This window comes from Vanessa cardui, chromosome 26, assembly GCF_905220365.1.
Source record: "Vanessa cardui chromosome 26, ilVanCard2.1, whole genome shotgun sequence".
Classification (NCBI taxonomy): domain Eukaryota; kingdom Metazoa; phylum Arthropoda; class Insecta; order Lepidoptera; family Nymphalidae; genus Vanessa; species Vanessa cardui.
In genome coordinates, this window is record NC_061148.1 from 5,829,001 (window position 1) to 5,950,896 (window position 121,896).

Sequence of the window (121,896 nt, forward strand, 5' to 3'; positions counted from 1 at the left end):
GTTAACATCTAAATTATTTTTATATTAGCAACGGATACCAGTTATATTGTAGTTCACATTAACTCAAAGTAACATAAATCCCGGTTAACTTGTCCAAACTTGTTCCCACCCTTGCACAGTTCCAACTTCCTACCAGAAACTATAACCGTTAACGTTAAAGTTTGTTTATTTTATAAATACTAACTGAAATTTCAAATTACGACAGTTTTAATTTTAATCCGAATATATATGTTTCATATATATAATAATCCTCTTAAATAATGATTAAATCTATACATATAATTAAATTGGAGTGTCTATTTGTAATATTAAAATAGCCCTTTTTTACTCAATGCATATGTATTTATACACGGTACATATACCAAAATAACATACAGTACAGTAACAGCCTGTAAATTTATCACTGCTGGGTTAAGGCCTCTTTTCCCACTAAGGAGAAGGAAGGAGAAATAACATGTTTTACAATTTTTGTCTGTCTGTCTGTCTTTTTGTTCCGTCTAATCTCCGGAACGGCTGGATCGATTTTGAGGGGATTTTTTCGCTGGCAGATAACTGATATAATAAGGAGTAATTTAGGCTACAATTTCTTTTTTTGTGAAAAAGGCGTATTATTCGATACAAGATTTTGTAGATGATAAAAAAGCGTGGAATTAATACCTGTTGACTTCCAGGCAGGATATATTAATTTAATAATTGTATTAACTTAAAAATTAACTAACGTGACTGTATTTTTTTAAATGTTGAAAAAGAGTAACTACTGAGTTTCTTGCCGGTTCTTCTCGGTAGAATCTACTTTCCGAACCGGTGGTAGTTTCTTTGTTAAATGACGATTCAAAAGTGCTTGTAAAAGCCCACTTGAATAAAGTATACTTTGATTTTGATTTTTGTTAAATTCAAACGCGTACAAGGTCGCGGGCACAGCTAGTATATAATAAAGTTTTATCACATAATTTTAAATTGAAAATCACTAACATATAGATCGAAGTAGTTATCATCATCCTCCTGTCCTTATCCCAATTTAATTTGGGGTCGGCGCAGCATGTCTTCTTCTTCCTGTCTGACGTCATCTCTTTTACATAAGTCTTTCACACTATGTAACTCTTTTACACATCGCTTCTTTGGTCGTACCCTACCTCCATCCGCATCCATGCGCAACCTTCCTTACAACATGGCACTTCCTCATAACAGCCGGTTTACACATCATTTTTCGGTTACCAGTACCACTTTCAAACTTCCTCTCATGTTATCATTATAAATAAATAAATATGAGACAACATCACATACATTAATCTGATCCCAATGTAAGTAGCTAAAGCACTTCATCATCATCATCATCATCAACAGCCTATTTTTGTCCACTGTTGGACATAGGCCTCTCCCAGTGCACGCCACTGTGGTCTTTCTCCGGCTACTCGCATCCAGCTCCTGCCTGCCGCCTTGCGTATATCGTCACTCCACCGTGCCTGAGGACGTCCTACACTACGTTTGCCGAGACTAAAGCACTTGTGTTATGGAAATCAGAAGTAACGACGGTACCACAAACACCCAGACCCAAGACAACATAGAAAACTAATGATAATCTACATTGACTCGGCCGGGAATCGAACCCGGGACCTCGGAGTGGCGTACCCATGAAAACCGGTGTACACACCACTCGACCACCGAGGTCGTCAAGCATTCAACCTCCACACCACAAATTCCTTTGAACATTCTCAGTTACTAACCTACATGCAGTTGTATTTCAGTCATCCATTTTGTAGCCAAACACTCTGATCTATTAGAAAATCAGATATGATCATGATGATCGTGGCCGAAATAGTTATCTTTCCACATATTACAAATGCGCCAACAATGTTGGGTACTAAAACGCTCTTAACACCTTGTGCATATACACTGGCTGATCTTTAAAATTGGAACACAACAATTGCGATTTGGCTATGGAATATATTTATGGTTACCAAAATGATCTTGCACAATCCTTAGAAGTTATTTGCTCCTATACAAATTCTGTATATATGATATTTACGATGTATTTTATTTTTGTCTTCAAGAACTTGTCTTGAAGAGTTCTTGTCTCGTGAACAAGGTATTCGTAGATAATGTCGAAATATTGAGCTCCACCAAACAAAAATAAAACACATGGTAAATATCCCGAAATTAATAACTTTAATAATAAAAATAACTACCTTAATTTAAAATCTTATAAATTCTGTATACGTATAAAATAATAGAAACAAGCTTTATTTTAAGCCGATTTAGACCAATGGTTTGAACATGTTAATCTCACCCAGAGATTGCGGGTTCAAACACCGTTGTATAATGTAATTAATTAGCGTTAATCAACATATGGAGTCAATGTTTATTGGAGCAGAGTGGTGGAATTCCTGGAGCCTTTAGCTTTAGAAAGACAAGTAAACGCTTTTATATTATTTATTTTTAAACTTACCTCAATACATTTTATTGTATGTTGCGTTGTACCGAAAATAGCTAGTGCAATAATTTGATGTTTCTGTTTTTGATTTAAAAATGTATGCTATTGTGTGTAATATTGAATATTTTAATGTAAGAAAACGGACAAACTTAAAAAAAAAAAAAACTAGAAATTGTTTTTTTAAAAAAAAAAGCCGTTTTCTATCTCTCTCAACGCGTACACTTTCCATTTTCCACTCTTTCATTACACAAATGTTACATTAACTTATCCAACACGACCAAAGTTAGAAAATACACTGAATCCTTTATTAGTGTTGTAAATCTACTGAAATCGTAAATTTTACAGTCTGACCCCAACGAAAGGGCCCGACCCTTTCACCCCAGACGAGAGCCCTTGCGGAGTTCATGACATTTTCACAACACTATTTGTATAGTTAATAATATATTCACTTTTATACTTTGTGACAAGAATATTTAAGTCAGTGTGTTACTAACATAAAATGGGATATTTGTAGTCCAGATCAGTTCTCATATTTAGATATTTACAACAAATCATTTGTCGTATTCAGTATTCACTGTCATATTTAAACACCTTTTCACACTGAAATAATAAATATAGTTTAAGAATATTATGTTTCAATTAAGAATTATTTACAATGCGGTCGTATATATATAATTAATATAAAATATATGTACAACTGATAAATAAAAATGATGTTTACAATTTCCTAACCGATTTCGATAACGATATCTCAAGGAACCATCAATCCTTCAAGAATCAAGAAAACAGCGTACTCCTTCCTTAAAGGCCGGCAACGCACCTGCAAGCCCCCTGGTGTTGCAGATGTCCATGGGCGGTGCCAAATACGCAGGGTAGCGCACAAGCATGTACGCAAATACAGATGCACTCTTTATACCCTCACTCTGATAATCTGATGGATTGACAAATCCAACCTGAAAGAGCTCAGACTAAAAATAGGTACTGTACAAATCATTACTGCGTCGAATGATACCAATAATGTTAACTGCATTTTCTACAATTCCAAATTACAATGATTTGATGAAAACATGAACCAAGCCCCCTCCAGGCAAGCACCACTAGAATTTCATGTGCTTAATTTGTGTTCATAATTCATCTCGTGCTCGGTAAAGAAAAACATCGTGAGCATGTGACTAATTTCAACCAAATTCTGGTCACACGTACCAGTACGTACCGTACGTGCAGTATGTTGGAATCAAATCAAATCAAAATAAACTTTATTCAAGTAGGCTTTTACAAGCACTTTTGAATCGTCATTTTACAACCAAGTGAAGCTACAACCCGGTTCGGAAAGTAGATTCTACCGAGAAGAACCGGCAAGAAACTCAGTAGTTACTCTTTTTTTTAATATTTAAAAATACAAAGTCATGTTAGTAAAATACAATTATTTAAATTAATACATCCTGCGTGGAAGTCAACAGATATTAGCTCCACGATTTTTTATCATCTATAAAATCTTGTATTGAATAAAATGCTTTTTCTACCAATGTATTTTTTACAAACGATTTGAATTTACTAAACGGCAAAGTTAAAAATGTCTGCGGAATTTTATTATATTTTCCAAAACCATGGAATATTTTCCAAAACCAAATGGAGAGGAGGTTTTAGCCCAGCAGTGGGTAATTTACAAGCTGTTAATGTTGTTGTATGTTGTATTTTTAACAATGATACGAAATCTATTATTTATTAACTATAGAGTAAAGCCTTCAGGAACGTGTTTATCATAATGGCGGCACTCCACTTGGAGTAGCTCTTTCGCATATTTGCATTAATTACCCAAACATAGCTATGTGTGGAGGACCTGTTATATTTGCTTCATTTGCACTATTATGGCAGGTAATATAATAAGTTAAATAGTAATAAACTAAATACTAGATTGTCTAGACGAGACATTACTTATACAGCTATCGTTGCTTAAAATATCCTTTCGGACTGTGGAAGGGTGAGATTGAATCTCGTTTATTTCAGAAGATTCTGATACTGGAAGCTTATATGACCTTAAGTTGTCTTATGCACTATTTAAATCCTATACATCTTACCTTTCTACTATCATCAAATCAAATCAAATCAAGGATACTTTTTTCAAGCAGACTTTTACAAGGACTTTTGGATCGTCATTTAAAATATATTGGTTAAAGCTACCACCAGTTCGGAAAGTAGATTCTACCGAGAAGAACCGGCAAGATAATCAGTAGCTTACGTAGTTCAACCTTTAAAAACACATTCATTGAAGTGTTTCAAAAGAATGGTTTGTATGTTAAATTTTTTTTTTTTTTTTTTTATAAATACAAGAGACAACATCACTTACATTACTCTGAACCCAATGTAAGTAGCTAAAGCACTTGTATTATGGAAAATCAGAAGTAACGACGGTACCACAAACACCCAGACACAAGACAACATAAAAAACTAATGGTAATTACATCGACTTGGCTGGGGATCGATCCCAGGACCTTGGAATGGCGTACCCATGAAAACCAGTGTACACACCACTTGACCACGGAGGTCGTCAAACAATACATGTGTAATATAGCAGAGAAATATTAAATTATAGAAACACATTGTTTGCGCTAACATTGCAAACCTAAAACTTTTAACTCTATGAGAGAGATCAAAATAATGTACTACAAATCTTTGCAGTATGTGGTTTAAATGAATATTTTGTAAGTTATTACAGGGACATAGCGGTTTGTATTGTTTAGTTACAAAAAGCTGTGAATATTACATATTACATATTTAACTTGGTGGTAGGGCTTTGTGCAAGCCCGCCTGGGTAGATACCACCACTCATCAGATATTCTACCGCTAAACAATAGTACGCAGTATTGTTGTGTTCCGGTTTGAAGGGTGAGTGAGTCAGTGTAACTACAGGCACAAGGAACATAGCATCTTAGTTCCCAAGGTTGGTGGCCGATTGACGATGTAAGGAATAGTTTATATCTTACAGCGTCATTGTCTATGGGTGATGGTGACCACATACCATCAGGTGGCCCATATGCACGTCCGCCAACCTATACCATAAAAAAAGTTACAACATATATCCAACAATTTATCCCTAATACTTATTTACAGAGGGAATATATACCCAATGGTGAATCTTACTGTGTCATATAAAACCATTACGACTGATGACCGGAAAGCTATTTGAATTCTTCCATTAAATTCCATTTCCAACGTCCTATCACTGATGGACACAGTAAGCGGTTTCGATTCTTCAATAAAGTTATTAATTCTAATTAACACACATACCTACACTTCTAATTAACTTTTCGAAATCTTTGATACGAAAAATTCCAACTGAAGCCATTTTCGTTTGTTTTGACAAATTGTTTACAAACGTACATTGCTTTTGGATCTAGTGAAATATGTACCTTATGTATATTGGAATAAGGACTTATAATTCTGGATAACTATATTGCTTCTTCGTGTTACATATGGCTGATGCACTGGCTATATTCGGGTTCGGTTTTATTTAACAAAAACCTTCAAAACTCATTAGAAACAAATTAAGTTACGTCGGTGATAAGTAACAACAATAACAACAGCCTGTTAATTCCCACTGCTGGGCTAAAGGCCTCCTCTCCCTTTGAGGAGAAGGTTTGGAACATATTCCACAACGCTGTTCCAATGTGGGTTGGTGGAACGCACATGTGGCAGAATTTCGATGAAACTAGTCACATGCAGGTTTCCTCACGATGTTTTCCTTCACCGCCGAGCACGTTATGAATTATAAACACAAATTAAGCACATATATGTAGTGGTGCTTGCCTGCGTTTGAACCCGCAATCATCGGTTAAGATGCACGCGTTCTAACTGGGCCATCTCAGCTCAAATATAAAAATATACAGAACCAATGAAGATCGTACAGCTCCCGCGTGACACTATCCATCCTCTATTTTCACCGGCAGTTCGTTAGCACTGCATGTAATTCAGTCCCGCCGACATCAGTATACTACTCGCACGATGCTCTCTTTGGATTCCAGTTAGATTGAACTATTTTAAAAGTTCAGCTTTTGTTCCTCTTGGTTATTGGAAAATGTTATATGAAAGGAAACTCTAATCTCATAATGAAATCATGAGAATTTATAAAAGACACTTCATGTGTACTGAACCCTGAAAATTAATTATGAAAGGTAATATAAACCATAAACCGGATCAAACTAGATTAAACTGCTTTCTTAATATGATTATAACTTTTTGGAATTAAATGATTTATCCGATATACACATATCAGGTTTCCCTCAACTTCACACGAGTTTAATTCTTTAGAATTCAACGTAACTTCAAAGCGAATTTCAATACTTACGATAGTTGTGTTCCGATTTGAGGGGTGAGTGAGCCAGTGGATATAGGCATGAAGAAACATCTTACCTAAGGTTGGTGTCGCATTGGTAATGTAAGGAATGGTTAATAGTTCTAACAATCCAAATATCTACAAGCGGTGACCACTTACCATAAAATTGAAAAGCTTTTTAATTGTACATGATTATAATACATACTTGTAAGTTACCACTAGATAGCGTTGCGATACATAAGCTTCTATACTGTTCCTCTGACCATGTCAACTTGGAGTACATATAGTAGATTAAAACTAAAAGACGAAAGGATGAAAATCTACCACATTTGACACTAAGCCATATTCGAATAGCGAGATAGCAAAGCCCCCAAATCTTCCCTCTTAGAGTCAAAAGCACTTCCATTACGATCTTCTCTACTTATTTCATACTTGAACTAGCCGTGCCCACGACCTTATACGCGTTTGAAAATAACAAAAATATATATTATTGTAGCCTAAGCTACTCCCTATTATACCAGTTATCTGCCAGTGAAAGTCCCGTCAAAATCGGTCCAGCCGTTCCAGAAATTAGCCAGAACAAACAGACAAACAGACAAAAATTGTAAAAAATATTATTTTGGTATGTGTACCGTGTATACATACATACGCATTGAAAAAAAGGGCTATTTTAATATTTAACTCAATCTCAAACTCAAATTGCTTTATTCAATATAGAAGTATTACATTTTATTATTGATGGTCAATTGAACAGTACCACCGGTTCGGTGGTACGTACCTTAATACTGGTGGTACCTTAATATATATATTTTTTAAATTGCATTGGCATTTTGAACGCTTTCTGGAATCATGTCGTAAAACCGTATACATTGCCCCACTAAAAAGTTACTGACTCTATGCAGTCGAGTAACAGGAGTAACAAGTTTGTGTTTGTTCCTTATACCAATCCTATGAGTATCACATTTCTCATAAAATCAGTATTTTTTTGTCGTACATACATAACATTACAGAATATTATATAACTAATAACAAACAAACACTCCTGTTTTATTATATGTATAGATTATAGCACTTTATAAAGTAATAATAATACGTATATTTTTGTTCTAAAAATTTTCCAGGGCATTCAGAATAATAAGGTCGCAAGTAATAGCACCCCACAACTTATCATTTCATGTAATACAGCAAGTTACGTTCTAAGCTTTCTCTATTTAAGGACCGAAGCTCAATAAACTTTATAACGTAACCTTACTTAAGTTAACCTTTACTTAGTAATTTGTGCTTAAATTACATTGTTAGGAACTGCTTAACTTGAAACGGTCGAAAACCATCTATTTAAAGTGCGCTCTCGGGACCCAGGGTTATCTAGTTTATATTAAAAGATAAAATATATGAAAAGCTACACTGTACCTATATACATATACACATATATACTAGCTACCGATCACTACTTCGTATGAGTGAAAAATTATATTACTTCGTATATTTTTTCTATTTTTTTATGTTCATATATGTCTTCATCCGCCTTTTGTGTATCGGCCTAAAATATTACCAAGCAGTATCACAATTAAAAATTTCAAGGAGTTTTATTTGTCACCTTGGGTGACCAAGCCTTGATAACCTGGATGGTATTCGGCAAGTCCGATTACTATGGGATCGTCTCCACTATGGACAGCCAACTTCATATCGTATAGAATCTCTTTTGTAGTCGCTATTTGTGACCTCTTCACCAGGGTTCTCAATATCTTATATAATAAACGAATATTTTTGTGTGACGCGAGTATTAGAATATTTTTCACTCACAAAAATAAACTTTATAATGCTATACTTGGTGGTATGTCTTTGCGCACACCACTATGCTACCACTCAATCATCAGATTCGGTGCAGGGTGAGCCAGAATGCTTAATATATTTTATGGCCCCAAACGTCTATGGGTGATGATGAACACTTACCATTAGGCCGCCCATTTTATCATCCTCCTACCAATAGTAAAATGTAACAACTTTTATTATATATTTAATATAATACATTGATTTGTATTTTAGTATATTTTGTTGCAATAAATACTTTACATACTCTAAAATTTCATCTCCTTTAATGTAAAAATAGCAATTACACTGAATCTAGTTTCATTGCTATTTTTTATAAGTAGGTATTTATATTTCTTCAAATCTATAAAACATGCTAAATATTTCAACCTGACTGTCGATTTATTCTATAATATAGCTGTCTGGTCCAGCGGCTGGCTGACAACTCTGCAGATCATAGCGTGGTTTACTCTTCCCTTCCTTGGAAAGCATTTAAAGCCTTTGATCCGAGGTCTTTATACAGTCATTTCAAATTCGCAGTTGGAGAATATATCTCGGAGTGTATTGACGGCACGCTATTGTTATTTTCATAAAACGATAAATCTTTGTTAAAGTAATAATGTTAAACTAAAATGGTTCACAATTCGACAACGTAGAGACTTCCGAGTACTTTCATCTCTTTCCTCTATTCTCTTTGATCCTCTCTCTCCCGAGTATTTGAAAGGTAAATTCAAATTTCTTAGTAATAATCATAATCGTCAACTACGTTCTAAGGATTCTTACCTTCTTTCTGTCCCTACTCACTCTTCCAGTTTCCTTTCTAATTCCTACTCCGTTCAAGCTATCCGATTATGGAATAATCTACCCGAAAATATTAGAAAAGCTACCTCTAAATTTACTTTTAAAGCTCGTTTATGTGAGCACATATTGTCAGACAGCCCCTAGCCCTTATGACTTCTGTTATTATATTTTTATATGTATATTTTTTTTTACAATAGACAGTATAGATCAATATTTATTTTGTATATTATATGTATGTATATGTTTTATTTTCATTTAGATTTATATAAGTATATCCATGTATTGTTTTATAGTGTTATTTATTTATTAATCACCGCCTTCTTTTGCTTTTCTGATTAGCCTAAAGGTTGACTGGCAGATAATGTCTTCAGGCATTAAGTCCGCCTTTTGTCCCATATATATATTTATTTATACATGGTGTTAAATAAAGCATTTAAATAAATAAAAAGTGATCAGTTATAAATGTGAAAGTAACTCTGTCTGTCTGTCGCTCTTCCAGGACTAAACTACTGATCCAAATTTTCTGAAATATGGTATTAAGCAATTTTGAAGTCCAAGAAAGGACATAGCCTACTTTTTTGTTTAACAAATGGTAACCAACATCCTAAAATACGAACAAACCCGGGTGCTAGTCATATATATAAACTTAAGTGCACACAACACACCATTACATAGCACTCTTACAAATGTAACGGCACTAACAATGAAAGTGTACATTACGACATATTCAGACAATTTCAGAAGACGCTATAATTTAGACAGAACGCTTTAAACATGTATCGCTATGATATACAGGGATATCTTTGCAGACAATAAACAAAGACATATGGAAATTGTACATCATAAACGTACCTTGGGTATAAAGCTTGGTTCACATTGTTCTTTACGGTGAAAAAGAAGGCATATTATTCAATACTAGATAATACAGACGATAAAAAAGCGTGGAGTTAATACTTGTAAACTTCCAGACAGGACAACTATCCTAACTTATTACCAGAGTCGGATTAAAAGGTCTGGAGGCCCCCGGGCCACAAAGCAGTGGGGGCCCTAGACAAACAGAAGCGTGAACAACCTAACAATTATATTATCATGAATTAATTACTTTTTTTTATTTCAATCAGTAAGCTATGATTTATTTACTTGTATCGGTAACTTATATACGGTAACGTATATTAAATAATAACATTATTATAATTTGACTATATCTCGGTATTTGTTCACTTGCCGAAAACTGTGACCCCCACTAATGTGGAGGCCCCAGGGCAGTTGCCCCGGTTGCCCGCACCTAAATTCGGCCCTGCTTATTACATACATATATAATTTTATTTAACTTAATTTTTAAATGTGAAAAAAGAGAAACTATTGATTTTCTTGCCGGGTCTTGTTATAGAATCTACTTTCCGAACCGGTGATAGCTTCACTTAATATAAAAAAAAGTTGTTAAATGACGATTCAAATGTTCTTGCAAATGCCTGCTTGAATAAAGTTTATTTTGATTTGGTATTTTTTTTATAATACACGATAGTAAGGCATCACCATCACCTATAAACGTCGGTGCTGTGAGAAAGAGTAAGTAACAACTAGTGCATTCATAATATCGCCAATGCCTCGCCAACCTTGGAACATTGGTTATGTTTTACTTGTGCCTGTAGTTATCATGACACCTCCAAAATGGTACACAACAATAAAAAGTATTACTGTGATGATTTATGATGATGAGTGATGCGCATGATACCTTCCAGAGGGTTGCACAAAGAAATTTAGTAAATAATTGCCACTAATAAAAGGCCTACTCTCAACGCAAACGCACACATGTTGTAAAATTTTGGCCAACATATGTAGGTATCCTCACGATGTTTTCATTCACCGACGAAAAACGAGGCTATAATTAAAATACAAATACTTATTAGCTAAAACAAAAAAAACTGCTTTAAGATTATAAATGCATCTGTAGCACTGTTTATCTGTCTATTGGACTTTCTCGGTCAAACTGCTGAACCGAATTCGATGAAATTCGGTATGAAACTTACTTTACTTTTTCCTAATATCTGACGAGTAACGTCGAAATCGTGAGGTGACAACTAGTATCATTATACAATCGTGAGTCTATGACTTTAATCGTAAAACATATATTATCGTCCATTCGTGCATTTCAAATGTGTTTTCTAAGCAACAATAATAAACTTCAGCTTAAGAGATAAGTTTTATTACACAACAAAATTCGGTGTTCATGACTTAAGCGTGGACACTAGATTAGACAATTCAACTATATACATATTTAATTAATTACAAGAGACCCTTGGTACTTGATAGGTATATTATATAATGACCAAATTACATAAAATCATTATAAATTATAGCGTATGTGTTGTTTTGACGTATAATTTTTTATCTCGCTGGAAAAACGCATTACGCTCTTCCCCCGTGATGTTAGGTGGGGGGGGGGGTTTGGTACTCCCCAGAGCCCTGGACGCCGTGTGCGCCCATGTACGCCGGGTTTACCCACTAAAAAACTAGCGGTACCCTCTCCGTCTTTCGGCGGGCGCCACGGGTACGCTTACGCATGCTACCGTAACGAAACTTTGATGTGTAACCCATATTACTGTACAATTTCATCCAAATCTGTTAAGTAGTTTTTTCGTGAAACAGTAACAAACATATGTAAGGTCTTAAGCACGGATGTGGATAGATATAGAGGATGACCAAAGAAACGATGGATGGATTGTGTGAAAGAAGATATGGTTTGAAAGAATGTTACTTGTGAGATGACTTTTGATGGAGAAGTATGGAAGAAGACATGATACCCCAAAATCAAGTAGAAATGGGATAGGGGCAGGAGGATGATAAGTAACAAACATACATACATACATCCTCCCAAAATTTACATACCTAACTATAGCACGACACAACTTAGATGTCGCATCGGCAAAATTCGTTAAACCGATCACATCCGAATTGAGTACGCTATACCAAATTATCAATATTTATTTCTCATGCGAATATGATCTTCGCACAAACGTAATAACTTGTAATATCATATGACCTAATATATTCGCCAATTTCACGCGTCGATTTACATGAACTTGCTTTCTCTGACGCGTGAATCTATAGCGACGAATAGCGTCGAATGGCGCAATAGGGAGTTTGTATTGGTTGTTTAATCGGCAATAATCGGTTTTATTTTTATTGCATTGCATTTTCCGATGCTACATCTAATTTTTGTCGTACTATATCTTATACAATAGAACTGCAGTGATGTCGCGTAGCAAGATCACGCACGTATCAACTCTTTGGAGACCTTTGAAATATCGATATTATCATCTAACATATATACATATAATAAAATTGGAGTGTCTGTTTGTAATATTAAAATAGCCCTTTTTTACTCAATGCATATGTATATACACGGTACATGTACCAAAATTACATTTTTTACAATTTTTATCAGTCTGTTTGTTCCGGCTAATCTCTGGAATGGCTGAACCGATTTTGATGGGACTTTCACTGGCTGATATCTAATGTCATAAGGAGTAACTTAAGCTACAAAACTATTTGTTACATACAGAAGAAGTCTCGGGCACAGCTAGTATCCAATACAATGGATATTAGAGTGTGTCTGTCAGCTCACAATGGAAATGCTACGCGCTTTTAGAAAACACGTAATCTATTATTATATACTAGCTCTCAATCCCGACTTCGCACGTGTGGAATACGTGCCTACATGATACTGTTGCTGGGTTTATGTAGAGGATAATGAAAGACACTAACTAGTTCACGATTTATTAACGAGACGGTACAATTATACGGACTGTGACGCACTTGATAGACACTCTGATTAACATATGCAATGCTTCGACTTTTATACATGATGTATGTCAAAGAATATGAGATAAAGTAAAGTAAAGTAAAGTAACAGCCTGTAAATTTCCCACTGCTGAGATAAAGCCTCCTCTTTCATTAAGAAGAGGGCTTGGAACATATTCCACCACGCTGTTCCAATGCGGGTTGGTGGAATACACATGTGGCAGAATTTCTATGAAATTTGTCACATGCAGGTTTCCTCACGATGTTTTCTTTCACCGCTGAGCACGAGATGAATTATAACACAAATTAAGCACATATATATATATATATATATAGTGGTGCTTGCCTGGGCTTGAACCCGCAATCATCGATTAAGATGCACGCGTTCTAACCACTGGGCCATCTCAGCTCTGGTGTTTCCGCCCGGGAAACACCAGAGCTGAGATGGAGATACACAGATGTGAAATATTTTAGTCATAGAATATGTAACTTTTCTAACTGTTTACTTTAATACCTATGTGCATATACACATTACATATCAAGTACCCATGCGAAGCCGGGGTGGGTCGCTAGTAAGTATGAAAAAGTGATACATGAGAAAATGTGATACTCATAGCATTGGTACAAGGAACAAACACAAACTTGTTACTCCTGTTACTCGACTACATAGAGTCAGTAACTCTTTTGTGGGGCAATGTATACGGTTTTACAACAGGATCCCAGAAAGCGTTCAAAATGCCTCTGTTGCCAAATTTAAGAAAATTATTAAGGAACGCTTGTGTGCAAAAGGTTACTATACAATTAATGAGTTTATGATCGATAGCACACCTTGGGAATGAAACGATCGCCTCCTGGCTATTTCATCTCATATTAAATTGTTTAAATAATATATGAGACAACTAAAAAAAAAAAAAACCCGCTGAGTTTCTTTCGCCGGTTCTTCTCAGGTCAGGGTATTTTCTTTTCCGAACCGGTGGTAGTGTTTCAATTGACCATCAATAAGAAAGTGTAATGCTTCAATATTGAATAAAGTTATTTGAGTTTGAGTTTGAGTTTGAGTTCGTGTACTTATGTATGTTATAATACTTTGGTGTTATAATTTTTTTTTAATTATAAAACGCAGCGAGAACTTCATTTTATCTGTCGTGTTCAATTTCATTAATCAAGGAAAGATATGCGATGTATATCATCCATTACCGCATTTCGCTTCAATTAACATTATCGTGTGCTATATAAACGAACAATGGAAACTGATGTCTGTTTTAAAGCTTTATTGCACATATAAAATTAGTAGGACGTGTTTGATACAACGCCGAAATTAATTGGACTTTGAATATCCATTGAATATTACTCGGTTTCCAGTGGTTTTAAATGGATTTTAAGTTTACAAGGGTTTTCACGGTATTCTGTTTGAAATTGAAGTAAATAATATAAATTGCTGTACCGACTGTAGAGTGTCGGTTAAGTGCTAAATAATATACAATAGCAATCACCAGTCGCTGTGGACCAAGAACTACTCCGAAATTGTTAGCAGGCACAAATTCATATCAATACTTAAAGTTTCTAAATATACAACAATAACAACAGCCTCTAAATTTCCCACAGCTGGGTTAAGGCCTCCTCTTTTTCCAATGCGGGTTGGTGGAATTCACATGTACCAGAATTTTTACGGAATTATAGACACATGCAGGTTTCCTCGCGATATTTTACTTCACCGCCGAGCACGAGATGAATTATAAACACAAATTAAGCACATGAATATTCAGTGGTGCTTGCCGGGATTTGAGTTTCTCGCTTTTTCGCTTTCTCTGTCCCCATATCCCTGTGTATGCTAAAATCTTAAAAACTACGCAACGGATTTTGATGCGGTTGTTTGAATAGATAGAATGATTAGAGAAGAAGGTTTTTGTATACCATAAATGGGCAATATAGTAAAGAAACACTGATAAGTTTCTAATGTGATGTCGTAAATAAACAGATTCTGTAGTACATTTAGTATCAGCTTTGCACCCGGGCATAGCTGGTGCGGGCCGCTAGTATCTCATATAAATATGCGATTTATTTTAGCTATAGATTTGTTGATTGGATATGACACTAAATTCTATTTTTGACGACCTCCGTGGTCGAGTGGTGTGTACTCCGGTTTTCATAGGTACGTCACTCCGGTCCCGGGTTCGATTTCCGGTCGAGTCGATGTAGATTACCATGAGTCTCTATATTGTCTTGGGTCTGGGTGTTTGTGGTACCGTCGTTACTCTTGATTTTCCATAACACAAGTGCTTAGCTACTTACATTGTGATCAGAGTAATGTATGTGACGTTGTCTCATATTTATTTATATATATAAAAAAAAAGAAAAATTTGTACCTTCCCAAGCTTATAGATTACCCGATTAAAATTAATATATAATCGGTCGGGTAATATTTGATAAAATGCCATACAAATAAACAGGATTACCAACCATCTTTTTTGCGTCGGTTAATAATGAGTTTTCTTACAAGTTCGTAATACCTAAGATAAAACGCAGACGACCGTTAAAATGACCGGTCTCGTTAAATCAATAGAGATTCAATATATCTTATCTAATGTTATTCCAGTTCAGACCAAACTTCAGTCGGTCAGTTGGTTTGGATTCAATTAAGCCTGCGTCGTCTATTCGGAGAACGATTTAATACTGAAATTTACCCATTTTCGAAGGAATTGGTATATTCAAGATAATAAAAGAAAATTGCTTTGAATATTACAATAGTAACAATTTTGTTGAGACGAATGTAGTTATTATTATTAATTAAAAGGTACTTTAAAAAAAATAATCACGGGAATTAGGCCGAGGTTGGAACAGCGTGGTGGAATATGTTCCAAACCTTCTCCTCAAAGGGAGAGGAGGCCTTAAGCCCAGCAGTGGGAATCTACAGGCTGTTGTTGTTGTTGTTGTTGTTCACCAATTATTGTGAAAAAACAGCATAGTAAATAGGAAAATAGCAACTATGCTAGTTTCTTGCCGTTTCTTCTCGCTTGCGGCCGCTTTGTTGTAGTTGTATATATCCTTGTGAAGTTTACTTGAATTAATTTGATTTGATTTAATTAAAACTAGTTTAGTCAGCATACATAAGATAGACAGTTATTCTTAACACCAAGGCAAAACATAAGCTTGTTACGCATTTCACCTGTCTATAAAGGTAATAATTCTATTGTAAGACAATATCTTATACTCATAATGGACATATTTACAAGGTTCATAGTTGAAGTTCAGAAATATTCAATTTTGACATTGTAAATACCAAAATTTGGTATGGAAATTTCGTATGCTAACGATAATATCGACTTTTTAGGAAATAAATATAAATATCGTGGAGTTTCTGAAATTTAATTATTATTGTGACATTCAATAAGTAAATACAATACCTTAATATTCAACAGCGAATTTCTTTGTTTGTAATTGGGCAGCTCGTATTAGGTTAGGTCAGTGTTAAGTAAGGTTATAAGCTTTTTTTATTTACTGTGGTAGGGCTTTGTGCAAGCCCGCCTGGGTAGGTACCACCCACTCATCAGATATTCTACCGCTAAACAATAGTACGCAGTATTGTTGTGTTCCGATTTGAAGGGTGAGTGAGCCAGTGTAACTACAGGTGTACCTGTAGAGACATAGCATCTTAGTTCCCAAGGTTGGTGGCGCATTGACGATGTAACGAATAGTTAATATTTCTTACAGCATCATTGTCTATGGGTGATGGTGACCACATAGCATCAGGTGGCCCATATGCAACCTATTCCATAAAAAAAAATATTCCTGTCCCAAATGTCATCCAAATCAGTGCAGCCGTTTTTGCTCGAAACATCCAAAAATACAAACTTTTACATGAATAAGTAGGACAGAGATTATCACCTTGAAAGTTATTCGATTTCACGTATTTCAAAAACTTATTCCAGTTGAGGCTTGAAAAGAGTTCCACGAAAGCCTTAATTACAAAAATTCCAACCGAGCGATGTTTAAAATGATAAAATTATCTGATTCTGAAAACGTTTAATAATCTTCAATTAAATCTCTTGTAGTCTTCATTTTTCGTTTGTGGAATTATTATTTTTTGACAGATATATACTTCTAAAATGTTGGAATATAACATATAGGACTTTGTCCAATGAACTGATCAGATTTCTACCGCAATCATTATACAAATATGACCACCACCTTGGCACTCCCAACAAGCATTGGTTGGTGCCTAATGTTAGCCCAAAGTTGCTGACGGATTTATGTGATAGAAGTGTGAATATTTTTATATCGCCAATTATTATGATGATGGTGACCACTTACCATTAGTTGGCTCATTTGATCATCCACCGCTCCTAAACAAAAAAGTGAGTAAAGTAATATAAGCATTGACTTTTTAAGTTCAAATTTAATATCATAAAATATTTAGGTGTCGCAGTCTTTACTTTCTACCGTCTTTTTTAAATTCTTATAATTTTTTACTCACACTTTGTAACTTGTAATAGCTTGTTCAAGTAAAATATCTCTACGTCATAAATACAAACTCGCTAATGAAACTATTCTCAATTTGTTAATTAGCCGTCTCCCCTCACTGTAATCTGTTTAGCTAATTATCTTAAGTTTGTACAAGGACGATATCTTGTTATCCTTGTAAATTTGTATTGAAATAAGAATTAAACTATCAAGTACGATACTTAGAAACATATCTTATATTTTTTCCAAATTAATCACCTATGGCCTTATTTTTTACACTACAAACGGTCTTATTCGTTTCCCCCAAGTTTGGGGGGGGAGTTGACTCACCAGTGTCAATAGCGCCCCATCTTATTGGAATTCACACAAACGCCAGTGGTATCCACAAAACAACAAACAACAACACACTCAGTTCCAATGCGGGTTGGTGGAGTGCACATGTGGCAGATTTTCTTTGTAATTAGACACATACAGGTTTCCTCACGATGTTTTCCTTCACCGCTGAGCACGTGGTGAATTATAAACACAAATTAAGCATTGAATAATTAGTTGTTGTCTGGGTTTGAACCCGCAACCATCGGTTAAGATGCACGCGTTCTAACCACTGGGCCATATCGTCTTTCTACACGGTCTCTAATTCTATGGATACCAAGGGATCGCTTGTGTATGCTACCATGACGCCTCAACAGCAACCTATAGCTTATTCCAACCAAAATTGACTTACACCATATATAAATATAAAAGATGTAGCATAACTACAACCAAATCGTTTGAAATGTATAAATCAATCGTTCGACCATCTTTACCTTCTTGAGATTGGTATATTTAAATACAGATTATCACTAGCTGAGCCACCGACCTTGTACGCGTTTCAATTTAACAAAAAAATATCATTGAGGCCTAACGTTACTCCTTATCAATATCAATTATCTGCCTGTGAAAGTTCCGCCAAAATCGGTCCAGCCCTTCCATAGATTAGACAGACAGACAGGCTAAAATTGTAAAAAATGTTATTTCGGTATATGTATATACATATGCATTGAGTAAAAAAGTGCTATTTTAATATTATAAACAAACACTCCAATTTTATTATATGTATAGATTAAACCAATGATTACACGATTTATACTTTATTAATTTTTGTCGCTATTAAAACTATATTGTATTTGAACCCATATTGATTTTGATCACGGAAAACCTTTTTAGTCTCAAACTTGTTTTACAAATAAACTTTCACGTAACGTGTGAAAGGAGATCATTTGCTTTCACTAATGGAACTATTACTAGAACTAACATTTGATTAAACCTTGCCAGTGTGAATCGAGCCTTACGAATTATCCTACTCGTTCAAGTATGTACATATGCTGATTAATTAAGATTGTTTGTCCTATAATTAAATGATTTCATGCGTAGTCGTGAATGTTAGTTTCATTTCTTATCGATATGAAGTTCAGATTGGGTATAGAATTTATTTTGGTTTTTCTAAGTCTTTCCTTAAATGTAAGTATATATTAAAAAAGGTTGATAGGTCTAGTTTATAAAAAAAAATAATCTTTGTGCAAGCTTAAGGCTCTTTTTCGACAGACTCTCTAGTTGGAAAAACTGAATTTTATACTTGGTGGTAAGGCTTTCTGCAAGCCCACTTGGGTAGGTACCACGCACTCATCAGACATTCTAGCGCTTAACAACAGTACGCTGTATTGTTGTGTTCCGCTTTGAAGGGTGAGTGAGCCAGTGTAACTACGGGCACAAGGGATATAGCATCTTAGTTCCCAAGGTTGGTTGCGCATTGACGATGTAATTCCTTACATATTAGTTAATATATAATTTTTCATTATAGTTAATATTTCTTACAGCTTCATTGTCTATGGGTGACTACTTACCATCAGGTGGCCCATATGCTCGCCCGACAACCTATCTCATAAAAAAAATTAAAGGAAGAAATTGAATGTATTACATTCAAATCCGAACAGGCATCACGAGATTTTCATGTGTTTAATATGTGGCTTCTAAGCACCAAAAATATTCTCATAAAAGCCAGCTGTAGAAATTAGAAAAGCTGTTCTTGTTATCATACCTTGTATTTCGTTTCATCAAGATAATATATTTTTCAGAATGTCTCATCCGACAGTCAAACTAACAAACAGAGAATATCGAATCATAATTCGAAGATACCATTCGTAGCGATACTTTATAAACCCAAGGACGAAAATGTCAGAACACCAGAATCAGAAAGTGACGTCATAACTCCGGAAATTAGCCCAGTTGAACCGCCGCATGATCAAGAACTGTATAACTTCTATCACATATTAAGGGTATATTTCCTATATAAGTTAACAATGCCTACTTAAAATTGCTTACGTACAAACGGCAAAGCTATTTCGTGAGTTTTTGTAACAACAACAACAACAATAGCCTGTAAATTCCCACTGCTGGGCTAAAGGCCTCCTCTCCCTTAGAGGAGAAGGTTTGGAACATATTCTACCACGCTGTTCCAATGCGGGTTGGTGGAATACACATGTGACAGAATTTCTATGAAATTTGTCACATGCAGGTTTCCTCGCGATGTTTTCCTTCACCACCGAGTACGAGATGAATTATAAAGACAAATTAGGCACATGAATATATTATATTTTGACATATTTTAATTAATGTTTTATTATTATTGTTATTATTATTATTGTTTTTTTTTATGTTTTAGCAGTTAATTATTTTTTTATATTTCAATTAATGTAAAGTAATGTGTACCAATTTATATTTGTATGCCTAGTGGCGAAATTTTTGTTGTTTTCAAAAATTTTACAAATAAAAAATTTGAATTTGAATTTGAATCAGCGGTGCTTGCCTGGGTTTGAACCCGCAATCATCGGTTAAGATGCACGCGTTCTAACCACTGGGCCATCTCGACTCTTAGTTTTTGTAAGTGACGCGTAAAATGTAAGTAACTTTTAATGAGTCCATTAATTGTTCAAATCAATATATTTGACGATTAGTGCATACACCGGTTTTCATGGGTAAACCATTTTGAGATCCCAGGTTCGATTCCCGGCCGAGTCGATCTAGAATGTTGTATATGTTGTCTTAGGTCTGCATTTAAATAAAACTAATTATAACGGATGAATCGCGTATATTAATTATTTTAAAACATCCCGACGTTTCGAGCACTTTGCAGTGTTCGTCTACCCGTGACCACGAACACTGCAAAGTGCTCGAAACGTCGGGATGTTTAAAAATAATTAATATACGCGATTCATCCGTTATAATTAGTTTTATTTAAATGTGTAATAATCGCGAAAATTTAAGACAACATTAGGTCTGCATGTTTGTGGTACCGTCGTTACTTCTTATTTTCCATAACGCAAGTGCTTTAGCTTCTTACATTGGTATCAGAGTAATGTATGTGTTGTTGTCCAATATTTAATACAGTAAATATTTCACATTACATTCTGACATTCAAGATCATCTTCTGCGGTAAGATTTGTTTTTTATAATGTATGCTTTTATCACAGCACAATGTTGTTTAGAAAAAAAATCGATATTTATAATAGCTATAGCTTATTGCTATAACGTAACGTATGTTTGATATATTTGTATTTTGTATTTGCTTGAGTTAAGGGGATCATGAAGCGTTAAAAATAATTCAGGATTCATACTTAAGTATATGATAATCTGTATGGACCACATACGACGTTTGGAAATTCTAGAAACTTTTGTGATGATTGACCTTTTCTTTCCCTTTCCTTTCTTATTTCTTGCACGAATTTTACGCTTAATTAAAAATCAATAAAATGAAGTATAGCAATATTAATTATGAATGTACTCTTTTTTCAAATGCTTGCATTTAGGACTTTTGGAGGAGACCTTTGCCCGCAGGGGGTTTCTCATCTCATAAATAGAAAATAAATAAATAAAAGAAAAAAAGGCTCGTTTATTTTAATTATTTATATTTCAGACAACGCAAGAGAATGAAGAAGTCGATGAAGATGCTGCTATGATCTTCGAGAAGACTGAGAATGTCCTCCGGCAAGCTCTCCGTGCTAGATGTGAAATATTGGACATGTGTGTGAGAAAGTGCCCTTGGAAGAAGAGGTACACTTGTACCATAACGTGCAGGGAGGAATATGATGACTATGACATCTGTAAGAAACCCCAAAGACCATATTGCAGACGACCAAAGTGTGGAAGAACTATGCCACCCTCTTGGCTTCTAAGAAAATTGAAATGATTACATTTAATCTTCATTGTTATTTTATCATATCATTCTGACTTTATCGAGATAATAAATAGGGTAAAAATCTTTGTGTTTCTTTTCGTATTTCGTTCTAATAAAAATGATGAAGTAGTAGTATTAATGGATAATTATCAATTATTATCAAGAATTGAAGCAAGACTTATGTCTTACATAATAAAAATAATTTGTGCCCTAATAGAATGAAAAATTGCAAAAAAAAACAAATAGTTAAAAAATCTAAACTACGTACATAGCCGACACGTATTGTAAATAATATTTGGCGTTGGTAATAAATAAAACAAAAAATATTTTAATTTGAATTTTAAAACAAAAGAATTTATTATAAATTTAAAATGGGTGTACATTCCGAATCATCTTGAAGAAAAAAAAAAACGTCATTGTTTTTGTAATACATTACTAAAACGCTTCTACACGTTTCCTCCACATACTGTGGATCGTATGCGGGGTTCGCCGGCGCTGACAGTACAGAAATTACACTAAACAACCAGGGGTATTCAATCTGTCTTTTTGGGAGGATCGAGTCTAGAGGATCGCTTGCGCATTCTGCCGTGACTCACAGACCTTGTGTCCTTTAGCTTTGCCATGTGATGCGTTAATTAACTTAATTTATCAAACCATAACACCTTCATAAGACCTAGACCTACTACTTAGTCCATTTACTCAGTGACAAATGTTTGTGCAAACTAGTATGGGTAGGTATCATCCACTCATCATATATTACCACTAAACAGTAATATTTATTATTCATGTGTTCCAGTTTGAAGGGACAAGGGACATAGACATCTTGATACCCAAGGAAAACATTTTATTTCTCAATGTACCAATGGTTGCGTTCAGTGGTGACCCATTTGGCATTTCATCTACCTACACGATATTGACCAACCTCCCTGTACGAGACCTCACAACTACAATAACATAACCAAATAGTACAATAAAAATCTATAAAACATATTAGATTTGAACATAAGAGTACATTCAAGTAACACAAACACTTCCTCAGGCTGTTCTTCAAACTGACAATATAGACAACCTAAAAATTTCCCCAAGACTCGGTTTTATTCAGAACTCGTACAATTCAATCTGATCAAGGAACCGAATTCGCGAAAAGCACTAAAATGTCGTCGAGAGGAGACAGCGTCGATAAAATATTTTAAGGCGCTCAAAGGCATGCCTGAACGCAGGAATTTCTCGAGGAATGCTTTAGAAAACTCGGCTATTGGCAACTTGATATTATATTGCCTTGGAACACGAAATTCTTTGCTCATATCTCAGTTTAGTTTTAAAAGTATTCCAAACGAGCTTCTCCCGCATTTCTGTTCACGCTGGCAATGGATATGGGTGTAAAGTTTGACTATCCCCTGGGAGACTTGAAATAAAAAATGATATAGGTTTTTCGAATTTAATTAAACATTTCGTCCGGCAACACACAATGATAAATCACCATATATAAGATGAGGTCAAATCTTATTGGTTGGAAGTATAGATTCTTAATTAAAAAGTCAGTAAGTCAGTACTTACTATATTATACAGCCTGTATAAAAATCAACGAATAAAAGCTGCACTCTTTTTTCATCCCTCTATTGGAGTTTAAACTTGCTTCATAACAAATTTTATCCAATTCGGTTCAGCCCATAGACAGTGTAAGAGAAAAGAGATACTTTAAATTTAGTGAAAGCAAGAAGTTGTCTTGAGTCTATTTTTATTGTTTACCTACTCAAATAATATTTCTCACTCTTTCTATCAATGATTTTTACATATAATTATGTTGTAAATATATTCCGAAGTATGATTTGAAATTACTGAAAGTTTCGTATGCATTTCATTAAAGACGTATATGTTATGTACAGTCGAAAAATGTTACAAGATTAGAATACGATATCATATCATTATATCCATACCAATATTACAAATTCGAAAGGAACTCTGTCTGTCTGTCTGTCTCGCTTTCACGCCAGCACTACTGGACCGATTTAAATGAAACTTGGGACACAAAAAGTCTAGAGCCTGAGAAAGGCATTGGCTACTTTTTAATTGATTAATTGAAATTGGTCTTACATCAATGTAATATTTTAAGATAATTTTTATTATATGTATAATTATTGTAGTGTTCGAATTATATATATATAATAAACCAGCCAACTTTATTATGTAAGTGTGCGTTACAGCTACGCTTGTAACTTACCAAGTCACACGACACCTACCACTTTGACAGTACAACTAAACATATAAATAGACATAATACAAGACATTTTTTGTTCCGATTCAAGCTAATATTACAATTTAGATTATCACAGGTTATAGGTAACTATATCTATCCTGAAACTTTATTTATTTCATCCTACACTATGTACTTAACAAATTTATTAGTCAAGTGATATTATTCATTTAACTTCGAACAACATTCTAGTTTGAAGCGATGTCAGTAAATAAATATGATTGCCAATTTAAAAAAAACGTTACTTTAAAATTTATTAAAGTAGAGACATATAGGTCGCTTAGTTCGATACTGATTTTATGTAAAAAACAAAATATTATTTTAAAAATATATATATGTTATGTATGCGACCACCCTATGGAGGTATATTAGGACATCGCATTCGCGGAGACCACCGACGACAACACGGTACCAGCAACCCTTGCACAACATCACGCCGCCCAACAACGGACCACACCGATCTTTCTTTATAATTTCTGTGTCTCTTAGAATTAAGAAAAGTATTAACATAAATAATATAATAATTGGTTCTGAGGGCATTCTGCGTTACAACCTCAACACATGAAGTAGTCTAATTAAGTTAGTATTAATAAATAAGTTTGTGAATTAAAATAAATTCACTTTTAAAATACTTTTAAAGTACGACGTAATTTGGATTTAAACTCTTTGTGCATTAATAACGAATGTTTCAATTTTGTTTTTTTGAATTATAGGGCATACTTCGTGCGTACCAAACCATAAACTGGACTCAATAAATTAAAATCGACACTAAACAAATATCTCATATAATATTACATAGTCCGGAAATCATAAAACTTCAATTAGAAATTATGATTGAAATCGATTAAAACAATCGAAGCGGAAATTAGATTATTAAGAAGTTTGCAAAACTAAACACTTTTTGGCGAAACGACAAAGGGGAAACAGGGAAATGGCTTTGTGGAAAGAAATCCTATATATTTCCATCTGTCTTTTGTTTTTTGTAAGTATTATTTATTTAATAGTCGTAAATTTAAACAATAACTATTAATATTCAACTTTATATAATAATAAAAAACTATGGGAATACATATGTACACTTAGTATTCTTCTGTTGAGGCCCCAAGCATTTATAGGCCTCTTGAAATAATTTTTTTTCATAAATCGGTCTTTTTCAGCTAATATTTAACTTTCATCAAGATAATAATTTTTAATAAGGTTATTATTTAATAAACATTACCTATTTATTTATTAGTTATTTCAATTGAGAATCTGTTAATTTGTTCAGTGGACTAAAACCATCTAAATGTTTAGAGCGTATACATTGCTGAATAGAGGTTTATTTAAAATGATTTCCTTTACCACCGCGCAATGAAATCGAAATATTGACAAATTTACTGGTTTTTATCGCAACTTTGGTCTATGTTTCATACAACCATGTTCACTGCATCATTCAGCTTTATATTAATTATATTATCAAATTTACACCGTGAATCGATAGCCATATATATATTGTCGAAATAAATATTTCTTTATAATCTTTGGAAACTCAAAAATCGTTAAAACAAATTTTGAAAATCTTTATTGTTTATCTTAAAATAAAATTTTAATTCAAATGGGATTGCTGTTATTCGATACACATTTTCTCAACTTATTATGATCATACAAAGTTTTGTCAATTTGTATCTTTGCTCATCTATTTAAAATGAGCAATATGGGTACCGGAAAGATCAGGTGGATTAAAATGATAGGCAAAATTTCTTCCTTCGATTTTTCACCCATATTATAACAAATAAGATTTTGTCTTTAACTTTACTTTCAGGTGCAAGCCGATGGTCAAAAGTTGAGACGTGATCTGTCAGGTCTTATAAATCTGTTGAGTCAAAAGCATTCAAGCGACAGACAGCCTATTCTCCTCTTAGTTGACACCGGTTCCAAATCGGATGCTAAACAAGATCAGAAATATCGTGCTGGTTCCCCAGAAACCAGTGATGAAAATGGAATTGGACATATACCACACTTATTGCTACAACATAAGGTTTATATGATATTATCTTATTATTTCTATATTCCTATAAACTTAAGTATACAACAGCCAAACAATAACAACAACAACTGCCTATCAATTTCCCACATCTAGTCTAAGGCCATCTCTCCCTTCGAGGAGATAGTTTGAAAAATATCCCACCACGCTTTTCCATTATGGGTTGATAAAATACACATGCAACAAAATTTTTATGAAATTAGACACACGCAGTTTTCCTCACGATGTTTTCTTTAACCGAAGAGAAGGAGATGAATTATAAACACAAATTAAAGACATGAATATTCAGTGGAGCTTGCCTCGGTTTGAACTCAAAATCATTGGTTAAGATGCACGCATCCATCTCGCCTCACTGGTCCATCTCGCTCAATTTAAGTATAGTTTGACCCAGATGTAATTTTGTCACATGATCAATTCTGTTGATCTCATGATCAGTTTGCAAATCTCATACTTTGATCATGACTATACGGCTGATTGCATTGAATGAAAAATCTGGTGCTTCAGATAAAATTCTGCATCGCTAGAATTTAGGGCCGGACATGGACAAACAGAGAGAAAAGGAGACAAAGAGAGAGAAAAAAGACTCGATCTCGTGTGTAAGTGTCGTAAACAGGGATATTCGTATATTTTTATGACAGTTCTCTCTTAATAAATATCCTTAATTAGACCCATTTGCAGCCAAAACTTAAGAGCTTCTTTTTATATATTGGTGATTGAATAGTATTATTAGTCCTTTGTCACAGTTCAATTTCTACAAATATTATAATATATAGTTTATACAATTATCCCGAAACTGACGAGATACTATAAATCCACTAAACTTCATCCATACCATTTCGTTAAACCAATTACTATAACTAGCAAATATCCAAACATTCGATATTCAAATTTCAACTGGATTTATTTGAGTCCTTCTAATCGAATTTCGCTGCTAATCTCGAACTATTTGCATATCCCTCACTCCTGTGATCCGACGGGATGATAATTCGACACGTCCTGAAAAAAATCAGGAACAGAACATTACATACTTTCCGAGACATAGGAGCGTCACACAGACGACTTCTAGGCCAGGCTAGGATATAAAGTTAGCTAATACAAAACAAGAGGCTCCCAAGACTCCTGGCATTCTCTTGTTATTATTACTGGACTGGAGTATGTAATAACAGTAGCAGGACTGGGATTGTCAGGGTACTGGTCCGTAATTTGTACAGTCAGAGTAAGAAAACCTTCGTCAGTTTTCAAATTCATTCCTTTATCAAGTCTTAAACTCTTAGTACCTTTTGAATCTAAGCATCAAATCATTGCGACGCAATATGTCATTCTCGATCGGTAAAGCAGATTATCGCTCATACTGACAACACGAAAATAGATCTTAATGTGACGAACCTTTTCTTACTTTGACTGTACTTGTAGTTTTTTTTTTTTTTGTTAATTATTTATAGCAATTGCTCGCTTCTCGGAAGAATTTATTTAAAACATTTTCAGTTTTAAAACTGTAAATAAATTAACGAATAAAATAATTACACGACATAACTACAATTTTTTTTGTCCAAATTTTTAATAATAAATAATTCATTGTTTATATTTCTACCAATAAAAAGGAATTCAACATGAATTAATTCAAGTTGAAAATATTTTAGAAATTTAATTACAAATGAACTATTAGGCTTTTGACAGATTTAGTATCATCGTAAGATTCTGTGAGAGTGGGACGGGTGATACTCTTGCCCGTTCTCACACTATATATACGAAATGCATTATTTTATTTGACTTAAGCTGAAACCGCACTTTAGAGGCGCGGAGCGGTGAGGCGCGGCGCGGAGCGGCGTCGATTAATATTATATCTAAATAATAATATGATTCAAACCGCACCACAGCGGCGCGGCGCGGCTTGTTTGGGCACCAAAGAATATTTTGCCGCGCAGCGCCGCTCCGCGCCGCGCCTCTGCCGCTAGTGCGGTATAGCTAGCGGCGCGGCGCGGCCGAATGTAATATACTCAGTTCGAGTTCAACTAGCAGCCAAACAAGACGACGCACGATGGACGAGGAGAAATTGATATCGATATGAATTTTTCTTTTGACATTCTCAAATTAGTATGAAAACGAATGGTGTTTTTCAAGAGTCGTGGAAAAAGTTTGTGGTATTCTCCCTCTTTGTAGCGAGAACGTGGGATGTCATGTATCCATGTAGATTTCATACATTTCCTTTTCTCAAATTTTTCTGCCTCTTCACATAGTAAAGACACCGCGATCACTTTTTCAAAAGTTTCGTCCATCTTCAATGTCGTCTAGCTACGCACTGACTAGTGAAAAGGCCGCAACGCGCCGCTCCGCTGCAGTCTAGTGCGGTTAGGCGAGGCCGCGCTACGCCTAACCGCTCCGCGCCTCTAAAGTGCGGTTTCAGCTTAGTCGAAGCGCGTCGTTTACATCGACGTTCGTATGTAATTATAAATGTCATGCGCTAGGCAAAAAAGTAGCCTATGTCCTTCTTTGGAGTTCAAGTTTTCTTCATACCGAATTTCATCAAATTCGATTCAGAGGTTTGGCCGGGAAGGTGCGACACACGGACAGATAGAGTTACTTTCAAATTTATATTATTAAATAATTATTATGTAAATACTGCAAATTATTACTTCAGGGCAGTTTAGCAACATTATTGACTATCGAAACAATTTTCATTACTAGTATAATAATAAACAAAATCTCAATTACAAAGGTAAAGAATCTGATGAAAAAAAGCACAACGAAATCATACGTACAATTGAAAAACGAGGCAAAGCAGTTACACCGACTACAAAGACTTCGAGACAATCAAGGGCAACGATTGAACGATAAAAACGTACTAAGATCGCCAATCGTCAAGCAACTGCTTAGAATTTCGAATAGGATCCAATGCGAAGCAAGAGACGAATGTCAAGACAGATGCGGCAATCGATACAAGGGTAAGAAAATTGTAACGTGCAACGTACAATGTGAGGTCAAGTATGAATGTGAGGAGGATGAGAGGGATCCGTGCGATGATGGAGGCTGTGACTCCTGTGGTGACTCGCTCGAGTGTCTGATGAGCACGAGAGGTGAACGTCTCGTCACTAAGGAAACTAAGTGCAAGCGTTGTTGAAATAAATTTTGGGATCATTTATCGTTATTTTCATTTTAACCTACTCTTTAGATTGTAAGACGTAAAATCACCCTGTGTAAAAAATACTAGAAATATATCCTAGAATCTCCCGCGACACTTCGCGCTTATTGGAGTTTACAACAACAACAAAATTTATCTCGTGCTCGACGGTGTAGGAAAACATCGTGAGAAACCTGCATATGTCTAATTTCATTGAAATTCTGCCACATGTGCATTCCACCAACCAGCATTGGAACAGCGTGGTGGAATATATTCCAAACCCTCTCCTTAATGGAAGAGGAGGCCTTATCTCAACAGTGGGAAATGTACAGGCTGTTACTTTTATTGGAGTTTACTGATATCAATCAATTTATTAATTAATTTTGTTTACATTTTTTTTATTATTATACTGCCTTAGTACCACTCACTAGCCGGCTAGTGAATTTTTCCGGCTTTCTAATATAAATCTTTGTTAAATCCCAACAAATAAGTAAATTGCAATCAAGATACGACTCGAGTTTTTTTTTTCTTTTTTGATTTTTAACTTTGCCGTTTCGTAAATTCAAATCGTTTGTAAACAAATACATTGGTACAAAAAGCATATTATTCGATACAAGATTTTATAGATGATAAAAAAGCGTGGAGTTAATACCTGTTGACTTCCAAGCAGGATATATTAATTTAAATAATTGTATTAACTTAAATGACTTTGTATTTTTTAAATGTGAAAAAAGAGTAACTACTGAGTTTCTTGCCGATTCGTCTTCGGTAGAATCTACTTTCCGAACCGGTACTACACATAATTGTAAAATGACGATTCAAAAGTGCTTGTAAAAACCTTCTTGAATAAAGTTTATTTTGATTTGATTTGATTTATTTATTTATCTATTATTCTTATAAAATATATTAATATCAAAACACATTATTAACATTTCAAAATTCTGGCTGGATAATATAATTTGTATCATCACCAATTCTAATAACGACTGACGTTTATTACAATGACTTTGTCAAATGCGTTATTTAACACCGATTTCGAAATAGTAAATATTATAATGTTATTAATTATATTATATAAAACAATTAAGTTTAATTTATAAACGATATTTGTGAATTCTTAATTATAAGTGAATGTTACTATGGGAAAATATTTCAGCAAGCTTGGCCGACTTGATTTATTTTTACTAAGAAATTAAATTATGTCAGCTGGTCGGGAGGTAAGGACACACTTCAATTTAATAATGATTAATGCAACATAACAATAAATCTATCTATATCATAGTATATTTATATATCTATTACTATATAAGAACTAAAAGAAATAGGCCAACTTCACAATCTTGGTAAGCGTGACAACTGCGCTACACTACGAATGTCATACTACTTTACTAGCGTGGGTAATTAGTCTATCTTGACATGTAAATAATTAAATCCTTACATTATCTATATATGAATGGCAAAAAGAAAGATAAACAAACATTGGACATAAATATTCTCATGATTTATAATATAATAACATTCCACTGAACAGCTGATATCCACTTCACGAAGAAATTCCAAAATAATTGCAATATTTTTTACTGTTGCATAATGACCAATGCTATCATACCAATTTAAGGACAACTTTGTTTATTTTTCTTTACTTTCTGAAATTGGAAAAGGCTTTATCTACGTTTAATTCCGACGTTCGTTTAAGTCGATGAAAAAATAAAAAATGTACTCCTACCGCCTAACCTAAATTAGTTCTTTAATATTGTGTGTATTATTTTTGAAAACTGACAATTATTTGACCTATACCGTATATAAAAATTCTTATATATACTAAAAATAAACTATTTTCTACGTTGATTTAAAATAAATACAATAAAAACGACGAAAATATAAATAATCTATATATTTTTCGTGAAGAATATTATCGTTAATTTAAACTTTTATTTACAGGCTATTGCAAACAAAACAACTCAAAATGAAGATGTGAGTATTTTAAAATTCTATTTATTAAAATCACCAATTGATACTATTATGTCAAAACTCTACCAATATTTGAATGTGAATTAAATGGCTTAATACACTTTCCATTATAAATGGACGTATAGCCTATTCCATCACCAGAAAAAGAAACATCTTTGAAATTGATTTGACGAAGTATCATTGGTTGGACTATTCAATATACCTAAACCAAAATTTTTTTATAGATATATGAAAAAGCTATTTGAATCAGTATCCACTTCGTTTAAAGTTATTTATGATCGAAACTTGGAAGTAAATCCTACTAGTCCTACTAATGTTATAAATGCAAAAGTTTGTGAGTATGGATGTATGTATGTTTGTTACTCTTTTTTTACGAAAAAACTATTGAACGGATTTGGATGAAATTTCACAGTAAAAATGGTTATATATCGAAGAAACACATTGGCTTCAATTTGTAATGATATTATATAATTTGGTCATAATATAACAATACATATTATGTACCCGTGCAAAGTTGGGTCGCTTGTCTAAATATATATTTATTAAAAATGTTTGTATTGTAAGCCTAAGTTTTACTTAGTTCACCTTCTATTGGAGTAGGGTATTAGTTAATTGCAGAAGGACTTAACTGTTTATTTGTTTATATCTGTTAATCTTCACAATAAATTATTTCACTGGTAGAAATCTATAGAAATCCACAGAAATAGCTAAGCTAAGCTATTTATGTGGGTATAAATTAAATGAATGTAAAACATGTTCTTTATTAAAAATTTGCATCCACGTACAGACGGGGCATTTGCTAGCGACTTGAGATCTTTTTGAATGAAATACAATATGAAAATATGATTTAAATTTGGAATGTAACCAAATATTAGTGTAATTGTTTTATTCTATTTGCAAAGCTGAATACAAACGAATCTAAATTCATATCCATGTATTGTCCGCCTCGAAATATACACTCATTAAAATGACCATTGAAATTCAAATTTAGCCGAAACGCTGATTTACAAAGGCGTCACCTGTGTGACGGTCAAAGTGATTTATCTAGAAATTTCGAAACAATGAACTTAAATAGAAACAATACAGTGCGACACAACTTAGATGTAGCATCGGCTAATTCAATAAACAGCTCCCTATCGCGCCATTCGACGCTATTCGTCGCTATAGATTCTCGCGTCAGTTCAACCAGAGCAAGCAAGTGCACGTAAATCGACGTCTCAAATTGAAGAATATAATATTAGGTTATATGAAATTACAAGTTATTACGTTTGTGTAAAGATCATATTCAGAAATATTGATAATTTGGGATAGCGCAGTTAATTCGGATTTGATCGGTTTTACGAATTTTGCCGATGCTACATCTAAGTTGTGTCGTTGTATACCACTATTTCATATTCAACGTGATCAAAGGAAAATCGAAACTTTGACAAAATGTGCATTAAATGAAATGCTGAATTGTTCGATTGTTGAGCAAGGCGGAAGCCCTTTATGCGATTTTACGGTAAGGACACGTGAAGCTGATGTTCACGTGTTCAAATCCGGACAGTTGAAATTTCATGTGCTTAATTCATTTCGCGCGTGGTTAATAATGTGGTACTTAATTTATGTGTCGGACGATATACTACATTTGTAACCTAACTAAAGTAGTGCAATGGAATGATCTTCAAAAACTACTGTTTTTTTACTGTACCCAATAACTATTGTGTAACGTGTTGTGCAAAAAGTAAAGTAAAGTAAGTAAAGTAACAGTAAATTTTTTTACAACTGGGCTAAGGCCTCCTCTCCCATTAAGGAGAGGGTTTGGAACATATTCCACCACGCTGTTCCAATGTGGGTTGGTGGAATGCACATGTGGCAAAATTTCGATGAAATTAGACATATGCAGGTTTCTTCACGATATTTTGCTTCACCGTCAAGAACGAGATGACTTATAAACACAAATGAAGTAAATATATATAGTGGTGATTGCCTGGGTTTGAACCCGAAATCATCGGTTAAGATGCATGCGTTCTAACCACTAGGCCATCTCTGCTCCATGTGCTATAAAGTATTTTAAATAAAAAATTAAACTATATTTTTAAGAGGATCAGAGGCCTTGACCTAGGAGAGTAACATATTGCCTCTATATATATATATATATGTATATACTGTTTAATTCCAGGATGATGACATTACTTCCTTGCGCAATTTGGAATTTGAGGTGTCGGAATATTTGGTTAGAAGTGACAGTACGGCTTACCATGAACTCTATCCCGGCGTTGAGACGATAGATTACGATTTTGTCGCAGAGAGACAAAATCTTTATGCTACGAAGTAAATCAACATATTTCCCTTATATCACTAGCTTATTAATCTATATTTTAACCAATCACAGAGCAGATTAAAGAATATTATCCAATGACAATCACACTAAATAGTATGCAAAAAAGTCGCTTCCTACAGAGAAAGTTACTTTTTAGCAAAATTTAATCATACATAGGGACAGCCCTATGTATGCTTAAATATTTAAAACTACGAAACGGATTATGGTGCGTTTTTTTAATAGATAGAGTGATTCCAGAGAAAAGTTTTTGTATATATTTATTAAAGGTTTCTGTAGTATATTCAGTATCAGTATTCGTAAGTTAAATATATCTATACATACAATAAAATTGGAGTGTCTGTTTGTAATATTAAAATTGCCCTTTTTTTACTCAATGCATATGCATGTATTCACAGTACATATACCAAAATAACATTTTTTCAATTTTTGTCCGTCTGTCTGTCTGTTTGTTCAAGTTAATCCCTGGAACGGCTGGACAATTATGACTGGACTTTCACTGGCAGATAAATGATATAATAAGGAGTAACTTAGGCTACATTTTTTTTTTGTTAAATTCAAACGCGTACAAGGTCGCAGGCACGGTTACTCTATAATAATATCATAAAGTTTGTGAAATCGGTAATTGAGAACGGAAAAATGAATTATAATATTATGTCAGGTTTACATATACGGGTTCGAACAAAAGTGAATGACGCGGGTGTAACCGCAGCAGACCGGAAAAACCAGAGCAGCTAGTAAAATAAATCTCCTTTTTTATCAGTAATTCTTAGGAATAATAAATCTGACATAGTTTGTTAAAATTACATATTAATTGTTTTTAGCCTCGTCGAATCAACTGCACATTTAGTGAAAGGCTGTATCGGCGCTGGTATATTAGGGATTCATGAGGCTTATATGCATGGAGGGATATGGACCTCACTGGCAGTCACCGCCATCTTTGGATTCCTCATTTCGTATTGTATGTTAGTAAGTAAATTTAGAATTTTGAGACAGCTATAATAAATAATATATATTGGACGAAATCACATATATCTCTGATCCCAATGAAAGTGGTAGAGTACTTGTATTATGGAAAATCAAACGTAACGATTACCACAAACAGATAGATCCAAGACACCCAAGACTCTGCCGGGATCTCGGAGTGGCGTACCAATGAAAACTGGTGTACCCACTACTGACCACGATCGTCAAGCTATTTTCCTACTGGAAAATAACAAATTTCATAGAATTATTTGAAGTTAAATTATTATTTGGTAAATATATGTCATCCACAATGCAACATAACCATGTGTGTAAGCCTTAGCTGATATATTTGGTGGTTAAAATAATCAACAACAAAACAAGTTTAATGGTAAACTCTACTCAATAGTATGGCGAAGACTTTGCAAGTATGGTATTATTGCTCAAAACTGTCGTGATATATTTTCAGATGTTGGTAAAATCAGCCCAAAAAATGTATATGAGATTACGTGTACCAAGACTCTCGTATCCTGACTTAGCAGAAGTTGCTCTGGCTACGGGTCCATTGAAGCTGCGACGATTCAGCAAGGCCTTTAGGTGACAGATTTTAAACAAACCTGTTCTTCTTTTAATATTAGTGAACCAGGTCTTCAAATTTAATACCTGCACAAAATAGCATCAGATAGCTAGTTTCAGTTACCAAGTCCTATAGTAAGTTGGTAATTAGTAAAATGATGGATTTGACATTTTAAATCCTGTGATTGGAAGCGCTATTGGTAATATCAATATTCAGTAATGCGCCTCTAAATACTGATGGGTATTGCTATATTACACCAGTGGGATCAGTAAGCTCATCTAACTTATTACTTCAAAAAAATTGGTACCATTTAGTAATAATATAATAATGAGATCTCCAGGAAGGTTTACGACAACTTAGGTTCGATTCTTGCTAAAGTTTTCGAGTTGTATTCAGTTCCATACATATTGTTTGCGTTACTTATTTTTATTTATTAAATTAATAATTATTTCATTACTGAGTAAAGATATTATCCAAGGAAAATTAATATATTAATTCACAGAGTTTAGATAGGTAGGATAACAAATGATGATATATTTTATAGAATTATATAATAATAAATATTTGCAAATAACGACGACTTTGGCGCCGTAAATTTTTGAAACCATTTCTAACATCGCCAATACACCACCAATCATGGGATCTAAGACGTTATGTTCCTTGTGATTAGTTACACTGGCTCACTCACCCTTCAAACCGGAACACAACAATACCAAGGACTGTTGTTTGGCGGTTGTATTGCTGCTTGGCTGTAGAATATATTATGAGTGGATGTTAATTCTCAAACAAAGTCACAAAGCCCTACCAAATAATATATCAAAATTTGTTTTTATTTTCCTGTTTTTGCCGGTTTCTTCTCTTGTTAATAAGTTTAGATAACAGCCTGCAGATACCTCATCTAGTTAATAGCCCATCACTATCTGTACAATCTATTTTTGTAGACTCACGAGCTATACTATTAAATAAACCATTAATATTCATAATATTATCGAGTATAATTATTAAATGTCAGCGCTGGGTGATTTTCAATTAAGTATAATACGACACAACTTGGATGTAGCATCGGCAAAATTCGTAAAACTGATCTCATCCGAATTAAGTACGCTATCCCAAATTATCAATATATTTTTCTTATGTGAATATGATCTTTGCACATACATAATAACTTTTAATATCACATGACCTAATATATTCGTCAATTTGACACGTCGATTTACACGCACTTACTTTCTCGGGTTGAACTGACGCGAGAATCTATAGCGACGAATAGCGTCGAATGTCGCGATAGGGAGCTATTTCTATTCGTTGTGTAAATCGGCACCAATGGGTTTTATTGAATTTGCCGATGCTACATGTGAGTTGTGTCGTACTATACAATATTTATCAGCCGGCGCCGAAAACGGTAGGCTTTCCGAAACGTTTGAGTGTGCTTCGGTAAATAATGTAATTTAAAAGTGATTAAATTATAAGGCATAATTATAAGTTGCCGTAGTTTTAATTTTTTTTTTATTTCAGATATCTCATTGACATATTTTTATTTTTGGAATTCAATGGAACATGCTGTATTTTCGATATAATTATGGCGAGGACGTTAAAAGGGGTTCATATTTATTATTATTATTATTATTGAATAGTGATTATATTATGATTATAGAATTACTTTTTATTATATTTTTTACTTTTTATTGACTGCCTCGCTTCTCTATTGACTCGTTATAAGGTCGTCTTGAGGTCCTGGGTTCAAATCCCATGTTGGAACAATTTAAATTATTATTATTGCATCGTTAGGCAACCCGGAATACAGAATTAGGAGATTTGTACAGATCCATGCCTTGGAAAGCACGTAAAACAGTTGGTCTGGTTTGTCTGGTCACGTCAAATTTGTCATGATATCGTATTATGCGAATAGACCTGTGTTTAAACACATATGTATGCTTTAATATATCCTGGCCAGGAATCAATTACGACGACATTATTATATATAATTTATTTTATGAAAAAAAAAAGTTTAAAATATATTAATTATAGTTAGTAATCTAATGTCATCTAATTTTTAATTTTTATATTTAAAAACTATTTTTCATAAATTTTAAGGTACTGGAAGCGGCATCTAGTATTAAAATTTCAATAAGTATCTATATATTAATAGTGACTCTTCCATTGATAGCGATGAGCCTGATTCGAAGTTTAAAATATTTGGCGCCATTTTCTCTCGCAGCTGATCTGATTACAGGTAAATATATACTGTATTTTTTTTATTTTATTTAAATATTATATTAATTTATTAATTCTACCAATATTGTTATGGGTGTTATTTACTCTGGAATAGTACTGTTAGAAATACGTCTTTATGTTAAAACATTTATTTTATAATTAAATATTTAATAAACTCATATTTTGTTAGTGTATCCGATTTCATAAAAGTGTAATCGATTTTGGAACGTCATTCGTGTGGCTGAAAATAATACAATATGTTTTCCCGCGCAAACGGATTATTAAAAAAAAAAAACAAAAGAGAGTCGCCCATGGAACAACAATTGGAAATTTTTGTTTATTTGATTTTTAACTTCAGGACAATAATATTTTTTAAAAATAAAACAAATAATAAATAAATTTTCATTCTAGTGGTGTATTCTGTACAAATGTATAGTCGGGGTAAGAAAAGGTTCGTCACCTTAAGGTCTATTTTCGTGTGCTCAATATGAGCGATAATCAGCTTTACCGATCGAGAATGACATATGGCGTCGCAATGATTCGACGTTTAGATTCAAAAGGTACTAAGAGTTTAAGACTTGATAAAGGAATTAATTTGAAAACTGACGAAGATTTTCTTATTCTCACTGTACCTTAAACCTGAAACCACTTCGACCTCTTACTTGGAGAATGAAGAATTTATTTGAGCGCCTCAGTGTAGATATTGGTGAAACTAAAGCACATACATTTAACGAAACATAGACCAAACTAACGTAGTTCTACACAATTACAATAGATGGCGTTACTTGAATGTCGACAATAATATAAATAATACGAGTTAATTTTAGCTACATATACAGTTTTTGCTAAATACACAAAAAATTGATTGCGTTTAGTTTTGTTGTCTTTTTTTCTTTTTAGCGTAAAACAATATACAAAAAAGGTTTTACTATATTGTATTTATAATTTTATATAAATATGAAATGATACTGAGTAAGTGGGATTTTATTATAATTTACTGAACTAAATATGTAATTATAAAGGATGTAGTCGTCGAGCAAAGACTCAATAAACTTTATTTCAAATAACGATGCTTTTGACATATTCCACCATGCTGCTCCAATGTGGGTTGGTGGATTATATAAGTGACGTCACAGTATAAGTAGAAATTGTTATTCATTGTTATAATATTAAAGACTGTAATTAATGATCTATACTAATGTTATAAATGTGAAAGTAACTCTGTCTGTCTGTCTGTCTGTCTGTCTGTCTGTTGCTCTTTCACGACCAAACCAATGAAATGAACTTGATGAAATTTACTATGGAGCATACTGGAACTCCAAGAAAGACATAGGCTACGTTTCTTGCCTAACACACGAAAATCAACTAAAACGCGAGCTTTCACTTGGTGGTAGGGATTTGTGCAAGCCTGTCTGGGTAGGTACCACCCACTCATCAGTTATTCTAACACCAAATAACAGTTCTCAGTATTGTTGTACGGTTTCAAGGGTGAGTCAGCCAGTGTAACTACAGGCACAAGGGACATAACATCTTAGTTCCCAAAGTTGGTGGCACATTGACGATGTAAGGAATCGTTAATATTTCTTACAGCGTCATTGTCTATGGGTGATGGTGACCACTTACCATCAGGTGGCCCATCTGCTCGTCCGTCAAACCATAAAAAAAAACAAAACCGCGTGCAACAACTAGATAGATAGATAGATAAAAACTTTATTGCACTCAATATCATATAAAATAACAGTACATATAAAATGGTTAATTACAGAGAATTGAAGGCAAGGGCGGCCTTATCACTAAAAGCGATCTCTTACAGGCAACCCAACAGATGAGGACAACATATTTTGTAAAGAGAGTAGTGCATAACTAGTTTACTATGTAATGTCAACTTTCAGGATTATGCGTCGCAACGACAATGTACTACAGCATAACGCTCTGGTCGGATTTGAGCGATCGTCCCGCGTGGAAGAACATAAATGGATTCTTTTATATGCTCGGTGTTTGCATGTACAGTATGAACGGCATCGGTGTAGTTCTACCAATTGAAAATAACATGCGACGACCTCAGTACTTCAATACTGTATTACAATTTGGTAAGAAATATTAGGATGGTTGAATGTTTTGGTACGAAGTTCTCTACGCGGAGTACAGTTGACCTGGTCAACTACCCCTTGGGTTATTCTTGTCTCCCACTCCCAACATAACCGTTAAAATTAAATTATTATATTAGTAATATCTTAATTAGATTGAGGCATTGCTCATTTGCTACTACCCAAAGTGAAACGGTGTTTTTTAGAGTAGCAGGTGTAGCCGGTAGTATGTTATATAAAAACATACTACCGGCTACACCTGCTTCGCATGGGTGCAATACTTATACTAAATAAACTACCGAATTTCTTTATAATTTTGATGTGTACCATAATTTTGTACATTATTTTGATCTTTCTCGTAGGCTGGCGTAACCCTACGTTTGCAATGTAAGCGTAAAGAAGTCTATGTAATGATGATGATGATAATGAAACACTTAACTCTGAGAACAGTGAAAATTTCATTAAAATCGGTCCAGAGTTTCAGTGCTATAGGTAAATTACTCGTAAGAAAATATAGGTTGTATAGTTATTATTATTATTAATTTTGAAATCGATTTAATTTTTTTATAAATTATTTTTATTTCTTAATAGACGTTCTAATATTTAAAATTTAATGCCCTTTAGTTTATGATTATGTGAAAACATTTCAGGTATGCCCATCGTAGTATCTTTCGTTATGATAATAGGATTCTTTGGTTATTGGGCTTGGGGGGAGGACTGCCGATCCCCATTTACGATACATATGCCTTCATATTTGTAAGTATTTGAATATTAATACTGTAGCTAATTTTTTTTAAACTCCAAAAAATAGTAGCTTTAGTTTTTCAGTTCAGTTTTTATTAAACGTTTCAGTTCATAAAATATTATGTAAGTTTTATTTAAAAAATACGCATGAAGAACTACAAGATTGAGAGTAAGCAATGTTTACTCAAATGCCTTAGTGATACATAGAGTCTAGGGCTCTATGCATCACTGAGCCTGAAAATGTTTTGAGCTTTTGTGCTGAAAATGCAATCCTGTTGGATTGCCATTCCATCGCTTTATCAGTTGGACACAATTGTGGATCATAACATCCTAAATTGAATGGTAATTGTTATAAATCTCCACCATGAGTGGAATTAGACAGGATGATTATTTATGTAAATTCGTCTATGGGAAAAACAAGCTATTTGTAAAATTATCCAAACGGTCAGTCATTTGCCTTAAAATTATGAAGGGTACATTTTCTTTCTAGTTATTTCTAGAACTTTCTTTTTTTAATATACTGTGATGCCTGATTATATCCTGAGAATGTATATAGAAAATAATACATCATACGTGTAATAAGTATTTACAATTTATTAACATAAGAACTAATAACATTAAATGCTTAAATATATAAAAATATCAACTAAAACTAGTTACTGTATGTATCTTGACCGCGTGGAATGGTGGCAAGAATGCTGGCAGCATTTCCCCGTTGAAACGCAATTCTGATCCTCTGGGCAAAAAACGAACCAGCCCTCCTGTCACCAGTGGATGTGTCGAGGTGTTATACTTTTGATGAAGCTTTTTGCCACTACTGTAAGGGCCAAACGTTTCGACAGCAAATGGAACAAAAAGTAATTTGATATAATACACGAATATTTAGTTCTTTTTTTTGGCCTCAGCTTTTTTCAAATTAAGCACATGAATATTCAGTGGTGCTTGTCTGGGTTTGAACCCACAATCATCGTTTCTAACCGCTGGGACATCTCGGCTCTTAATACCGCGCGAGTTCTGTATATAAAAGTCTTATATTTTCAGATCGCTTCTTATAATGCAGGGGTTACTGACGATAACCCTCGGGGTAACGTTTGCTGTACACTTCTGGGTGCCCTTTCGAATCGTTTGGCATTACGTCGGAAGAAAACATGACACGTAAGTTATGACCTATGGTCTTAATGGAGTTTTTTTTATGCTATTGGTTGGCGGACGAGTATATGGGCCACCTGATGGTAAGTAGTCACCACCAACACCATTCCTTTCATCGCTAATACGCTATCAACCTTGGCAACTAAGATGTTATGCCCCTTGTGCTTGTAGTTACACCGGCTCAATCACCTTTCACACCAGAACACAAACCAAGTACTGTTGTTTGGCGGTATAATATCTGATAAGTGTGTGGTACCTACCCAGACGAGTTAAGACAAAGCAACCCAGATGGGCTACCACCAATTATCATATATCTAAGTTCGAATATCATATGGGACGCTAAGGTTCAACTAGCTCTGGTTTTCTGGAGGAAATGGAATAGTTTAAGCTCTTACTGGTGAACGATATATCTGAGGTTATTTAGATGGTTGTTCTTTGTAAAGTTTGTCTTTTTATCAATGAAATTTTACGTAGAATTTGACGATACAAAAGTGCTTGTAAAAGTCTACTTGGATTAAGTATATTTTGATTTTACAGACGTCGTGGATTGTGGGAGCGCCTGTATCGAGCCCTTCACGTGATGGTGATAGCATGTTTGTCGATCGCTCTGCCCAATATTGTTACATGGATGAGTTTCGTAAGTATAGTATAATACTAAGATAAATCTTCCCCGTTAATTTAGTACATAATGGTGACCGCACAAAATCCCAAATGAAGAAGTAAAATCTTCGTCGAATAGACTTAGTAATGTCTAAGCCGAGATTGATGACTTTCATCGATAATACATGAGACAAAAATATAATATATAAATAAAATATTTTATGTAGACAAACTAGTTTGCATCCTCGTCTTCGCTTGCGTTTTACTGGTTGGACGTCAGCTTTTGGTAAAAGATATGAATTCTATGTCCTTCCTCAAAGTTCAAGCTTACTGCATAACGAAATCCATCAAATTTGGTTCAATAATTAAAAGAGTATTACTCCAGTGAACCTATCTTCAACTGTAGAACTGGTAACTAGTGTGCTTGTTTACGATGTATTTTTATGGCCTTTGTAGGCGGCCAACCAAATGGGCCACTTGGTGGTAAGTGGAGCATTCCTACCATGGGCACCGAGATGTTATATCTCATGTACCAGTCGATACACTGGCTCACTCACCATAAAACTGTAAAAGAATAATTCTAAGCATTGTTGCTTAACGCTAGAATAAATAATCAATTAGAACTATATGAATTGTATCTGTCTACGTTATAGCTCGGTAACTTCTTCACGGCGGTCATGGTATTCATATTCCCAGCGCTAATAGAGATACTAATCACATGGAAAGAACCGACAAAACATCTGTTGAGGTAACTAGAGTTTAAAACTAACTAATGTTTAACTATCGTTATGAACACATCATCTTAAAAATATATATTTTTCTTACATACCTATATTTTGTTTGGTTAGACACTGGTCTCTCTTTCTATCATCACTGATTTGATATTTGAAAGAAAAAGACGCAGAATTATTTGTCAAATCACCCCAAAAACGTTATTTATATATAGCTATAAACTTCGCTAAATCCGTTATAGCATGAACCTTAATTACCGTACAATGTCATTAAAAATAAAAATAAAAACTCAGTTTAAAAATAAACTTTATTCGAGTAGGCTTTTACAAGCAATTTTGAATCGTCATTTTACAATCAAGTGAAGCTACCACCGGTTCGGAAAGTAGATTCTACCGAGATGAACCGGCAAGAAACACAGTATTTACTCTTTTTTAACATTTAAAAATACAAAGTCATTTTAGATAAATACAATTATTTAAATTAATACAACCTGCTTGGAAGTCAACAGGTATTAACTCCACGCTTTTTTAATGTGCTTTTTCTACCAATGTTATAATATAATATTAGTTGTTTGTATTAAATATTTTAGTGAAACGTAACTTGTTGTCAAACGCAGCTTCGTTCGCATTTTAAGGGTTGGTCAAATCAAACCGAAGTACTCTTTATTTTACACCAATGTACACACAGTTTAGTCACAAGTGGGGATTACAAAGCAGAGATAAACATATATATACAAATTCATACACAATTGTACGTAAAACAATATATATTATATTAGTATATTGTTTGTACATTACATAAATATAAAATTCAAGTGCAAGATACAGAACACACCGTGTTACTATTGCATTTATAATATTAGTACAATGATATTCTAATAAACAGATATGTTATATCCATACTTAACAATAGAAAAAAGCGTGCCGCGCCGGGGACCGTTTATTTTAGTTTATTTTTACAATTCGTTAAAAGTAAAAAGGATAGCTTGATAAAAACAATAAGTAAAAGGGATAACTAGATGTTTTAATTACGCAAATCGTATTACTACTTAATTATGATGTATTATAACGTATTACTACGTAAAACGACTAAAGGCAAACGTCCCAATTAGGACGTTTTCTAGTCTTCACTTTTTGCGCGTTAATAACATATCTGTTTACTACAACATCATTGTATTAGTATATATTTTATATTATGATTCTATTTTTGGTATCTATTTTTCTCTTATCTATTTTCGTTGTTGCAGATGGTCCTTGTTAAAGAATATAAGCCTTATAGTTTTGGGGGGAATTGTATCTGGAGGAGGCTGGGTTTTGTTCACATAAATAATGTGATAGATATATATTGTTAATAAATTACATTGTAAACAAAATTGTCATTATTTTATTATACCTAAATGTTTCATTGATTAGCGACAAGAGTGCTTGTTAAAGTTTAGAAACTAAGTTGCCTGGTTTTCTGGATAATTTGTGAACAGAAGAAAAGATGATAAATCTATATGATATAAAATATGAAGAACAACTTTGTAAATCTGCATGTTTCAGACGAAACTCTGCTAAATGTTCTTTCTCCTCAAAGCGGTACCTGATCGGGAGAATTCGTCCATATTGGAACATTTCAGATTTGATTAGTGAACGAGAACACAAAGCAGAACTTCGTGATTTTGAATAGTCTATTTAATTTGTTAATATAATGATTACTACGTCCATTATTGTAAAAACATAATACTAAACCACAGGCGAATTCTTCTCAATAAATAAGGCAGTATCGTAACGTAATATGCAAAAACTATAAATAATAGATTGACAAATGGAAGACAGCTTATAGATTAGAGAAGTCCTCAGGACATTTACGAGTAGTTACTTTATAGTACCAGAAAACTGGATTGTAACCAATTGCGGCTTCAAATAGGTCCAAATTAATCTTATGTTCAGAGGTGAAGAAAAACGACGTTTCTTTCTCTGACAAATCTATGTATCGCTTATTACAGATCAACCAAGCCCTCTGCTTTTAGAGGCCTCTGCCCAGTATTGGGACATAGTAAGAGGCCGTTACTTTATTAAATATCTTACGTTAGTGTAACAATGTCTTATCTTAAGTGACTCTCGAGAACATTTATCAAACTCGGAAAACACTTAAACATAAGTACTACAAGGAATTTTAACTTGTTTTCTGTGTAATAATATCTTCAAAATTAATAAATAATACGACAGGTTTCTTTTTGGGGGTAAGGCGGTCTTCATGCCTATTGAATTCGGTTTAGTAGTTAAGTTAACTGTGAAAGCATAACTGAGTTCCTCTCCAATTTATAATATAAGTGAAGATGATTAGATTCAATTCTTTTCAATTTTCTTTTTAATATTGGTAAAGGAAAACTGACTTTGTGTGTTCATTTTTTTTGGAACAGTAGATGGAACTGGCAGAAATCGACCTCTTTCTCTCTTTTAATAAATCAATATAATTTTACATAATACATATTGAATACGTAATACATTAGCGAGTTTGGGCACGATTATTATTACTTACAGTACGTCTACGGGCAGCTGAATATTTACCTCCAGGCAGTGGCGACTTTACCAATAAGCTAAGTAGGCTGGAGCATAAGGCGGCAGATTTAGCCCATTTTTTTATCTTACAGAAATAATTATAATTATATGTAATACACATAACGTCCGTAATGCGTATACTCGTCATTACATAGCGGGTTGCAAAAATTATCTAGTAACTATAATAACGGAAAAACGCCGATTTCAGAATAAATGTAATTAATAGGATTGGGAACTAAACTAACGTATTGAATTAAAAAAAAAATCAGTAAGGGCGGCAAAAATTTAATAGCCTACTAGCGGCAAATTTATAAATCTGCCACTGCCTCCAGGTGTCATTATCAAGTCCACGAAATAAAAAATATGTGCATTTTTTATGGTATAAATTGGCAGACGAGCATATGAACCACCTGATGGTAAGTGGTCACCATCATCCATAGACAATGACGATCTAAGAAATATTAACTATTCCTTACATCGTCAATGTGTCACCAACCTTGGGAACTAAGATGTTATGTCCTTTGTGCCTGTATTTACACTGGCTCACTCACCCTTCAAACCGGGACACAACAATACTGAGTACTGTTATTTGGCGCTAGAATAACTGATGAGTGGGTGGTACCCAGACGGGCTTGCACAAAGCCCTACTACCAAGTAAAATATATTTTAAAGATTTTTAAATAATTAACTATTTGCATTTTTTATATATAACATTTTTTTAAATTATTATATAATGTAATTGGATATCTACCACTATACATTACATCGCTTTCTAATGCACTATAATACTGACTTAAAATAAAAATGCATTTACAGAATGATTTATGCAGTAATTACATAATATACGTGAAATTATGATATTCTAAATACGTATATAAAGGTATGAATTACAATTTAGCCATGAAGCGGAACAACTACCATGTTAAACATATTTTTAGGGTTCCGTAGTCTACTAGGAACCCTTATAGTTTCGACATGTCTGTCGTGGGTCGTTCTCCGCCGTTTCTGCACCGATTGCCATGAAAATTGGTGGATAGATGTATACTGATGAAAAATAATACCCTCCGAAACAGCGAAAAGTTAATTCAAACAAATAATTCGACTTACTACATCGAGTGGGGTATCGTTAAAGAGGTATCTTTAAATACAACAAAAATTGCCTTGGAACCATGTGGATCAAACCCCCAGTCTCGAGATATACTAATACGAAGTTAAAATTAGAGCATCGCCCCCTCCTATGTTTTAAAATACTATTGCAATAATTGTGAACAAAAATGTGCTGTATACCTCCAAGTAAGTACTTTCAAAGAAAACTATAGCGGACTCTGGCTTTGGCTTGGCTAGCGTGGCTGGCTTGTTTCGACTCGGCTCGGCTTTGCCTATAGCGTGACGTTACACTTATAATTTGCCCATATAGACCGTTTCCTGTGAGTGAAGTAGACTTTAGCAAACCAGGAATTGTTATCAAATCTATATTAATTTTCGTTCAATTGTAAAATAGTGATGACTAGCTGTGCCCACGACGTTGTACGCGTTTGAATTTGACAAAAAAAATATTATTGTAGCTTAAACTATCGGTCCAGCCCTTTCAGAGACTAGCCGGAACAAACAGACAGACAGACAGACAAAAAATTGTTTTGTTTATTATTTTTGTAACTGCACCGTATACACATATGCACTGAGTTAAAAAAGGCTCTTTTTTAATAACAAACAGACACTCTAATGTTATTATATGTATAGATAAGTATTTACACATAACAATAATACTTTGTTTGCCATAATTAATTAAATACTCGATCGAATATATGATCAGAATCAAATTAAAAAATTCAAAATAGTTGCTATTTTTACACTTCGATATTCCACGAGTAACCGAGCGACCATCATAGCCGTTGTCTCCAATCAACACTCCTCGCCTTGATTGGTAACAATAAATGATACTTGTCAAATTGAACACTAAAGAGATACTTGTATCGATATGCAAAATGTGTCGGGACCTAATTAAACTGGTTTATTAGAAGAATTCGTTACAAAACACCGATTTCTGATACTTTTCAAAAAGGAGGAGGTTATCAATTCGTCTGTATTTTTTTTATGTTTGTTACTAGTTCATTTAACTTAGGAGGACTCTAAAAAGTATGTTGAATACGCAATTATTTCTATTGCTTTTTAGTGCATATTCATTTGTTTTAAAACAGTGTTTTGTTTAAAGTCTGTTTATCTTTGTGTTAAATTTTTTATTTATACAGTATACTAAAGGCATTAATTTCGGGATATTTACCATGTTTTTTATTTTTGTTCGGTGATACGAATGTAGATAATGTCGAAGTATCAAGCTCCACCGAACAAAAACAAAAAACATAGTAAATGTTCCGAAATTAATGTCTTTAGTAATAAAAATAACCATGTTCATTTAAAATCTTACTTTTACAGTATGAGAGTAAGATTTAAGAGAAGAACCGGCAAGAAACTCAGTACCTAGTTACTCTTTTTCAATACAGTCATGTTAGTTAATTATAATTATATAATGTAATTTATCCTGCCTGGAAGTCAACAAGTATTAATTCCACGGTTTTCTATCATCTGGATCATTTTGTACAGAATGATATCTTTATCTATATTTAAATTTATGAAAGGGCAAAGTTAAAAATTTCTGCGGAATTTTATGATTTGACTGTGACACGAATATTATAATGACATTAAATTATTTGACAATTATAAAATGAGCTGTTACACGTATCATAACCAAGGTCGCAAATTCAAATTCTGGATTTCTTTGTTTAAGATCAACATCGTGAGGAAACCTTTATGGATAAAAAAATACTATATATTTATTAACTAATTTGCAGTGTAATATAATGTTGTCCTATTCATTGGACCTTCATGGCATGTACTTAAAAGATAAGTGGAATGAACTAGCGAAGCCTATGTCAGCAGGCAATTTGACCATAAATAAACTAAATGGTTGCTGGTAGAAACAACATAAAATTTTGATTTAAGGCTCGAAAATTGGTCTTAAAATCTGTAGGAATAAAGTCTATTTTCGTTTTATTATTTTCGCTATAAATTCTATTTTTTTTTCCACACAAAAACAAATAAAATTCTCATTCAGAACTACCACGTTTATTTAAACATACATTAAATATTTAACTAAACTAACACGACAATATTTAGCGAACACTCCTTTCTATATGTTTGTAACAACACAAGTCTACCTAAAGATTCAAAATGTCACAAGCGCCTAGTTTTTTCAGAAAACATTAATACATAATTGATTCAAAATACAATTCCAAAAAACAAATTTTCGATAAACCATCAGTTTAATTTTAATCTTTTTGATCCGGTTGTTTCTCATCGTCTTGAAGTCGCCCACAATACGCTTCAGCCACAAAAAATATAATAGATAAGAACCAACCAAAAACCATTAATACCATACAAGCGTTAAAATTCTCTAAAGTAAGCGGCACATTCTCATGACTCGTTCCCAATTGAAATAAAAGCTTCTTGTGTCTCAAATATCTCGCGTGTATGAGCTGACTGAATCCAGCTTCCACTAAAATACTTAGAATACGACTGACCGGCTGAGTTAACACGGAATTCTTCTTAAAGAAAATGACTGTTGGACTGTTTACAATTTTCTCTGGTAAAATCTGCAAGTGCCGAACACCATTATAATCAATTAAATGTTCAACGATTATTTCCTTATTGAACGCTAATACGATATCAGACTTTCCTTCTGATATTTTATCAAGTACCTCATAAGCTTGGTCGAATTCCATAGTTTCCCAATTGTCATAAATACAACTATCGTCAGCATAATAATCTCTTAAATTTCCTAGACCGCCGTAGGGATATTTACCTTTCAATACGTCTTCGAAACTTGTAAAATATTCTTCGTAATCGTGTTTTTTCAGAGAACCTATTAAAGCTGCTTGATAGGCATTTCTAATGACAAAACTAAACCATATCCAACAGTACATAACTAACAGGAACTGCCGAATTGATGGGTTTCTTAATATTGGTATTCCTAAAAACAATGCCCAGGAATAAAACAATAAGCTAAATCTTGTAGGTCCAATCTTGAGGATCTTTCGAAGTCTTTGCCATTTGCTCAATTTCATTAACGAATTAATGAAAACAATACAAACAAATGTAAAGAATAATACGATTCTCAAATCGGTTTGCAATGGATTCAGAAGTTTCTGCCAAGCTGGTTTTTGTAAAGGCAGTTTTGCAGTCCAAACTATATCCATTGAGTTGTATACGAAGGATATTTGGAAATTCCCGTACTTGTCAGCTGTTACAGGAAGCGAACACATGGATGCGTGAACGCGATCGTTAAAAACGTCACCTAATGAACCAGTCCAATTGCCGTCATCGTATTGACCCCAATCATTTCCATCTTGAGGTAACTTTATTTCCAACGTTGCGTTTAGAGCATTAGCTACGAGTTTTAAAATATTTCCATCCCCTCCAGAGGGTTCTAGAGTATCGTTGCTCAGATACATGAACGGCGGTTGCTCGAATGTTGATACAATGAGCGAACATTTGTTGAAATTTTTTAATTTATCTGGAAATACTGTTTTGTAACATTCGTCGGCAGGGCAATTGTCAGACACATCTACGTTATACGGTTCGCTGCTTACACATTTCCCTGGATGGACAATGTCATATGAAAACGATACAAAATCATCCGTACTTTCTCCTCTCATATATATAACGTTTATAATTTTAATCTTCGCTAGAGTCGAAAATATTTGATTTTCATTACAATTTTCGTAATCACTCACAGTGCATACAATAATATATTTACCGCTATTATCATAATTCATTTTATCCAGCCACAGTAAAGTATCGATAATTTCAATGGAGCTTTGACCAAATATCACAAACTGTGGTACGGGAATACGATTACGAGGAACATTTTTTCCAAGTTTTATAATAACGGACTGTTTATAAATCTTTAAAAATGTCCCCAATGCCAATGTATACTGAACTGTATTAAACATTACCAATGTAACATAGCGCCAATCGAAATTGTAAAAAGCAATTTTTGCAGCTACTTCTCCAATCCTCTTTAAAGCATAAACTTCCTCTTTTACAATAAAATCCAAACTATTATTCATTATTAATCTTCAAAATTGTCCAAGCTAGAGTTATTTGCAAAATAAAGCTGCACAAATCTACATCATTAACGTCTTATATACTGTTCACACGAATCAATAACTGATTACCACATTACGTGTTCAAAACTAATGGCTATAATATTTTCATCGTGCTTTATTATTTTCCGTTTAACTAACACTTAGGAAATCAATTTCTATACAAAGAGTCTCTGTTTTGTTTTTTTATGTAGTACTTTTCAATAATTAATAATACGAACGACAACGTCCAACCACATAACAAAATTACATAGCAACCTGTAAAATTACTTAATTTGATTGGTTTATCCACGTCTTCAGACCTCTCAATATTGTTTGTCACCGTGTTATTTCTGAAGATCACATCAACCCAACCAAATTCGACCAAACGCTCGATAATTCTATTTATCGGCGGCACTAAAGGTGAAAATCGTTTAAAAAATATCACCGCCGGGCAATTAATGATTTTTTGGGGTAAAATATGCAATTTTCTACCAGGCTGTTTTAGAAAAACTTTAGCTGTTGCTAAATTCATTGCTAAGACAAATTTCATACCTTCAGTCAGATTTAACATAATAGTGTAGTATTGATTACTTTCCATGTGTTGCCAATTATCGTATACTAAAGAATTATTAATATAATAATCTTTTAAGGCAGCTCCACCACCAAAGGGGTACTCGGCTTCAATAGCTTGCTCTATACTTAAAAGTTGAGTCGAATATATATCAGTTTTCAATGAATTTATCAAATGAACTTGATAAAATGTTCTCATTAGAAAACAGTACCAAATCCACATTAACACCAAATAACACAGTGACATATTTGCTGGGAATAGTGAAATCGGCTGACCCATACATATTTCCCAAGACGAAAATAATACCTTATCGGGAATTCGTCCAAATTTCATTTTCTTATACAGATAGATGCAAATATTTGTTTTAAATATCAAAACTGTGATAACCACAAGTGCGAATGAAACTAAAAAAGCTATTTGCGTATCTACTTTGAAAGGCCTTAAGAGTTTATAGTATGGCAGCTCCAGTTCAGGTGGATGAGTTACCCATCCTAACGTTATGGTGTAATAGAAATTCGAAATTTGAAAGTCCTGGTTCCTCGATTGAGTAATACTTGCAGAGGTCATTGAGAAGTTAGCTAAATCATAATACAAGTCGCCAAGAGAGCCCACCCAAGTTCCATTCTCGTCCAGATTTCCCCAGCCGTTACCGTATTGCGGTGTCATTATAACCAGCGTTGCATTGAGCGCTTCAATCAGAATACGTAAGAGATCACCATCAGCACCAGACGGATCATCGTCACTGATGTCCATGTAAGGAACTTGAATAAACGTCGAAACTACGAGCGGACAGCCGTAAAGATTTTTCAATTTAATCGGAAACATATCTCCACAACGATCTCCGTTCTGTATACAATTCTCCCAATTATCCAATTTCGTTGGAGGAGAATTCTTGCAATTGTGACCAAAATCATAGGTGTAACCAATCGCACCACAGTTTGGTTTGTGTTTAATGAAAACAACATTTGTAATTTTATGATTCCATAACATTTCAACTGCTTCTGTTTCATCACAGTCATTAAACTCGTTCGATTGGCAGATTATCAAAAACTTACCAATGTAATTGAATTTATGGTCTTCTAGCCATTCTATTAAATAAATCACATCGTCGATCTTTTGTCCAAATAGAACAAATTGTTTTGTTATTTCTGAATATCTCGGTTTAAGATTGACATTGGCAACTATAGCGGTTTTGTTATATTCTTGGAGAAACGCACTCACACCGCAGGATACTGCTGAATTTAGCAGTACCAAAGTAACATAGTGCCATTTGAAATTGTGGAACGCTATTTTGGCAGCGCTTTTTGCTAGATTCTCTATTCCATCACAGTCATCTAATTGTATATTCGTTTCCATAAGGCTATTTATCGACATGGCTTTTGTCACGTTCGTGTTAAATAACAGCAATTGAATAATAACTGTGGCTAATGTACTGATATTATCGGTTTTGGAAATCAGGGTTGGGGTGGAATACGATTACGACAATAGATGATTACTTTGTAAATTGATAAATGTTGATGATGTTGATAATTTCTTTTATGTGTTGATTCATACATGTATTACTTAAAATGATTTTATTTATAATTATCCGATTTTATGTGAAAGATTTGTTGAAAGCATAGCTGAGTCGTATGGTTTGACGGCAAAATAATATTACATAGACCTAACTTAAAAATACTGCAACTTTAATATGATATTCAATCAGTAAGAAACGAATTGAGTTCTTAGACTATAAGGATCTAATTATTTTAATTAAATAAATATACTATGTTTAATTAGACGATTCAAAAGTGCTTGTAAACAAACACTTTTGAATCGTCATTTAACAAACTATATTGAGTGCAATGCACATGTGGCAGAATTTCGATGAAATTAATCACATGCAGGTTTCCTCACGATGTTTTCCTTCACCGCCGAGCACGAGATGAATTATAATCACAAATTAAGCACATATGTATATAGTGGTGCCTGGATTTGAAACTGCAATCATCGGTCTCTCATCAATCATCTCAGTTGTTAGTAATACAATTATATATGTATGTAATATTGGTGATCAAGAAGTATAAGCTCCACGCACACACTGAAAGTCCGATTTATGTTTTAGTTGGCTAGCTCGCTGCTAGAAAGTTATTGATATTTTTTAAGAAATTCTCAAAAGCAGCTCATAATTAAGAAATAGGCAGTGTTTTCCAAACCTCAAAAAACACATTTTTGTGCATGCTTTGTTCTTATTTTAGTAATTGTGACACATTGAATAGAACTATACTTCTGTTATGTTATACTATTTTAAGAAGTTTAGACATAATTCAAGAACCAAATGTAATAAATAAATATTATGAGGTTACGTTTTTTTTAATGTAATTTGTATATGTGCTGCAACCCTGACTTATAAAGATTAATTTAAAAAATATAGCGATTATAACAGCAATTATAATCATATAGTTCGCTACGAAATGTAAAATAGTTTTTATTACACCATAGTTATAAAATATGTACAATGTACATGCAAATTGTGTTAATACTTTTAGATATACATTTAATATATTACTCTTAGTAAAATACCTAATACACCGGTTTTTAAATATATGCTAAATAAGTTAAAAATGATAGTAGCTCTATGATTATATTGATTATTTGTAGTACGTTTTATAGCCAGGCTATTCGCGAACCGCGTTAAATACATAAAGTTCATATTGCATATTAGCTGTGCCTGCAACCTTGAACGCTTTGAATTTAACAAAAAAAAAATATTATTGTAGCCTTAGTTACTTCTTATTATATCAGTTATCTGCCAGTGAAAGTCCCGTAAAAATCGGTCCAGTCGTTCCAGAGATTAACCGGAACAATATAATTATATTTTGGTGTACCGTGTATACATATGCATTGAGTAAAAAAGGGCTATTTTAATTATAAAAACAGACACTCCAATTATATTATATGTATAGATTATAATGCCTACATTAGTCTTTAACATTTCTCAATGAATGGGCTATCTAATGCTAAAAGATTTTTTACACTGTACTAATAAAAATTAACGAGTTCTACCAAACAATTATATTAATTAGATTTATATAATTATGAATGATGAGAATAAAAAAAAATCAAAGTGAACCTAGTAACATTTTGATACACACAGATTTAAGATAACGAAGCCAAATTATTTATATTGTTTTTATCAGGCGTGCATAATAAGTACAGTCGGCAAAACAATATACATTTTATTTTTAAATAAAATGCTTCGCACGGGTGCAATATTGATTCTAAATATACTACAGAGTTCTTGTTTCTTTCCTATATTGTCCATGTATTTATTTAAAAAACCTTTCCCTGAAATAACCCTATCTATTAAAAAAACTACATCAAAATCCGTTGTGTAATTTTAAAGATCTATACGTACATAGGGACAGACAGCGGTAAGCGAGTTTGTTTTATACTACGTAATGACGTCATTTCTTTACAGCACATGTATTTAGTTACATATTGAAATTGTTCACTCAAATGCGACTTACCCAACGTCCTAATTATCTTTATTTTCAAACATCAGAATTCTTAATTAATGACGTTTGTACGTCATTAATTAAGAATTACGTATTTCGAATAATTAATTATTTTCACATTTATTCTTATGGGTTAAGTATAAATACGATTATTTCATCATTAAACGTTATCAATAAGCAGAATTCACCAGAATAAACCGATTACCATTCTTTTTGGCCTATTTACTAATAGCTAGTTTCTGCCTGTGCGTGCAGGTACAAATCGAATTTGGGTATAAGGTCTGTATGACTTGTTGCCATGGCAACGTGTGCGGGAAATATCATCATAATCGGTTGATTAGTTTGTGACAAACAAAACATTTCGCATATGGGTTAAAATATTGAATCGATAATATGTATAATACTCCCTAATCCACTAAATCTATATCATATCTAAAATTTTAGTACATAATATTTTTAAATTAAATCAAATCAAATATATTTCTTTCTAAAGTAAAGTAACAGCCCGTAAATTTCCCACTGCTGGGCTAAGACCTCCTCTTCCATTGAGGAGAGGGTTTGGAACATATTCCACCACGCTGTTCCAGTGCGGGTTGGTGGAATGCACATGTGGCAGACTTTCGATGCAATTAGACACATTTACCCCACTCTAAATTAGAAGATTCCTCCTGATTCCTAATGGTCACCACGCCCGTTAGATACAAGAGTTAAAGCAATACTACCCACAAATGATACGTTCCTGATGGGTTTGCACAAAGCCCTTCTATACCTATAGAGAATTATAGAAGAAATCTAAGATAGACCCGATCGAAGGCTATCCATAATCATAGATCGTTAAAAGTTATGATTATTCAATCAACAACATACACGTGTATGACTAGTCTAGTCAATCTACTTGATTTATTTTAGTTTTTTTTTTTTAATTCTTTGATTTCATATAAGTATATTTAGATATTTGTTATATATAAATATATTATTATATAAATATATATTTTATTTAGTATATTATATTTTTTTGTATTTGCATTATGAATTCAAGCTCTGAATCATTTTATTCTGCAAGAGATGATGATGACGACATATCTTTTCTTAGTACTGATGATAATTTTCAATTACTTGGAGATTTACTGTCTAATGAATTCTCACATTTTCGTAAGAATTTAAATATTTGTCACATCAATGCACAAAGTGTTCCAAGTCATTTTTCCGATCTCTTTTCTACATTTAACCAGGCATCCATTCATGCTGTTCTTATTTCCGAGACCTGGTTAAAACCTTCTCTTCTTTCTACTTCTTTTTCTATACCTAATTACATCTTAATCAGGAATGATCGAATCGGAAAAACTGGTGGGGGTGTTGCAATATATTTAAAAAGTCACATCCCTTACAAACTTATCTGTCAATCAACTTCCCAGTATACCGCATCATCTGAATATTTATTCATCGAGATAGATGTAGGCACCAAGATAGCCCTCGGAGTGGTCTATTGTCCCCCCAATATCAATTATTTTTCTTCTCTTGAGTCCCTCTTCGAGAATCTGATGCCTAAGTACACTAATGTTATTGTAATGGGGGATATCAACACTTGTTTGATCAAGAATAATTATCGGTCGTCTAAGCTCAGATTTTTACTAGACTCCTTTAACCTCCAGGTTTTACCGCTCGCTGCAACACACCACCTAATCGACGGTCCCGACAGTCTCTTAGACTTAATTATAGCGTCTAAAGGTGACTTGGTCTCTAAATTTGGTCAGTTTCAGCGCCGGAATTCTCTCACCACGATCTAATATTCGCCTCCTTTAAATTCAGATCACCTAAGCCCAAACCCAAGATGCTGCTGCTGCGAAGCTACCGTTACCTAGATCTCGATAGGTTATTGGAAGATGCTACTCTTATTCCTTGGACACAGATAGAGGTGTTGTCGTCAATTGACGAGAAGTTACATTTTCTGTGCTCTAAATTAATTCAATTATTCGGCCGACACTCGCCTCTACGCCTTGTTAAAATAAAAAAAAATTCAAACCTTTGGTTTAATGACGATTTAAAAAAAGCGAGAGTCAAGAGGGATAAAGCCTTCCGTAAGTATAAGAGGGACCGTTCTGCTCTCAACTGGTCAGCTTATAAAGCTGCAAGGAATCGCTGCAACCAGTTGTGTAGAAAGCTCAAACGCCGATATATCTTTGACAAAACACGTGAATCTTCTCCCGAGGAAGCTTTAAAATTTTTAAATACCCTCGGTATTGGCAAGTCTCAAACTTTCTCTGACCAATCTCAATTGGATTTAAACAATCTCAATCTTCACCTCCAGTCCTCGACTTGCAAACTAAACTTTCAACGCTTTCTGAAATACATGGCTTGCCTAGAATCACTTCCCCACCTTTCAGCTTTTCTCCTATCACGGAGGATGATGTTAAGAAAACCATTCTTTCGATCAAATCTAAGGCGGTTGGTTGCGATGGAATAAGTCGAATTATGATTACCCTTATCCTCAATTTTCTAATTCCCTCCATAACTCACATCGTAAACTTCTCCTTTTCCACGAGTACATTTCCTGAGATGTGGCGCAAGGCTTTTGTTCTCCCACTCCCTAAAATATCAAATCCTTCGCTACCTTCTCATTTTCGTCCTATAACAATCCTCCCCTTTTTATCCAAAATCCTGGAGTCCATTGCACACCAACAAATCTCTTGCTACCTTCATAAATGCGACTTATTCAATCCACTCCAATCGGGCTTTCGCCCAGGTCACAGCACAACAACAGCATTGTTAAAGGTCACGGACGATATTCGTATTGCCATGGAAAACCAGCAACTCACAGTGCTCGTGCTAATTGACTTTAGCAATGCTTTCAATGCAGTAGACCATGACCTCCTTCTTGCATTGCTTTCCCATGCTAACTTTTCAGAATCTACTGTTGAATGGTTTTCGTCTTATCTTCGAGGGCGCCGGCAATCCACACGCATTGGTCAACTACAATCTGATTGGTGCGAAGTGAGTGCCGGTGTTCCTCAAGGCGGCATATTATCTCCTCTGTTATTTTCTGTTTTTATAAACGCCATCACTAAAATTTTAACTTCGCACTACCATCTGTATGCCGATGACTTGCAGCTCTACGAACACTCTGCTGTTAATGATCTTGCCGCGGCTATTAACTCCCTAAACGATAATCTCCACCGCATTTCTCTTTGGTCCGCTAAATATGGTATCACTGTCAATCCATCCAAGTGTCAAGCCATCATTATAGGCAGCAGGAGACAGTTAGCTAAGCTAGATGTTCTGACTCTGCCCTGTCTAAGATATAATAATATACAAATAGAGTTCAGCAGTAGTGTTAAAGACCTCGGCATTATCATTGACAGTAAACTCACTTGGGGGGAACATATTAAAGAAGTTTCTCGTAGGTTTTACGCCACTATGCATTCCATGATGCGTTTAAAAAATTTTTTGCCCATGGAAACTAAAATCCAGCTTGTTACTACCCTCTTGGTTCCAATTCTTGATTACGGTGACTCCTGCTATCTAGATCTGTCGGAAGAACTCCTGCAACAACTTAATCGTCTCCTTAACACTGGCATTCGCTTTATCTTTAGCTTACGCAAATTCGACCACGTTTCTCGTTTTAGGAAACAGTTACACTGGCTTCCTTTACGGGAACGTAGATATACTCGGGTTCTATGTCTTCTCTACTCCATTCTTACCGACCCTAATGCTCCCACTTACTTATCCTCTAAATTTTCTCTTCTTTCCTCTACTCATAATAAGCCCTTACGATCCTCTCAATACCTTACCCTTTTCATACCTTCCCATAAATCTGGCTTTGTTTCCAACTCTTTCTCTCTAGTTGCAGCCCGGCTTTGGAACACTTTGCCAACACCGCGTGATGTCTTTTCATCAATACCATTCTCATAATTGGATTCATATATATATATATATATGTTTATATGTTAAATATTTATGTACTTATATATGTATTTTATGTATATGTATATTTATGTATTTTATATTATATTATGTATAACATTGATTTAATTAATTTACTGTATTATTATTTTATATATTTATAGGTGTCTATCGCTATGTATTTATTTTTCTTTAACTTCTGTGCACACCCTACTGACTTCTCTCCTGCACTATTCTGGGTTGGCTGGCAGAAAATGCTGTAATAGCGTTAAGTCCGCCCTTTGTACATGATTAATCTGTGCAATAAAGAATAATAAAAAAAAAAAAAAAAAAAAACATAAACATGACAGTTCAACGAGCGGCCATATTTGATTTTTATGGGTGCGTACAGTGTGTTCGTTATAACATTTTGAAACAATAAATAATAAAAAATCAATGGAATCCACATCAAATAATTATTTGTTTAGTTCTCTTTATTTTAATCAAGCGAAGCTAGGTTTTCTGTGACATGACAAACAAATTTTGTTAGCTATGAAAATAAATAAGCAAGAAGCATCTCGTGTTGGTGAAAATTAAAGTATCTTGAAATATAGGAACAGACATCTATACATATAATAAAATTTGAATGTCTGTTTGTAATATAAATAGCCCTCTTTTACTCAATGCATATGTATGTAAGGTACATATACCAAAATATCATTTTTTGTTTGTCTGTCTGTCTGTTTGTTCCGGCTAATCTCTGGAACGGCTGGACCGATTTTGACGGGACTTTCACTGGCAAATAACTGATATAATGAGGAGTAACTTAGCTATGTTGCGGGCTCAGATAGTTGTCAATAATATCATCATATGTAGTATATCTTCTTACAGATAAACTAAATTGTATTTGATTAACTGTGTCGTTCTCATAAAAAAAGAATATCAGAAAAACTCTTATATATATATATATATATATATATATATATATATATATTTAACAAATTTAATTATAGGCTTTTTTGCTTTCCACTGTACATTACAAGGACAGCGAAGGCTGCTTGAGCATCTTTATAATTGATACAAATGTCGCCTCTTCACGTTCGAAGTCGTTTCATAGTGTTTGTGAATAAATCTGGTTTTTATTGTTGCTGTAATTATGGAAATGAATTCGAATCACGTGAGTTTGAATCTTTATTATTATTTCGAAGTTCACCATTGTTTAAACACTAACTCAGTAGTTCTCAAACTTATTTTTCTAGTGGATCACTTTCAAAATTTTATTGGTTTCGGTGGACCCTTGCTGCTACATTTCTACCACATTCTTAAAGTCGCCAAAAAATTAAAATTGTGTCGCTTCTGAGTTCTGTCCCTATATTCCGATAGGTAAACTAAAAACGAAAAATTGTACATTTTCTAACACTATACTTATTAAAATAATAGAATTACAAGAAAAAAATTATCAGGTAATATAACTATGCTTACATTTTTGCTCTTTACTATCAAAAGCAGATAAATTTTCGTGAATCCCCATTAACATCTTATGAACCCCCATTTTTTATTCACGCCTACGTCCCCCATTATGTCTCGCGTGGAACCTGGACCACTTTGGGAATCACTGCACTATTACTTTTAATTGTCGTATGTACTTTTGAGGGGGACGATAGATTTTTGTCTCATTATAAAATATTTGATACTAACATCATCAATATGTGTACCTATATAAGGGTTTTTTTTTAAATTGTTTTAAAGAATCCTTTCGCATTTCTTATGCGATGGCGTTACCAAATATATACATTAATTATATTATTTTTCCTGCTAAATAATTCATAGTGTAATATTAAAAGAATATCTAAATATTATGAATAAAACACACTAATACAGGAATTTTATTTGTACATGCGACATTTTTCGGCATTCATAATAATATAATCTGACATTAAAAAACCGACGGATTGACCGAAATATATTTTTAAAATTTTATATGTAACCCTTAACATAAATAAAAAAACGACTTCAAAATAAGCACAAAATGTTATAAAAAAGGTTTTACAGAAAGTAATAAACAGCTAAATTTATTACAAACTCCTTATGAGCCAAATAATAATCCGAACACGTATGCCATTATCAGTAATTGCGGGTTGGAACTCAGACGAGCACCACATATTTCTCATGGCCTTAATATCTAGGCATACATATAAGCATAAGTAAAATTGTCATTTTTAAAATACCTTTGTCATAGAATCCACTACTGATACTTAAAGTCCTTTATTCAATAAAACATTATACTTACTTTTCATTCAATGGTGGTAGTTCACCAGTTCAAAAAAATGCCCTAAATTGAGAAAACCAGCAAAAGATACTCAAGCGGGTCGTTATTTAGTTTGACACTTATGCTATTTAGATATATTTTATATAAATATAAATAGTGTATATATAGTGTGTACAGACCAAGAAATTAAGTGTGATAGTTATACGACCTCGTGCTCCGCTGTGAGAGAAAACAGTATGAGGAAAAGTGATGGTAGAAATACCAAGTTTATATGACTCCAAAACTCCGATAACTTCGGAAGGAAATCATGTCACAATTGTGTGCGAAAATCCACTAAAAATCATGATCTCCGAAGAGACGGAAACTGTACTGATTTTAGTGGAATATTCCGGTGTACTGGACCGTACTAATCTTCTCGGGTACCGGTGAGTTCCATATACACCGACGCCCCTTCACTTGTTCAAACGCGTAACGCGTTCTTCTTATAAAGGAGACAAAACCTTAGCCCAGCAGTTGAACATTTGTAGAGTTGTTCATTTGACTAAATGAACAATGATAATGTATCAAAACGTGCAAAAATCTTATCTAATAAGCGGAGCAGTTGATGTTGTTATAAAAAAAACCTCATGTTTATTAGACGTAAAGACTCGCTGGGTTGTTGACCTCTCGCTATTTTTCTTCTGACAATCAGCAATACAAAGATTTAAATGAATAATGAAGAACATACGAAGGGCCAATTTTACATCTTCCTTAAATAAATAAAAAATCCATCAAAATTTTAACTATATAGGCAAACGGACAAGCAACATAGGCAACTTATAGTAAGTGATCAGTACTTCCTATACTGTATAATATAACTCCTGCATATTGCGAATGCGCCACCAACCTTGGCAATTAGATGGTATATCCCTGTGCCCTCAGTTTTCTTAGAATACAATACTATATATTAATATATATACTAAGCAGTGTTGCTTAGAAATAGAGATGACCAAACATGCCTGCACTAAATATACTAAGCAAAAACCATTAAAACATAAAAATACATACACAATATAAATTACAAATACAACTCAGATAACGATGCTACATAATATTGTAACCTAAAACTAAACCAGCTACATATAACATTGCTAACCTTTTTAACATAGTAGCATTATACTTACAAATTGTCAGTCAAAGAACCAGCTATAATTGCTCAAAATCAGGATGAGAAGTAACAAAAGAAAGTCGACGAAATAAAAAAAAGATGATTTCTGCGTTCGGGTCTTGTAATAAAATCATTCATTCAGAAAAAAACATGGGGTACCATAAAAGAGTCTGACAAAGTATTCCAATATTATAAGGACAGAGTTTTTCTATTTAATTTCAAACCACGGGCTCACATTTGAACAATGATTTTCTAGTAAACAGATATGTCATTAACGCGCAAAAAGTGAAGACTAGAAAACGTCCTAATTGGGACGTTTGCCTTTAGTCGTTTTCATCATAATTATGCCACGTAATACGTTATAATACATCATAATTATGTAGTAATACGTTTTGCGTAATTAAAACATAGTTATCCCTTTTACTTATTGTTTTTATCAAGCTATCCTTTTTACTTGTAACGAAATGTAAAATAAACGGTCCCCGGCGCGGCACTCTTTTTTCTGTTGTTTAGTATGGGTATAACATATCTGTTTATTAGAATATCAATGCATTTGCCCGTAATTTTTTACATTATACTTTTATACATTTTGGCGTTTTTATTTTATATTTTTACTGAACATCAGCAGATTTTTGTTGGACTTCAAGTTGGTCAGAAGACGTGGCCCACACTGACATTTTTTATTTATATTTTAAAATAATATATATGTACAGTCATATTAAGAAAACCTTCGTTACTTTTCAAATTAATTCCCTTATCAAGTCTTAAACTCTTAGTCCCTTTTGAATCTAAACATCAAATCATTGCGACGCAATATGTCATTCTCGATCGGTAAAGCAGATTATCGCTCATACTGAGCACGCGAAAATAGATCTTAAGGTGACGAACCTTTTCTTACCCCCTGTACATAATCTATAACAAATAAACTATAAGTAATTATTTTAATCCTATCCATGCCCTAAGGGTAGAGGTTTTATGTCTAAGAGGACGTTTCAATTCTGCAGATCGTTGCTATGTTCACATTAATTAATTTCATAAACTAAATACAAACGTGTTTAGAAAAGCATCCTTAAAATTTCAATTGAATTTAATATTAACTGCCATTTCCTACGCAGTTAGATTACCCTTGTAAACAATCATAATCATTTTATCTTATTGATATAACCGAGATCTTTAATTACACGTTAAAAATAAATAATATTTTCTGCTTGTAATCATTAAATACATAATATATAGATAAAAACAACGTATAACTCATTGTTCTGAATGAAAAAACGTTCTATGTGTTTGATAATGAAGCGAAATGGTTCCGTATAAAGATACATTCACTTTGGAATTTGTCCAAGCTCATTTGGGTAGGTACTTATAATCTTCCACCAAACAGTACCAGTACTGTTGTAATTCGGTTGGAAAACATAATATCTCACTGCATCACTGTTATTAGGCGATGGTGGCCATCAATTAATTACTTGATGGTATGTCATCAAGTAGCTTCTTGGTGGTAATGCTTTGTGCAAGCCCGCCGGGGTAGGTAACACCCATTCATCAGATATTCTACCGCTAAACAATAGTACGCAGTATTGTTGTGTTCCGGTTTGCAGGTTGAGTGAGCCAGTGTATCTACAGGTACAAGGGACATAGCATCTTAGTTCCCAAGGTTGGTGGCGCATTGACGATTTAAGGAATAGTTAATATTTCTTACAGCGTCATTGTCTATGGGTGATGGTGACCACTTACCATCAGGTGGCCCATATGCTCGTCCGTCAACCTATTTCATAAAAAAGTAACCTGTTTTTCAGGCTGCCAAAAGAAAGATTAGTTTCCTTATCATCATCCTCCTACCCTTATGCCAATTTTACTTGGAGTCGGCGCAGCATGTCTCCTTCTTCCATACTTCTCTGTCTGACGTCATCTCCCAAGTAACATTCTTTCTAACCATATCATCTTTCACACAATCCATCCATCGCTCTTTGGTCATTTTTTAAAACTTTGTCTCTCTGATTATTTGTTCCCGCTTGTCTCTGGAACGGTTGGATCAATTTTGGCAGAACTTTCACTAGCAGATAGATGATGTAATAAGGAGTAACTTAGGCTACAACAATAACATTATAAATGAAATAAAAATCCGACATAAACATTTAAATATCAACATAAAATTCACAAATAAAATGCACAATGTATTCATAATAATCCATAGTAATAGCAATAATTATTTATTACAATGTATTTAATCGTGATCGAGACAAAGGTAGCATAACGATAAAAGCGAATACAATCGATAGAAGGAAACGACTTTTTGTGAATACGTCAGACGAACGTCGACGTCTTTGACTATGATTTTTTAACAATATGCGAATTACGAGAAACATCTGCTTTTTGTTATTCTGAATTTGTTTTTTTGCATTCATTATAATGCCGCGCTCTCTAATTAATTTTATAATCTGAACAAATATACTATTCAATGTCTACACTTGGTGGTAGGGCTTTGCGCAAGCCCGCCTGGGTAGGTACCACCCACTCATCAGATATTCTACCGCTAAACAACAATACGCAGTATTGTTGTGTTCCGATTTGAAGGGTGAGTGAGCCAATGTAACTACAGGCACAAGGGACTATATCTTAGTTCCCAAGGTTGGTGGCGCATTGACGATGTAAGGAATAGCTAATATTTCTTACAGCGTCATTGTCTATGGGTGATGATGACCACTTACCATCATGGCTCATATCCTCGTCCGCAAACCTATTCCATAAAATAAAAAAAAATCTACCTTGAATATTATTAAATTCCAACACTGTGTGTGTGGGGAGGGGTGTAACAAAGTGAGTTTAAATATTATATATATAATATGTATAATATTATTTTGTTCCACTTTAACTGCCAAAATACCGTCAAAAACAATTAAATTTAAATTCTAAGGTTATTTTTTATTATGAAAAAAACTTTTATTTTTTTGCCTATTATTAGAACCGACCCTCCAAACAAGGGCGACAACTCGTGATAATAAATACAGCTGGGTATTTTTTATTCTATTTTTAATAATTATTTTTTCAGTTATCCGAGACACATACTCAGATCGAATTTGATCCAGCATCCAAACCGCCTCCACAGCCTCCCCCAGATGACGGAACAAGACGAAGATTTGTGCTCCATTCAGAGAAAGAGCCTTACGATTTCGTTGCCCACAGACAGATCGCGAAACCAACAAAGTTAGTATAATTTCGTATTATATCATTCAAATTTAAGTATATTGAAGGACCCTTGCAACTTGGTGGTACTATGTCGTGATGGTATATTTATATCATTTTTTATCAATTGATTTCAATTATGTAAACTATTCAATGCACCTATAGAGATGTATCACCTTGAATACTACCTATATTAATTATTATTTTAAAATGTTTAGTGATAAGGCTGTATATGTATATGTAATAACCTGTCTTCAAAAATTTTAGCTCTGTATAACATATATCATGGAAGGAGATGTTCAAATAAATCATACAATTTTTAAAATAAAAACACGCATTGCTTTTGTTGTTGTCTTTCTTAGCGTGTAATATATTGATATTTGTTTTATATATAATAGTTTAATAGTTCTTCTGCTAGGCCATGCAAGAATATCATCGCATCATTCATTATTAATTATTAACTGTCATTCGTGGCTTCGCATTCTACAGTAAGATATAAAAATGTAGCCTTCCTAGTAGAGTATTCTTGCTATATGGCAAATGAGATGGCACAGTGGTTAGAACGCGTGCATCTTAACAGATGTTTGGATTTAAACCCAGGCAAGCACCACTGAATATTCATGTCCTTAATTTGTACTTATAATTCATCTCTGGCTCGGCGGTGAAGGAAAACATCGTAAAACCTATATATGTCTAATTTCATAGAAATTCTGCTACATATGTATGTATTCCACCAAACCGCATTGCAACAGTTTGGTGGAACATGTTCTAAAACTTCTCCTCAAAAGACAGGAGGCCTTAGCCCAGCAGTGGGTAATTTACAGGCTGTTGTTGTTGTTATGACAAATAGCATCAAATTTGGTTCAGTAGTTTGACCATGTAAGAGCAACAGACATTCAGATAGTACAAATTATTTCCAAATTTAAATTGGTTTGATCAAATTTTTAAGGTCATGACGATACGAATATTTTATAGTATGCATTTATTTTTCCTGTTCGATAGATTTAATTTTGTTGTTATAACAAGTTATCTTGATGCATTTCCTTGTTTCAAGTAAACAAATTCAAGAATCAAATCTATAACCTCATTTTGTTTTTGATAATGTTATGTATGTACGCAAAAACATAAATGATTTTCCCAAAAATTGTGACGTACATTCCATTAATACTAGGAAGAAGAATAAACTTGTTACGTCTAGTACCCGATTACATAGGGTTAGTAACTCTTTTTTGGGGCAATGTATACGTTTTTACAACAGGATCCCAGAAAACGTTCAATAATATTCAATTATAAAATTCAAAAGAATCGTTAAAGAGCGCTTGTGTGCTAAAGGATATTACAGCACTAATGATTTTCTACTTGACTGCACACCTTGGTAATGAGATGATCGTCTCCAGGCTGTCAAATAACAAAAATATGTTTATTATTGTATATTGTAAATTGATATTAATATATAAACAAATAGATCCCGCTGAGTTTCTTTCGCCGGTTCTTTTCAGGTCTGCGGTATTCTATTCCGAACCGGTGATAGATTTTCGACTATTAATAAGATAGTATAAACACTTCCATTTTGAATAAAGGTTTTTGACTTTGACTTTTGATTAGCGAATTCATCTATACATATAATAAAATTGGAGTGTCTGTTTGTAATATTAAAATAACCGCTTTTTACTAAATGCATGTATGTATATACATGCATTGCAATATTTTGATATAATATGTAGGTACATATTATATCAAAATATTTTTTTTACAATTTTTTTCTGGCTGTCTATTTGCTCCTGTTCATCACTGGAATGGCTGGGCCAATTTTGACAGGACTTTCACTAGCGGATAGCTGATGTAGTAAGGAGTAATTGGACCACCAATTGAAAGAAGGGAACAAACGCCACTTTTCGACGTATTCACTTTTATACACTCACACATTCTTTAGACGAAGGGCTAAATATTATACATTTAAGACAGGTATGTCGGTGAATAAATCAGGATATTTTCTGCGAAACGGCTGATGACAACTAGTAAAACGGCGTATAAAATTTGTGCACGTAGGTATTTGGATTTCCTAGTCATTAATTTTTAATATGTAATAATATCATAAATACTAGTTAGATTGTAATCACATTTATACAACAACAACAGCCTGTAAATTCCCACTGCTGGGCTAAAGGCCTCCTCTCCCTTTGAGGAGAAGGTTTGGACCATATTCCACCACGATGTCCAAATGTTCCAATGCGGGTTGGTGGAATATGTTCCAAAGCCTCTCCTTAATGGAAGAGGTCTTAGCCCAGCAGTGGGAAATTTATGCGGGTTGGTGGAATACACATGTGGCAGAATTTCTATGAAATTTTTCACATGCAGGTTTCCTCACGATGTTTTCGCTGAACACGAGATGAATTATAAAGACAAATTAAGCACATGAATCATCGGTGCTTGCCTGGTTTACCCGCAATCATCGGTTAACACGTTAGCTGCCATGGACGAAATTGGAAAATTTCAAAAAAATGTAACCTTGTTTTTTAGTTTGTTTCGCCTTAGGAGGGCAAAAAATAGGTAATGGCTTCATATACATGACATTACCTTGTATATAAGTCGTTATTTACAACTGGCGGTCACATGAGCCCGACATGGCCTGAATGTAATTATTATTTCATTTACGCCACGCGGGTCACTCCGGCGGACACTCGATGCCCCGCCCCATTTCGTCGCGCGAGCCACGTTTGACGAATCACTGACGCTTTCTTCAAATTTTTTAGTTTACCGGTAATTGGTCTAGGTGAAGGTCATTATATCGTGTTTTGACTATTGTTTACTTAATTATTTATGCAAATAACGGTATTTGTGTATTAATAACATGCAATAATGTTTTCTGATGACTTTGTGTTACAACAAGACGATTTATTGGAAATCGAAAACATCGAGACACAATTCGCACTTCAAGGTGAATCACAGTGTAATCAGGAACATGATTCCTCAAGTGAATATTCGGATGACTTACTTTTGGATACACAAAGAAAAAGAAAAAGACGTCGAATTTTGTCGGAATCAGAATCTGATGCGGAGGACTCGTTTGTAAGGCCGTCATCAGACGGGGCTACAGCTTCAAGTAATTGGTCAATCACAACAGGTAACCAACCAAGAATCATTCCTTACACAGAAGCTCCTGGTTTGAGACCATTTCAGTTAAGGTACTCGATGCATAATGCAAACCCTGAAGACTTTTATACTCTAATGGTACCTGACAGTATTTTTGAATATATTGCACATCAAACTAATCTTTTTGCTCAACAAACAATTTCAAAAGGGGGTTTAAAGCCTGGTTCTAGACTGCACATGTGGAAATCCACGGATGTTGAAGAGATTAAAAAGTTATTTGGCATTATTATATACATGGGAATGGTGAAGCTACCATCTATGGCGCTATATTGGTCGAATGACCCGATGTTCGAACAAAAGTATGTTAAAAATGCAATGAGTCGTAATAGGTTCGAGCTGCTTCTCCGTATGCTCCATTTTGCCAACAACGAAGAGGCTAGAAGAGGTCATCGTCTATATAAGATAAGCGAACTAATAAGTACCCTCAATAAAAATTTTGAAACTCATTTCACTCCTAATGAGTCGCTATGCGTTGATGAAAGCTTAGTGCCGTTCCGTGGGCGTATTATATTCAGGCAATACCTAAAACAAAAACGACATAAATATGGAGTAAAAGTTTTTAAGCTATGTACAATCCCTGGGTATACATATAAGCTGGAGGTTTATGCTGGCAAGCAACTGGATACTTCAAATACAACGCCAACGAATGTTGTACTAAATCTTTGCAAAGAATTGTTTCACAAGGGTCATACTATGTACACAGATAACTGGTATACAAGTGTGGAATTAGCTGAAAAACTATTAGAAGCTGATACTCATTTGGTTGGGACGGTTCGAAAAAATAGAAAGAGGCTACCGAAAGATGTTACTCAGAAGAAGCTAAAGATAGGAGAACACATTGCCCGTGAAAATGAAAAAGGAATAACGGTAATGAAATGGCGGGATAAGAGAGAAGTGTTGTTGCTATCGACAAAGCACACAGATAATTTTCGAGTTACGACGAATAAACGAGGTGTTCAAAAAAGAAAACCTAAGATGATACTGGATTACAACGAGGCTAAATCAGCCGTGGATTTGTCGGACCAAATGTCTGCTTACTCCACTCCACTTCGAAAGACAGTAAAGTGGTACCGAAAGTTAGCATTCGAATTACTTCTCAATACAGCTGTCGTAAACGCTTTGGTACTGTACAAACAAACGACAAATCAAAACATTTCTATAGTCCAATTTCGGAAGGCGTTAGTTCATCATTTGATGACTTCAAATAAAGAAAATCAGACCACTGCATCACGGCCGTCCCGACAAAAGCATCGACTTTTGTCCAAAGAAGGCAAGGCCAAACAGGTCCGAAGAAATTGCCTTGGATGTTACAAGAAGAATGTGGAAACTCTTGGCAGGCAAACAGCACGCAACAGAACAAAAAAAGTTGTAACCTACTGCCCAAGCTGCCCCGGGGAACCGCATTTATGTCTGGATTGTTTCAACATTCAACATCGCTAAGTTAAAAATTTCATTTTGTTTTTTTTTTACTTTAATTCCTTTTTTATATAAAAATTACCAATTGTCTGATAAACATTAACATTAAACTATTATTACAATAAACAAATGAGTGCAGGACTTTTTTTTTACCTGTTCAATTACCAGTGTCTGTAGCTTCCCTCTAGATGCGAGTTCCATGCCCGGCAGTGGAATATTTTGTATGCTACCTTTTCCATTTATTACACTTTCAAATAGTAAAAACCGCATCAAAATCCGTTTAATAATTTAGAAACTAGGGAAGAAACAGACAGTCGTGGAAAACAGCTTCGTTTTACGCCATAGAAAGATTCAAGTAATTTAATTTTTTACTCCATCTTTCCAAATTTTCACTTAAGTTCGGTTGCTACTCTATTTTTACTATAGTACTAGGCCGCGCGGGTCACTTCGTATGCCGAAATGTAGCGTATACGAGACCGCCGGCCCTCAGCGGTCAGTTGAAGTAAGGGGTGTCGTGTCGGTCACCATTGTCCGACGCGGCCCGAATGAAACATTTACTGGCGGTCACCATTGTCCGACATGGCGACTAACGTGTTAAGATGCACGCGTTCTAACTTCTGGGCCATCTCGACATTTATACAATTTTCTTTAATGCAATTCAACTCATCTTATACGTGTTCATCTACATCGTCACCATGTATTATAATATAATAATTAAACATTTTTGCCATTAGATAATACAAATCGCTATGTCCTTGCATTTGAATTCTGTTATATCTCCGAAAATATTCATTTAAACTACATGCTGTACAGGGCCGTATTAAATATATAATACGTATAAGGACTAACACTTAAAATCGCTTCGAAAATAAACCATTACTTATCTTAAAAGGAAATGAATAAAATTTGTTTATTATAGGTAAGAAGAGTTATACCATCCCGGACTTTTTTGATACATTTATTTAGATCTATCTCGTAGGGTTCGCCAGTATTTGCAATGTAAACGCGAAAAATATGGGTCTATTTACAATATTACTTTAGAAACTTCTAAAATAATCAGTATCTCTCTACTATATTGTGCATGTATTATACATATAAACTTTCCTCTTGAATCAATCTCATGTTATCTCATCAACATCCGTTGTGTAATTTTAAATATCTAAGGATACATAGTGACAGACAGCGGTAGGCGACTTTGTTTTATACTTTATAATAATGATTCTATAATAAATGAATATTTGTTTTCTATTACAGCACGTTAGAGTCAACTGGACATTTAATAAAGGGCTGCCTGGGGGGTGGCATACTCGGCATACACGAAGCATACATGAAGTGTGGCATTTGGACATCGTTATTTATCACTATTATATTTGGAGTCTATATCGCATACTGTGTAAATGTAAGTAGGTTCATATTCATTGGTAAGAATGCCAATCATTTTAAAATGAAAATAATAAAAAAGTTTGAAGTTTCAGGAAGGTGTAGAATTTTTATTTATTTTATGTAATATACATAGGTGGACGGGTCAATGGCTATTCAGATGGTAAGTTGTCACTACCACCCATAGACTTTGGCGCTGTTAGAAATATTAACCCCTTCCTTAACACGCCAAACTCAACCAACCTTAGGAACTAAGATGCTATGTCCCTTGTAACTGTAGTTACTCGTCCTTCAAATCGTAAAGTAACAATACTAAGTATTGCTGTTTCCCAAAATTCGTTCTTGAATAAGTTCTGTGATAAGAAATAAAAAAGTAAAAACGCACAAACAAACAAATTAATAATCCCCTTAATAAGCTTCATATTTCTAATTAATGTTTATGATAAAAAAAGCGTTGAGTTAATACCTGTTGACTTCCAAGCAGGATATATTAATTTAAATAATTGTATTTAACTAACTTGACTTTTATTTTTTAAATGTTGAAAAAAGAATAACTACTGAGTTTCTTGCCGGTTTTTCTCGGTAGAGTTTACTTTCCGAACCGGTGTAAGCTTCAATCAATTGTTAAATGATGATTCACAAGTGATTGTATAAAGTGTATTTATATTTTGATTAAGATCAGCGAAAGTAATCTTCTCTATGTAACATAGGCGGAAATATTTGAATAGCTTTGCAAAAAGGATACATTTTAATTAATTAAATCCTTCTTCGTCGTCTATATTTAAATTTCGAATCTTGTTCCATAAACGTACTATGAAATAAAGTATTATTTTTAGTTCAAATACAAATATTTATTACCACTGCTATTATAAGAAGTTATGTTATTTTTTCTCATAAAATAATCTTGCTATATTTCTCGATGTGATATTATCTAAACTAAAATTATATATTTATGTTATGAGATTTTCTCATACAAATCATGTAAACACTTCGGAGCACTTCTTTAGTTATCAAACTAGAAGTGATTTAATAACAAATGAATTGGAGATGTTTATCGAACAAATATGATAATAATAATAAATGTTTATTTCATCAATAACCAAGACAGTACCATAACATCTCAAAGTTGACTTCCTCTTTTGAGTGACATGAGCTCCCGTGCCAGAAGAAGTCGCTCTTCCTCAACACACTCATCCCTTTATTCAAAGTTATAAGATGAAACAAGCTAAGAATTACAAAAATATATATAATAGTTAATGGCAGAGCGCGCGAGCGTGTGTGTCTCTCTCTCTCTGCGTGTGTGTGTGTGTGTGAATACACTTGTAAATTACGTGTGAAATTTTCATGTGTAAATGGCTAACTGTATAGATATACAATCCAATTTACAAAACATGATAAATATGTTTGTTTGATATCAACAATGAAATTTCCTATTTTTATATTCTCCGAATTAATAGCTCTTTAAGGAATAGTGATACGATCCATCTTGGATTTTATATATAACTAGCTGATCCTGTGGCTTTACCCATGCAAAATTTATAAGACACAAACTTTCAAACCCCATGTGAGCTCTTTAGGAATGGAGTTTGGTAAAATTATTCCTTAACGAATGTCTACACCCTATGAGAAATCCACATGATTTCTTGATTAATGAGTAAGTGTTTCGCTGTAAATATCCTATACGTGTATCTTTGTCTCCATGGTGAAGGAAAGCAATTTTGATTTTATCGAAATCTTGAGATTTTTTTGGGAACAAGACGCAATAAAACAAATTAACATTTTCTTTTAATAAAGCGTAAGCAGCTTTCTTCAAACCTACCGAGACGCCTTTCGTTGCCTATATAAATATAGATACATATTTACATATATATGTATCTATACATCGATGGCAATGAGTAATTAACATTTAAAAAAAATAGTAATATTTCCTCAATTCAATTACAGAGTTACTAATAATATTCCTATTTACTTTTAAGCTAAATGTGTGTTAGAAGTAGGGACGACAAAAACCCAAAAACCGGGATTTAGTGATATTGACGCTACAAATAATTCTCCGTCTTTTTGTTCCCTAGTTACTCGTAAAGTCAGCTCAGACGCTATACAAAAGGCTGCATCTACCACAGATGTCATATCCAGATCTCGCAGAGGCTTCTCTAGAAGTTGGACCGTTTCCTAGTCTGAAGAAGTACAGTAAATGGTTCAGGTAATTCGTGTTATGACTATCTTGGTGAACATACACTCAACAGTTCTTTATATATAACAGAGTGGATATAATATTTGAAGAAACTGGATCGTACCTGTAGTGTACACAGATCTGTAATAATATAATAAATATTATTGGACTTATATGTATATTATCTGTGTATTTATGTATCTGTCCTCTCGAGTGACACACATAATAATAACAAAGAAAGCGCGGGGATATAAAAAATATGATTTGGGCGCGGGTGAAGGCGTTGTGTGTGCACGGAGAGTGGATATTTAAATATATTTATATGTAACTTGTAAAACGATCTTACAAGTATATATGTGAACATTCCAGGGGGCGACGAGGATAATTGTGAGTTATTTTTTTATGTTCTTAATTATAGAAAAGGAGATTCCCAGGCAGATTTATTCACTTTCCTGAAAAATTTTAACTGTATCTATGTTTCTAACTGTTATTTATTTAATTATATTGATGCTCAAAATACACTACAGTACCAACTAAAGATCCCAAGGTGGAATGAGTATACGTACCAAGACCGACATAAAGATATATGCAACAATATTCGTTATCACTAATCTAATCTACGTGTAATTATTTCAATTGAATGCAAACATAACAATTCTTCATGATTAATTAATTTACATTACATCATTAACTTTAAGTCCTTAAATATATATAAATATGAAATGAAAAAAGTTACTGCATAAATCTTGACCGCGTGGCATGATGTGGCAGGAATGATTTCAGCATTTTCTTATTGAATTACAATTTCGATTCTCTGGCCAAAAGAGCGTCCAACGCTCGTAGCAAACGGCCGCCGTGCATGCGCCTATCACGAGCATGTCGGTGATACAAAACTATAAGGTTTTCCTGTACCAAAAAGTACCCAACGCGGCTGTAGAAGTTCACACTTAAAAAACGAACCAGCTCTCCTGTCCTAGTAGAAAGCAATAGAGCGAGTTGTTCTACTTTTAATTAAGCTTTTTTGCTCTACAACTCCAATATAAAATGCAATATCAGATACAGAATTTTGAAATAGTACGTGATGACTAAGTTATAGTCGAATAACTTTTAAATATTTTTAACTAGATACGCAGTGGATTTAACGATATGCATCGATCTCTTCGGCGCTTGCTGCGTGTACCAGATAATAATAGCGAAGACCATCAAAGAGGTCGTGGAAAGTACAACAGACGTGCCCGTTGGTGACCAGAACATACTGAGACTCTACATCTTGACTCTGCTCGTTCCAGTACTACTTCTCTGCATGATAACAACGCTGAAGTATTTGGCACCATTTTCTTTATTGGCGGATGCGTTTATTGGTAAATATAGTTTCAAAGCTATTAATCACATGTATCTTTATTTAAAATGTATCGTTGATCGTTAGGTCTCGAGAACCAGAAATAGAAAGAGTACTCATAATATATGAGGTTCGTACAAAGCTATACCACCGCTTTTTTAATATCGTAGTATCTGCCCAAGACTTCATGTTTTTGGTTAACCAAACAGATGAAGCCGTGAGTGGATAATTAGGTGCTTGTCCTATTCTGTTTTCTGTGATGAATCCGTACGATTTCATGAAGATCGATTCAGTATTTATGATGTGAGACCATAAAAATATTAAAAGTCACTTTCTCATGTATAATATTAGTTTAGCTATGATCAATATGACAATATTAACTGTAGTCGGGATAAGAAAAGGTTCGTCGCCTTAAGATATATTTTCGTGTGCTCAGTATGAGCGATAATCTGCTTTACCGATTGAGAATGACATATTGCGTTGCAATGATATGATAGTTAAAGACTTGATAAAGGAATGAATTTGAAAACTGACGAAGGTATTCTTACTCTGTCGGTACATCTGTGTACGCTTTACATATACTTTTTTTATATAAAACTAGATGAAATGACATAATTACCATAAATTGTTAAAAGGAAAAAACGTCCAAAGCTGTTGATTGTTGAAGCTTGTTGATTTCAAAAGTTAATTCTATCATTATTGATTTTTCAGTGGCCTGCGTTGTCGCGACCGTGGTTTATGGCTACCAAAATGCACCACCATTGTCTTCAGTGCCAGCGTGGAAGGACACGATTGGGTTCTTTGAATTCTGCGGTATCGTTATCTTCAGTATGGAGGGCGTTGGAGTTTCTCTACCGATTGAGAATAACATGAAAGACCCAACAAAGTTCCCATTAATATTATGTTCCGGTATGTTTTCTATTGCTTATATAATTTATTAATAAAATATGTAAATAAAACAGCACGTAGTTTTTGCTCTGTCACGACGCCAATTTCATCACATTGGTTCACTGCTACTTGGTGGATAGATAAGCGCCTTAGTCAGTTCTGGTGCGTGCATATTTCTTTTCAATGTTGTTCTTCAATGGTAAATATAAAAACATAATAGGTCAAATGCTTACATTAAAAACTCAGCACTATCTTTCCAGATCAATTCCTAAAAAAAGGACTTACTTACTTTTTTTGTAATGCATCCTAATGAAAAAAGTAACAGTAGACTTCTGGTGATAACTTAAATGTAATACAACTTACAACTTTGTCAACAATGATAACATAAAAATACCAAATTTTCCTTTTGAACGCTTTAGATATGATCAAGTCAATAGCTCCGTCTCCATTATGTTGTTTGTGTACTGAAATGTAATTAAAATCCTCGATGATTTATACTTAAACTTGATTCAATTTTATTTTTATAAATTCATTAAGGACCAAAACACTATTATCTATTAATATTAGGGAATAGTCAATTGTGCCCAACGTTTTGTGCGGAAGAAACATTTCATCATACCATCTATATAAAAAAAATACTTAATACCAAAAAATCATATTATAATAGTATTTAATCTCACTAAATACCATATATGATACTCTTTTCTATGCCTATTTATAAAGCTTAGTTTGTATTTAGTGTTACTCAAGTGTTATGTCAAGCACAAGGAACGCATCAATTTAGATCATTGCACGGAATAAAACCAACACGTGCACCTTCATTCAAGACCAATCATTGGTCTATAAACAACAGCTGCTAACAGCAGATTGTACCTAAACACAATTTATTTACGTACAGTGCACTATAATTTATTTATTTGTTGCAGGAATGGCCGTAGTCGTTTCTTTTCTAATGTTAGTAGGGTTCTTTGGATACTGGGGTTTTGGAGAAAATTCTATATCACCCGTAACGCTAAACTTTCCCACTACAACGTGAGTTATTTTTTTATTTACCAATCTAAACATTTGGTGACTCCTGTCCTGAGCTATCGGACATGATTATTTTATTCTCTTATGAGATTACCTACTGTATGGGTGGTAACATCACAATATTATTGCGCTGGTGTGTTTATTTTTTAGAGTCGTGATAGCCCAGTGGTTAGAACGCGTGCATCTTAACCGATGATTGCGGGTTCAAACCCAGGCAAGCACCGCTGATTCATGTGCTTAATTTGACTTTATAATTCATCTCGTTCTCAGCGGTGAAGGAAAACATCGTGAGGAAACCTGCATGTGACAAATTTCATAGAAATTCTGCCACATGTGTATTCCACCAACCCGCATTGGAACAGCGTGGTGGAATATGTTTCAAACCTTCTCCTCAAAGGGAGAGGAAGCCTTTAGCCCAGCAGTGGGAATTTACAGGCTGTTGTTGTTGGTGTGTTTACGTATATTCTCTCATAGTCTAACGAGATCGAATAATCAGAGACAAGAGAACACGAAAATGCCGCCAGCTTCTTGTTTTCAGCCTGGCAATAAAATGGCACTGTATTAGAGAGTTTTACGAGTGACAACTGGCAAAACGTCCTTATGTGTTTCTAGTATATAAATGATGGGTTGTAGGACTCGCCGGATCTTGTAACGCCTAGTTCGCCACATCACAACGGGATACACAACAACAACAGCCTGTAAATTCCCACTGGTGGGCTGAAGGCCTCCTCTCCCTTTGACGAGAAGGTTTGGAACATATTCCACCACGCTGTTCCAATGCGGGTTGGTGGAATACACATGTGGCAGAATTTCTTTGAAATTTCTCACATGCAGGTTTCCTCACGATGTGTTCCTTCACCGCTGAGTACGAGATAATTTATAAAGACAAATTAAGCACATGAATCAGCGGTGCTTGCCTGGGTTTGAACCCGCAATCATCGGTTAAGATGCACGCGTTCTAACCACTGGGCCATCTTGACTCTTACACAAAAAATAAATATGGGGTACCTCACCCCAACTCTCAGAGATGCATCACGAGATCGCGTATACATGCTACTGTGATGTTTCCTGTACTTACGATGAGTAACTTAGTTAGTGGGACTACTGCTTTAAACTCTAATATGTGACACTAAACTTATTTCAATCATATTAAATAAACCTATAGAACCGAAATATCATTAGAACATAAAAAACAAGCGCGCGAAACTCTTTCTATGAGCTAAATATAACATAAATAAAATATTCCACAGTATAAATACAGATAAGTTAAATTTTATTTGTTTTTCCTCAGATTTCCAACTATCCTCAAATGTTTGATGGGCGTGATGATCTTCATAACGTTCGCTCTGAACTTCTGGGCACCTTTCAACCTGGTCTGGTTCTACATGTCCAAGAAACACGATCCAAGTAAACATTGGCTATGGGAAAGGATATACAGAGCCACATTCGTCGTCGTGATAACAGCTATTGCGATTGCCTTCCCTAATATTGGGAATTTAATGGGTTTGGTAAGTTAATTATTTAATTTATAATAATTAATATTAGTAGTGGCAACACTGCCATTCAGATAATTAATACGAATTGTTTCAAAGCCGAAATTTTTATTCATTAATATACTAATTTCTTTCACATTGTTATATGATTTCCAATAATCATTGAATGTTTGTTTTAAAATAAAAATATTACCTAAGGCCTGTATTTGAAACGATTATATCTAATTCCATATATATCATTTAAGCGACTTTTTCCAACATTCTTGGATTCGACACAAAGGCAAAAATAATGCTCTGACACACTTTGACAGCTAAAATATTGAACCAAACTTGATAGTTTGTTGTTAAACAAATTAAACCCCAAGGAAGGACATACATGACTTTTTTATATCTAAATCTTATAACTGCATTAATATTAACATTAAGTGAATGTTTCACAACTTTTATGGTACTTCTACATATTCCGATCTAGTAATACGAACAATTAATTAATTTATTGTTTTTTTTTTTCAGTTGGGTGCATTTTGTTTATCAAACATGGGTTTCATATTCCCAGCTTTAATAGATCTGCTCGTTATATGGGAGAGTCCGGGTCTAGGTAAATGGAAGTGGCGTCTGTGGGTCAACGTCCTTGTTATTTTGTTGGGGATATTATTATTTGTAGCTGGAACTTATTCTAATGTTAAAGGTTTAATAGTCAATTTGTAAATAAAATTAATATTTATGTATTTTTTTTATTCTGAATTGCCTGTATAATTCAGACCTTTGCTTGAATGTGGTAAGACGTTTCATTAAATGGCCAATTAACATTAACAAATTAGCTGCGACATATACGCAGGCTGTATGTCTTTGCTAGGAAAATGTATATACACATATTAAATAAAAACTTGATTCCTGAATTAATAACAACATGTATTATATTTAAGTTATTTATTTTATCCATAATATTTGACTCTAAATTGGTAATCATGTAATAGTCGTTAATTTTAAATATAGAACATAAGCATTTTATATAAAAAAACAGAATGAATTAAACTCGTATAATGGAATTAAATAATATAACAAATTTACAAACAAATAATTTATTTCAAAACAAACGTTGATTATTATCTCTCGTGTATTATGACAAATAGAACTCTATTACAATAGAAATAAATCACTATTTACAGTAATCATACACAATTAAATCAAGGCTACATTTTCTCCCTCTAACATGATCACCATTGTATTTCTATCTCTTTCACACACGAGGGACGCAAAGTGAACTATAGAGTGGGATGCCGAATTGAAACTCAAGGCGTCATTGCATTAGTAATGATTATTCTATCTTTCTCACACCTGGCAGAGACGCATAGAATTAAAGTGGGATCATTCCAATTTTAAATAACGAATGTCACATGTAATGAAAAGGTAAATTAAATCAGAGGAACAATGCCTAAAAAGAATCAATTCAAATATAGAACGCTTTTTATATTTAAAATAATAATCTGTATTTACTATTAAAATGAGACATTTAGTGTTTCATCGTAACGTTGTACTCACATTCAATCTCCAAAGAGGTTTGATTACCACAAAAACCATTAATCAAAAATCATATTGCATCCTTGTCATATTCATGACAAACGATTGAAACAGGAAATATTACAAGAGAAGTTACATAACTACCCACGAACCCAGTTTACTCGAGGCATAACTATTACGTACAGTCAGAGTAAGAAAACCTTCGTCAGTTTTCAAATTAATTTCTTTATCAAGTCTTAAACTCTTAGTACCTTTTGAATTTAAACATCAAATCATTGCGACGCAATATGTCATTCTCGATCGGTAAAGCAGATTATCGCTCATACTGAGGACACGAAAATAGATCTTAAGGTGACGAACCTTTTCTTACCCCGACTGTACATATGCATCCCATACAATAGCATACAAAATATATATTGGTCTGCGCACAGATTGTATATTAACCTTAAAGGGACAAGATCTCGTCACTTGGGCCGTAAAAAGCTCAAATAAGTCCCTTTTTATGGCTATATTCTTGAGCCCAAGGAAACCTGACATAAGGTCTGCCTCATCCTTTATTTAACTGATATTATTTCATGCATATATTGAAAGACAAGTTCTAAGAAAAAGTAATAAGAAGTGTTTTAGTTTATATTGAACGTTCAATCTCACAATTATTTCAAAGGTACCGTCTACATATAAATCTAACATGAGACCACATCACATACACTACTCTGATCCCAATGCAAGTACCTAAGCACTTGTGTTATGGAAAATCAGAAGTAACGACGGTACTATAAACACCCGACCCAAGACAACATAGAAATTTAATGGTAGTCTACTTCGACTCGGTCGGGAATCGAACCCGGGACCTCGCAGGTCGTCGAAATGACCTTGACCTGTATATATAGCTGATGTTTTAAATTGAAGCGTTTAATTACCTCACACAACACCCAAACACACATAAGTATAAAAAACTATCCAATGATATAGATTACAATCGTTCTAAATTCAAATTTTATTACTAGAACTAGAATAAATAACATCGTTTTATTATAATTAGGACACTATGTATCACCGTTTCATTATTTAGTGAAAAACAATAATCATACAAATATCGACTAAAATAAATTTAATTGCTACTAAAATTTATTTCAACTTAAAAATAAAATAAAACAATTATAAGTAGTTAGTAATTATTTACATTTCTTAAATCGACGAAACATTTTATAATCTGTGTATTACTAAACTACAAAGAATATAGATTAAAAAAAAATGAACGCTGAAAATAACGGTAGATGATAAAATTATATTTAATTATATTATAGTTGTTCTTACTTATTGCTTTTCCTGTTCATTTATTTCCACAATAAATTTAATACATCGGCCAACATCACCAATAGACCAACACATTGGTAACAATTTTGACATTGTTTACACTTGGCGGCAAAACTTTTATTTAATTGCCAGTAAATAAAACTATTTTTCATTTCTAAAATAATATTTGAAACAATAGACGATCAACAAACATTACCAATTTTCTTTTTTCTTAATTTGTGACGTTTGTAATAAATTTTTTTTAGAGTATTGTCAATTATTGATACTAGCAAAGGTATCACACATTACTGATAAATTCAAACAATAGTCTATTCACCTTGACTACGAATTAAATCATAAAAAAATTATCTATAGCTGTATTTAATTATAGACTGATCTATATCTGATATATATATATATATATGAGGTGTTACCCGTTTTGCTTGCTAATGTAATTCAAAAAATGAACAGTTCATAACCATTTACGGCATCTTCACGTCAATGGGTCAATTTCGTACCGATACGTAGAAAGGAAATAAGCATACAGATTAAAAAAATAAAATAACAGGAAATAACTGGAATATACATATAATAGATATGCTTTTAAATTAAAACAATATTCTGTTATTACCAAGAAAATTGCAATCACAGTTACAAAGTCGATAAAAAATAAAATACTTAATTTGGAAAGGAACTTAAGTGAAGAAGATGTCAAAAGATGTATGAGGAGGAAGATGGGTGGGGCGTTACACTGATAGAAAGGATCGAAAAGACGATATATGTATACAATATAACTATTTACTTTTGATAAGTATATTTATTTTACATATAGGTAATAAATAAACTACTATTTATATATGTGTATAAATCAACCTAACAACTATATAAATTATTTCCATACAAATCTAAAATCGGTTTGGTTGTTTGTTGTGTTCTTATGTTACGGTTTGATCCCAATTATTTAAAAAAAAAACTGCAATGTGCGCCATTAAAAAAAACCGACTTATAAATCAAAATCCAACTTTAATTTCACATAACTAATATTCTATACAATGTATAGAATTATTATATTTACATTCTATACAATTATACATTTAGAAAAATCGTTTATTTATAAATAAATTAATACACGAAACACAGCCGATATATTTATTTAATTAACTTTATAATTTTAAACACACACACGATTTTAGTGGCTTAAAATCGTGTTACATAAAGTAGATTAAATGATCCGTTAAACGGGAAGACACATACGGGGCGTATGTGCCCCATTAAATCACGTGTATACCGATTTAGCCCCGAAAGTGCCCCATGTAACATGCGCATGTTGACATTCTTTTTTTAAAACATGAAGTCTTTAACAAATATATCTAAACAATGAGGCATTATTTTTGTAATACCTAATTGAAAGAAATACTAAACCACTATACGTAGAACTTATAGCAAAAGATGCAGCGCGTTTCGGAAAAGGTTTTATATTATTTTCATAAAATCTTCGTAGTTACAGACGTTTTAAATTTAGAATATATATGTGACAAATGATAATTTCATGTAATCATACCAGTATACAATTATTGGCCCAAAAAAGAAACTATTTATAAAACAAAAGATGGTGACTGTCTTTTCTTTATAGCCACTTTATAACCATTTATTTTAAATTTATCTTGAATTTTATTAAAGTATTAATTTTATGGATCTTTAATACAGTATAATATAAGGAAAGTCAACTAATTGGACTTAAGTTATGTTGTATAAAGTAAATACTCCATCAAGTCACATCAGATAGTATATAACAGTGTTTGGGGTAATATGTGGTATCCCAAGGTAGGAAGGTTTCCCAAGTGGTATTATTTAGGAAAATTTATCGATTGTAAGTGAGCAAGCGTATCAACAGAAACAATTATATCTTAGATCATGAGAAAATATGACACTTTACAAGATAATTATGGTAAAGTACCAATAACTATATGTATATCTATAAATATATAGGCAAAGATGAGTTTGTGTTTTTATTTCATAGCTATTGACGGGTTATAGTAATTTTTTGATTATTTACATGTCTAGAATGACTATAAAAGCAAAGAAAGTGTATAGTACGACACAACTTAGATGTAGCATCGGCTAATTCAATAAAACCTATTACTGACGATTTACACAACCAATAGAAATAGCTACCTATCGCGCCATTCGACGCTATTCGTCGCTATATATTCTCGCATCAGTTCAATCCGAGAAAGCAAGTGCATGTAAATCGACGTGTCAAATTGACGAATATATTCGATCATATGATATTACGCGTTATTACGTTTGTGTAAAGATCATATTCACATAAGAAAAAAATATTGACAATTTGGGATAGCGTACTCAATTTGGATGTGATCGGTTTTACGAATTTTGCCGATGCTACATCTAAGTTGTGTCGTACTATACACCATGATAGCAAAGTTGCCTCGTATATTTTGTTTCTTGTGTGTTGCGACACTTTGATCTAGATACATAAATAACGAAAAATAATACCCATACAAAAAAAAAATAAAGGAGTAGAATAAAATAACGTTTCTCGTTACGAAAATAACGTTACAAATCGTTATTTTTATTTTTAAACATTAACCGCTTTGTTCCTCTTCCAAATTCAAACTCGGCCCCGTATCCAATATGGCTTCCGCGCTCGGTATCACTATGACATCCCTCACGTTATTAGCACAGGCTATATCGCAAACACCGCTCTTATTGTTATCACACGTATCACACGAGATATCAACATCCTCTATTTCAACGCTGACTTTCCTCTCCATGTATTTAGCGATATCTATTTCATCTTTCGGAAAATCGTAACTCTTCTTACTCGAATTCGAACAGAAGTCAGTTATTTCTGAACATATCCGCTTAACGTTATCGTCGAGACATGCGTTACACGTTACTTCGTCGTCGTTATTGCTCGATAATCTCACTAATTTCTCGTCCGAAATGTCGTCGTCGCCCAGTGTGAACTGCACTTTATTTTCCGTCAATTGTTCGGTTAATTTCGCTATTTCTGAGTCAGAGTTATGTGGCTTCAGACTTTGGGAGCATTCCGATTTCGTTAATTTCATATTGTATATGTTCGATTCGCTTCCCATTATCGACATCGTCGAATCGTTTAACGATAAATCCTGGAATATCGTACGTGTCATTTAATTTACCAATGAAATACTCAAATGTTAATTTGAAATCTTTTAACGATTTTTACTATGAGAATATTAAGTGTTGCCACTTACTAACATTAATTACATACAAACATATTTTTTTATGAGACTATAGGCCACCTGATGGTAAGTGGTCACCATCACCCATAGACAAAGACGCGGTAAGAAATATTACAATTACATCGTCAATGTGCCACCAACCTTGGGAACTAAGATGTCATGTCCCTTGTGCCTGTAGTTACACTGGCTCACTCACCCTTCAAACCGGAACACAACAATACTGAGTACTGTTATTTGGCGGTAGAATAACTGATGAGTGGGTGGTACCTACCCAGACGGGCTTGCACCAAGCCCTACCACCAAGATATAATATTTCAAAAATATATCATGCAGATTTTTATGTCGATTTCTTTTATGATAATATTTTTGATAATTATTTATTTCCGTAAATATAAGTTATAACTCACCTGATCTTCGTGATAACTTCCAACACTTCTAGAATGCTTATGTCTCTTAATATTCGCCGTCTTCTGAGGAGTGTGGTTATCAACCGATTCCTGTCATCATTAAAATTACATAAAAGTAAAGTAAAGTAACAGCCTGTAAATTTCCTACTGTTGGAATAAGGCCTCCTCTTCCATTAAGAAGGTTTGGAACATATTCCACCACGCTGTTAAAATGGGGGTAGGTGGAATACACATGTGGCAGATTTCGATGAAATTAGACACATGATGACAATATGACACAACATCACATACATTACTCTGATCCCAATGTAAGTAGCTGAAGCACTTGTGTTATGGAAATCAGAAGTAACGACGGTACAAACAACCAGACCCAAGGCAACATAGAAAACTAATGGTAATCTACATCGACTCGGCCGGGTATCGAACCCGGGACCTCAGAGTGGCGTACCCATGAAAAGCGGTACACACCACTCGACCATGGAGGTGGTCAATTCTGCCACATGTGTATTACACGCACAGTGGAACATCGCAGTGGAATATGTTCCGAACCTTCTCCTCAAAAGGGGGAAGAGGCCTCAGCCCAGCAATGGTAATTTACTGGCTGTTGTTGTCTTTTTTATGTTATATATTGGCGGACGAGCATATGGTAACCTGATGGTAAGTGGTCACCATCACCCATAGACAACGACGCTGTAAGAAATATTAACTATTTTTTACATCATCAATGTGCCACTAACCTTGGGAACTAAGATGTTACGTCCCTTGTGCCTGTTGTTACACTGGCTCACTCACCCTTCAAACCGGAACACAACAATACTGAGTACTGTTATTTGGCGATAGAATAACTGATGAGTAGGTGGTACCTACCCAGACGGGCTTGCACAAAGCCCTACCACCAAGTAAAATCATAATAATTACCTTAAATCTATTGAATTGTCTATATTTCCTCTCAGATGGCACGAGGCTTCGTAAGGACTGCGTCCTTGGGCAGAGGCTGTCAGCTAGCCAGCGATATGTGCCGAATAACTTCGACGTATCCGTTCTGTAAAGAGTAACTATTAAAAAACCAGAGGTGATGTGGTACCTAGCTGGAACGAACTTGCTTCCTCTTTATATTACGAAGCTATGCATAGATTTCGTTAGGCACATTCACAAATCTATACATATAATAAAATTGGAGTGTCTGTTTGTAATACTAAAATAGCCATTTCAACTCAATGCATATGTATTTATACAGGGTACATATACCAATGTAACATATTTTGTCTGTCTGTCTGTTTGTTCTGACTAATCTCTGGAACGGCTGGACCGATTTTGACGGGACTTTCACTGGCAGATTACTGATATAATAGGGAGTGACTTGGCTACAATATATTTTTTTTTGTTATTTAAAAGGCGTACATATTCTTATACGGTGTGATAACTACACGACAGGACACATTGTAAATATTAAATAACGAAAAAACTAAATACTACACTCCTATATTATATATAGCTTGAAAAAAAAAACAACAAAATATTTAGACACTAATTATGGAAAGAGTCTAACTAATATTTAATAAAAGACACAATTTAATAAATAAACAAAGTTTGAGAATAAATCAACGACAATAAAAAAAATTGTGTTTAAGAACCCGTGTCTCAATATTGTATAAACTAACATTATGAAACAGATGAATATATTTTTAATCTAGCAACATTACCATTGACAGATACTCGTCGTGGCGGGAAAATTTACGAATAAATATTTTTCATTGCGCATCGAGTCACATCATAAATTTAGTTAAGACCATGTTCTTTCAAATCATTACATAGTATAAAACAAAGTAGCTTACTGCTGTAAATCCCTACCTATGCTTAGATCTTTCAAATTCAAATACAACAAAACGGATTTAGAATCGTTTTTTTTAATAAATAGATTGATTCGAGAGGAAAGTTTTTGTATAAAACACATTATTAGGAGTATGGCGGACGCATACACAAATTAAATATAAAACCTTTTTATGTATTGAATACTTGTCAACTATGTTCTCTAGTCTGACGTCTGTATACATATATTGTGCACTGTCATTACGTAGACATCAAATAAATAGTTAAAATTAAATAATCGCCTTTACTTTTATTTCATCACACATGTACATTATAGTAAAGACACATTATTAATTTGAGAAGTTTCTAATGAGATGTCGTATATAAACAACTTCTGTATTACATATATTTAGTATCAGTACTGCACCCGTGAAAAAGTGTATATATTTCAGATGAGTATATTTTGAATCTGGCAACATTACCATTGACAGATACTCACCGTGGGGGGGGAAATTATCGATTTTTTTTTCAACGAGTAAAACACTATTACTACTAGTTAAGACCAGAGTCAATACAGCGTTCTTTAAAATAAAATAATGAAATAAATAAATAAAAATAAATAAATATGAGACAACATCACATACATTACTCTGATCCAAATGTAAGTAGCTGAAGCACTTGTGCTATGGAAATCAGAAGTAACGACGGTACCACAAACACCCAAACCCAAGACAACATAGAAAACTAATGGTAATCTACATCGACTCGGCCGGGAATCGAACCCGGGACATCAGAGTGGCGTACCCATGAAAACCGGTGTACACACCACTCGACCATGGGGGTCGTCAAAATATAATATATAAATATAACTTAGATTAACTTACAGGTTGCTTGGTGTGGTCAACAGACGTTGTAAGTTAGATAAAGTTGGCCTCATATCGTGCACAGTCAACCCCCGCCCCCAGAGTAGCTGGGCGATGCATTTGTTCAGGAGAAACATCGCGTAACGAAACAGTGTTATATCACCACCCCTTGCGAATAATGGTATACTGAAAAGGGTTGAATATAATTTTATTTAGGATCAGCCTGTATATATGAACTGTGATGGCCCAGTGGTTAGAACGCGTGCATCTTAACCGATGATTGTGATTTCAAACCCAGGCAAGCACCGCTATATATATATATATGCTTAATTTGTGTTTATAATTCATCTCGTGCTCGGCGGTGAAGTAAAACATCGTGAGGAAACCTGCATGTGTCTAGTTTCATCGAAATTCTGCCACATGTGCATTCGACTAACCCGCATTAGAACAGCGTGATGGAAAATGTTCCAAACGCTCTCCCCAATGGAAGAGGAGGCCAGCATTGGGAAATTTACTTTACTTTTTTTAGTTTTACTGTATATATGTTGCAGTCATCTGGTTGAATCTGCTATTTGATTGTATGTCTAACGCCTTTAATGAACGACGACACTTAATAAATAAATAATATTACATTTAATTAATTAAGAAGTAATTTGGATATATAATTCGATTAAATACTACATATACCCGTATGTATATATCATTGAAATAGAAAATCGCTGTAATAGCTGTCTTAAGTCACAAGCAGAAGACTTAATAACAAATTACTGTAAAATATCGAGGATCCATACAAAATCATAATTAAAATACTTCTAATTCAAGAAGGCCCATACAAGCACTTTAAAAGCATAATGCTATTACACTATCAACCTTAGCAGCATTCTCTTAAGATATGAAGTACGACCGAAACTTCTCTTAGCGTTCATTCCATCAAGAATTTCTGTGCAAAACTTCAACCTGTGAGATCCACAGATTTGGCTGTCGTAACTATCATGTCCATAAAATCATACCAGTATCTAATTCTTTTAACGCTAATGAATGATTCCATCAACGAGATGAATTATAAACACTAATTAAGCAAATGAAAATTCAATGAAGCTTGGATTATGATTCATTTAGCCATTGAGCTATAGATTTTTCTTGATGGTAGGGCTTTGTGCAAGCCCGTCTGGGTAGGTACCACCCACTCATCAGTTATTCTACCGCCAAATAACAGTACTCAGTACTGTTGTGTTCCGGTTTGAAGGATAAGTGAGCCAGTGTAACTACAGGCACAAGGGACATAACATCTTAGTTCCCAAGTTTGGTGGCACATTGACGCTGTAAGGAATAGTTAATATTTCTTACAGCATCATTGTCTATGGGCGATGGTGACCACTTACCATCAGGTGGCCCATATGCTCGCCCACCAACCTATACCGTAAAAAAAAAATACTTACTTTGGATCCGGTAAATCAGGTGTGATGTCTAATATCTTACTCGCCGAACCGAGCAACGTGATCTTGTAGCGCAGAGGCTGATTCAATATGGCCGCCGTTAGTGATGTCGCTTGAGCCACGAAACCGGCTGCTACAGAATCTGTCACCGGATTCGAAGCTCTAGGGTTCTCATCGCCACATATCGGTAGGGGCACGTCACATATCGACCAATTTGTTGCGTCTTGCTGCAAGCAAAAGAAAATGTTTTGTCTGTAAAGTTTTGGCACATCTAGTTTTATATCGTAACAAATTCGACGACCTCCGTGGTCGAGCGGTGTGTACACCGGTTTTCATGGGTACGCTACTTTGAGGTACCGGGTTCGATTCCCGGCCGAGTTGATGTAGATTACCATAAGTTTTCTATGTTGTCTTGGGTCTGGGTGTTTGTGGTACCTTCGTTACTTCTGATTTTCCATAACACAAGTGCTTTAGCTACTTAATTTGGGATCAGAGTAATGTATGTGATGTTGTCTCATATTTATATATTTATATTTATAAATACGACTGTCGTGCTGGTCAGACTATATTATTTCATTTCTACCCACACAATATTTTTATAACTACATTATTTCGCCCTACACTTAAATATTTAAATGCAATGTTTTTTTTTCTAGTAAGTGTTTAGTTATTTCCGTTTTATCCCAAAATTATTATTTTTTTGTATTTTTGTTTATTTTTTTCTCATGTAAGTGATTTTCTTGTAAATCTTTTTGAGAAATAAAGATCTTTAAACCCAAAGTTGAGGATGATAATTTTGTGTGATAACGTTCTCGAACGCGTCTGACGTTGGAGCGGGAAAGAGATAGATTCTTAGGCCGATCGTGCCTCTCTATCGCTTGTTCCTATCTCGCTTGCACGCCCGGCTCAGGCGGAAAGTGACAATGAGTCTTTCTTTTTCATGCATGCAACTAGCGTTTATCGATTTATAAGACGTTATCACGCCAAAAATATCCAATTTACAAAGCGACTAAACATTTCAAAGGTAATTTTAGAAAGATTGATTAAATGTAATTATATTGGGTTTCGAGTATTTCATTTATTTATTTATAGTTTCGAAACACTTTCGTCGTGTAGCGTGACAGGCCAAATACATTTACATTATACATTTATAAAAAAATAAATAAACACAGGACTCCTATATAAATATATAATATTTTTTTAAATAAAAGCAAAACACGAATGACATTATGAAAGATAAATTAATACAAATAGAGAACAAATAAACCAATAAAATTTACATTTACCTCGAATGTTAAAATACTAGCCAAATAAAAAACTATCCGGCCCGACTTTGTACTCAATACAAGAATTAGATATGAATATAATAGGCTATTTGACAAAAATAAATTGTGAATTATTGTAATCAGTGTATATTATGAGTTTAATAATGGTTATTAATTAACGAAACTTGAAAAGAATACTAAATTTATTCAAAAATCCATAAATAAAAATGCATTTTTTCAAACGTTTGTCACGTGACACAAAACGCTCCTGATTGGCCGGACTTATTATGAAGTCACTTTCTTGTTAACCTTGCCTTTCTACTATATACCACATATTAAAATACAAGAAAGTGACATAACCGACCCCATTGCAGCGCCATATTGTCCAAGTAGCGTTTTTGCGCGCTATTTAAATATGGAATTTTTAATATGATATTTTTCGGCAAATATGTACTAGAAATAAAAAAATCAACTTTTACTGGGTTCCTTAACTTCTACTAAATAATATGAGAAGAATTTTAAAAACGTCAAATAGGAGTCAAATAGTCTATTGATGAAAATATCGCACACGGTTTTTTTGTCTTTTTTTTCTCGCTGGAAGAATGCATTACACTTGTCCCTCACTTGGATTGTGCCCAGGATGACTAGTGCGTTTTGGTGGAAAAAAAGAAGAAAATACTTTCAGGATTGTGAAAGTATTTCTTTGAAATTACCCAAATACAGATAAATCGCGAGGAACACGCTACTTTTCTTCACCGCTGTACACGAGTTGAATTATAAAGACAAATGAAAATTCAGTGGTGCTTGCCTGGGTCATCAGCAATCATCGGTTAAGACGTACTCGTTCTAACCACCGAACCATTTCGGTTCAACAAACAAACTCGATACCACATTTATAATACTTAGAACGCAAGATTTAAAATTACTTAAATCTAGAAATCCTGCTTGAAAATCAATAAATTTAATCTCAAGATTATTTTATCGTCTCTTCAATATTGTATAGGTTATCCAGTTCGAACTTGTTATAACTGGTATTACCGGATTTAAGTTGTTCTAATGTGAACAACTCACTAGAAAGTTTGAGACATAAATAAACACTAATAAAATATTCAAATATGTAAAATATAAAGTTTGCATGTTTAGTGAGGCAAGGCGAAAACAAATGAAACTTATTACTAAACATAATAACATAATCTCATTGTATGTATGGGATACACTCAGAAACTACCAAACTATTCGGTTTTTTACTATTAGAAGGAGTGATTCATGAGAAAGATTTAGGTGTATAAATCAAGAGGGTTTTTTGTTGTTTGGTGTTATAATGTTTTTAAGGTGTCGACAAGATCTCACGATCGTCATACCGTTAGATGTATATGATATAGAAGGTTTACGAAAATCTTTATTATACCCGTGCGAATCCGGAAGTAATAGCTAGTAAATATACACATACTAGGACAAGACTTAAGAGATGTGTGTATCAAAGAACTACTAGTGAAGCTTTCCGTTTATTTAAAAGACTTTTTAAGAATTTCGATATCTATGACAGGATTTGTTTTGATTTCATTTAATAGTAAGTCATTTCACTGACTCACTCATCTACATTTGGCGTCAAAATTATAAAACGTTTTTTTAATGTCAAATACATTAGTTCAGTTAGAACTGGAGTTTATCGATAACAATTTACTTTAATTATTACGTTTTTTCTTTGTTAAATCGTAACAATTTAATAAATTGCAATCAAGAATCATTTTTCTCTGTACATCTACGACTGGAGCTCTTAAAAATGAGACCATAACCATTTTTCTATGTACAGCTACCATCCCATAATCACTGGGACAAATATCTGATACTGCACGGCTAAGATCTCCTCGCCTTTTCAAGGAAGTTACTTGATTGTCATATGATCACCTGATCGAACAAGTCTACATTTACTAGGGAGACTAACTAAGTACAATGTCTATTCATCTTCTCTTACAATCCGACTTGACCAGGGTCTTACAGACTCCTAAATAACTTGATGATGAAATCCAGTAGGTAGCAGCAAAAAGTGTAATTGACGAATCCTCACCTGATCAATATAGAAGATTCTAGATAATTGCATCAGTAAATCGCTTCTGTAGCTCGCCAGAGCTGCGTGAGACCTCGCTGCGAGTTCCCTTAGAGCATAACACGACTCTCTCGTCTCCTTCAACGCTTCAGTACGACGAGAGAGTGTGTGATAATTTTGCATCAACTCTGAACCTGGGAATAGTATAAAACAGTAATTTAAAACTAGACAAAAAAAGCAAAAGGTCATATAGTACACTTCACACAGTTAATAGGAAATGAGACTTAATAACGAATCGTAAAGTCATTTACAATTACGAGACTTACGCTCTTTCACAATTAACAATAATTATCTTCTAATTTAGGTAATTAACAAAAATCCGGCTCGAAGGACCAATTCTTACCGACGTCTTGATTCTCCTCAAACAACTTCGCATGTTTCTCTTTCAAACGTCTTATATTTGCTAATTTGCTATCTCTCTCATCCGAAAGTATAAGTCTCTTGAAATGTAATATTTCTAATTGTTTCGTTAGTCTAACGTGTTCCGCTCTTTGATATGGAGAAGGTTTAGACTGTAAATAACAACATATTTAATTAATATAATAAAAAAATTCAATGAACGGCAAAATAATCTATCCAGAACACAATCATATACTTGAATTTTTTTTTATAATGATTATAAATCTATTCAGTCGCCGTACGTAAACCAAAATAATCTAATTTTTTTTGGCTGTTTTTATGTTAACACTGGTCTCATTACACGCACACTAAGACACGTCGTGATAAGAGTGTCACTCATACTAATCCATGTCGATAATTGAGCGTGGAGGAACGCCTTCGAGAGTGAATACATCTTTACTAAGGGGATACATTACAATGACATTAAGACGACAATTATATTTTGAGGATACGAATAAAACATTTAAAGTTACCTTATAGGATAAAAGATCGTTTAATTTCAACGTCAATCGGGGACCGTTTGGAACTGGTGTTTTTTCTTCTTTAATTTTACCATTTTTAACGGTCAAATCACTTTGAGACGACGATTTTTCCTTCAAACCTTCACTTTCGTCGGGCGAAAACAGATTCCTCTGAGACCTACTTTTACACTTGAGTTTCAATTCAAAATCCGAAGTCCAAGTCTCACTTAAAGCTGATTTCTTATATATCCGTTCCTTTATCTCCTGTACCGCTTCTTGTCGTTTCTTTATAGAATACTGAAGCAAGTGAAGATTTTGCAATTTCGTTGCATTGTAACTTGGCCTAATTTCCGATTTGAGGAAACTCAGCGCCAAATACCTATATTTTGGCACTCCATCGGATTCATTGCGTAAGTCGTAATTTTCGGCCGTTTCGCTCAAGTCTACTTTACTGGACAGCTCCTCTTGGGAAGCTGATTTATCACAGTTGAGATCACTGGTTGTAAATTCTCTAACATCTATGTTATCAGGAGAATGTTCATATATATGGTTCGGATCTACATTTTTCCTTTCAGTACTTTTGTCTCTTTTACTCTCTCTATGATTTAATGACATGTTCAAACTTGACGAAGATCTTAGAGTTGGAAAATTCTGCTTAAAACCTCTTTCGACCGGACTGTGACTTTTCGAATATTCCTTATCGGATATCTTCGAAAATTTTGCGGGAGAAAGCGATCTAGATTCGTTTATAATTTTGTGACTTTGTATAACTTTTGATTCCAAAGTTATCTTAGATACATTCGTTTTGGTCGACGAGTCCGACGAGAGGGACCCTTGTTCTAATTCATTTTCGGGTGGTATTACGTCCAATTTCAAACTTTTATACGAACAAAAGTAGCCACCGTGCATTTGGAAAACAAGAGTGTTGCTTTTGAAGCAATCAGATGTAAAGTTTAAAGCTAAATTGGCCCCTATATATCGGAGACCACTAAAATATACACCCCACGTTTGAATCACAGTGTCCTGCACTTGTACGCATTTCTCCTCGTCATCTTTACAGGGAGGCATGAGAATATGACACCATATCCGTATAACTACGTTTGTTGAGGACATACGCTGTGTTATTTCTGAAAGACAAAAGCAGTACATCCTAATTATTATACATCGTCTACACTAAGATGCAAATTAATATAATATACATTTTTTTGGGTGAAATCTGGTCCAACCACACAAATTTTCCATCCAAAGCATATCTTTAGATCAGAGAACTTTTTCTATATAATAAATAACAAAACAAGCGTGGTATTATTTGTACTCAAGTAAAGTTAACAAGTCGAAAGAGAACAAACTCAACCTTCTTAAAAAATATTATTTAAATTTATCATTTTACATATTAATCAACCGTGTGTGATCATTTTACACCAATTCGCTGTGTTCCGTACCTCCGTTGACTCGGACCTCAATATTATGCATATTCATTGAAAATATCACGGTCCTAAGGACTCAGCTCTCAGACGAATCGATAACAGTATTAGTGAAAACTAATTGAGTTAGCCTCCTATTGGCAACTTTAACTTGTAGGTCACTGACCTTTATGTAAAAAACCTTAATACCGATAAATTATAAGAATGTACCTACAGCTGGCATTTTTATTGCGTAATTGGCACCTCAGGCACGAAACCCGATACGAAAAAAATCCTAACAATTAAACGCACGAAATTATCGAGCTGATTATTCATCGTAGGGAGTTTCCAGTTGGGCAAGCTCATACTAATGCAAAAATTACTGGTCATTCTATGCTCATTGATAACATTGACGTGGATGAACAAAACATTTAAAACAATTGCGTTGATGGAATTTAAACCTTATTGTTTTGATATAAAGTACAAAATTTATATACATCTACATAGGTCACAAAAGCCGTGTTTAGATGAAAACTATAATGAATGTCTGTACTAAATGATTCATCTGTGATATTGATAATATTTACGTTTAACACAATATAGGTCAAATGCTATTTACTAATAATGAGTCTGTTTCTATCAATATAAAAAATATAACAATATTTTTTTCAATCGATATATGACTGTTACTCTTAGTCTAGAAAAAATAACCCCATTTTGTGCTGAGCGCTCTAGAAAACTAAAAAAAAAAATCCAGACTTGATAACCTCCCCCTTTTTGAAGTCGTTTGAAAAACAACAATTTCAATTTCATAAAATGTTGTTTAACAAGAGGAGGCCTTTAGCCCAGCAGTGGGAATTTACAGACTGTTGCTGTTGTTGTGATAACAAAAGAGCCGACTCATTTTTGCTGAGTGATACGGCACTAGTTTTCAAGTAGTGCATTTACCTCGAACATAGCTAACCACAAAATTACCCAACTAACAAAAAATAACTACCGACCAGCCCTGGCTACGCACAGATGTTATTTATTAATAATAAAAAACATTTGATATAAATATAATTTAAATGTAGCCTTATATCAATGACTTATATTTTCCCGAATGAGATTAATATCTCTATATATTACCCTGGCTATTTCATTTCATATCAAATTGTTTATATAACATAAGAGACAAAAAAAAGCCCCGCTGTTTTTTTTTGCCAGTTCTTCTCAGGTCAGGGTACTTTCTTTTCCGAACCGGTGGTAGTGTTTCAATTGACCATCAATAAGAAAGTGTAATACTTCTATATTGGATAAAGTTATTTGAGTTTTAGTTTGAATAATTCCGGAGATTACCCCTTACATATAAACAAACAAATAGATATAATTTCCAAAACAAAAATTATCAATGACATTTAAAAGTAAACATCACTTTTTTTATTCGTAGTAACAAGATATTTGGACGAATTCGCCACTTAATAGCAAAGTATGCCAATGGCAGAGGTGATCTCTTATCATCTGGTTCACTGGATCATAATATTAACTAAAATGAAATAAAGAAATCTACTTCAGATAATGCATAATAAAGTATTATATTTCTCAATACCTTATCCAACATTTACCTTGAAATGATTCTCAAATAACCAGATTTTCTTATATACAATGACCTTGATAAAATTCGTATAGATAAACAATCACTTTTATTATACTAAAAAAACACTTAATTTTTAAATTTACGTAAATATTTTTTTTTCGAGCTGAGATGGCCCAATTATTAGAACGCGTGCATCTTAACTAATGATTGCGGATTCAAACCCGGGCAAGCACCACTATGTACATGTGCTTAATTTGTGTTTATAATTCATCTCATGCTCGACGGTGAAGGAAAACATCGTGAGGAAACCTGCATGTGTCTAATTTCATCGAAATTCTGCCAAATATGCATTTCACCAAACCGCATTGGACAATGTGGTGGAATATGTTCCAATCCCTCTTCTTAATGGAAGAGGAGGCCTTTTCTCAGCAGTGGGAAATGTACAGGCTGTTACTACTACTACTATTTATTTTTTGTTTTAAATCTTAAATGTATATAAGATTTATATAACATCAATAATGAAAGTATTTTATTGCATAATATGTTGTCTTTATAATATTCTTTATATTTCTCTTTATATATGAATCACTATTTTTCTTAAATTATATATTTCAATATTGTCTTACAACTTTAGTGAACTAATTAATACTATTAAATTAGAAAGCATGTCTCTTTCACTTGCTTATAAATACATTACGATGACTTTACTTTTATTTACTTACAAAGTAATGATAAGTTAAAATACTTGTTAAAGTTACCTTCAATTCAGAACCTTGACCTACGGTCTATCTCAAAAAAGAGGTTTGTCTCATTTAAATATCTGAATACTTCAGACAAATATAAGTGTGACAAAACAATATATAAATAAACAAAAAACGAATATGTGTTACATAAATTAAATAGAGTGATCCCGTCACCATCAATGTGAGTCATCTGTGATATTTTGTATTATATCACACAGAGTTACATGACATAATTTGTATTTATGTAGATGTGATAGTAACATACAGTCTTCCCTAGGATAACATTTCAAAACCTCTGTGATTCTTGCCTATTTATTATTACACATATGCAATCCTATATTTTTGTACATATAGATTTAATAACATACATGTGTTTACATATGTTTTCATAAACAGGTATTAATGTCAAATCCAAAATGATCAATTGTATTTGCTATATGAACATCAAAAAAAAAACAAAAGTCGGTCATTTCTCATTTGCACAATAATGATAATAGTATACTTCTTACCAGAATCTATTTCTTTCCACTTGGGGTGAGGTGAGCAAATCCTCTCACTAGTGTAGAAAGGTGCTGACATTGTTGTGTGATGCAAGGTAAGATAGTAACTACACTGATGTGTACATCTCTCAGGTGGCCTTATGTTATATCCCACAATCTGTAAATAAAAAATATATATATTAAATCAATTAAAAAAGGATTTACTGTAGAAATTTGTATTTATTTTTAATTAATTGTTGCTGCTTTAAATAGTAGCCTAGACGAGCTATCAGTAGAAAAGACATCACCGGCGCAGGCAAACAGACAGACAGACAATAGTGAAAGAATTTTTCATTTATAATTTAAGTATAGCTCATTCAAATAAAATTGATCTCACAAAAGCCTATTAATACATTTTTGTTTGAAATAGCTTTTTCTTACTTACGAAATGAAGTGGTTCAGATAATAATTAACGCTGTATGTATTTAAGAAGATAGTATATATAATATAGGGCTGATAATTAGACCAGTTTTCTTAAGTAACCAAAACTTTATTTGCATGAATTTTTTTTAATGGTAGTTAATCAGTACAAAAGCAAATTTCAGCATGTATTTTCCTTAAATCCAGGGCAAAAGAAATGTTCAACAGTCAGATCAAGAGATTAATAATGTGACATCCAATAAATACTACTATAGCCCTTGGTCCTGTGTGGGGCAGTCTTAATAAAACAGAGTATATTTAAAATTGGAATTTGCTTAATAAACTGATGTTGTAGCACTCTCTTTAGTGGTATGGTAACCTTTGTCGTGTGTGGGACAGTCATTATAAACTGATGTTGTAGCACTCTCTTTAGTGGTATGGTAACCTTTGTCGTGTGTGGGACAGTCATTATGAAACAGAGTATATTTAAAATTGGAATTTGCCTAATAAACTGAAGTACAATTAAATCTCAATTTAGCATCCATTACTAGCACTTAAAAGGTATCTTTTGTAGATCATTATTAAATGCTTTTTTTATAATATACTATATACAATTCAAAATATATATTTTAAGAACATATCATATAATTCTCATTTCTTTTTCTTTATATCATTGTTTATACATTTCTTATGTGAATTTATCTTCAAAATGTTGTGAGAACTCTTCTTATCAAAGTGACACGAATTATGCAAGATGTGGTTTATCATTATGTCATTAAAATGCATCTTTTGATATACTGGTATGCTTAAGAACGATTAAGTTTTTTTTTTTACTAAATTTCCAAAGAGTTTATAAATTAAATAAGTATTTATATGCTTTACAATGAACACTTGATAAAGTTTGAGTCATGAACTATTTTGATTAGAATGATTAATTTTTCGAAATAGATGCCAAAGCACGACCCATTTTTCAAAAATGTGTCTAAATCAAAAAGTGATCTGATTACTTTTTTTAATAACATTTTTGTTCTATGCTAAAAATATTGCAAATTGCATATAATGTCTTCTATGTTCTAAACATCGGTTCTAAACAATTCCTACTATATAAATGCATAATTATATGACAATATACAAAAGACAAAACAAGAAAATGACGTATACCATGTAGTGTAGGCGTTTGTTGTTGAATTTTTAGCTTAACCAATATTAAGTTATGAATATTGATGTACTTCAATATTTTTTACGATCATAATTCTACCTGAATTAAACTACGGAGACGAAGCTGTTGAGTGGTTAAAGGTGTCCACTCTCTGCATCTTGGTCGTCCAAACATTTTAGAAGTAAACACAGATCACAACGTAATTACAATAAATATAAAATAAAAAAACTTCACTTCCTTTACGCGAAACATTAGACCACTAAGGTTTACATGTTAATAATACGCAAAATGGTAAATTATTTCAACACAATAAATAAATAAAGATGCATTGTTCAGCTGACTTTAAATTCATTATTGTCAAGTGTCAGTAATTTTGATCATGATTTTTATATAATGTTGCCATGTGCAATAAAAAATAAAATAAAATATTTTACGCTTCAAGCAGCAACATTCCTTTTACTAATATATTTTTCACGTAGACAAAATAAATATAAGAAAGGTCTCGTATTTTTTTCCAAATTTATCATACGGAATTTAACATAATACCAAATTATACTAGAAGTATCCTCCAATCAGAGGTATATTTTTATGTAGTAAATTTAAGAGCTCAATGTCAAACACAGCTTTTGTTGAGTTCATTTAATACTCTAAGTCATTATTATATCTAAGACATTATATACAAATATCTCTTTATTAAAAGAATTACCCTTAAGAAACCCACAATAGAGTACGTAATACTTACGTTTATACAGCCAGCGGATCAACGAGTACTCGTATATGTATGTAATTAATATAAAAAATAAAACAAATTGAAGGTCTGTAGAAGTACATGTTTTAATTAAACATTGGTATGTTTTTCTGTAACACATCTCGGATATACGGATAAAAAATGTGGTGAACGTGTTGCTTTATTATTTTTAATACCTTTGCAATTTTGTTCGAATCCAACCCAAAAGTCTCGCCTACCCCATTTTGTAATAAATTATTTTGTCATTCCTGCAACTGTGCACCACAGAAAAAAAACTGAGCGATAATTATATGAACTAACAAGGTGCTGATAAAATTACGATTTTTCAAAGCTTAGGTTAGTCAATGTCTTTTATATGTATTAATATATATGGTTTTACACGATAATTACTATTTAATAATTATAGTATAACTTATTTAGTCAGATGCGTCACAATCAGAAAAAGATGAAAACGATTGTGATACATCTGCGACATAATTCTAATTTAACAACTTATCTAATTCGCATGTGACATTAGCAAACTTTACTTGGCGGTAGGGCATTGCGGAAGCTCGCCTCACAAAACCACTCATCAGATATTTTACCGCCAAACACCAATACTCATTCGAAGCATAGGTTAGCCAGCCAGCGGCCTTTATAGCGGCCAAACCGGTGGGGGGATATCGAGGGATTGATTCTGTTATCTGTCTATTCTTATGAATAGGGAATAAAAGTAAAATCATACTAATTATTAACAGAAAACTCGAAACATTCAATATCATCATACAACATTACTATTTATTTTTCCCTATTCTTATTTTTTTGTAATTATGTTATGCAATTAAAAAGACCCGTCTTACAATGTCGTAAAACATAAATTAATAATTGGCTTTTAAATTGTTTAGATTATTAGTGATTCTGCTTAAGTCACCAATGAAACTATGAACAATAAAATTTGTTTTGTTTTTTTCTATACATTTTATGTACTACATTTTGCGGTGAGATATTTCTTACATATTATATAATGAAATTCCTGTCTACATATACACAGAAATTTCAATATTCAGTTTCATTTTATTTGTGTTATGCGTGTTAAATTTAGACCACACGTTGAGCATGTAGGGTCTAAAACTCATAATATAGGTACCAATCAATTTGATTGTGAATATTGTCCATAGAAGTATTCTCAATAAAGTGTATCTCGTTATATAATTACTAAGACTCGAAGAGCAAGCCAAACGAGGGTCTAGCAGATGTATGGAAGCCTAAGGCTCCACTTTTTAGAGTATACCCTCATTCTATAAACTTTATCACTTAGCAGACTTGTTTTTTGTTGCGTTTTGTTCATACAGTTTAGTTTTATTTTTTAACTATGAATTCGATCTTAGCAGTAAATAAAATATTTTTTAATGGTAGACAAGCGATGACGAAAACATCGCGGAAGTCGTTGAAAATAATACCAAGTTGAGCGCCGAAGAGGTATATATATTTTTTTAAATATTGCATTAAGCTTTATCTATTTTGATCTTTTCTAAGAATGATTTTGGAGACGAGTTTTTAAGCTATCTGTGTCATGTTTTTTTCAGATAGTGGCAGCGTTTCAACCAGAAGATAAAATCTTGAGTAATTTGAAAGATGAGGATGACGAAGATGACGAGGAAAATGATATAGTCGAACCAGACCTAGATAGTGATAAAACAATAGAAATTGTCCAACCAGACGAAGAATATGACGAAAGAAACGAAGTAGTCGAAGCTGAAGATGAAGAAAATAATATAATCAAAACAGATGAAGAGATTGAGCAAGAAAATAATGAATCAATTAAGCTAGATAACGAAAGCAATGAAAACAATGAACTTCTCCAAGGAGACGAAAGCGATGATATATTAAACGATATGGTATTCTTATTTTTGCTATTCTCATATGATTAGAGGACGACACTGTATTGCATTCTAGAAACCATTCTTGAATTCACTTTTTAAGATTCGGTAAAGAAATTTCACTTGGTGGCGTTGTGCGGGCCCATTGGGCTAGGTTCAACCCACCAAGCAGCAATACTTAATATTGATGAGTGTTCCGGTTTGAAGGGTGAGAGAGTAACTACAGGCATAATGGACATATCTTATCCCCAAGACTGGTTATTACTACTGGTTAGACTACTGGTTAGACTTTGGCGATGTGAGGAACGGTCAATGTTCCTTACAGTGCAGAATCTTTAGATTTTGATAACTTACCCTCAGACTCCTGCTCATTTTTCAACTATTCTAAAAAAAAATATAGACCTCTTCTCTAAAAAATGTGTAGTCTAAAAAATAATATGCAAACTTTGGTAACTTTCTAAATAATCACACCCCAAAAATAGACTAATATTTAACTGGAATCGTACTGAAAGGTAGGTTTGAGGTTATTAACCATATATATATACATTGAACTCAGAAAATACGAATATAAATAAAGATAACACGTCATTGGCAAAATATTTTACGCTCAACTAGCGTATATGATATCCAGAAAAAAAATAAATTCCCTTGTATTTCAATATTAAGGTACAAGAAGCAAAAACAGCTGGCGACTACGCGGATTTGTTTGGAACTAATCAGCATTATAGTATCCCTGATACGTACCAAGATTTCGGTAGAAGATTTGTCTTAAACTATCCGTATTTCGAGGTGAGTATACAAGTAAATATTTTCTTCATCTTTTAGTTGTTAAAATAGCAATGAAGCAGATGGATCTTATAGACTCTCTGCTAATTTATAATGTCACTCTATTGACTCAACGCTTAAAATTTTATACTTTACTTGAATAAACTGGCTAAATACCTTTAAAAAAAAGCGATAGAAAATGTTGACTTTGACACAAGCTGACCTGCATAAAACCCTGAGAGTATAAAGGATATTCTAGTGAAATCTATAATGAAGTAAATGTCTTGTTTACAAGTGTATATTATTTATAATATGATTTCAGAAGAAACCTACATTAGAGGATGCCGCTGAAAATGAGTTAGACAAGGCTATAAAGGTAAAACGATAAAACTTAAAGCATTTGAATTCAAAATGACTGCAACGCTTCGAAATGTAGTGTTTAGTTACTGCTTAATAAAAGAAAATAATGAACAATTTATTTACAGCAACATCTGGCAGCTAAGAAACTATCTGATAGAAGACTTTTACCGCATAAGGTATGATATATTTGAATAGGTTTTAGAGTAAAGAGATTTCATTATATTAACATAATTATTATTCCACTTGACAGGCACCACCAGAATTCGTCCTGGCCATTGCGAAACAATCAGTTCTTTTGGAATCGATGACACCAAAAAAACCCACAGATAAAATAAACAAAAAACATATTCTCAGAACCGGGGTATGTTATATTATTTCCAGCTAAGTGTAAGTCAAAGTAACTTAAGTAATATTGAAGTTACCAAAATTTATGGAAATCCGGCAACCTCCAGAGGCGAACCTTCAACCTATCCTACTAGATATGTAATGTGCTTGCCCTCTTGAAGGTTGTTGCACAGGCACACACACACACAATCAAAATATAATAATGCAAGTAAAATATACCCTCCACTATAATAGGATAAGTGCCATGCCATATTCCTCGATTTAAGTATTTGGAAGAGGATGAGAAGCTTTTGGGCTTAAATCTCAAATTTTGCCAGATGAAAATAAACATTGTTAATAATTCATTGAGCACACCCAATGAGCTTTGTCAATTTGTAATGATTTCAAACAATATTCACAGGACTATTGGGACGATGTGTGGAAGGAAGACGTTGACGTCAATAAAGTACTGCGATCATCGAACACAAACCAAAATGATTTGGTAAGACTTAAACATTGAAGTCACATAGTATAAAAACATTTTTACGAACTTTTGAGTGAGTCTCGTATTCAGCGGAATAGCTAAACATAAAATACGATACAAATATAACGGCACATTGCCATTATCATTATTGTTGGTATTATACCCATATGTGACTGCCGAGCGATCGTTGGTTGTCGGGCGAAGAGAATTAAAATCACGTTTATGAGGCTGTTTTACAATATCCAATAATTATTAGAACGAAATATTAACAGTAATACAATGAACTCAAGAAATGACGCTCCACCAGGCACGTTTTGTTTCTGCGAGATGCAAATGGATTGTTTCCATTTGGCTTCAGCTACAAAAGAGACTGAAGTCGCGTCAGAGCGAAGATACGTCAAAATCGCAATAATTTAAAAAGTCGCTATCAGATGTCATTATCGTTTTTGACGTTTCTTCGCGCTCTCAAAATAAAGTGGCGCCGTCAAATATATACTTACTTTGTGATGGGACTACACGCAAAAGCCCGTCAGATCCATTGGATAACCCACTTATTACATATTCAGTCATCAAACATAAATACATTTGCGTTCCATTTGTTCCATAGTTCCAAACCAAATTATTACTTACCATGCCAATGATACTGGGCCTTGTTGACTACTTATCGTCAGGTAGCCTATTTGCGACTATCCACAAACTCATATAAAAACCACTTAATTATATATCTCACATCACAACACAACACCTCCGGTAAATAGCCAGTATAAAATATGACCTCAATTAGACATATATAGTTAAAGCAACCTTCAGATATGAAACATCGTGTAAAGGCATACTTCGGGAGAAATATATCCGACAATCCAACCCACAATGGTGGAAACTTCATGCTTTACATCGAAACAGTACTTTGTCTAAATACATATTTTACAATTCCAGGAAGCGGTTCGAGTGGAAATATCTCCAGGTTCGAAGCTCTATGATCTCATTTCAATTCTTCGAAAGAAATCACCTCGCCTGCTTTACGTCATTAATAAAAGAAATAATGAATAGATTGGCAATTACTTTTATTTACGTAGAACTTAATACATACAATATTATTTGCATTCTTATTTTACTGTAGACAACACTGATAGAGATCTTTTTGGAGTTCCTGAATTACTAACTATTATTAGATTTGCTAACACAAATAATAATGCCTTATTTATTAAAACAAAAAGAGAAAATATAAATAGTTTCATTAAATAGTTAAATAAAATGCAGTGTTGTATTATAAATATATACATATAAATCAAGAACTATTAGTATACAATATAGCTGGGGTATTTAAAAATCGAATGGGATAAGTAAATTTCAGAATGATTATATTCCTACTTCGATTGCAAATTGCTTTAATATGATACAGACATTTATAATTTTAATTAATAGTACCATCATTAAACGGATCTTTTATCACGTTAATTACTAAGTCATTTGTTTTTTGATCCCATATACTATTCTTCGGTTTCTTCTTTTTATTTCTGTCAAAGAATGTTAACACGAGTTCTTTAACTTCACGATTTTGCGGTTTCTCTAGATAACTCACCATTTCTCTGAGATCATCTTTGATCCGATTGTCTCTTTGGATTCTCTTAATTTCATCGTACAAATACATTGTTGTCAACAAATGATCTTTCATGAAATTTATAATTTCCGTCATTCTCGCTTTATGTTGATTCATTGTCATTTCATTTTTTGCCATAATTTCTTTAGTTTCAGTAACATAGCGTATACGCGCTATTGGTTTGAATTTTTTGTTTTCATAGCCAATCAATAATAGATATTTATTATTTAAATCATTATGTAGCAGTTTTTGTTCAGAATTATCTACATCTTTGAAGTCAGTATCAAAATATTGCTCGTAAAAGTTGAATCCACTGTTGCTTTTGACGAAATGCATAAAAATCTATAAATTTAAATAAAAAAAATTACTTACAAAAACTTAATAGTACATATAAACAAATATTGAAGATTCAATTAGTATTTTATAATTAATTATTTACTAATTTATATTAAATATTATATGAAATATTTTCATCAGTATTTTACAAGCGAGTATCATTTTGTGCATTAAAAAAATATGATATTTTTAATCTGGTAAAACATTGACCCATGAAGATACCCATGGCGGGAAAATTGACTCACAGACATAATATATTTTTAAATATGTGGCAAGTAAAACGTTATTTATAATTTTTATAAAAAATATTTAAAAGAAATCTAAAAATTATCATTTTGTTTATTTAGGAGTTAAGATGAAGTTTTCACAATACGAACTCAAAAACCAATAAACAAATTTAACTTACAACATTAATGAATATTATTAATCTCATCGTTTCGCTTATCAGAAGATATTTAATCATTCTTCCACAAATATTATGATTATTGCCGTACGTAATAAAAAAAATCATTAAAAAACGACATTAAAATAAAACATCGATAAGTCGCTTTAAAAAAAACAAAAGTTTAGTGACGATAAGTCAATCAAAAAGTTATGTATAATTTATTGAAAATGCCAATACCACATAACTTCACATGGATAAATAACATCTAGAGGCATTATTAAAAATTAATTGTTATTTCAGTCAAGATAATTTTCTCATAAACCCAATTGTTGGACATAAATCAATGTCAAGCCACTTTTATACTTTTTTCTTACATCCTATCTATACTCCAGCCAAATTCGATGTGGAATGTTTAATAACAAAGCGTTGCTTAGCAACCAACGTCAAGCAGATCCTCAAAACATTTTTAGAAATATGTACAACAATTATTTTTGATGTTAATAAAAATTAAATTTGATGATTAATAATAAAATATTTAAGACAAAGGACTAAGCGCATTCTTGGTTATAATTATAAGACTTATGATCATCTGGAATAATGTAGATCTCAAAAATAATACCTCCAATTTTAAAATGATATCAGAAATTACCTCGTAGTTATATAACTCGCTTTATTAACTTTATCTATCGCCTCCCAAACGACAGGACTCATTAAGATTAATTTGAAACAGTGATTTTAGTGCTATATTTATGCTAGCCAAAACAAGATATCTTTTTTTTAATCTATGTGTAATGAAACGTTGTGTGTAATGTTAACATTCTCAACCTGTTGTGGTTATACTACCACAACAGGTTAAGACAGACGTTAAGAAAATACGACTAAAAATATTCTCCACAAATTACGAAGAGCCTGTATCGCTATTATATATAGTACGACACAAATTAGATGTAGCATCGGAAAATGCAATGGAATGAAAATAAAACCGATCACTGCCGGTTTACACGACCAATAGAAATAGCTCCCTATCGCGCCATTCGACGCTATTGGTCGCTATAGGTTCACGCGTCAGAGAAAGCAAGTGCATGTAAATCGACTCGTCGATCGTCAAATTGACGAATATATTAGGTCATATGATATTTCAAGTTATTACGTTTGTGTAAAGATCATATTCGCATCAGAAATTAATTCTGATAATTTGGGATAGCGTACTCAATTCGGATGTGATCGGTTTTACGAATTTTGCCGATGCGACATCTAAGTTGTCGTACTATACCTTCCTAAATCTGCCAATTGCTTAAAAAACACTCCAAATGTTACAAACCTGCGATTTCTTTACGTCAGTATTAAAATATAGGGTTGTTAGTTTTGTAGTAATATTATAGTGGTAATTAAAAAATTTTAAACTTTTATTTTAAGCTAATTTTCATATAAATTATGTATTGACCGGCTAAATAAAGTTTTTAGATTCTATATTAAATTAAAATTTTTGTGTTTAAACAGGAAATTGTGTTATAATGAATATAGTTGTAATTATAATAATTATTATTTTTTATTAAGAGTGTATCAACCCTAATTATGACGACACATGGTTTGTTTACTAAAATTCCAGATCGAATGTGGCTGGAGTTCTATACTCCAGACTTATGACAGTTTTTATAAAATTATTTGATAAAAGGGCAAGTAAAACATACTAATAGTATATCGTAAATTTTTGTCCACTTCAAAGCTATTTAGGCTACTAGCCACTAAGGATATTTTAAAAATTCTTGGCTTTTAATATTAATTTTACTGTATAATACAGATCAGGTTAGTTATTTATAACTTTCTTTCTCTTAAAAAGTTAGTTCTGACTCGGTGTAGAGGAGTAACGGAATGCAACCGCGGGCCGCTGTGATTGGCCGTTTTCATCGCAGGACACCTCGCAGTGACCATTACAAAACGTCAAATTTTTGAACGCGCACTTCGGTTACCAGCGATTTTGTGTCTGCTACGAAACTCGGATATATTTTGAAAAATGACTAGACTGAAAATTAATGGATTTTTAAAACATTCATAAAATATATTTTGATGTTAATAATTTTACAAATTTAAGCATTAACTATTTAATAATAAATAACAGGGAAATTTAATAGAAGTTATTGTATTAATATAATTAAAGCCATTAGTACATACCACAATACTTTAACTATTTATTTGTATTAAATTTGAAAATAATGTTTAAAACATATAGTAAAATAAAAAAAGAGGCAGGGTTAAAATCATTCACATGAAATATAAAAGTTACATAATTTATAAATGTATTAAAAGGCATAATAGGTAATATAGAACATTTTTACTCAATTTTTAAGTTAAATACAATAAATAATTACATGTAATACATATTTAAAAAACTACATTTTTAATCTGTAATAAAAATTAACTCACTGTAAAACTCCCTTTTATCTTTAACCCCAATTTGTAATGACTGCATTAGAAAAATCACTTGTTTTAAATTTCCTTATGCTTGGCGGTAAATTGTATCCATATGCATCAAATATATGATTATAGGTCCAAGGTAAAACATGAGTGACACCATTTTCATCATAAATCACTGTATTTTTATCATCCATACTTGATTTTGTGTTTTTATCATTTTGTAATTTTTTATACAGGTCTTCAAATGATGGTGGGTTATTGTCTATGGTTTTACTTTTTGTTGCCACTAAAAATTAACAAAACACTTTCATTAAAATTATGTGTTTAGACAATTTTTTTATAGGATTCAAATCTTATATTCCAAACTGGTGATGACTTATAATTTATATCTCAATACTACAAGTAGAACAGCAAAACACAATGATTGCAATTTAAATTTAATTATATGCATCAAAATTTACAAATAACTTTATTTCATAAAACAGGCAGTCAGAAAGCCACCTGATAGTGACCAGTCACTATTGTGCATAGACAATTGACACTATAATCCTTCAACCAAGGGAACTAAGACGCTAAGATAGTAGTCTAATTTAATTTATAGATATTTTAGAGATTATAAATGATAATTGTATTTCTCGTTCATAATAATCTCGAGAGAGACATTTTATGAGACTGAATACAATTCCAATTTTGTCGTAAAGAAATACTCACTGTAAGCTCTAAGGTTCATTATTTGTTCTTGTGTGTAATGTGAGTATCTGCATATGCCGCCAAATTGGCATTCACCCCTTGCAAACCTTGTACACGGTTTTTTCATACTCTCTTCTTGTAGTATTGTTTCAGGATCTAGAAACATAAGTCCTAAACAGCTTAGCAAATTGGATTAAAAAAAAAAAAACACATTTGTTATGTATAGGATCATTTGAACTAAAGATTATTATTATATATGCACAATATATTTTAAGGAAAAGAGAATAAACACCAAATAGAAAACATTCAACATAAAATCACCGTGATGTCATTGGTTGAAACTTGACTAATATCCAATACATTCATTCTAAATGACTTTTTCAAAAAATTTTTTAGGTTAATGAAACTTTTATTAGGACTTTGAAAGTACAATTATGGTGGAATAGTGATGATTATTAAATTATAATTATAATAAAATTATCCAAAACTGTTAACTATAGAAGTATCAATCATGATAGTTGTGGACAATATATCTGTGCTTGAATGAAATATGTTAATATAAGATTTGTTAATACTCATTCCACTTTTGCTAGTAATATAATAGTTCAGACGATTATAAAAGTCTACATTTTTGAAGAAACATTGTTATCTTACAATAAATTATAACCTAAATTTTCACTTGAAAATAATACATACTAACCTTTATATTGTTGATAATGTTCATTGACCAATTTCTGATGTACCACTCCCTTGATATGAGTCCTTATAATAGACTGTGTGTCTACCATGGATTTATCACAATAATCACAGTAATACTTTTTACCCATTGTTTACTTCACTAACTATAAAGGTAATTAACGTCACATATAAACAATGAATCCACAATGTATTGTGCTAAAATACTTGTTATTAAAAATATTAATACAGTTCTTTACAGCAATTTTTAATTTAATGAACTTGCAAATAAAATCAAATAAAAATAAACAATGAAAAACAAGCTCATGTCATGTGTCAAATCTCTATTTATTACTTTTCTTTTCATTGATCTACAACATACGTTATAGATAATCTATTTTTTTTCTTTTTGTTAAAAAAAAATAACTAAAAAAGCGAAAAAGTCACATTATAATCGTCAATCGCTTTGTGTTCTTGTACGAAAAGCCCAAACTCATTATCTTAATCGTAAAGGTTATCCAAACGTTACTATATATAATATTTTAATATTGACTAAAATATATAATATTGTAAAATGAAATTGTAATAATAACCATGGGAAGTTGTACATTCAATTATTTCTATTAGTTTAAAATCTTAGACTACTTATGATTATTTTTAAAATCTTATTTAAAACTCGAATTTCCTTCTAACCCAATAAAATAAAGTGAGCTTAAATATGCGTCAAATATTGAAGAATAATAAAAAAAATTTCATATACATATATAAATAGATAACAATGTCTTTAAATTAAATAACAAATATGTCACAGCACATTTTTGAGTTAATTGTACTTTTACAAACAAAATAGCAAGAGTTATTAATTATTTAATTATTTATTTACATGCTACCCTTGTATTTTTAATTAATGACGACAACACCTGGCATAACGCCTATATCTATTCACGTAGTTATACACATTATATTTTGGTAGTAATGGATTCCTAGGTTCGAAGTTATTGAAATACATTCTATTAAATGGATTTATGTTTAATAATTTCTGGCCAATATTTGAATTTTGCGATGCATCAATCAATTTTGAAAAAAGATTAGGAATAGAATTTCCTATTGGGTCGTCTAATGTTGTTTTTAATAATGTTGGCGTATATGGATACGCATTTGAAAATAAATTATAATTAAAAACATCGCGTTGAGGCTGCCTTGACACCACTGGTTCTTCTACACTCTGTAAAGGAATTTGTGGAGGAAAATTATCTCTTGATAAAGGATAACTATTTTCGTAATTGCTTCTCTCATAACTTGACACATCGTTTAAAGCAGCGGGTTTAGAATGACGTAGATTTAAAAGAGCAGGGGTTTGAAGACATTTTGGTTGATTTACACTAGGATGATATTGTGCATGCTGGATGCTGGCTGGATTGTTCATATTGTTTCCTAGAAATTCAAAATAATATCAAGAGATTCGAATATACTTTCGATAATTAATAAAATAATATTTTAACACACGTAACACACAAAACATTATTTACCATAATTGTTAAATATTGCTGGGGCTTTAACGTTTATTTCTGTTGTCGTTTCAGGTTTAGTAATTGCAACCTGTTCAGCGTTGTCTTTTTCAGACCTTGCTTTTACGTCTAATAGCACATCATGGTAATTTTTCAAAACGGGTATCTTTTTAAAATCATTCTCATCACGTACGTTCTCGCCTTCAGCCCAGTATCGATCAGTCATCATTCTTCTAGTATGCTTATCGTCAAGTGCTTCCCTATCAGAGGATAATTCGTCACTTGGTTTCTCCGTTGTGTCTTCATAAATAACACTTTCGTAAGTAACTGATTCTTGTTCGAAATCACTTTCAAGGTAATCTTCTGTTTTATTTTCTTTATCACTGATATTAACATTTTCAATCAATTCATTTGCGTCCTCGTCTATTGATTCACTTTCATTACTAAAATTTTCTTCGCTACTTTCCTCGGGGTAATCAATTGCAACTGGTATAGACTTGTCTGTGGTTGTCCAATGTCTTCTCGGATTTATTTTTGTATCGTCGTCGTTTTCCGTTTCTGGTTCCTTTAACTGTCGAATTTTAACATAATATATTTTAGAAGAATTATTATTTCCGGCTACTTTGCTTGTACTTACAAAATCTAATTTGTTTACGACGTTCGTTGAACCTTTGTCGTAAGAGTTTCGAACCGTCACAGCCTCAACTAATCTATCAGATATTTCATCACTGTTTGTACTAGTATTAGTTTCCTGTAATAAATATAATTATACGAAACTTTTAAAATAAACTACTTTCTGAAATATAATTACGTTGATCCACTTACATTGATCGCCTTAGCAACAGAAAATAAATAAATTATCAGATTTAATATTAAAGTAGTTTTATTCATTTTTGTATATTTATTATAATAATATTTATTTTAGTTAAAGCGAACCATATGGCTCGTTTGATTCAAGTATAACACGTGAATACTTGTTGGTTTTTAGAGCTAAATGGTGCCTTATAATCAATTTGCCAAGGCTTATTAATTTAATATGCGTAAAAAGTTTTCTATGAAAATGTAAGCCAATCTATTTACTAAATATCTTGACTTCTATTACAAGAGAATAAGAAATAATATAGAATATATATATTTTTCATAACTTGTAAGTTGCTGCGTCGAATATGTTTGATTATTGCCATTTAATGTTGATTAATCTTCATGGATATTAAAGGTGTCAAAGGCGTTTTTACTAAGTTACATTAATAATTAACGGTGGAAGTGAAAAATAATCTATTTTAATTAAAAAGTGCTACATGAATGGTAGAGTTAATTTTATTTAACATGATTCTTACACAATATAGACTCAACTCTAAAACGACAAAATCAATTGCCTTAGCGTAGATATGTTCGAACACTCTGCATCTTCTTTCGCATTTTCATGAGGAACTGTTCAGATTAATCCCGACGGCTGAATTTCACCTAAGGAAATCTCGTTAAAATTCTAAGTTTCACCCAACCACCTAGATGTCCGAAAATCCGCAACAGCACGATTTTAATGAATTTTCTGCCTTGCACAATCTCTCTCTGCAGAATCAGCTTTCACTGTCGGTGTTCCAAATGCATACGAAATGAGAACCTTCAAGAAAAAAGCTTACACATAACTTAAAGGCCAACAATGCACCTGTAAGCTTTCCGGTGTTACAGATGTCCATGGGCAGTGGTAGTCATTTTCCGTTAGGTAAGCAATCTGTTTGTTTGCCAAAAAATATGGAGATGGTAAAGCAGTCTTAACAAAATTAATTCTTTTAAGCTATCCAGTAAAAATATGGTAAAGCAGTTTTAATAAAATGTATAGTTTTAATATTTCCCGTTAGAAATAATATGACTTAAAAAAATAGAAGAATTGAAGTCAATACATACTATTTGGTGCACAATATACTGGTCGGTAAAGTGACGCTTTTCATTTGATAGAAGAATAAATATGACTATGAAAAAAAGAATTCTCATTGACACAGTATTCAATTTTATAGGAAGTTTTTTCTTAGTGAATTTCAATGTTTTTTCTATAGTATTTTTTATAATCAACGTTCAATAAAGCAATGGTATGTTCTTTGATAAACATATAATTAATTCCAATTAATTAAATAATTCCAGAAATTTGGAGACAAATCGGATCAGTGTAGAATTAGTTTCCTAGTTTGCTTTAGATTTTCAAATGTCAAAAAATATATTTAAAGGCTCAAGTTGATGATATTTTTTAATGATAAGCCTTTAACGGGGATCGAGCTTTTTACTTTTCGAATTATTAGTTCGTTTGACTTTTATATGGAATTACACCGACATTTTGTTTTTTTCCAATATTATCCACTAATTCAACTAATTGGAGTCTTTAAAAATGAACATAATGCAATGCAAACTATTAATGATATTGATAGAATAGTTGATTGATTTACTTCATCGAGATGACTTATCAATTCAATTCTCTTGCAGTCGGGTCCACAGCCATCCGGCGGATGTCGTGGTAACTGGAAAAACTTTGCGAACACTCAGGAGGAGGAAGATGCCTTCGATTATGTCAAATGGAGGAACCAACCCAAACCAACCGGGTGAGTTACAGTAACAGTACTGAATATCCCACTGCTGGGCTAAGGCCTCCTCTCCCACTGCGGTTCCAATGCGGATTGGTGAAATGCACATGTGTCAAAATTTCGATGAAATTAGCGAGCACCACTGAATACTCATGTGTTTAATTTCATTGAAATTCTGCCACATGTTTTTTCACACAACCCATATTGAAACAGCATGGAGGAATATGTTCCAAACTCCTCAAAGGGAGAGGAAGCCTTAACCCAGCAGTGGGAAATTTACAGGCTGCTGTTGTTGTTGTTGTTAATAGTTGAGTCATAATTGTATTTGTACTGTCAATAGAGTTGTCGGGTCCGTGGCGCACATGGTGAAAGGAGCCCTAGGAGGCGGTATCCTCGGCGGTCACGTGGCCTACATGAAGGCTGGTATATTTATCGGCATTCCGTTCAATATCTTCTTCGGAATGTACATGACATATTGTTTATATGTAAGTATTGTCTAAGCTATACATTCTTGCTATATCTAATATATATTCATGACTAATATCTGGTTCTACCCCGAATATTTTAATATAAATACATATGACTTTGGACTTCGGAGCCATTGAATTATGCCTCGTAAAATAGAGAAGGAAATTAATCCTTTTTTCTATTAATTTAATAATCAGCCTTTAGGGGTGGCAATGAAATACTTTAAGTGGATTTAATAATGAGTAGGTAGTAACCAGTAAATATCTACTAATTCGCCATAGAGTAGGCAGAATAAGATTTAGCGGTCCATATCCAAGGGTGAGTCATTACCGAATTCTATCACAATGATTTAAATATATTAAACATTCATGTTACTTATTTACTTGGATATGGCGCTACATCTTTTGTTTCCCAACTGAAAAAAACGAACAAGTCTTAACAAATAAAATTATGCCAAATGACTCGCTTGTCTGGTGACTAAATACAAAATGTCGAGGTACTGAAAAAATGTGATACATTATCAATAACAGTCCAGAGTATGGACGATAAAAGTGTTTATGCTCCCGTGCCTTGAAAAGTACGTACAAATCTACACCTGAATTATTTTCAACCACGTCAGATTCGCCGTTCCATCAGATATTTATAGTGGAAAGTGCACCTATGTTTTCGCGCACAGCACACACATTGTGTATTATAATGTCCTGCGTAATTGACTGATACATAAGTTTGGCTGTTAGAGCCGAAATCGGTCATCACGGCGGTCATCAGACATATTTTCACATAGCAGACAATTTCTGTCGAGGGTTTTCTTGTAAAATTTCAAGAGTAACAAAGATATTGTAATTAATGTACAGTTATTTAATTACGAAAGTTTGCAAGTTACTTAGTAGTGACTATGCAATATTAGATTTGTATACTGCAATAAATTAACGCGTTAGCGTTGCATTCGGTATATAATATGCATTTCTGCAAGTACCACATATAAAAAAACAATTTACAAATGCTATAGATTTATTACATGAATTGTTACTTTAACAGATCTTAGTGATATCAGCTCAAATACTTTATAGAAGAACTCGTGTTACGTCAATGTCCTATCCCGATGTCGGTGAAGCGGCGATGGCGTGCTTTCCTAATCCAAACGTTGCGAAATACTCAAAAATATTCAGGTAACAATGTACAACTTCGGTGGTAGGGCTTTGTGCAAGCCCGTCTGGGTATTTACCACCCACTCATCAGTTATTCTACCGCCAAATAACAGTACTCAGTATTGTTGTGTTCCGGTCTGAAGGGTGAGTGAGCCAGTGTAACTACAGGCACAAGGGACATAATATCTTAGTTCCCAAGGTTGGTGGCGCATTGACGATGTAAGGAATAAGTTAATATTTCTTACAGCGTCATTGTCTATGGGCGATGGTGACCACTTACCATCAGGTGGCCCATATGCTCGTCGCCAACCTATACCATAAAAAAAAACAAGAACATGGTCTCCAATGCCAGTAAAATTCTACCCAAGAGTACAAGATTATATAGATGATATAAAATCGTAATCCTACTCGTTGATTTTCAGGCATAAAATATTATATATGTACATAAAAGTAATTGCATTTGACTAAGATAAATTTGTATTTTAAATCTTTTAATAACTATTATGTTTCTTGCCCATTCCTCTCGATACAATCTACATTCGAACCTCTGGTAGCATCATTTAATATAGTTTTCTAAATTTATGATTATAAACTCCATTTGTTTGTCCAAAAGCCCACCGAATAAAGTACATTTTGATTAAGAAAGAAAACTAAAGAATAATATAAAATATGCTTTGTATTTCTCTGTAAAGGTATACAATTGATGCTATAATATGTATCGATTTGTTTGGTGCCTGCGCTTGCTACCAAATTATAATAGCGAAATCCATAAAACAACTTGTGGAAAACACGCAGAGAACACCTATAGAGGGCCTTGGACCAGGTATGAGATAATTCAAAATCTTAATATATTAATAATAATTATAAATGATAGAAGCAATAAGAAGTAAAACGCTAAAAGTACGCACAGCAATATACAACAAATACTGTAAATTATAAATGTACCGCTTTCTTTGGTATCAAAAAATCCGAAGCGTTTGGCTTCCGTCCAAACTCGACTGAGTAGGTTGACCAGTCTTCACCATCATACTGTCTAACAGCAATACAACATTGCGTTTCGGTCTTAAGAATGAGTGAGCAGGTTTGTCTACAGTCACAAGAGATATTACATCTTAGTTCCTTGGTGTTCCTTGGTTCCTACTTGGTGGTAGGGCTTTGTGCAAGCCCGCCTGGGTAGGTACCAACCACTAATCAGGTTTGAAGGGTGAGTGAGCCAGTGTAACTACAGTTACAAGGGACGTAGCATCGTAGTTCCCAAGGTTGGTGGCGCATTGACGATGTGAGGAATAGTTAATAATTCTTACAGCATCATTGTCTATGGGTGATGGTGACCACTTACCATCAGGTGGCCCATATGCTCGTGCTCGTTCCTATTTCCTTGTTCGTCTACCTATATCATGATGGGGGAGCGGTGCGATTGGAAATCTCCTATACCTCTTTATTATTTATATCTCTATTTAAAAATTGCGTATTGAGATGATAGTAAATCACGCCAAAACAGCTGAATACGCAAATTATATACAAAAATATATATTTTTGTCACTTTTTTATCCAGTTTTAAATTGTCTCTATTTTATTTATCATTGTTTTTAGGTTATCCGAATTTGCGAGTATACTTGGCATGTATGATTTTGCCAATTATTCTTATTTGTCTGATAACCCATCTGAAGTGGTTGGCACCTTTTTCAATTGTGGCCAACGTCATTATATGTGAGTTTTTGGTGCTTTTTTTATGGATTGATTATTTTTATTCTTGTTTATAATATATACGACTTACAAATTTTACTATTAAAGAATTGTATATCACGTTAAACTAGATATTTTATGGAGTAAAGAGAGAGGGGTATAATTAAGACAATATCCCAATTACCAATTTAAACACTTTTTTTTATTTGCTCCAACCAATTCAATCTTATTTTTATCGATAGTGGTGTGATCCCCTATCAGGTGGCTCATTTGTTCGTCCGTGTAACTACATAATAAAACAAATCATAATGACCGTTTTTCTTTCAGTATTCTGTATTATGTTAACCGTGTACTACGCATTTCAATTCAACCCGAATTTCGAGAACCTGGTCAAAGTGACAAAGCTTTATAACTTCTTTGAATACGTAGGCATGTCTGTGTTCAGCATGTCGTGTTCGGGAGTGGTTATACCCATCGAGAACAATATGAAGGATCCGAGGAAATATCCCCAAGTTTTAATGACTGGTGAGAAAACTGTGTAACAGAAATACAACAACAGCAGACTAAATTACCCACAGCTGGGCTAAGGCCTCCTCTCCCTTTGAGGAGAAGCTGTGGAATATGTTCCACCACGTGGCAGAATTTCTGTGAAATTATACACATGCAGGTTTCCTCGTGATGTTTTTTTTCGACGTCGAGCACGAGATGAATTGTGAACACAAATTAGGTACATGAACAATCAGTGGTGCTTGCCTTAGTTTGAACCCACTATCATCGGTTAAGTTGCACGAGTTCTAACCAATCGGCCAATCAATTGCAGGTATTATTTATATTAAAACAGAATGCTATGATTTACCTACTTAATACGGGGTCAATTTGACAATGCATCGCACTGAATAAATAAAATTCGATCACATCACAGCATCGTCACATCACATCGAGTTTTAGGTTCTTAAATGTCTAATCTAAACTATCATAATACCTATTATGATAGTTTTCATACGAGGTCATAAATGCCCCGAACCGGAGAAATGGAAAAAATAAAAAAAACTATGCCGCAGCTAGAGTGTTAATGTTTATCTAATATCTTTTTTATCTATTTTACATTCTTTCTTCTAGGGATGTCGCTGATTATCTGTTGCACATTCTCGGTCTCATTTTTCGGATACGTTGGCTTCTTGCAAGAGTGCGAGTCGCCCATTACTGTCAACTTTCCGATGACTCTGTTAGTATGCCTTAAACTTGTATCAGTAGCGGGCAAAACTTGGTAGACGTTGTTTTGTCTTTGTATATTTATTTAGCTGTGTATATAAAATGTACATAAATTAATTGTAAGCTTGATATCTATTTGCTGCTGTCATGTAACTAGTAGTCGCCCCCGGCTTCGATCGCGTTTGAAGGAGTTGGTTCTCACGTGTTAGGCAAAAACGTAGCTTTTGTCTTTTTTTGAAGTCCAAGGTTGCTTCATACCAAATTTCATCAAATTCGGTTCATTGGTTTGGTCGTGACAGAGCTTCAGATAGACAGTTACTTTCACATTTATAATATTATTAGAAATATCAAAGGCATAATCAAAACTGTAATCATATGTGTTTTGTGATTGTCGTTTTGTTTTGTACCAAATGATATTCCTGTATATAGTAGTTTTTTCTAGTCTATAGTTAATTAGGTATTTTCATAAGTATTAACATTATTAATAAGTCCCAACGAATTGTTAATGAGATAGTTAATGTAGTTAGTTCCAATAGTTTGTTTCATTCCAATCGACGTTACTCAGTTATGAAGAATACATTTAAGCAAACAATAGTAGTATAGTGTTGTTGTTGTTGTTTAAACAATAGTAACGGCCTGTAAATATCCCACTGCTGGGCTAAGGCCTTTCCCTTTGAGGAGAAGGTTTGGACTATATTCCAGCATCATTTCTAAATCGGGTTGGTGGAAACTCATGTGGAAGAATTTCGTTAAAATTAGAAACATGGTTTCTTACGATATTTTCCTTCACCGCCAATCACTAGATGTATTATAAACACAAATTAAGTGGTACTTGCCTCCTCTAACCTGCAATGTTATCGGTTAAAATGCAGGCGTTCTAACCACTGAGTCATCGCGGGTCTTAGACATTACATACTAAGCTTGTATTTTATTATTTCTATATGAGCAAACTTTTTTAGTGATCGGTCAAAAGGCGTCGCAATCTTAATATTATAAACGATCATTTGTTAAAACCTTTTAAATAAATATTCACGTACTAATTGACTGATTAACAAAGTTTAGTTATATACCAACAAAATGTTATGTAATTCATCAAGAATGCAACTGAAAGTTTAAACGTCTTACCATCGTGATAAACCAAGATGGATGCCCCTTCCAGTTACTATATCTGAAGCGTGACGTCACTTCGTTGACCAAGCCAGTGTTTTCTTTGTACAATAATTATATAACTCAAACTCTACTACTCCGGCTTCGCACGGGTGCTATACTGATAGTAAATATACTACGGAAATTGCTTTACAACGTCAACACAACAATCCACTGATTGCTTAGTCATATCAGTATACCTCCCGCAGAGGTAATCTACCGGTTAGACTCTGACGACCTATGCAGACGATAGCTTCACTATCGCAAACGAGCCACTCGTAGGAAAAAACCACCACATTACACACCTCACAATCACAGCGTTTCCGCCGGCGGAAACGAGGACTCAGTCTAGCGATGTCACGGAGACGTCAGTAAACTCATTCGTCAGTGCTTAGAATCGCACCCCACCGACTTCGTTCTGAGCCGAGGAGCGGTCACATAGGAGACACCCTCAGGACGAACTTTAAATTCGAGCCCCGCGCTCAACCTAAGGGCTGAGGACATTAGTTCTCACCCGAACGTCCGGTGACGCTGTAAAGGCTAGTAGAGTCAACAGCAATACTTCACACATATAAAACGGGGACCATTTGTGTGGATAAAGGATATCTCAAGATGAAAAATGGTTATGCCTATGCCCTATGCGTTGAAGTTTAATTTATATATCCCCTGGCTTTGTAAATTTGTAATACTGAGACACGAATTTCTATTCTTAATACATCTTATTCTATGTTTCCAGCTTCCCGAAGATCCTCAAGGGTGGTATCGCTGTTATGATCTACGTTACCCACGCCCTCAACTACTGGGTTCCTTTCAACTTGTGTTTCTATTACATCAAGTCACATCATGATCAGAACAAGATTTTGATGTGGGAACTTGTGTATAGAGCAATTTTCGTCGTCATGATTGGAATTGTGGCCATCATCTTCCCGAACATTAACGCTCTTATGGGATTTGTGAGTATAGTCGTAATTATAATCTTTATAAACATAGGTTCTGCCCGCGACTTCTTCCGCGTAGGTCTCGAAAGAAAAACCCAAATATCTTAAGGAACCATATTATTTCCAAAAACAAAATTTAGCCCATGTTAATCGTGAATAATGTGGCTTTCGAATGGTGAAAGAATTTTTAAATCGGTTCAATAGTTTTTAAGCCTATTCATTACAAACATACAAACAACAAAAAGTTTTCTTCTTTATAATATTTAGTATAGATTAGCGATCCTACTAGCGGTACTTGATATGTATCGTTATATTATAACCAAATTACATAATATCATTATAAATTGTAGACAATGTGTTATTCTGATGTTATAACCTATATGATTGTAAAATTTTATCGAAATCGGTGCAGTAGTTTTTCCGTGAAAGAGTAACAAACATACATCACAAACTATCGCATTTATAATATAAGTAGGATGATAGATAACATTCAATGCATACATTTAGTTCAATTATGTACATGACGATGCAAAAGCGCCTTTTTGTGCTTCCTCGACCAAACTCAGCAGTTACTCTTTTCATCTTTTAAAAATAGTCATGTTACTTACTGTTTGTTAGTCATGTTAAAGTATTGAATAATATACCTTCTTTACCAACAAATTATTTGAATTTGTGAAACGGCAAAGTTAAAAATGTCTGTGGAATTTTATTATGGAAACAGAAATTAATTAAAAGAAGTAGTAGAATTATTGTTGTACTGTAAGTACAAGTTTCTTGCCGGGTATTCTAAGTTGAATCTTTAATCCGAATAGTAGTAGTCTACTACATTACTAAGTATATATTTTTAGGAAAATAATCAATCATACTTGTAATAATATTGAATTAATAATGAACTTTATTCAATTTCAGCTGGGTACGTTTTGCTTGTCAAACATGGCCTTCATTTGGCCCAACATGATCTACCTGATGACGATCTGGCAGAGACCAGGCCTCGGTAAATACAATTGGCGCTTGTGGAAAGGGATCGTATTAATTTCTATAGGACTATTTATTTTGGTTTGCGGAACAGTTGTCAATTTCAATGAGCTATTGTCTGTATTTAGATAAAGTAATTGTGTTTTGGTCATGTAATTGTAATATTGGTTTAAAAGTTGGGACCAATTTTTGCTTTAAGGTTGCCTGTTAATTTGTAGATTAGATGACTCTCTCCCCGTTGAAATATTATCAAATTCATATTACCTTTCACATTCACCTTCGTTTGATCTTCAGTGTTGCGACTGGTTGCAATAAAACGGTTACGTTGCAATGCAATGAGCAAAAGATGGTTTTGACTTTTAGGCGAATATACAATAGTGGTTGAATGATGTCCTAAATTCAATTAGTGTTTGCATTAATTACAGAGAGTTCCAATCTATGTCTAATCTGAACGATTTGATAGAACTTTACAAATTGTGAAGTATTTTTTTTAAATAGTCTATAATTGTAACTCTTTGCTTATTGATTGATATATTTTAAAATTAAAATATATTTTTTTATTAAAGTGTTAGTTTTATTTGACAACAAATCTTCACAATGAGGTACAATAATTTCTTACATAACAGCAGTTTCTGTTCCATTGCTGGCTAAGGTTCTTGATGGAATATTTATTAAGCGTTGTTGCAGAAATGGTACATATACATATGCAAAGCTTCTCGTAAAATTTCTTTCATAATTATGGAAAACTTCAATGTAGATCTCGTAGTCCATTTTGCACATCTTTGCTATTTGGTACAATAATATAGTACTACTAGGTACTAAGAAAAATAAGTTACCGACAAAAAGTTGATATAGTTAGCAACACTTGACATGTGTAATTTCAGTAGTTGGGGATGGCCAAAATGATATCGTTTTACAATTATGCTCCAATCTCTATCTTTTGTCAAAATGCCACGCTATCGTCCAATTGTTTTCTAATGACAGCTCAATCATATTTAAAATAAGAAATAGTGTTACATGCCAGTATTGATGAAATGCCATATAAAATAATATTAATTACAAATCATTGATCAATTAATTACAATAATAATTGTATATCATTAATTCAATTCAATATCCTGTGCTATATTCATAATATGCAATAATAATGTGATATAAATTATGATATAGAATCAAATGTCATAACACCGTCTTGAAGGCTGAATTACTCTCGTAACATATACTTAGTAACACTTAATATGTTTCATAATGCTGAATATCAACTTAAGCTGTACTATTATTTGTGATTTTGATGAAAT

General features: G+C 33.4%; 11 protein-coding genes across 13 annotated transcripts; 6 read left to right on the forward strand and 5 right to left on the reverse strand.

Moving 5' to 3' along the window:
* Positions 1-18,986: 18,986 nt before the first annotated feature.
* Positions 18,987-21,930, forward strand: LOC124540827. Its single transcript, XM_047118550.1, has 3 exons — positions 18,987-19,139; positions 19,754-19,954; positions 21,592-21,930. Exons 1-3 carry the CDS (start codon positions 19,059-19,061, stop codon positions 21,862-21,864), a joined length of 555 nt encoding a protein of 184 aa, XP_046974506.1. The 5' UTR covers positions 18,987-19,058; the 3' UTR covers positions 21,865-21,930.
* A 3,034-nt stretch (positions 21,931-24,964) lies between these two features.
* LOC124540745 lies at positions 24,965-29,266 on the forward strand. Its single transcript, XM_047118446.1, has 3 exons — positions 24,965-25,088; positions 25,908-26,123; positions 28,846-29,266. The coding sequence occupies exons 1-3, from the start codon at positions 25,038-25,040 to the stop codon at positions 29,245-29,247; spliced, it is 669 nt and encodes a 222-aa protein (XP_046974402.1). The 5' UTR covers positions 24,965-25,037; the 3' UTR covers positions 29,248-29,266.
* Positions 29,267-30,446: 1,180 nt separating this feature from the next.
* On the forward strand, positions 30,447-43,929 carry LOC124540662 (proton-coupled amino acid transporter-like protein pathetic). Its single transcript, XM_047118329.1, has 12 exons — positions 30,447-30,464; positions 33,380-33,531; positions 34,363-34,507; positions 34,971-35,098; positions 36,594-36,678; positions 37,173-37,311; positions 39,185-39,382; positions 40,030-40,135; positions 41,165-41,278; positions 41,810-41,909; positions 42,526-42,620; positions 43,851-43,929. The coding sequence occupies exons 1-12, from the start codon at positions 30,447-30,449 to the stop codon at positions 43,927-43,929; spliced, it is 1,359 nt and encodes a 452-aa protein (XP_046974285.1).
* A 4,547-nt stretch (positions 43,930-48,476) lies between these two features.
* On the reverse strand, positions 48,477-50,294 carry LOC124540663. Its single transcript, XM_047118331.1, has one exon. The coding sequence runs from the start codon at positions 50,274-50,276 to the stop codon at positions 48,477-48,479; it is 1,800 nt and encodes a 599-aa protein (XP_046974287.1). The 5' UTR covers positions 50,277-50,294.
* A 169-nt stretch (positions 50,295-50,463) lies between these two features.
* Positions 50,464-52,221, reverse strand: LOC124540665 (ionotropic receptor 25a-like). Its single transcript, XM_047118332.1, has one exon. The coding sequence runs from the start codon at positions 52,219-52,221 to the stop codon at positions 50,464-50,466; it is 1,758 nt and encodes a 585-aa protein (XP_046974288.1).
* Positions 52,222-59,308: 7,087 nt separating this feature from the next.
* On the forward strand, positions 59,309-78,442 carry LOC124540817 (proton-coupled amino acid transporter-like protein CG1139). Its single transcript, XM_047118538.1, has 9 exons — positions 59,309-59,418; positions 64,710-64,864; positions 70,667-70,811; positions 72,865-72,995; positions 74,091-74,326; positions 75,016-75,213; positions 76,119-76,224; positions 77,513-77,729; positions 78,228-78,442. The coding sequence occupies exons 1-9, from the start codon at positions 59,398-59,400 to the stop codon at positions 78,420-78,422; spliced, it is 1,404 nt and encodes a 467-aa protein (XP_046974494.1). The 5' UTR covers positions 59,309-59,397; the 3' UTR covers positions 78,423-78,442.
* Positions 78,443-82,846: 4,404 nt separating this feature from the next.
* LOC124540748 lies at positions 82,847-98,665 on the reverse strand. Of its 2 annotated transcripts, XM_047118450.1 has the most exons (10): positions 98,403-98,665; positions 96,755-96,902; positions 92,536-93,650; positions 92,007-92,175; positions 91,625-91,797; positions 88,295-88,518; positions 86,877-87,041; positions 85,102-85,225; positions 84,184-84,273; positions 82,849-83,683 (listed from the first exon to the last, which is right to left on the reverse strand). In XM_047118450.1, exons 1-10 carry the CDS (start codon positions 98,475-98,477, stop codon positions 83,138-83,140), a joined length of 2,829 nt encoding a protein of 942 aa, XP_046974406.1. In that variant the 5' UTR covers positions 98,478-98,665; the 3' UTR covers positions 82,849-83,137. The 2 variants fall into 2 exon arrangements, with proteins under 2 accessions (XP_046974407.1, XP_046974406.1); XM_047118451.1 differs by lacking the exon at positions 86,877-87,041 and having other exon boundaries at positions 82,847-83,683.
* Positions 98,666-99,929: 1,264 nt separating this feature from the next.
* On the forward strand, positions 99,930-103,944 carry LOC124540739. Its single transcript, XM_047118433.1, has 9 exons — positions 99,930-100,028; positions 100,447-100,509; positions 100,617-100,928; positions 101,577-101,699; positions 101,998-102,051; positions 102,161-102,211; positions 102,286-102,396; positions 102,781-102,861; positions 103,780-103,944. The coding sequence occupies exons 1-9, from the start codon at positions 99,972-99,974 to the stop codon at positions 103,891-103,893; spliced, it is 966 nt and encodes a 321-aa protein (XP_046974389.1). The 5' UTR covers positions 99,930-99,971; the 3' UTR covers positions 103,894-103,944.
* A 3,661-nt stretch (positions 103,945-107,605) lies between these two features.
* LOC124540741 lies at positions 107,606-109,266 on the reverse strand. Its single transcript, XM_047118435.1, has 3 exons — positions 108,970-109,266; positions 108,291-108,425; positions 107,606-107,865 (listed from the first exon to the last, which is right to left on the reverse strand). The coding sequence occupies exons 1-3, from the start codon at positions 109,094-109,096 to the stop codon at positions 107,609-107,611; spliced, it is 519 nt and encodes a 172-aa protein (XP_046974391.1). The 5' UTR covers positions 109,097-109,266; the 3' UTR covers positions 107,606-107,608.
* A 437-nt stretch (positions 109,267-109,703) lies between these two features.
* LOC124540835 lies at positions 109,704-111,422 on the reverse strand. Of its 2 annotated transcripts, XM_047118559.1 has the most exons (4): positions 111,278-111,422; positions 111,090-111,203; positions 110,474-111,023; positions 109,704-110,378 (listed from the first exon to the last, which is right to left on the reverse strand). In XM_047118559.1, the coding sequence occupies exons 1-4, from the start codon at positions 111,341-111,343 to the stop codon at positions 109,849-109,851; spliced, it is 1,260 nt and encodes a 419-aa protein (XP_046974515.1). In that variant the 5' UTR covers positions 111,344-111,422; the 3' UTR covers positions 109,704-109,848. The 2 variants fall into 2 exon arrangements, with proteins under 2 accessions (XP_046974515.1, XP_046974514.1); XM_047118558.1 differs by having other exon boundaries at positions 110,474-111,203.
* A 993-nt stretch (positions 111,423-112,415) lies between these two features.
* LOC124540826 (proton-coupled amino acid transporter-like protein pathetic) lies at positions 112,416-121,103 on the forward strand. The gene is made up of 10 exons (XM_047118549.1): positions 112,416-112,539; positions 112,928-113,043; positions 113,366-113,510; positions 114,532-114,662; positions 115,334-115,464; positions 116,235-116,351; positions 116,655-116,852; positions 117,447-117,552; positions 119,422-119,638; positions 120,533-121,103. Exons 1-10 carry the CDS (start codon positions 112,537-112,539, stop codon positions 120,728-120,730), a joined length of 1,362 nt encoding a protein of 453 aa, XP_046974505.1. The 5' UTR covers positions 112,416-112,536; the 3' UTR covers positions 120,731-121,103.
* The last annotated feature ends 793 nt before the right edge of the window (positions 121,104-121,896 follow it).

What these genes read in the sequence shown, in the direction of transcription:
- LOC124540827 (XM_047118550.1), top strand. Translation starts at nt 19,059, where the DNA reads ATGTTAGTTTCATTTCTTATCGATATGAAGTTCAGATTGGGTATAGAA. An exon ending in TTCTAAGTCTTTCCTTAAAT is followed by an intron (nt 19,140 to 19,753) that starts GTAAGTATATAT and finishes TATATTTTTCAG; the next exon opens with AATGTCTCATCCGACAGTCA. An exon ending in ACTTCTATCACATATTAAGG is followed by an intron (nt 19,955 to 21,591) that starts GTATATTTCCTA and finishes TTTATATTTCAG; the next exon opens with ACAACGCAAGAGAATGAAGA.
- LOC124540745 (XM_047118446.1), top strand. Translation starts at nt 25,038, where the DNA reads ATGGCTTTGTGGAAAGAAATCCTATATATTTCCATCTGTCTTTTGTTT. An exon ending in CCATCTGTCTTTTGTTTTTT is followed by an intron (nt 25,089 to 25,907) that starts GTAAGTATTATT and finishes CTTTACTTTCAG; the next exon opens with GTGCAAGCCGATGGTCAAAA. An exon ending in ACTTATTGCTACAACATAAG is followed by an intron (nt 26,124 to 28,845) that starts GTTTATATGATA and finishes TCAATTACAAAG; the next exon opens with GTAAAGAATCTGATGAAAAA.
- LOC124540662 (XM_047118329.1), top strand. An exon ending in CAATACTGTATTACAATTTG is followed by an intron (nt 39,383 to 40,029) that starts GTAAGAAATATT and finishes AAAACATTTCAG; the next exon opens with GTATGCCCATCGTAGTATCT. An exon ending in CCGACAAAACATCTGTTGAG is followed by an intron (nt 42,621 to 43,850) that starts GTAACTAGAGTT and finishes TCGTTGTTGCAG; the next exon opens with ATGGTCCTTGTTAAAGAATA.
- LOC124540663 (XM_047118331.1), bottom strand. Translation starts at nt 50,276, where the DNA reads ATGAATAATAGTTTGGATTTTATTGTAAAAGAGGAAGTTTATGCTTTA.
- LOC124540665 (XM_047118332.1), bottom strand. Translation starts at nt 52,221, where the DNA reads ATGGAAACGAATATACAATTAGATGACTGTGATGGAATAGAGAATCTA.
- LOC124540817 (XM_047118538.1), top strand. Translation starts at nt 59,398, where the DNA reads ATGGAAATGAATTCGAATCAC. An exon ending in AAGTACAGTAAATGGTTCAG is followed by an intron (nt 72,996 to 74,090) that starts GTAATTCGTGTT and finishes ATTTTTAACTAG; the next exon opens with ATACGCAGTGGATTTAACGA. An exon ending in TTGGGAATTTAATGGGTTTG is followed by an intron (nt 77,730 to 78,227) that starts GTAAGTTAATTA and finishes TTTTTTTTTCAG; the next exon opens with TTGGGTGCATTTTGTTTATC.
- LOC124540748 (XM_047118450.1), bottom strand. Translation starts at nt 98,477, where the DNA reads ATGTTTGGACGACCAAGATGCAGAGAGTGGACACCTTTAACCACTCAA. An exon ending in GTCTCCGTAGTTTAATTCAG is followed by an intron (nt 96,903 to 98,402) that starts GTAGAATTATGA and finishes TTTTATTTACAG; the next exon opens with ATTGTGGGATATAACATAAG. An exon ending in TTGACCACACCAAGCAACCT is followed by an intron (nt 85,226 to 86,876) that starts GTAAGTTAATCT and finishes TACTCTTTACAG; the next exon opens with AACGGATACGTCGAAGTTAT.
- LOC124540739 (XM_047118433.1), top strand. Translation starts at nt 99,972, where the DNA reads ATGAACAATAAAATTTGTTTTGTTTTTTTCTATACATTTTATGTACTA. An exon ending in TTTATGTACTACATTTTGCG is followed by an intron (nt 100,029 to 100,446) that starts GTGAGATATTTC and finishes TTTTAATGGTAG; the next exon opens with ACAAGCGATGACGAAAACAT. An exon ending in ACACAAACCAAAATGATTTG is followed by an intron (nt 102,862 to 103,779) that starts GTAAGACTTAAA and finishes TTACAATTCCAG; the next exon opens with GAAGCGGTTCGAGTGGAAAT.
- LOC124540741 (XM_047118435.1), bottom strand. Translation starts at nt 109,096, where the DNA reads ATGGGTAAAAAGTATTACTGTGATTATTGTGATAAATCCATGGTAGAC. An exon ending in ACATTATCAACAATATAAAG is followed by an intron (nt 108,426 to 108,969) that starts GTTAGTATGTAT and finishes TTATGTTTCTAG; the next exon opens with ATCCTGAAACAATACTACAA. An exon ending in AATGAACCTTAGAGCTTACA is followed by an intron (nt 107,866 to 108,290) that starts GTGAGTATTTCT and finishes GTTAATTTTTAG; the next exon opens with TGGCAACAAAAAGTAAAACC.
- LOC124540835 (XM_047118558.1), bottom strand. Translation starts at nt 111,343, where the DNA reads ATGAATAAAACTACTTTAATATTAAATCTGATAATTTATTTATTTTCT. An exon ending in CTGTTGCTAAGGCGATCAAT is followed by an intron (nt 111,204 to 111,277) that starts GTAAGTGGATCA and finishes TATTTATTACAG; the next exon opens with GAAACTAATACTAGTACAAA. An exon ending in AGCAATATTTAACAATTATG is followed by an intron (nt 110,379 to 110,473) that starts GTAAATAATGTT and finishes TTGAATTTCTAG; the next exon opens with GAAACAATATGAACAATCCA.
- LOC124540826 (XM_047118549.1), top strand. An exon ending in AACCAACCCAAACCAACCGG is followed by an intron (nt 113,044 to 113,365) that starts GTGAGTTACAGT and finishes TACTGTCAATAG; the next exon opens with AGTTGTCGGGTCCGTGGCGC. An exon ending in TGTGGCCAACGTCATTATAT is followed by an intron (nt 116,352 to 116,654) that starts GTGAGTTTTTGG and finishes TTTTTCTTTCAG; the next exon opens with TATTCTGTATTATGTTAACC.